The sequence below is a fragment of the Pinus tabuliformis genome, chromosome 9, assembly GCF_031772625.1.
Source record: "Pinus tabuliformis cultivar Carrire ecotype Pingquan chromosome 9, CPIR1, whole genome shotgun sequence".
NCBI lineage: Eukaryota > Viridiplantae > Streptophyta > Pinopsida > Pinales > Pinaceae > Pinus > Pinus tabuliformis.
Genome location: NC_142307.1, coordinates 1,211,790,814 through 1,211,934,992, shown reverse-complemented (window position 1 = coordinate 1,211,934,992; position 144,179 = coordinate 1,211,790,814). Strand labels below are relative to the sequence as shown.

Sequence of the window (144,179 nt, the reverse complement as noted above, 5' to 3'; positions counted from 1 at the left end):
CAAAGAAGGAGGTAGGGGAGGCTTGTCGCAAGAAAAGAGCGTAGAGTGAGTGGTAGCTTATAGGAGGGGGGAATGAAGGGCTAATAGGGTGAAATAAGGGAATGACAAATTAATAACAGACAGAGAAAGTCAAAATTGTAAAGAGACAAATGTAAAGAATCCTGCAACAAAATAAGGGCTAAGAAATGGAACAAAGGGATAAGATCCAAAATTCCAAACTGAAGAAAGCAACAAGAGCATGAAGAGATGTTAATCCTGAAATGAATTGTAGGAGATGTCAAATAGGAGTCCGAACATGAGTGATAGAGCTACTTGCAAGGGAGAGACATGAATGATCATTGAGAGCAGAGAGCCACAAGGACTGATTGCAAGCATGAATGCAAGGGACTGCATAATGCCTATGAGTTGGACTCATTAGCTTTGCGTTACTGGACTAAGGGGGCAATCTCCATAATTTAAAGACATCAAGAACTTGCTAGAACTTCCTTTGAGTTACACAACAAGCTATCCCCCTTTGCTTAAAATTATAGCGGTGTCCTCAACCTCACGGAGTCATGATTGTCTGCTTGATTCAAATGGTGTGAGATCTACGGATCCAGAGGATGCCCATCTCCCTTTGCATGATTACACTTGAAACCATAAATGCCTTGCCTTCCCTGAAATGAGGTTGGTGAAGATGGGATGGCCATGCAGGCTATTAGATGTAGGTATCCTACCACCTTGTATTAAGGTGCTTGAACTTCATTGTCAGTTGGATGTTCGATGGATACACACCCTCCATGGGGAGAAATACTACTTTATGCTTGAAAAAGCTATGTAACGTATCTTTCAAAATTAGGATGTAATATAAATATTATTTTTTAAAATTTTAAAAATAAAATAAAGTTAATATTTTGAAGTTATATATATATATATATATATAATAATTTTAAATAAAATTTAATATTTTCCTTAATATCAAAATAAAATACACATCCCATTAAAGATTGCATTAATACTTTTATAATAAAACTTTTCTAAAGTAGGTAAATAACTCTCGAAACATCTTTCTTTAAATCAATTTTATGGCAGTTACTTAAAATGAGCCTAGATCCATCTTAATTCCAGATCAAATCTCACTCTAAAAGATGCTTGTATCTAAAAAAAATTGATCCCTCTCAGTGCTTAGTAGATTTAGAGATAATATAAATCTAGCTTGGTTTAATATTTAGCTTTTAAATAGGTTACATTAAAGAAGAATATCACGGGAAAAACCATGTGTCAAGAATACCATTAGAAAAACTATGGGTTAGAATCGAAAATGTTAAAGGGACATTACGAAATCTCTACCATCCTAAGTTAGAGAATTTTATATTTTATTTTATTTTATTTTCACTAAATCAAAATGTTAAACATTAAAACATCTTTACCATACTAAACTAGCATTTGCACTAAGAGGCGCAAAGCAGCGTCGATAGGACATGTAGATCTTGAGTTCATCCTTGTTTGAGCCAAAAAGAGAGCTTATTAGGTATCAGAGGTTTTGATATCAGAGGTTTTAACATGACAGGCGTCACAAATATGCGATATTGGAAAGTTGCGACACAATGGAGGCGAAATCACACGAAAACATTATAAAAAAATGAATCACATTTGCATATGATATCGACGATTATTAGAGGTGACACTATATGAAAGTCGATATCAGCAGTTGGGGGTGCTATGATATCGATAATCAACAGTTGGGGGTCCAAGATATGTACTTTATCTTTGGAATTGAGGCAGAGTGACCACATTTCAAAAACGTCGATATGCGAGTTGCGATATGTGATGAAATCACCGGGAATGGGCTACTAGTGTTAATGTGTTGGGATGGGCGATAACAAATTAACAGAGGATTTGTCTAAAAAACCAAATAAGCTGGAGCCTTTTCTCTCTCCTCCCAAAGGGATGTGTGGTAGCAAAACACTGATCTAATAAGAGACATGTGACAAACAACGACTGGATGTGTTAAGGAATGTGTGGCAGTGACTATTTGGTTGCAAGAAGTGACACGCAGAGGCTGATGTCATCACGGTGTGCCAACACAGTTGATACGTAGTAGGCGGATTCGATAGTTTCAAGGCTCACAATAGGCCAAAAAAGGGTAACATGTGGCATTACTCACAAGGTGACAGGTGGCAGATACGTGGCAGCAATGGTGTCATGTATGGGAGATCAATGATTGGAGGTTGAGGCGTATTGTGCATCGAAGTGAAACCTCTGATTGATAACCTTCGATTGAAGGGCTCTAATACAGGGGCTAGATTGCGGTCATGTGAAGAGCTACAGGACCAAGGGCCAAATGCAGAAGGTGATTAACGATATCGACGAATTGACATGTCATGCACCAAGGTTACACCTCTGATTGGAAATGACCGATAGAGAGGGCTCTGATTTGGGGGCTAGCACGACGGTCACAAAGAGTTCAAAGGAATCAAGGGCTATTAGCATATCACAATTGGAGATCAGTGGATGTAAGCGAAGGTTTCATTCCAAAAGCTGTGATGAAGGGCGGATGCGATTTTATATTAAATATGTTCTGATAAAATTAATCTGGTTCAGAGATAGATGAGATCGTAAGTTTTGTTAGGACAACCATATGGTTTCTCCGATAAAACTCTCTGATAAAGTTTACGTGTACAATATTACATTGAAGTCATTATAATAAAGGTAATGGGGGGTGTAATACATATCGAAATCAGATATCGGCGGATCTAAGCAAAGGTTTCATTCCGAAAGTTGCGATGAAGAGCGGATGCGATTTTATATTAAAGATGTTTTGATAAAAGTAATTGGGTCCAAAGATAGATGAGATCGCAGGTAGGACAACCATTTGATTTCTCCTATAAAAATCTATGGTAAAGTTGACATGTGTCGAAGGCCATGTGGATGCACATTCTGTCACTTAATGGCGAAATGCATTGAATTTATGGTTTTTGACATTCTAAATGCTTTCATTAATACTAATGATTCCCAAAGATTTTGCTCATAAAAGTATTGGATTCATGCATAATTTGTCACTTTCTCTAAGTGTATGCGTTGGTCATTCTTGTGTTTTTTCCTCGCAGGCTAGTCCCGATAAATAAAATTCATGAGAAATGTCTTAATCGGCTAAACCCAGAAGGAAAATTCTCATTCAACAACAGCCAATTGCTCCTCCTCCTGAGGTCATAAAAATTCCTGGGCTATTTTCCGACACAACATGCACCCCTGATGCTGGGGTCTCTAGTTGGGAGGCCATGTATAAGCTTTTTGAAGATGAAGGGCCAAAAGTCACATGAAGAATAGTCACGGCTGAGGATAGGGTTCTTGTTTCAGAAATTACATACAGTGATGTGGTCAATTCGTTTCTTCATAGAATTGGCACTCGACCATGCATCTTGCCTTATATGGATATGATCATATGGGTCATTTATCATATGAACATCACAGCTAGGAACTTCATGACCAAGAGACAGACGATCATCGACTCTTTCACTGGGAAAGATTTGTTTGCAATGTACCACCTCCCTCTAGCTAAGTAGAAATATGATAAAGAATTCATTGAGAATTTCATGGAAGAAAATGAACACCAATATGAGGTCATTCGATGATGGAGAAGAGACCCAAGAAAGCATAAGCAGGAGGACAAGGGTATGTATGTTATAGCCTCTATTAATGCACCCTATTGTTTTGTTGCTGCAATGATGTGTAGATTGTTTGGCTATGCCAATACCCAGAAGTTTTCAGACCAATGGATACCCCTGATTGAAGTTGCCTCTAATAGTTATGTAATGGACTGGGGAACAATTATGTCCAACAACTTAAGCAACAAAATCCTAGAATATAGGAAAAAGCGTATTTTTTCTAAAACTATTGTTCTCCCATTCTACATGAGTGCCTACATTATGGATTGTATTTGTTTCACTTCAAATTTTCCATCCATGGGATGGAAATGGACTATTGAAGACCCTTTGCCTATTCACATTTACCATAATATTCTATGGGAGTCAAAATACTAACCCCATTTTTACAAGATTAGCCATGGTGTCATCCTTCCTATTTACCAATTTGTTTTCAATGAGAAGTGCCCTAGAATCTCTGTTGAAGGCAACATTGACCTCTTATCAGTTGGAAGATGGTTTGGGGAGGAATCATTTACCTATGTTTGAGTTTTTGGTAGCCTTTCACAGCCTCATGTGTTGCCCCTATATGTCCCCGATAAGCTCCTAGCCCAGGAAATAGCCTACCAGATTGTGGGAAATGGCCTATCTAAGGTCATGAAAGAAAGCAAGAAGACAATGTGGCATGTTTTTCTGTTTCATTGTGGATTCTTTTCTTTAGATAATTTCAAACATGCTACTAAGGAGATGGAGGAAATCCAACTGATGAACTTTCCAACCATTCCAAATCGGAAGTATGATCTGATTGATACTGCCAAAAATATTACAACACAGGAAAAAATCAGGCAGTTTACAAACGAGCCTAATAAATTTGATGATTTCTTTCAATCGGCCTCAAATTATGCAGAGGTTAAAAAAGAAGCAACAACATGGCTCAGCCCTGAGGAATTAGTGCAGTTTCATCAATATAGGGTTAAAAGGATTTCCCATTTTCCCAGTGAAATTCTAAATCTAAATCACTAGAACAAGGAACAAGACATAGAAACAAACACATATCAAAGTTAAGATGCAGTTCATGTAACTGAAACGCTGACAACTAGCGAATCAAAAGCAGAGAAGGTAAGGACGAAAGAAATTTTTGATGTGATTTGGGATCATTTTCTTAAAGAGACCAACCCTAAAAAAAACAAACTTTGTCATAGATACAAATTTCTCAGACTTCTGTAATCACTAAGAAGAGCTCATTCACTGTTGAGGCTTCTAAAGAAACTATGGACACTGATGATATGGAAATCATCCCAATTTTTCTGACCTTTGAGGTCATCCTCAATATTGAGGAGATCCCTCGTCTAGATGTATTGTACAATCCCAAACACAGAGCACTAGTCAGCATGCAGAGAAAGAGGAGAAGGACTGAACAAAGGTAGGCTTTGGTCCCTGCAAATACCTCCTTTCAAGTGTTGTGGAAAGATGCCCAAGTGACCCCTACTAAAGATCTTGGGAGACTATCATAATATGTAGGAGCCTATGCTAGTGCAACAATTGACAAAGCCACATAAGTTTAACAACTCCTAAGGGAGAAAGATGATAGAATAAGTCACCTTGAACAAAATTTAGAAAATGAAAAGTAAGGAATATTCCAGCAATGGCAATCTGAATTTGCACAATTGTAAACCAGTTTTAATGGGTTGAAGATTCAATATGAATCTAACATGAAGAGCTAGGATGCCCATATATAGGAGCTAGAGCATAGGATTGAGAAACTGAAGGCTAATCCTGAGATGACGGAATTCATGAAAGAAGCAGGGGAGCTGAATAAACTGCTTGCTCATCGGCAGGTTCTATTTTGACAAAAGCTAGCCATTATTGAAGAGATGTGCCAATCAGTTGATGCACTTGTGAATCCACTGTTCGATCTAAGGACATATAACGAGGAAGTTGAAGAGAAAATTTTCAATTTCATTGACTAACAGAACAACTCTAAGGGTCGATTAGCAAATCTGCCCAAAATAAAAGCATCTCAAAAAGAGATTGTCTTCTAAGAATGGGAGATAAGGCTTAAAAAAGCAGAGACGACAATATATAGTGCCAGGGACATATCTAGCAACATGATTGAATCAATCAAATATATCTTGTTGTAGACAAATTTAATCTTGGAGTGCCCAGAAGATATGTTGCCGGATGTTAAAATATTGGCAAAAACTTGGCAAGAATCATCAACGAAGAAGGTTGAGCGGATAAAAGCTCTATCAAAGATTGACTTGGAATGCCATCGGCATTTCCTATTCAAACCACATGGGCAATGGTTGATGTTGAGGTGTCTTCTAAATACAACCAGTCAGGTGCTTCCAGCACTCAGTGATGCATTATTCAATGCACGGATGTGCATTAGGCCTGAACATCCACTTGAATTGAAGCCAATGATAGATATATGCGAACTTCAACAGCGATTGGCAGAGTAGTCTTCGTCCAAGTCTTGGTCAACTTGTTATAACAGGACTGTATTATTAGTTTGTTTTTTTATTTTAAGTGTGGTTTGTTTGGACCAGCGCAACATTTTATGGACTTTTCTATATTTGAGTTTTGATTTTTAACTTTAAATCCCCTTCATTATTATGAAGAAAGGGGGTTCTAGAATTTTGCGAGAACTATTTTGTTTTTACTACTGTAGCTGTAAACAAGTCTTAATAGAAAGAAGAACCACATTGATTTTACATATGGGCAGAGTGAATGTGTATAAGGTACTATTATCTTTACGTTCATGCTATGTTTTTGAGTTGAAGTATTGTTTTAATTCAAGTTTGTCATATATGTTATTGCATGTGATTAGATCAGTATCACCATTGATGTGTTTAAGTCGAAATCTGTTAAGTATACAGATGAACAACAATATCATATATGTGCAATTGATGATTTAGTGTTTTTGTTATATGTTAGCACTTGAAACCCCTCGATCTCTGACTTGCGATAGAGCACTTCCTCCAATATCCATATCCCTTTGATATTCTTGAAGGAAAGTGATGTGATATGAGATAATCTTTGACCTCATATTTTCTCTAATCTTCGATATCCAGACCCAATATGGTGTATTAACGTTGATTAATAAGAATTTCACATCCACCTTGATATCAAAACTTTTGAATGAAACCTCTGATATCAAATCGTCGATCGCCGATTGTCGAGCTCTAATCACCGATTCACTTGTGGACTCGATATAATTATAAGATTGGATTTAATCTAAGATCACATCAGTTTATCATAACTTTTGTTATGTGCCATCATCTAAAATGGCTAACAATATGGATGCAATATTGATATTAAAACGAGTTTAATTGTAATTTGGCATCCACCATATCAGAGCTTTATTATAGAGCAAGTTTGCAAACTGTGGCATGTTGTGATTATCTTCAATATCAAAACCTCTGATATTATGGATCTAATACAGCTATTAAAATGAGTTAATTGTGTTATCACATTCGGTCCACATCGAAGGTACCCATATCACAAATATTTTGTGTTGTCTAATGTTGAATGTTGTGATGAGTAAACATCTGACTCCACTATTGGTTCTGGATTGAAGGAATGCATTATGTTGATTATGTTTGCATATGTGGTACATCCCTGTGGGGATGAGTTATATATATATATATATATATATATATATATATATATATATATATATGTACATATGTATATCTATATGTACATATACATATGTACATATAGATATATATATATATATATATATATATATATATATTTGTATGTATGTATGTATATGTACATATACATATACATATGTATATGTATATGTATATGTATATATGTGTGTGTGTAAAATATGAAGGCAAAGATGTGTGTAATGACTGCTAAAGGTAAACATAGAATGTTTGATGCTTAAGAGGCATAACAAATCGCATGCTATAACAAACTGCATGATAACAAAGATTAATAACTTATTAAGGAAGAGACATAACTCATTACATGTCATGGTCGAGCCATGAGAGGTTGGATCAAACTTGAAAGATAGTGGGTTCTGAGACCCTTTTATTAATATGAAGATTACATGGAAGACTCGCTGGATAGTAGGGTATTTATCCGCTTGCATGCCTTTTGTTTTCCAAGTTACAAGTTGTTGTGTTGCATGGAAAGCATTGGATTAATGTCAAGGGGAGTTTTCCCTTGGGATCAGACGAGTTGCCAACTTTGCCTAAATGACCTTCAACCTGGCCTTCTCAGTAGGTTGGATACCTATTATTGGTGTCTTAGGATGGTTGTTGAGGCACCTAAAGATTTTGTCAAGCGCCATGGAGCTGCTTGCAGGCTTGGCATAGGGTTTGTCACCGTCGATGTGTGGCAGGTGAGGTAGGAACCTCTCAGGAGTCCACACCAAACTCGTGGTAGGTAAGTGACGCAGGAGCACCTATGCCACCTTGGGTAGGATTCCCTCCCAATATGAAGGGAAGACTTGCCAGCCATGAATCCATTGGAGAACGTATCACCCAATCTCAGGAGGGATAACGTCGTAGATCGTCCTAAGTAACCAAAGGTATCATCATCAAACCATGAAGCATGTCTGGGAGTCTACGAGATTCCTGAGATAGAGACATAGTCAACAAGATTGGGTTGAAGAAGCCTTTGCAACAACAAAGCTTATAACCAGGGAGGTTCTAGAGCTCTTCGTCTAAGACACTACGCGATGCAGAGTCAAGGTCCCTTGGCTGAGTCATGACAAGAATCAGAGAGAAGGCCTTGTTGTGGTGCATAGGAGTGAGGCTATGAACTTAAAGGAAATTTTGGGATAACCTTATCCTTTGGATGGTCAAAACCCTAGTCAAGGGAGGCTTCTGATTGGTGGAACCAGATTTCCCCTCATGTGATTGGTCGGAATGATGTGGCAGAAAAGCCATAGAGTGGTTGTAGTCTATTGGTGGGAGGAACCTTTTGATAATAGAGTTATATCAAAGTTATGACATTGGAGGAATTATTTTAGAAATCTTTGATACTAAAACTCTAATACATATAACATTGGTTCTTTATAATAATAAGCAAATATCTAAACTCTGAAACACATAAGTGATAGCCCTTTTAAAAAATTTCAGCGTATTATAATAAGCATTATTGGAGGAGCCCACATGGCATATTATACTCCGCTTTAGCAAATCAAAGATTCCCTATTGGCGTTTTTGTTATGTGACACGATTCAAAATCTCTGCTCTCCAATATGTGATAAAAGGATGCACTGCGATATTGCGATATGATAATCTCGAGGGTTCTCTGATATCAAAGGTTAGAGGTGATCGCATATCGGAACAACCACCTTTGAGGATGAAAAGAGATTTTCAAGTAAGTGAGAGCAATTTTTTTTGCCTCTGTCAAGCATTTTGAAAGTATTTGATTTTAATTAGAGTTGTAAAACCATGCTCACATCAATTACTGAAATGCGAACTTGTAAAATTTGTCAATTTTTTTCCCTTTTTTTTTGGGGTTGTGGTTCACGAACACCTTGGTCAATGGGTGGCCTCTACGTCCATGGAAAAATCTGGGTTGATCGACCTCGAAGGGAATCTAGCCCCGCGGCCCACTAGCAAGGCCTAACCCCAAGGGCTTCGGGCAGAATGGATCCTGTGACCTCCCGAACGGCGAGGCACTGATTTTGACCAACTGAGCTAACCCTTGGGGCTTGTCAAATTTTTTTCCTAAATACAAGTGAACATTATAGTTTTTTTTAGAAAGGGGGGAAATTTTGGAATTTTAATTGAGTTTCACAACAACTATTCATAAAATAAAGTAACTATTTTAAAATTGAATCAAAAGTATGCTTACTAAAATGAAATCAGAAGGGGCTAGTTCAATATAAAAGGGTTAAAGTTGCACGACAATACAAGTGTTGGACTTGGGGGCTATTTGTTTCATTTATTCTAATTAATGAATAATAAAAATAAGCTTTAAAAATAAGATTAAGTCAAATTGAAAAATAAAATAGGACGACAGGATAAGAAAAAGTGAAATAACAAATGATCCAAAAGGCAGTTGCAAATACATAGGGGTCCCCATTACCAATATGATAACAATAAAGTCAAGTTGGGGGTGTTGTATTTTTTACCACAACAGTTTGGAAAGTTTGTTCAGAGTAGGTTTTGAGTCCTTTTGTTGTTTGGAAAAATCGTTGTGAACTTTTGTCGTAAGTCACTCCTTGGAGAGTTGAAAATAGATTTGGCAGCAAGTGAGAATAGACATTTTAGGTTCTATTCCTTGTCAAGCATTTTTTAAAGTACTTGATTTGAAATAGAGTTGTAAAAGTATGCTCATATCAATCAATGAAACGCAAACTTGTAATGTTCGTCCTTTTTTTGTAGAAAGGGGGAAATTTATGGAATTTTAACTGAGTTTCATAGCAACTATTTGTAAAAGAAAGCAACTATTGTGAAATTGAATGCAAAGTATGCTTACTAAAAGGGAATCAAAAGGGGCTAGACACAATGATCAAACTGCAGGTGGTTGTAAAGACTTTGATGCTAGTATGGATTCCTCTTGTTGCCTATGCTTGATGTAAGCATTTCCTTGCATGTGGGAGTAGCAACTGAAGGAAAATGGTGGAGATATGTGAAGATCAGCCAACATTCGAACTCTGGAGATAATAGTGAATGTTAAGCCTTGTTGATCTATGTTGCCTTTGGTAATGTCATTCCTTGTGATTTATGATCCAGATCTTGGGAGGAGGCCCCCAAGATCTAAAAGATTGAAATGGATCTTGGGAGGAGAGACCCCCAAGATCTGAAAACTTGAATTGCCAAGAAGAAAAAAGAGGAGAATGCCCAATAAACAAAACCACAAAGAAATTTTATTTAAAATAGTAATGAAAATAAACCAGCTAGGGCGATGGTAGCTTATCTCTGAGAAGAGATGTGGTCGCTACATGCCTCTGAACTGTAAAGGCTACATTGTGGCGGACAATTTGTCCTTTTACAAAATTTGACTTGTTACTTATAGTTTTTTTCAGTTACAATACCACGGGTCAATTCCATGGGTGAATGAATACCATGGGTGGATTTTACAATACCACGGGCAGATGCCATTTACAATACCATGGGTAAATTCCATGGGTCAATGAATACCATGGGTGGATTTTACAATACCACGGGCATATGCCATTTACAATACCATGGGTAAATTCCATGGGTCAATGAATAATATGGGTGGATGAGTACCATGGGTTGATGCCATTTTCCATTTGGATCATTCCTCCCTCCTTAAGAAGCAATGGTCCCCATTGCGTAAAGTTCCCTCCTGCGAAGCCTTTGTTGAATATGAAGAGCCACTGAAGATAAGGGTTTGATGTGGTTAACCCAAAACCCTGATAAACGAAGATCCGAGGATAGAGATACCCTGTAATGCTTGTGACCAACTGTGATTCTGACAGTGTGCGGCCTAGCAAATGGACTTCGATGACAAGGATTTTATGTGGTTGACCCATAACCATGATGTTGGTTGTTGATGAAGTAGCAGGTGTCTACATAGCCTAGGGTGGGAGGGCACGTCTCCAAATAACCCAAGCCGAATGCTGCTATGTTGAAACTGATGAATGTGAAGCAGGTGCCTACTAAAGTGGGGTGGGAGGGCACGTCTCCAATGGAAACCCACTCCGAATGCTACTCCAGAATTAAAATGGACATAACTCGGCCAATATAACTCAGAATATTTATTATAACCTGTTTTTAGAAGCAGAAGGATCATTTTGCATCTTCCCATGAGTTGGAAATCCTTATCTGGACACTCTGAGATCTCAAATTCACGCTGCAACAGTTCCGTCATCACAAAAATTCTGATAAAATAGCTGATTTTAAATCAGCGATATCTCCCACATCCGAACTCCGATTCGACCCATTTGTTTTTTGAAATTGGGTGATTTTTTGAGAGGAATCCAAATATGGTATTTGTTTTTGTAAATTTTGTACCGAATGTTTCATATCTGATCTGCAAAGTCGCCGCCCAAAAAAAAAATCCTGCAAAAAAATGAAAAAAGAAAAATTCTTCCTGCTTGACCCAAGAAAGTGCTCTGTGGAGGTTGTAGCATATGCCTAAAGTTTGTTGAATATTGCTGCAAAATTTGAAACTGAAATATGCATCAAACCCTCATTCCCATGGAATCGTAACTTGCTATGATACCACTGATCCGGATCGTGGGAGGAGGCCCCCAAGATCTAAAAGATTGAAATGGATCTTGGGAGGAGAGACCCCCAAGATCTGAAAACTTGAATTGCCATGAAGAAAAAAGAGGAGAATGCCCAATAAACAAAACCACAAAGAAACTTTTATTTAAAATAGTAATGAAAATAAACCAGCTAGGGCGATGGTAGCTTATCTCTGAGAAGAGATGTGGTCGCTACATGCCTCTGAACTGTAAAGGCTACATTGTGGCGGACAATCTGTCCTTTTACAAAATTTGACTTGTTACTTATAGTTTTTTTTTTTTTTTTTTTTTTTTTTTTTTTTTTTTCAGTTACAATACCACAGGTCAATTCCATGGGTGAATGAATACCATGGGTGGATTTTACAATACCACGGGCAGATGCCATTTACAATACCATGGGTAAATTCCATGGGTGAATGAATACCATGGGTGGATTTTACAATACCACGGGCAGATGCCATTTACAATACCATGGGTAAATTCCATGGGTCAATGAATACCATGGGTGGATTTTACAATACCACGGGCAGATGCCATTTACAATACCGTGGGTAAATTCCATGGGTCAATGAATAATATGGGTGGATGAGTACCATGGGTTGATGCCATTTTCCATTTGGATCAATTTATGTATTGTCAAACCCCATGCCATTCGAAGGGGAATTTGCCTGCGAGACCCTCACATTATTGGGGGAAGTGGAACATAAGATGGGTTGAAGGCGTCCCATGGTGGGCCTTTGTATTGGAAGAAGTCAACAACAACAAAGGATGGTAATTGAGGGGGTTTTGATCTAGCTGCATAGAAAATGGAAATTACTTTTCCAAGTGCTTTGTTTACAAGACCTACTTCAACCCACAAGTTACATGTGAGGAAAACCTGTTGTTCATTGCAAATAAGAACTTTTGCATCCAACTATTCATCTTCTTCATGTGCACCAGTAGGATGGTGGTTCCTTTTCTATGCATAGCATCGTGCAATTGGCATGTTCAATTTTTTGAGCATTTGTTTGTTATGCAATTCAACAACTAGGTTGGTTGGATATAGGTGGATTTCATTGTCAAATTCATGTTTCTCATCCTTTGATAAAAAGGAATTTGTCCTTGACATGAGAAGGTTCCAATCTTCGACTGTTGGTGTTGCATTTTTGAGATTTGTGAGCAATTGTTGGAATGCAATTTAAGGAGAGTCCACTGCTTGTTGACGAAATATGGTAGATAGTGTGACGATCGTGTCAAAGGTGCGCCAAAGGGAATTGCCACATGATGTGCCAAAATACATGGGGATGTCCTTCACATGAGATAGTTTCCCAAGATCACCAACAAGTATGATAGACCAATTGTCAAAAGGTACATTCTGATACGAAGGAAATGCCTCCCTTAAGCAATCGTCTATGTGTGAAAGAAGTTTAGGGCCAATAAATCTCATTTCATCGATTAAAATGTATTTGACGTGACAAAGTTTTTCTTGGAGATGCAGAAGTGGTTGGCCCTCAAGAGGATGCATTGACACTAAAGGAATGCGAAGGGCAGAATGGATTGTAAGCGCCTTTATGTTAAATGCTGCAACACCTGTTGGAGTGAGTAGGAGCAATGGACTTGAATTGGGAAGAGATTCAATAAGAAATGTATATTTTAGGAAATCAATTAAATGAGACTTCCCCGTGCCAACAGTACCTTGGATGAGCATTCTAAGTGGAGGAATGGAGGAAGTGGTCCTAAAGTGGGTGAGGACAATGGTGAAAGCAACTTGCTGGGTGGGCGATAGTGAGGTGAGCGAGCGAGGAACTGGAGACGAGCTAGAATGGATTTGGGTGGATGAGCGACTAAAGTCTATGAAACATATGGTTGTCTCTTGCAAAGGGAGAGGGATGGTAGTATGGGCCCAATTGTGGTTAGAGTCAAAGTCGCAATGTCCAAGCATGTCAATGTCATCAATTTCCATGTTGTTTCTAAGGTGTAGCTGAGAAAGGAATTGCCATTCATCGATGTCTACGGATTCAGGGGGATTTGACATATCATTAGTGGAGGTGTCATCAGAGCAAGGGGAAGGAGTGTTTTAAGGGCTCAATGAACATGCCATGGAACATACGCATGTCTTTTTTGTTCCCAGCATGCCATGGAACATACGCATATCTTTTTTGCTCCCAGCATGCCATAGAACATATGCATATCTTTTTTGTTCCTAATGCGAAATGATTGCTTCATCAGTGGAGCCCATGTCTGATGGGAGTGTGCGGAAAGGGAAGTATAGAAGTAGTTCACTCCAGCAGAAAGAAGCGTAGGATGCATCAACAGGACAAGGGAATGAGGAATAGGAAGGGAGAACATGAACAATCTTGCAAGGATTTATTTGTTTCCATTGGTTATCTTTTTGGTGAGCAGAGAAGGACCAAGAACATGCAGCTTCAAGAAGAGTTAGTGTTTCAAGCGAAGCATGTCTATTCATGTATGATACGATGAAGGGTGGTGTTGGGAAGGGGGAACCTAGACCATGAGAAACACGTCGAAAAAAAGTTCGAGTAACAATGAGGGAAACAAATGAGCGAATACAAAGTGAAAGGGGAAGTTTTTGTAGCATGTGGCATGTGTTATTGTGTGCTGATGTCCCTATTAGCAATTGTTTATGTTAAATTTTTTCGGACAACATTAACAACATGTGTTTTGGGGTGGACAACTTGGGAGACACGTGACAACATTTGCCGATAACTTTCTGATTTTGTTTCTGGTTTTGATGCATATTTCGCGATGTAGCAGAGAACAACATGCCGAGACAAAACTAGTTGGAAATCAATGTTTTCTCTCCATATGTATAACATGTCAAAGTTGTGTACATTTAACCTATCATCATTACGAGCAGGGACATATTTCTTTCGTCCACTATCATCAATGATCAAAGAGGAGGTGGGATTCAAATCCCATGGAACTCCATAGCAACAAACAAGAGTAGGACCTTTTTTGCAAAGACATGAAGAGGGGTGGCATTTTGTATGTCGTTGAATGCAATTAAGAAGATTCTCGTAGTCCTGAAGGTGAGAGGATGCAAATATCAATGGCAATGGGAGGATGCATGGGTCATTCTCTGTAGAGATGTGTACATAAGGTCCACGTTTTTCAGGAGGGCGAGGATTCCAAGCATAAATGTGTTCAACAAAAAAGGACCTTGTAGAAATTTTGAATAATTTAACACATATTCAATGGAGATTATCCTGATCATGTACTAATGCGGAAAACATACACAATACATAAGCTCCTCTACGTTGATCAAGAATATAGCAGCATCAATAACAATAAAACATCAAGAGCATTCACACATTAACACAGTATGTATCACGGGGAAAGCATCTCGCTAAAAACCCCACACTATCTGTATATTAATGATTGAGTCATGTAACATTACACAGCATAATACTTCTCACAAGTATCTCCACCTCTGTTACACACAATACAGCTCAGATCTGATCTCCAAATCTCTTCCACTGCTTGCCTGCCTCCACTGCTCAATACCTGCTCAAGAACTGATGAGAATTGCTTCCCAAACTCGATTTTCACCTGCAAAATAGTCACTCACTCTTTGTGGACGTGAGCAAAGGCTAAAATGCGGGCCAAATACGTGAGCAAACTCATTGGCATACTCAATCCTTTGATTGTGCAAGATCTGGTGCACAACTATAGTCACAACTGATAGCAATCTGATTCTCTACCACCTGTCCCTGTTGAACTGAACATGCACTGACATGCAACTGAGTTAACTGATGTATTCTTTACTTGTATTATGAGTTAATAATTAGTTTAACAACTCATCATTAGTCTATCTGCAGTTAGACTAACTACAACCAGTTTAACTAAGTTAAACTGAACACAACTCCATCAACTGTACCTCCAGTCCACTAAACTCAACTCACGTGAGTTCTAACTGAAGTCATGCATGCAACAACTCAACTGACTCATAAGAAAAACGAATTTCCTTCTGACAGCTGCATGTGCCACTTCCGTAGCTCAAACTGAAGTGCTCCAAGAGAATAAGATTAAGTTTATAGTCCAAATATTATTGTGAGATAATAATATTTGACTTTTCTATTTTTGACAGCCAGTCTAAAAATAGACTTGATCACTCACACTGTGATCACTCACACTTTCATCAAAAATAGAAGTCCATCTATTTTTCCCAACTTGATCAATCATCCATAAACATAGACATGATCCATATGTCTAAAAATAGACATAGTCTAAAAATAGACTTGCGCCAAAAATAGCCTGCGGGCCCACTTAGTGAAGACGACTCTTTTCACTAAGCTCCATCATCTTGTTGCAATCTCAACAGACCTGGCTCTATCCATCGTGACTTGGTCATCCCAATCGAGGTTGTCCATATCAGGTGTGTTTTCAAGCCAAAGGAAACCATGTATGTGTGCGGAGCCCCTATGTTTCCACTCATACCTGCAAAGATGAAAAAGGAAATTTTGTGAGGCGACTGTACATCCAAGCAAAGAAACAAAAAGGAGAAGGATGGTTAGGGAAAAACCTGCACCATAAGTCCTTTGCATGTAAACCTTTTTGCAAGACCTCTTTGAGGAAGATTGTGAATCGAAAATGAATGTATTGCACTGCAAGATGTGGATTGTTGATTATATTCTTGAATTTCCATCGAGACAACTCAGATGAATCTTGGGGGGGGCTTCTAGGCATGACCATGTGCATGTCATGCCATTTGGTGTCAGTTGCACTTAGGGTGAAGAAGAAAGTAGGGCTACCTATTTGTATGATCATATTAGTGAGTTCACCTCTGTATTTGTTCTAGAACGAGCGTGTCCCTCTAAGGCCTAATTCGAAGCGCATAATCTGGTCAGGAAGCATGGAATTAGGCATGTCATGGAGGCATGCACAAAGGTCTACAATGGTCATTGGAAAGCCCTCTTCAAGTTTTCTCTTCATGAAAACAACAACAGTTGCTTGACTACGATGTCACAACATAATATTGTACAAGTAATACCAGAATCTTGGATGTTGGGCAAAACAATTATCATAGTAGTGTATGAGGTGAACAACATATTCTTGCATTTCAACTTTTCTAAGACGTGGTTGACCAATCATGGCAGCCCCTATGGGGAAGAGTGTGGGGAATGCCATAGAAAAGAGGCCTTCTATGGTATATTCATTGATAGCGGAGGGGGAAACAGAGGGCCAAGAAAGTGAAGTAGTGCAATTAGGATGGGGAGACTATAGGTAGTTGTGTATTTCTTCAAGCTCAGTATGGGAATTAGGGAGTGTTGATACAAAAGAGGATGGTTGGAGGTTTGTTGGAGTGGGGTGTGCAAGAATGTTATCATCGAAAGTAGGGAAGTCAAGTCGTGGTTCAGGAGAGGAGGGGGAGATGCGACGAACGAGAGAAGACATATCAGTAGGGTGAGTTGGCAAGGCAGATATTGCAGCTTGGTCCAGTTGGACATCCTTGTAGTAGGGATCATGGGCTAGTTTTTACTCTAAAGCTGCAAGAACACATGTCCCACTAAAAATGAAATCATATGTTTTGTGGTTAGAGCCATGCCTAGTAAAAATGACAATGTCTAATTCAGAAACCAAGCATGGTAAAATGTTGGTGATGGCAGTGATGTCTTGCAGGAAACAAATAATATGATTGATGTATTTGTACTATCCACCTTGTGCATGGGTGACTTGCAAGATTGGGATGACATGTGATATGAGCATTTCTTCTATTTGTGTTAGAGCAACAAGGACAAATGGTTGGTCGCCAGGGTCCATGTTGTTTGCAAGGGAGAAGCGGTGGGTGGATTTTGTAGTTGCACATCGAGAGCAACATAGGTTACCATGTAAGAATTTTGTTTTCATATTTGGGTACAGTTCTTTTCATACGGATCATATATGTAAGGGACAGAGGTTAGCTATCCCTTCACGAAATCGGTGGTGTGCATGGTTAAGGGTAGGGTTGACCAAAATATGGGGATGGGAGGGTGAAGGAGGATGAGTCGATGGTGGGGTGTGCGATGTATATGGGCAAGAAGTGGTAGTGAATGGAGGAAGTTGAAGGGTAGGTATAGTCAGAGTGGGGAATGTTGAAGGAGATGGGTTTGCAAGTGAAGCTTTGGGATGTTGGGGAAGAGAAACATTAGATAGGGGTATAGCTGGAAAGGTTTGGGTGTTTAAATCAACTTTATATTTGAGTCGTCTTTGTTTGTTGGAGGCGTCTTTATTTTGTGCATAAAGGAGTCTCTTTCGAGCATTTCTTGAGGGGTTTGCAGAAGACGTTGGCATGTCCATCCTGATACAAACATGGGGACACAAGTTCAAGTGAATATAGGAGATGAGAAAGAGTTGTCTTAAGTGCAAAGATAGAGTACATAGCCCCCAAAAGAAAGAACTTCATTAATGGGTATATTTTTGAAATAGTGCCTTCTAGCTTATAAAGTAGATGTGTCTTTTTGACAAATTAGCTGAAGTTTAGTGGGCGGAGAAACCTTTTTATAATAGAGTTTATGTTTCTTTGATATTACGTATTAATGTCGTGCGATTCCAATTTTGTTGTTGGAATTTTGTCAAACATATCTTAGGAGCGTAGAATGAGATTAGAATCAATCTTATTTCTGTGAAGTATTTTTGTGGTGATCGATAACTATCTATCATTCATTTACCAAGTAGATTTAGGGCAACCAAACGACAACCCTTTGTAAGAATCCAATGTTTGTATTTAGGTGCACAAAGAACAATATAAAAGGATGTAAATATTTTATTTTGTTTAGAAGGAAGAAGATAAAAAACGTATATTGTTATATACCTAGGGGGGATAATATGGGGTATCAAGGGAGGTACCCAAGGTAATAATGTAATAATGGGATGGGCCATAGTAATAAATAAGGTGGTTAACCCATGTCATGTAAGGGACCACAAGTAATTAATAATAATGTAATGGGCCCATGGTAATAGTTGATGATATGAGGGAACCATGGTAATTATGCATGGTATTGTATGTATGAGGCCTATATAGAGGCTAGAGACTCCACATGGAGAGATATGAAGAGAAGTATTATTGTATGAACAGGCATATGGCTTGTGGAGTGTTCTCCTTCCTTAAGGAGTGAATCTATGGTGTTGCCCTACCTTAAGGGTTTGATATCAATAAAGAATCATTTCATATTATTTATGGGTTTATTTGTATTATTTTACATTTTCATATCAGATCTATAATATTCCGGGTTAGATCTATAACAATTGGTATCAGAGCACTTTCTTGGGCAAACCGTGGAATTTTTTTTATTTTTATTTTTATTTTTTTTATTTTTTTTATTTTATTATTTTTTTTTTGCAGGGATTTTTTGGGTGGCGAATTTGTAGATCAGATCTGTACGTTTTGGTGCAAGATTTGCAGAATCTAATTGCAGATCTGTATTCCTTGTGAAAAAATACCCAAATTCAAAAAAAAAATCAGTTGAATCGGAGTCCGGATGAAGGAGATATCGCTGATCTAAAAATCAGTGGGGTTGCAGACAATTTTCAGGGCAGCGAGTTTGCGGCGCAGATCTAGAAGCCCTGGTGCAAGATCTGCAAAATCTAATTATAGATCTGTATTCTTTGGGAAAAAACACCCGATTTCAAAAAAAAAAATCGGTCGAATCGGAGTCCGGATGAGGGAGATATCGCTGATTTAAAATCAACTCTTTTTGCAGACATTTTGGGTGACGGCGGGAGAGTAGCAGAGCAGATCTGGAATTCTAGTGCCTGGATCAGGATTTTTATCACATGGGCAGATGCAGAATGATTGTTCCATTTCTAAAAACAGGTTATAATAGGGATTTTGAGCAATATTGATGGATCTGTGACCATTTCAAATTTTCGCCAATATTTTTGTGATGGCGGGCCTAGATCGCTTTGAACAGGAAGACTCTTTTTTGGGTCGTCTCACTAAGCTCCGACAGACTGGTACAGTGGAGGAATATATTACCGCTTTTGAAGCCTTAGCCTTCCGCACTAGGGGTCTCACAGATACATTCTTCAAGGACTGTTTTATCTTCGGTCTTAAAGAAGCCATCAAAGCTCAAGTTCTACTTCACCACCCTTCCACGTGGGCGGAGGCTTGCCAGTTAGCTCGTCAGGTCACATTGCCTAGCAAAGATTTTATTTTTACAGAAAAGAAGGAAACTATGGAACCTAAAGGGTTACTTCCTACTGGTATATCCTTATTGCAGATTCATGGATTGATTCAGAAAGAGAAGATCATTGTTTCTATCAATCCTAGTTGTAAACATAATTTTATTAGTGTTAATTTGGCAAAAAAATTGCAAGTCCCAGCAAAACAAATTGAACATACACAGGTTGATGATAAGGATGTTCAAATCTATAAGGATTTGAAGCTTTCTATGGATAAGTATGTGTTTCATGGTGATTTTTATGCTTCAGATACGAATAACATGGATGTTGTTTTGGGATACCCTTGGATGGAATTAGTGGGTACTACCAATATTAATGTGCAGAAGAAATTCCTGAAGCTCTGGTATAAAAAGAAGAAAATTACATTACAGGATATTTCCATTAATAAGCAGGTAGAGTCCAAGGAGGCTGAAGCAGAAGATGTTCAAGGGACTGACACATCAGATGATGAGCCTTTGATGATCAACAATCAAACACAAACAGAGGCTGCAGAAGAAAAGGTTACAGGTGATGATACATCAGACGAGGGCTCAGTGGTTGAAGTCATATTGAAAAAGAAGACACCACAACAGGCACCACAACAGGGTGAAGTAAAGAAACAGCCATCGTGGGTTAAAACTTCAACATATCATCACCCACATCACCCAGCGAGACAACCATCAAGATGGAAACCAAGTCGTCACATGACGGATCGCGAGGAGAGAAGATCCACCCACTGCACATCAACACAGAAGAGCTGCCACGGTCAACTTCCATCTCAAGCGAGCGAGGCACCAGCGAGATCGAGGGTTCACCTTTCTCTTGGATGGCTAGATGCACGTGCATGGTATCAGTGGACTACTCTTTTGAGTAGATCTTATTATTTGTGTTCTTCCCATGTTTCGGGGACGAAACATGCTTAGGGGGGTGGAATGTTATATACCTAGGGGGGATAATATGGGGTACCAAGGGAGGTACCCAAGGTAATAATGTAATAATGGGATGGGCCATAGTAATAAATAAGGTGGTTAACCCATGTCATGTAAGGGACCACAAGTAATTAATAATAATGTAATGGGCCCATGGTAATAGTTGATGGTATGAGGGAACCATGGTAATGATGCATGGTATTGTATGTATGAGGCCTATATAGAGGCTAGAGACTCCACATGGAGAGATATGAAGAGAAGTATTATTGTATGAACATGCATATGGCTTGTGGAGTGTTCTCCTTCCTTAAGGAGTGAATCTATGGTGTTGCCCTACCTTAAGGGTTTGATATCAATAAAGAATCATTTCATATTATTTCTGGGTTTATTTGTATTGTTTTACATTTTCATATCAGATCTATAATATTCCAGGTTAGATCTATAACATATATACTATATGTAAAAGTAAAAGATGGAGAATTATGCAAAGGTGGAAGCTACAACATGTATCATAGGTGTATATACATAAAGAAGAGAAGTACAATGATGAAGTGAACAAAAAGAAGGGGGGCGGCAAGGGATGAAACAACAATGAACGGAAAAGCATATAGAAGTTATTGTTTACAGTTCAGGGTGGCATGGGGAAAAGAAATCGACTTTCAAAGACGATGAACAATTGAAGAAGTAGATTTTTTTTTTTAATTTCCTAGGGGAGAAAGAAGCATGCAGAGCTATAGGTGATTTCCTTTGAATTGATTAGTACAAATTTCAAACTGTCCACACCATTGAAGATATATGTTTTCACAGACAGTGTGAAGAGGAAAGGACGACATGAAACCCTTGCATGAAGATCGTGAATAGCACCGAGATCACTGGAGAGTATGAACAAGTCTTTTTCTTGGAAACCCATGAGTTCAGTTGCAACATTATCAAATGCGATGACATTTTCCAGTATGCCGTGTGGTCATGCATTTCAAATTTCTGCACATACCGATAGTCACATTCCAGAAGGCCCCACCACATTTTGTTCAATGCCACATTCCATTTGAGTGGTTGAGAGAGGGCATGCAAGGAAGTAGAAATCTTGCATGTCAATAGAGGTGATGGTTCCACGAATAGAGAACCATGTTGGTTTTCCGGCGGGATGTGAGTCTATGAGGTCGACAATTGTATGTTGTGGGTGGCCCCACTTGGAAGGCCCTGAGAATTTTCTACTTAACAATGGTGAAGAGGCCAAGCGGTCTCTTTGATGAAACCATGATTGGAGCTGTTCAGTCTTTGGAATGGTGAGATCTAGCACGAGGCTGGTGGTCGAGATAGTCCCAACAATTCTTCCATTAAATTTAGTTATGCAACCCCCTTTGATTGCAAGCACGGTCGAAGCACCAGAAGAGGCAAGTTCAACGAGTTGCTTGCCCAAGGTGTGGCAATGCTCCCCCCATAGGGTGATGTCGATACTATAGCTAGACATGTCTTCCAAGCTGAGAGTTTTCCTAGGTGTTTTAGAGCCATCTCTTCAATGAATGGTGGAAGTTGGAGAAGTGGACCTAACAATGCCAATGATGTCGACAATTGAGCCGAGGTTTGTAGATTTGATTTCATCTATAGATTTAAAACGGAAACGATGGAAAGGAATTATCAGAACATCATCTAAGGAAGGTTCAACAGTGGAAGTTGCAGAGAGGGATACTTCCCATTTGTTATCCAGATGGTTGTAATTTGTGTTTGTTGGTTTCACAATGCCATTTGAAACCATGTAAAGCTTCCCAATTTGGACAAGGTCATGCAAGGAATCTGCCAGATCACCGAAGGCAAAGAGATGGATTATATCATTGGCAGAATCAATGAGGTCAAATCCAAAGACCTTTTTGGAGCCTCGAGCATTGTTGTAGGAGTGAACAAATGTTTTTCCAAGCACCCTACCCTGGATCGACCATTGTTTATGATAGGGCTTAGCGCCATGAATGGAATGGCAACAGGCAGAGTGGAGGACAACTGAGTTGATGATGACGCAAAATCCTGTGTCGAAGCAACAATAGACGAGGCAGGGGCATGTGACATTGAAGAGAGGGTTGGTATGTCGACATTTGTACAATTTAAAGAAGGTCTGGGTCCCCAATCAAAGTTGCATGACGTTCAAGAACTTCTATTCAATAATTTGCAGAGTCTTGAAAAGAAGGAAAGAAAGAGAAAAGCAATGCGACATTAGTTGGAGTGATAAAGGCGGAGAGGGGGGAGGAACATAAAAACATCAAGAATATGGTGAAGAGTGAACATACACATAGTTGTGCAAAAACGTGCAATTGAATTCTTTGAGAATGATAATTGAGCCCAACTAGAGGGCACTAGAGATGACATGGCCATTGTAAGTAGACAAAAGCAAAGTTATGTGCTGAGAGGTACCATCGGAGAGGGAAATGCAATAGTGTTGGGATGATGTCTTTGTGGAAGCAAGAAGGTCGAGTTCAACGATTTGGAGCGATGGTTGGATCGTTGTAGAGCCAACAAGCAACAAAGTGATGGCATTCGTTGTCAAGGCAACTTCCATGATGATGAGGAAAGGAGGTGTCCTGAAAGGTGAAAGCCCGTAAAATGTTGTCAACATTGGAAGAGAAGCAAAAATAAAGTAGCGAGCACGGTCGTTCACAAGATTGGCATACTTGGAGCCAAATGAAAGAAGAAAGATTTACAATTTAGATTGTTGCCAATAGTCAAAGGTAAGGGGAAAGGAAAATTGAAATGTTTAAGCATAGAAAGTTGGTTGTCTATATATGGCGTTTCAGAAACTCTATAGGTGGGTGTGTTGTACGTCGTGACAACACACATAGTATTCTAAGCTATATACATAGTATGAAAAGATTGATACTTGCCATTTGAGTGTAGAAGACGATATGGTTAGCAAGTTATCAATCCTCACCTGTTTTTTATTGAAATTCCAAGGCATTTATTTGATTGAAGGCAACAATACGATAAGCAATAGCAATAACACGAGACCAACAATAGCACAACAACAACAACATAAAATGAAACTAAAAAAATCAACATAATAATGTGACGTGAAGAGGCTAAATAGAGCACACACCCATCTGCCAGCTAAGTAGAGGGAGCAATAAATTAGAGTCAAGACATGTGGCAGAGGTCATGGGGTTACCAATGATAGAGACAATGACATAGATGCTCGTCTGAGCAAAAGTAAAGTGAGAATAAATGCACATAGGCGAGCCATTAATTAGATTATTGAATAGAACAATCCTCGACGTTAGGATGTGTGGATAAGTTTCAAACCTTAATCAAAGGAAAATGTGACATATTGATTAAATATACATGGGAGTTTCAGGATTTTGAAACTTTGACATGAGAAGAATCCTTTTCGAAACCTTGCAAGTCGAAAGTTTGATCCAACATATCAATGTGGCTTGTTTGAATAAATGCATATAATAAAGTGTCAAGGGCATAAAACATATCAATTTCGTGCGAGCGAGAATAAAGAGAAAATAAACACACATGGTCGATCCATTAATTAGATTAATGAATAGAGTAGCCACTGAGACCAAGATGCGTGTAGAGGTTTTAAGTTGCAATCGTTAAAAAAATGTGGCATATTGATTAAATATATATAAGAGTTTTCGGGCATTGGAACCTTGGCACCAAAATAAATATTTGGAAATCTATGGAAAAAATGGTCATTTGATCATATTAATTTGCCTTTGTACAAGGGGGTTAAACATGAGATCTTTGTACAAGGGAGAATAAAATGACAATAAATGCACATAGTCGGCTAACCAATGGTAATTAATGAATAAAATAGACAGCGAGAGCAAGATATGTGCATAAACAATGGATCTTATTGGAGGTCGTATTCCAAAAGCTACAATAAGGGGTAGATGCGATTTCACATTTAAGTTTGGTATGATAAAACAATCGGGGTTGCATATTAGTGGTTGGAGGTCCATAACATAGTTCGAAGATTCAGAATTTAGATATTTGTTTATTATTATATAGGACCAATGCTACATGTATTAGGAATTTCGAAAAGAATTTCCGCGATGTTATTAGTCTGATATAACTCTATTATAAAGAGGTTCGTCCGACCAATAGACCAATAGGAATGTCTCGCTGGTTCGAGGTGTCATTGCGTTATTTGTGTCAGATATCTAGCGATCCTTGTCGGCCTCCAAATGCCTTGTTTTTTCAAGTTCCGACTTTTGACTTCAGAGATTGTTATTTGTTTCGATATCTGGACCCTCCAGAGGTATGAAAAAGAATTCAATAGAACATTGCATTTGCTCTCAAGGGGAACTTTCCGAGAATGGGCCACATCTTAAAAGTGCTGATATTGTGAGTTGTGATATGTAAGGAAACTGCTGACAATGGGCCGCTAGTGTTAAAGTGTTGGGATGGATGATAACAAATTAACAAAGGGTTTATCAGCAAAACCAAAGAAGCTCGAGCCTTTTCTCTCTCCTCCCAAAGGGATGTGTGGCAGCAAAAAGACTGGATCCGATAAGAGACATGCAACTGGATGCGTTAAGGGATGCATTGCATCCAACAATTGGTTGCAACAAGTGACACGAGGAGGCTGACATCATCACGACGTGCCAACAAGGTTGACATGTGGCAGGCGAATTCGACAGTTTCAAGGCTCACAACAGGCCAAAAAAGGGCAGCACGTGGCATTATTTAAAAGGTGACTCCTAGCAGATACGTGGCAGTAATGGCGTCACGTATGGGAGATCAACGATCAAAGGTTGTGCCGTATTGTGCATCGAAGTGAAACATTCGATTGAAGGGGGCTAGGCCGTGGTCATGTGAAGAGCCACAGGACCAAGTCCCAAACGTAGAAGGTGATCAACAAATTGACATGCTGTGCACCAAGGTTACACATCCGATTGGAAATCGCTAATAAAGAGGGCTCTTATTTGGGGGCTAGCACCACGGTCACAAAGAGTTCAAGGGAATCAAGGGCGACATGTGGCATTATTCAAAAGGTGACACGTGGCAGATACATGGCAGTGATGATGTCATGTATGGGAGATCAACAATCATAGGTTGAGGCGTATTGTGCATTGAAGTGAAACCTTCGATTGAAGGGCTCCGAGATGGGGGCTAGACTGCGGTCACGTGAAGAGCCACAGGACCAAGGCCCAAACGCAGAAGGTGATCGACGAATTGACATGTCGTGCACCAAGGTTACACCTCCGATTGGAAATCACCGATAGAGAGAGCTCCGATTTGGGGGCTAACACCAAGGTCACAGAGAGTTCAAAGGAATCAAGGGCGACATGTGGCATTATTCAAAAGGTGACACATGGTAATGATGGTGTCATGTATGGGAGATCAATGATCGTAGGTTGAAGCGTATTGTGCATCAAAGTGAAACCTCTGATTGGTAACCTTTGATTAAAGGGCTTCGATACAGGGGCTAGACTGCGGTCACGTGAAGAGCCACAAGACCAAGGCCCAAACTTAGAAGGTGATTGACGATTGACAATAGATGAATTGACACGCTGTGCAGCAAGGTTACACCTTCGATTGGAAATCACCAATAAAGAGGGCTCCAATTTGGGGCTTCACTATTTCCTCTCCACGTAGATCAGACCGCGCCACTCATCAGAGATCACAAGTTTTGGGGATTGCAACCAAATGCTACATTGTGAAATTGCCGATTGCGATTCCGCGATATTATAAAGGCCCAGGGGCGTATGATGTGGTCCCATGCGTTACACATTGGAACAATTTGTAGCGCAATATTCTAAAGAATCACCCCCCTGTCCCAAGCTAAAGGGCTTAGCCCTAGAAGACATCGCTCACTAGCTTTATGACATAATGTCCTTTCCATAGTCATGATGTCACACTCCGCTGTGTGGCTAGCGCGCGGTTATTAAAAGTCAAAAAACCTCGGGCGAAACAAATCGCAGATCAAAAACCCACGGTAAATCACACTATAAAAATGATATATTCTTTGAAGACCAACAAATCTACTACAATATCGTAAAGAGAAACCTCACCATAAAAAAAACATAACTTAACTAAAAAAATACCTAACCAAAAAAAATAAAAATAAAATTATTCCACTCAAAACGCCTATTGACCCAATAAAGCGACATAAAAAGTGTGATCTTCACATCTTTTCCCCTAGATGTGTGAAAATGAAATTTCAAACATCCAATCTTTCATTAAAAATCACGGCACAAGACGGAAGGGAAAAAAAAAAAAAAAAACTCACAACCATACCACGGCACAAGACGGAAGGGAAAAAAAAAAAAAAAAAAAAAAAACTCACAACCATACCACTATGAGACATGTCTCTGTACGCGTAGGCAAGATCCTTTGATTCATCTTCATTGTTCTTTGTGGATTATATAATTATGTGCAGACTGGAAGGATATCACTAACGAAGCCGATCACATAGACTCCAGTAGCTGCTGAAGACCATAGCTGACTTCAAAAACATATCACGGTAAGGGCCAAATTTTCCTTATGCAGTTTTATGGTTTTCTTCGTTATCCCATCCTCTGTTATTTCGCACACCAAGGCATTACAATTACAACGTTTTGTCTGGCTATCGAATCGGACGTGTGTGGGCGTTTGCAGGTTGGGCTTAAAGCCCATTCTCCAAGATGCCAGTCAGAATGGTGGATAACCCCTTCTACAACACACAATTATCGGGTAAGTAGTTTGCCTACCAATGGTAACCAGTGTTCGATTCTCACGTACTTTTCAACGTGCACGCATAATTAAAAAAATCCAGTTGAATAACGGACTTTAACCAGATCCTTCATCACCAAGGAGCTGAAATTACCGTGTCTCGTATTTTCTATGGAATTATACAAATTTCATCCCCACTTCACTAGGAAAATCCGCGGAGTTAGGAATCTATATAGAATCAAAACTTCAGTTTTTTTTTTTGAGCAAGTCGTGGTCCATACCTGATAGTTCAAGGGTTTGGAATTAATGGCCGATTTAGCTGTAAAATTCAGTTTTACAGTTCAGATGATGGCATAATTGTTTTCTGCCTGTCAATTATGAAATTTAGTCAAATCAATTTCTATACTGTGAATTTATGTGGTAGAATCTTATATGAAGGGTTTTAGTTAAAAGTTTTTGGTCTTCAGGTGGGTATTTTGAGCCAGATTCTGTTATAAATTTGTAATGATAAAAGGGGTTAATCTATCTTTCTTCTTTGATCAGAAAAATAGCCCTCCTCTCTCACTCACACTATATATATTAGGCTTTCTGAATGAGAGTTTCCAGTACATCCGTCATAGTCAGTCCAGCACAAAATTGGGACTGTAACTGTTGTTCCTATATACATATCTTTACATACATATGGTGAACATCTGAACATGCTTAGTAGTCTTGAACAAAATTCAGAAGACTAAATGCAATGCTATCAAATTACTCATATATTTCATACTGGTGGCTCCTATTAGCTGGGCAACTCGGAAGTTGCAGGTTGCTGGCCATTCCTTGATGCGACTGGAGTCAGGAGTTTTTCTTCAGTAAGGACTGATAACTGTATACAGAGACGCTCATTAATGATAATCTCAGGCAATATACCATCCCTTTCTCTAGGGCGAGCTCCTCTATATCGTCCTTCTTTAACCTCTCTCCTGTATATACTAGAAACTGATTATTTGAGCAAGGAAACGGCTTTCTTCTTGCACTCTGACCTCTGATAAGCTTGGAGTTCCATCTCTGGCATTCATCCTCTTCGCGAATCCAACTATTGCACGATGTACCTTTTTATTTGATCTTGTCAGATTTCAGCTTCTTTGAGCTCCCATCTCGGTGAGGAACGGTTATGCCTTGCCGGGCCTTAAAATTTGTATTCCTTGGAATCCCCATCTACTTTGAATAATATTGGCCTTCCTATATGAACCTCCGGGGCGTTCTCTGGGTCTTTTACTTGGGTTATGGATCACAGAGCACTCAGAGCCTGTTATGCAAACTAAGACTTACATCCTTCGCTCTCCTCTTAAGCTCGGTCTGCCATTAGTTCACAGCCTGACTTAACAATATGCTGTCTTTACATGATATTATCTAAAAAAACTGTGCTTCTCTCTCTCTCTCTTATATTTTTTAAAGGGAAGCTTTGTGAGACCCAGCTGGACTCAAACCTTCTCTGAACTATGACTGCAGACCTTGCGGTTAACTCGGTGAACTTCCCCTTGAAACAGTACATTTGAATTGATTGAGCCCACCCGTTGGCTATCTGCGCTTACTTTTTAGATAGATGTTTCTTTTATGATTATCACCGTTTAATACCGTACTTAGATTTCTGTGCAAAAGATAATCTAATACTGTTTGTTTTCTTTATGTGCAGGTACAATTCCTGGACATGCACTTCCTCCTCCTTGTATGCTGTTGAGTGTGGGTCAAGTAAGTTGTACTGGTAGGAGATTAATTTGCATGAAACTGTAGCTTTATTGCAATTCATAGAAGTTAAAAATTTGGTGCGATTCCTTCCGAAGAAGCTAAAATAAATGTTATCTCACAATTGCCAAATTAATGTTATAAATTCTTAATCTTTCTATGTTTTGTTCCCAAATGTTACATTGCAGTGCTTTGCCTCTTTAATGATGATCTTCTCTAACTCTATAACACATCAAATTATACTGGGAATTAAGCTGGGTGCTTTCTTTTGTTTGCTCATACTTGTGGCTAGCGTGGTTGCATATGTTCTCCAGTTTCTTGTAAGAAACAAATAAAAATCCTTTAAAGTTTAAATTGTAGAGTTCTGTCATACCTCACTATCTGTTTTTTGCAGATTGCATCGTTCAGCTTCTTTACTTTGAATTTGGATACTACTTGATGCCAATATTCTCAGGAAGCCTAATTTAGATCAATACATGTAGAAATTTGATTAATTTATCTCATATATTATCTACAAAGTAGGGCTTATATCTGCACAATCATTTCAAAGGTGCATTCTGGAAAGTGACTTTTAACTTTTGAGTTTTGATGTGTATCTCTGGTGAAGTATCCTTGGTTTTATTCTTTTCTCACTCTTTCTTTGTTACCAGGCGTTTGCTGGTACACAGAATGTATCGAATTCACAAAAGGATGAAGCTTGGAAGGTGAATGTACGTCTTCAAGGTTGTGATCTGGAACATGGGTATCTATGTGGCAGCATGGAAGCTCTTAATGTGCCTTCAGCAGAGACACCTGTAAGACAATCAATTACCATTCACTGTCTTCTAGATAACTAGATAACTAACCTATCAAATATTTTTTGAAAATTCCTTTGATGTGCTATTCTCATGTCTTCATTAATAGTCCAGATTCCAAAGATAGAATGCTCATGGCATCGTTGTGAGTCCAAGATTATGACTGTAAAGTTAACTGATATACAACGAAAATTTTAACTCAATATTTTACTTTTGCATGTAGCTAAATTTTAGACACTATCTTGTATTTGAATTTTGAAAATTAAGATACGCTATACATTTTCAGCTGCAAAGGGCATTAAGAAGCTGTGGGCATTTTTCAGAAACCGAACTTGGAAAAATAGAAGTATGACTAACTGAGTATGAAATCTGAAATTTGATTTTAAAGCTGGATATTAAAAACCAGAATTTTGCAGCAGCCCATTTTCTCTTTTGCCTTCTTTCTTTTCTCATTCAGGCATAGTTACCAGCAAGTTTTCAAATTTTTATGTATGTGTTTCCTATATTTCTGTAATGTCATATGATGCGGGTAACCAATTCAAGGACATCTTTCACATGCCAATAAAACTGCATTACATACAAAAATGTGACAATCTATAGTATATTTGCATTTCGAGAGAAACATGTGGAAACTTGTATAAGGAACATGTTGTGAAATGACTATTTAAAAATTGAACATTTAGCAAAGTTACAGTTTTCATTCTCATTGTAAAAGTGAAAATTTAAGATTCTGTAAACGTGTTACATTTAGCAATCTAAAGATTCTGTATGATGTAAGAAAATTCATTACAGGCTGTAATTACAGATCAAGTAATTATCAAAATTGTTGCATGGCTGTCTTTTCATGATTATGGCTTCCAGTGCCATTGGAAGGTTTCAAGATTTGGTCTTGTAGCTCTTGATTTGTATCTGAAACATTAATGATAGAGCAAGCTAGGAAATTTTTTATGTATGAATAATTATTTGAAACATCTAAACTCATGGTTGGAGAGAGAGTACACAGAAAACATTTGTTTGAAATAGGAATGACCTAGAAAATATCTGAAACATTTCTGAGCTGTTTTAGAGCTTATATGTGAGGAAACTTGGAGTTTCTGGACAATTAGGTAGTAGTTTAAGATGGTTTTTTTTTTTGACATTAACGGCTAGGTTTTATTTAAAAAGCGGCAAAGCAGCTGCCGAGTGCTTTAACACGGTTACTCTGTATTTCCTTGTTACAGAAGGCAAGGGGAGTAGATTTGGCTTTTGATAAGTCCGCTGAAGAAGTTACACTGTGACTGCAGATAGTGGCTTGAATATGTACTTGATTTGGTTTCAGAATGGCGCCTTGGATTTCCGCTGCTTTTGCTTGCCGCGACTTAGCTCTGCTTCCTAGCTTGCAGAGAGGAGACCCATCGCGCCGGATTGCCTGGTCATCCCATGGCTCACTGCTTGTTTTCTTTTGATTTGACTGGCGGATTGTTACATTGTGCTCAAGATTGCCAAGTGCGGTGTCAGCATTGCCGGCATTGTTTGCCGTTTCAACATAGAACGCAGCAGAGGCCTTTCTGCTATCTAAACTGGCCTTGATGAGGCCCTCGTGAACCCCCCAGCACCTACCCAACTGTTTGCAGAGAGACGCAGCAGTGAATTCCAACAACGAGCAGAGATCGAAAATGCCGAGGTTGCATTCTGAATTTTCCCTTGTGGAGGAGTCCGCGTCTCCTAACAGTTGCCATCTAAAATTGGACCGGTCCCAAAGCTCTGGGGGGTGGAGAGAAATCTGAACCAGCGGATTGCTCATACGAACAGAGGTCCAGTCTTCTCCAGAATTATGGAATGCTGCAGGCCAAGTCCGCCTGAGAGTTTAACTTCCTCAGAACATGATAGAAGGAGATTTTGTGAAACTTGGGCAAAACTAGTCTGATTTTTTTGAGTGTGGGGGCTAACTGTACCTAAGAAGGGATCTTTTGAGAGATCATAGCCTGGATAATTAGTCTAGAGTCTCCAAAGACTGAGATGGAGAGGAGATTCCTCTTGATAGCCAGATTTAGACCCTGCCACAGAGCAAGAGCCTCCGCTCTGTTGTTTGTTTCATGCCCCAGACCCCAAGCAAAGCGCAGCTTAGTTGAGCCACCTGGACTCAAGATAACTCCGCCGCCACCCCGCGTTCTTGGGTTACCTTTAGAGGCCCCATCGAAGAATAGGCAGTGATCATCCAAAGCTGATCTCCATTCGATGAATTCCTGTTCTTTCAGACGAATTTTCCAATGAGAAGGGGCTTAAGAAGGTGGAATGGGTCTATTCTGATGATTTGGAACTAGCTCTTTTAGCCATTGATCTTCCTCGCTGTCCAGAATCATACCATTTCTTATGGCTGGTTTGGCTTCTAAGGCCTCACGCAACAGAGCTTTGATCTTAGTGATAATTCTGACCGGATTACAACTCTCCTCCCTGAAAATTCTGTTGTTCCTCTCTAGCCACAGTTTCCAGCATGTGAATTTGGGAATCCACATCCAGCCAGTCTTGAGAAGGCTTTTTTTGGAGAGACAGAACGGGGATAACTTGGCCCAGTTTCTTAGCAGGTCCAGAATAGTTCCTGGGAGCTCTATTTTGTCAGGTCCTAACATCAGGACACCCCTCCAAACTTCTTGAGCAAAGGGGCACAATAACAATAGGTGATTAGCCGTTTCTTCATCCAAAACACAAAGAGGGCACCTGGAGGGACCTTCCATTCCACGCCTCCTCAGGTTATCTCTAGTGAGGATACTTTTATGCGCCAGAGTCCAGCAAAAGAAGTCAATTTTGGGGAGAGCAGGAAAAGACCAAATAAATTTCCATTGAGTTGGCTCTGGGGGAACGCTTGGGACAACCATCATACTTTTGTAACCTTCTACTGCTGAGTATGAGCCTGAAAGAGAACCCCACCCTCTTTTGTCCTTAGAAGAGGCCTTTAAGGGAGATTTTCCTTGGAGCAAATCCAACAATAAAGTGGCTTCACCATCCAGCCAAAGAGGGACCTCCCCCAGATTCCAACCATACCAAAGACTTTCTGCATCATTAGTCCAATTGGAGATGTCCCAAAGGGTTTCCAGATTGCTGGCATGAAGCCAAAATCTGATATTTTCAAGTTCAGCCATCTGATTCAAGGGATGATCTCCAAGAATCGGATCTTCCCAAATTTTTATTTTTTTCCCTTTACCTGGGATCCAGTATAGCTTGGGACTGAAATGTTTCATAGCTGTGAGACAGAGTTTGAATACTGGTGATCCTTTGGTTATTCTAGGAGGCTGGTCCAAACACCTCAAATGCTGCCCATGAAAATATTTTTTCCACAGAACTCTCTTGCTCCAACTAGGATTCCCAGAAACAATGTTCCAAAGGAGCTTGGAGCCTAGAGCAAGATTTTGGGCTGCCATATCCCGCATTTGGAGACCTCCTTCCAAGAATTGCTTCTTAATAGTGTCCCAGTTTACTAAATGGAGCCTTCTTTCATTATTTTTTCCTCCCTCCCACATAAATCTTCTCAGGAGACCATCCATTTTACTAATAAAGGTTTTAGGGGCTAGTAGAATGGAGTTCTGATATACCGGTAGACTTATGAGAACAGATTTCATTAGGATTACCTTCCCAACATTATTCAACCATGAGGCTCCCCAAGCTTGTATTCTGAGTTTTAGCTTGTCTAGCAGTGGCATCCAATGAGCTACCTAAGGATTTGATTTGCAGATTGGGATCCCAAGATACTTAAATGACTCCCAGGTCAGGGTTCCTTCCATTTCTAACAGCCTTGCTATGTCTGTCAAATCCTTGATCGAGCAATTCCAGCCATAGATCGTGCTTTTTAGATAGTTGATCTTGCTGCCTGAAACCTCCCTATAAATGTCCAGCTCCTTCTTGAAGGTTCTAGCAGAATTTATGCTAGCTCCTCCAAGCAGTGATGTATCGTCAGCAAATTGGGCATGATTTATGTCTTTAACATTATGAGCCATCCTCAGGGCTGGCAGAGTTTGGATTTGATGACAGTAGTCTAGTTGGAAGCTGAGCACCGAAGCTTGAATGGCGTAAAGAAGTGGGGACAAAGGGCAACCTTGTCTTAGCCCCCTCGAGGCCTGGAAGAATTCCGTTGAACGACCATTAACAAGAGGCACTATCCAAGTGGAGGCTATGCAGCCTTTCACCCATGTTATGAGAGTTTTTGAGAAGCCAAATTTCTCCATCACAGAAAACAGGAAATCATGTCTCACCCTGTCAAAGGCATTTGTCAGATCTAGCTTAATCACCACGCCTTTCTCTTTTCGATGACAGCTTGAATGAATTGCTTCTTGCACCAGCACAATATTGTCAAGAATCTTTCTCCCTTTTATGAATCCTCCTTGGTTTTCAGGGATGATGACCGACAGAATTTTCTTAAGACTGTTGGCTATTATTTTTGTAATCAGCTTATAAATTGTATTACACAGAGAGATGGGCCGGAATCTGCTGAAATCGGTGGCGCCTTTATCTTTCGGAATCAAGGCAAGGAAGGCCGAGTTGGTACTGCCTCCAACCTTGGTACAGGTCTGAGATTTCCGGACCATTCTCAAAAGATCTTTTTTAATTGTAGGCCAACAAGTCAGGTAGAACCTTTCTGTGAACCCATCAGGGCCCGGGGATTTATCTGGTTCCATGCAATCCAAAGCTTTTTTAATCTCATTCATACTGATTGGAGTAGTCAGCATAATATTGTCAGAATCTTGAACACAATGAGGAATTAGATCAATCGGATAGGCTTGAGAATCGATAGGAGGGTCTTCCGGGGCCGAGTAAAGATCTTTGAAGGAGTGGGCTGCTCGCTTTATGCCTTCAAAATCTTTAACCACAGTGTTTTGATAGTGAATTTCATTTACTGTTTTGAAGTGCTTGCGTGCTTCAACTTGCTTATGGAAGTAGCTTGTATTTTTGTCTCCGACCTGTAACCAAAGATTTCTGGACTTCTGTCTCCAGAACTCTTCTTCTTCCCTACTTGCTTTATGGAGATATTTTTGCAGCTCTACTTCTTTTTGAAGAAGGATTTGAGTTACATTGGAATTCTCCATTGATAATTGATGGCTTGCTAAATTGTCATGCATCTCCTTTCTTTTGGCGGTGGGCGTTTTCAACCTTTTAGCCCACTCCTTGAGCTCTCTTTTAAGTCCCCTCAATTTTTCTTCCCACACAAAGAAAGGGGATCCTTGAACTTGCCGGTTCCAAGCCTCGGAGACCACCTCCTAGAAACCTTCTTGATGAATCCATAGAGAATTGAATCTAAAGGGAATGGGGCCAAGATTTCCATCCAAGGAGAGCTCAAGCAGAATGGGTTTATGCTCAGAGGTGTAGTTCGGCAAAATTTTAGAGGTGGCCATTAGACCACATGTCAAGAAGGAGGATTGGACTAGAAATTTGTCCAAGCGAGTAGCAATGTGGCCGGGGCCTATCCTTTGTTGGACCAGGTGAATTTCCCAGATGTGGGCTTGATATCCTCCAATTCCCAATCTAAAATGAGGTCTTCAACCCATTCTCTAGTTGGGTCCCTGACCAGCGAGACCCCTTTTTCTCTTCTGTAGCTAGCGTAACATTCAGACCACCTGTAATAATAATATTTTCTGGATTGTGAAAGAAAAGATAGGACTGGAGCGAGTCCCAACAAATTTTTTTCTCAGATGGTAATACCGGAGCATATAGATTGAACATACTTACTTGGTGGCCAGATTCTTTATGGAGGAGCTTAGTGAGTAGCCAATGGGGGTAGCATTCTTCGTAAATCAGTTCATATTTGGAGCTGTCCCAAAAGGACGCAATCCCTCCAGAGGCGCCTCTAGCGCTGACTGCTCTCCCTTGGCCTTTATGCCAGAATTCTTTGCTTGCTTGGAGGAGTAGAAGGTCCTCCAGCGTTGTCTCCTGGATGAGAAGGATTTCAGGTCAGTACATCCTCACAATGTCTTTCAGAGCTTCTTCTTTCAACCTGTTGCCTAACCCTCTGCAATTCCAGGAGACGTATTTCATTATTTACTGGCTTGGGAAGTTGTGGCTCCTTTTGGAGCCTGACCATGCTTGCGCCTAGATCTGGTATTCATCATTCCTTTGAGAGTTTTCTGAGAGCCTTGGAGTACATCCAGATAAGTTTTTTCCTCTCTCTGTTTCTTCTTGGACTTTCGACCCCTGGCCGACTTGATAGGAGTGACTTGCGAGCTGTCTGATTTGGAGACTCCATCTTCTGAATCTCCTTCAGAATCGGAGCCCAGACTGATGTGCTCCTTGTTTTCTTCTTTTTCCCCTTGATCATCCTCTGATGGAGGAAGAGTTGACTTTGCCTCGGCTTCTTTCACTGTCTTCGACGGGTCTTCTGGTTCCTCTTGGGTCCCAATGGCATCCGTCTTTTCCCCAGAGGAAGAGCCTTCTTTTGGAACTTCTTTGGCTTTTGGTTTAGACTGGGGCTTCACCAATGGCCCTGAATTTTTCTTCTTAGTTGGTTTTGGGATTGCCTTGCCCTTTTTGATCTCTTTCCATCCTTCTTCGTCCACTTTGTCCCCGGTTGGAGCTTTTGGGCAATTTCGTTGGAAGTGTCCATGTTCGTGACAGGTTCTGCATTTGAAAGGCAATTGCTTGTAATCCAATTTTTGATAGTGATGCCATTCTCCGACTGTAAGTTTTACCGCTTCGGGCAGTCCAGCTTCCAGATCGACTTCCACACAGATTCTTGCACAGGTATATTGGCCCTTGTTATCTGCTTTGTCAATGAAATGACCTAGACCATTTCCAATCTTCTGCAAGGTGTGATAGCTCCAGCAATGGATCGGAAGATTGGGAAGCCGGACCCAGACTGGGACCTCTTTAGGGGCATCGATTGAGGGATCGAAGTTGGGGGTCCACTTATTAAGATACAGACCCTGATTTCCCATAAAATACAGACCATTTCTGAAAACCAAATCTTGATCTTCTTTGGAGGTGAACTCGAAAATGAAATACCCTCTTCCGACAGCATAGCAGATCACATTGTTTTTCAGCTGGGGCCTCTAGTTGCATTGGATCCAGTCATCTGTTGTTTTTGTAGAGGGCCAGCGTCCCATAAATTGTCCTACCAACCCTCTGTCAGCCAGGGCTAGGGCGATTTTTATTGGTTGGTCTTCTGGCAGGGCGATCTCGGAATTTCCTCCAGTTTTTTGATGAATTTCGGAACTTTTGGAATCAAACGTTTCTTCCCTTTCTGCATTAGCAATCTTCAGAATGCTTCCTCTGAAGAGATTGGCGGGGTGGGAGAAGGCTCCCCACCCCTTGGCGCACTCATGGTGGCGACTGTGTTTCCTCTGCGATCTCAAAACCTAGCAGACGTGGTCGTTGTGCCAGCAGCAGCACTGGCCGGAGGAGGGGGGCAGAGCCCGATTGCGGGGATGCCGGGAAGGAAGACTGAGAGCCCAACAGTAGGAGCTGCCAGGCAGGAGGCCTGTGGAGGGCCGCAGGAGCCGAGGATGCAGGGGCGCGGGAGCTCCAGTTCAAAACGCGCGCGCTTTTTTTCTAGTTTAAGATGTTACAAGCAACGTAAAAGTAGATATTTTATTGCCATAACTATTTCCAATATAAAAACGTATCTCTACCTTTCCCAGCATATACAAATTCAAGCATCTTTCTCTTGACTGAAAACTCCTGGAATCTGATTATTAGATTATTTTAATCCAGTAGTGTTAAGTAGATTTTTCTACCTAAATCTAATGTGAGCCCTTATATTTCACTGATTTGCCCTCTAATCATAATCTTAAAAGGCTTGTGGGATTCACATGAGGGGTACGAATGGCAAATCTGGAAATGAACTGCAGGCTGATGTGAACTAAATCAATGTCACATAGTTTGTGTTTGTATTCAAATTCAGCGTCAATGAAATTTGGATAAAATTTACATTAAAATTTGTGATCAAGTTTGTCCATATACATATGTATTATAAGTTTAAAATTGTACTGAATGTATTTAAAGATGAGTATCATCATTACGTACATCAAAGTACAATTTTGGACTTATCATACAATTAAATACTAAATACAGAGTAAAGTACAATAGTAAATACAATTTTATCATATTCACATATGTTAAAATTTAAATAGATTAAGTGAAGTTTATCATCAAATGCAATATACTTCATTAAGTACAATTTATGGAGTAGATATTTGCCACGACCAGGTTAAGGGCGTGTGGGTTCAATGATTCCTAGTGTCTATGATTGAATGGCATTCCTACATAAGCGCCAACACAGAATGCTTTAGCTACACAGTTAATGGGCACAAGAAGCTTTGAGCGTTTGGTGTCAGCCACTGCTAGAATTGTTAAGCTGAGTTAGCTTGAGCACTAGAAGTGCTCAGATGTGAATGGAGGGTAGAACTGAGTAAATGGTAAGTTGACTTGAGCGAATCACGAGTCAGTAAAGAATGAGAAACATTATGCGTCCTACGAACTTAGAGTTAATGGATTCAAGGAAAAGAGACGAAATTTCTTTCAATAAATTCACATTTTGCATTCTATTTGCTTGAATCAATTAGGTTCGGCCATTAAATTCACCGAACTGGATGAATTTGTCGTGTTAGCTAAAATATGACAAATTTTAAATTTCATGGGAAAATATGTGGAACCCTGCTACATTGAACTAAGTGACCACAAGTTAGTCCCGGGCTCTCCAGAGGTGAGGTCTAAGTGACCTAGATGTACATTCTGTAGACGTCCTCTCAGATTGCCTAATTTAGATCTTGTATAGTTGTCAAGAGATGACATAGAATGTCTAGAGAGTACTTGAAGGGGGAAAGCGCTACGGGGAGATGGCTGTCTACTAGTATATGGCGAGAAAAATATGAAACAAATATGTCCAATGACGACATCTGTAGGTCGATTGGACATGTCTATGTTTTAACTCCATGAAGTGCTCAATGTAAAAGGCCATTCACAAATATAACCCGATCGCCATGTTTATCTAAGTAACTTTTATTACTAGCTTGTAGATGTCATCTCAAATGTAGTATTTGAAATTTTGAATGGAGGAAACCGGTCTAGTGAAACACCCATAGATTCCAGAAGATTTGATACCCCTGCAAGCCAACATTGAGAATGGCTCGGGAAGTTCATTAAAACAATAGACTCTAGTGAATTGTAGGCTAGGTATGGATATTGGTCCTGCCCCTTCATTTAGTGAAACTTTGAACTCCTTGTAAAAATGAAACAAGTCTGAACATAGTCTCTATTTGGAGGGGTCAAACCCCACACTTTTCAAGGATGATGGGTGGAGGGGTTGTATGTTTACATCTAATAATGCATCAAAGGTGAAGGGTGTGCATTCTCTTAGTCGAGGCCCAATCAATCTCTAGTAAACAAGGTCTCCAAACCTTTGAGCCATAAAGGACTTTGGATTGAATGAGGGTGCCCATTGGAGACATATTAGAAGGAAAGTCTTCAAAATGGTGATGGAAACATTGTCTCTAGAGAAAGGCTATGGATCCATATCCCTTGTTGGCTTGGGGTTGAAGAGCATGCCTCACACTGAATCGAGTTCTTGAGAATTGCTCCCCCAAGTAAGTGTAGGTGTTGGTAATCTTGACCTCCTCTCCTTTGAGATGAAATGATGATCCAAGAGATCCTTCTTTGACCCATTGAATATAATGACATTGGTATTACCCTAGTTGATTGTCAATTGCTGATTGTTAGAGAATAGAGCCAAAGCATCTAGCTGCCTCTGCAGGCCCTCTGGGATGAGGCTAAGAGGATCACATCATTGGTGAAAAGTATAATAGACATCAAAACTCGATGGTGACACCCATCATTGTCCTATACTTCATTATTTTGCTTTCTTTTGTCTTGAGCACTAGGGTTCTTGAGGATATTCAAAGAATTCAAGTAAATACTAGGGTTAGGGTTTTGTCTTAAGAAGGCAAGGGAAGCTAGGGTTTGGGAGAAACACTTAAGGAGTAAAAGGAGCACTTGTTCTTGTGAGAGTGGAAGATTATGATTTTGTGGCATTTGGAAACCATGGTTCTACTTGGAGTGCTTGATGTGGAGAAGATAGAGGAAGACTAACTTGTATGCTTTTGTTATGCAAGTATAGGTGCCAAGCTATGTTGCAGGAAATGACCCTCAAGCTGGTGTACCCCTACTGGAAACAGTCCAAAATGTCGAAATGCTGTTGAAACATGGTCGACACGTCTATATGGAGTTTCTTGATTTGTGAATGCTGCAGAAACGTTTCAGCCTAAATCTGTCTTGTGTCTGTGATTGATTTTGCTTGTGTGGGATCACTCAAGCATTCAAGAAGGGTGTGGGACCCTTCTATGGCCAAAAATTCTTTAATCTACCACTAATATTGATCTCTAATCACTATAGAATCTAATTTATCTGTAATCAAGCCACACTTTAGTTTTGCTGAACGAGCAATTTGTCCTATTTTTGTTATTGAGGGTGAGGATTAATAGGATATGTAATTGTACTTGTCTTTAGCTCATGTTTATTTCATTTTTAACACATATAACCATGAATAAAGGCTGATTTTGGATGTATAGCATCATGTATAAAGGCTGATTTTGGAATCTTGGATGTATAGCTTCATCTATGAAGGATAATTTTGGGTTTTGCATCATGTAATCATTTGTAAGAGTTAATATAGGCTGGGTTTTCCTTCTAAAATGTTGTCATTTTGGGTTTTCCTTATATATATATATATAGATATATATATGTATGGAAACTTCTAGATGTTTCCACGTTTTGTGCAACTTAAGTGCCAAGGAGGACTTACCAGTGTGTATGCTAGCTTGTTGAGGATCATTGATGAATTGACCAGGTTTGGTTAGGAGTGATTCTTGGCTAGGAGTTGGTGGCTAGGGTTTTGTTATGGTTTCCCTAGTCAAGGTTTGGAGAGTATACAACTTACATATCTTGTATTAAGTTGAACAGAGATGCTGAACTCCAGAAAAATAATTTTCTGAAAAATGCATCAATCACACAATAGTTGAAAAAATGAACAATGGAGGAATAAAACACAAGGCAAGCTCTACAATCTATGTTGAAATAACAACTATTCTGTTAATAAAATCACCTGCGAAAAAAGTGTATGACTACAGTAGTACAGCCTGCTCTATTTCAACCTTTCATGGACAACAAATCACTCTTTCTCCCTGTAAATCATTGAAGCACACTCCAACAGTACTCTGTATGGCTAGATCTCTGCGTGGCTAGATCTGAATGGGTGTAGCTAGATATAAAGATGTATGGTCAGACCATACATGAAGAAAAATTAGCTACAATAGTTGTATGAACTGTATGACCTGCTGTACTTGATGGTCTCTTTGGAAAATCTATGTTTCTTCTCTTCCAGATACATTCTTCCTTCCTCCATCCCTCTTGCTTTCTTCTCGTGTGTGAGAGATCCCTCCTATCTTGTCCTATTTAGGCTTTGACAAAGGATAACTAATCTCCTCCATCCTTGCTGCCAACTATCTCAACGATCAATCATGAGATGTATGTCTAAGGTTAAATCCTAATCCAGGTTACTAATTTTCTAAAACTGTTAGAACATTTCATTCAGATTACTAAGATCAGTTGGCTTCAAAACATTAAGCTTTCACTTTTTCTAAATGAAATTACAAGATAGAATTAATGATAACCTTTCCAAGAAGGTCATCAAGGAAATGTCCTGAACCACTTGCTACATGTTCACACTAAAATTGTGCAAGAAATTCTTGCTCAAGTTACATTTCCCAACACACCCTCTTAGCGAGGAAGGAATTTTGGACCAAAGTTTTTCTTTGAATGCTTCAAACTTCCCTTCTGCTAAGGGCTTGGTCAGAATATCATCTACCTGCTTAGACCTTTCATGAAACATAGGATTCTAAAAGAGATTCATACAACTATGACTATCAAATTGAGTGACTGTGGGGTAGAACTCTTGACCAAACAATCTTGTAGATAACTTGCAAAGCCAGATGGCCTCACAACTAGCAGTACTAGCTACATGTTTTTTTGCGTTTGTTGAGCTTGTGCCTGTGAGTCTGCATCCTGATGAACCAGGATATCATCGCTGATCCCATGCTAAAGCAACGCTATGACATGCTCTTCTTGACATTCTTGTTTACTACTTTGCCTGCCCAATTTCTGTCTGAATGCCCATGCAACTTCACTTTACAGTCTCTAAGATATCTTAAATCATACTCCATCATGCCCCTCAAATATTTGAGCACATGTTTTGTTTCTACACAACTCATGCCTTGGCTCTACCATGAACTGAATCAAGTTGTTTAATGCAAAACATATATCTGGTCTAGTGTTGACCAAATACATCAAGGGACCTATCAACTACATGTGGGGTCCACTAACTTTGCATCTGACACTGTCACCTTCTTCAAATCAGTAATTGTGTGTGTGGCCATAGGTTTGCAATCCTCCATTGAAAATTGCTTTAGGATTTTAATTGCATACTTACCCGGTCCCAAGGAAAATTTCCCCTGGTTTTTGCTAGACCTTCAAACTGAAGAAGCACTACATCATGCCGATGTCCTTTATCTCAAACTTAGATGCCATGTTTGCTTAGCACCATGCAATAAGCTTCTCTGCACCTCTAAGAAAAAAGTCATCTACATTCAACACCAAAAAGAGTAGATCGTTTCCAACAAATATATAGTATAAGTTAGCACTTGCTTTGCTTTTGGTACAATCCATACTTTGCACTAGGCTCCCTAGTCTTTGCATGTTAGAATTTCCTGAACTTAGCACCCAGTGTTTGGTTCACAACAATTAATTACTGAATGAATACACAACTAAGTTCCTAACCAAAATATTTAGTGGAAACAAATTTACTTGATTTGAATCACATACACATAAACAAATTTATGCCCAATAAACAGTTCATTAATAAATTAATCATGGAACTTATTTGGGCTTCCATCCTGGGATAATTGACTGTTAAAATTGGCAACTAGGGCCAAACTCCATGTGGGTCTACTTATTCATGGCAGCTGATATTTTTTTTGGATTCCCCTCGTCGAGAGGTGTAGGATTGATCTAAAGATCATCTGATTCCGACATGTACTCATGGAGATATGGATTTATTTATGTTATGGGACAATTCGTCAAGGTCGGCCAGCAACCAAATTTCCCCCAATTGTGCTCAACGTTTTAGTATAAAAAGAGGTGGCTTGCTAGTCATTTGGACCAGTGTTGTTAAAATCGCGATAAAAAAAAATCGCGATTTTATCACTATCCCGCTTAAATCGCGATTTTTATCCCAAAAAATCGCGGGCTTTTTTTTATAACGATTTTTTCCGAAAAAATCGCGATTTTTATTGAAAAAAGCGCCGAGGCGCGGGGCAGCGGGCTTTAAGTTATGAAAATCGATTTTTTATTAAAAAAATTGAAAAAAATGAATATTTTTGTGCCAAACGCTTTTTTCCCGCTTTTGCCGATTTTTTCCGCTTTTTTCCCGGTGCCGATTTAATCCCGATCGCGCTTTTAACAACATTGATTTGGGCACACTCTTCTTATGATCTCTTCCTCTCCACTTGTCTTTGGGTTTTGGTGGAAGGAGGAGAAACTAAGAGGATACGCTGCCCTAGAGAGTTTGCCCTAACTCTAGACTCTATCCAAAAGAAGTCTAAATGCTGTCCTAAACACAGTCTCCAAGCCGCAGTCAATAAAGGTTTATACGCTGTCATGAGATGGTGTTATAGCAAGCCTTAAACGCTGTCAAGAGAAGGTTTTCCATACGCTGCATAAAGGAACTTCAACGCAGAGCAAGGGGATAGCAAGCCCTAGTGCTAACAAGTGTTTTATGCTGCTGTTCTAATTGAAACGCAGTCATGAAGGATAGATGCTAAACGCTGTCAGCCTAATGCTAAAACGCTGTCATCAAAGATCTATCCTACCCGCAGTAAGGAAGTAATATCAGTCTCCTAGCCGCAGCACTTAAGGCAGCAAGAAGGGACACTTATATATACAACCATTATACGCTGTCCTTAAGTATCATGAAGAGTGTAACTATAGCCTAGCTGCTCTGCTAGGCTGCAAGCCATAGCAAGCAGCTAAGGCTGGTAATTGGTGCTGTAAGGTGCATGGAGCAGCATGGTGTAGTATGGTGCAGTAAGGTGCATGGAGCAGCATGGTGCAGTATGGTGCATGGGCAACATGGTGCAGTAAGGTGCATGGAGCAACATAGTGCAGTATGGTGCAACACAATAGATGCAACATGGATGTATGGCAGCAACATGATGTATTGCAGTATGCATTGAGTGTATGATGGGTGCAACATAGTGCAATGAAGGGTACAACAAAGTGCAACTCAGTGATGGGAGCAACACCGTAATGAGAACAACTCAGTGTTGGGTGCAGCTTGGATGGATGCAACATGGACCTTGAATAAACTGATTGTTGGATGCAGCATGGTTAATGCAGTACACTATTGGGTGTAGCATGGTGCAGCATGGTGTAATGAAGTGTAACTCAGTGATGGGTGCAGTATGGTGATGGAATCACCTGTGTTCAGATCAGCTACCTCATGTGTTATCTTCTTAGTGAAGATCTCTGCTCTTATTTTGTCAAGTCAAAATGTTGACTTCTGATGTATATGTACTATCTCTCTCTCTGCTAAACTATTGAAGAACATAAGAAGAATTGATCAAGCATTTCCCCACATTGGGGTTTGTCCCTGGCTGGCGCCACATCTTGTGTCCCCTTGTCTTGGTTTGTTTTCTACGATTTATGTTTATGTTCTATCTGCATTTTACTATCATGCTAAATGTGATTGCTAATTTGGAATTGATATTGAGCTAATATGAAAATTGAAGTAAATTTGCTCTCAGCATAGAACATACCTAAAACTAACATGGTATCAAAGCTGAGGTGAAGACAAAGCCCAAGCAAGAGTGAAAGAGCAATCACCGAAGACAGTTGGAAAGGACAAAAGGGTCAATGGGTTCCACATCCCACTTCAAATTCACCAAGGGTGAAGTCGAAGCAGAGAATATTATCCGAGTGGCGCAGCGGAAGCATCTGATGGCCTACCTAAAGATCACTTCAATGGGAAGTCTGGATCTAAGGGTGGAAGGAAAGGCAGATGCCTTGCTTGCAATAAGTTTGGCCATTATGCGAGGGAGTGTCCGAATAGAAGGGACACATCACTTGATGATGATAACAATCATTCCAGGGGCATCTTCAATGATCGAAGGAATGACAGGTACCACGGAAAAGGAAAAAGGAATGCAGGTCATCAAGGAAATGGCCGACTCTTCAAAGAAAGCAAGGAACTCCAGGTATGAAGAATCAAATGTTGTTTCTGATAAGCTAAAGGAGTATTATCTTATATTGGCCCTCTCCACTACTTCTCCTCCAGACTCTTTGGGAATCTGGCTTATTGATTGTAGTGCTTCAAGGCACTTCATCGGATAGAAGGAAGCTCTCTCTAATTTGGTAGAGATGGAAACAATCATGGGGATTATACTTGGAGTCAATGCCACCTATCCCGGAAAGGGTGTAGGGAATGTTACCCCTCAATTGAATGAGGGTAACACGATTCATTTACAAAAGGTTCTTTATGTGCATGATCTCAAGAAGAACCTGGTGTCCATGTCGGCAATGGAAGTCAAAGGTTTCAAGGTGGCATTCATCGATGGAAAAGTACCTGTTTGAAAATGGAATTTTCAAAGATGCTTTTACTCATGGGTTTAGGGTTGGCAATTTGTATGAGTTGCAGGAAGTCCATTGGGGACCATGTCGTGTGACACATCTCTTCAATCGCACCGAAAGTTTGCCCATCTTCATTATAAGGCCCTATCCGATGTGAGTCAGATGGTGAAAAGGATGCTTGAATTCAAGAAGAGCATGAATTTACATGTCCAAGATGTACTGAAGGAAAATCTTACAAGGGGACCATTCCCCTCATATAGCAAGTCCACAGGTTTGGAACAACCTGAGGGATTTGAGATTCATAATCAAGAATCTCATGTATGCAGGTTGAAGAAAGCTCTCTATGATTTAGAGCTAACACCCCGAGCTTGGTATGAGAGATGTAGCTGAGATTCACTAGGAGTGAAGCCGATCCAAACCATTGCTTTAAGGTTGTGGATGATATACCTCTCATACTAGTCCTTACGAGGACGACCTCTTTCTGACAGGTGCAGACCCTCTCATTTGCAAAAGTAAGAGGGAGTTGGATTTCGGATTTGGAATGGTGAACTGTAAGACCGTGACTATCTCGATGAAGCCTAACTTTAAGAAGTTACGTGGTAGTGATGCTGGATTTGATTTGGGGAAATGCCTCTGAGTTTCATAAACTCATACTAGCATTGATATTCTTCGTGAACTCCTGTTCGGATATATGTTTTGCAGTTAGCATGCTGAGCTCATATATGGTTTTGATTTAGAGCTAACACCCCGAGCTTGGTATGATAGGATTGACAAATATTTGATGTAGCTGAGATTCCCTAGGAGTGAAGCCGATCCAAACCATTGCTTTAAGGTTGTGGATGATATACTTCTCATACTGGTCCTTACGATGACGACTTCTTTCTAACAGGTGCAGACCCTCTCATTTGCAAAAGTAAGAGGGAGTTGGATTCTGGATTTGGAATGGTGAACTGTAAGACCGTGACTATCTCGATGAAGCCTAACTTTAAGAAGTTACGCGGTAGTGATGCTGGATTTGATTTGGGGAAATGCCTCTGAGTTTCATAAACTCATACTAGCATTGATATGTTTTGCAGTTAGCATGCTGAGCTCATATATGGATGAGCCTCACTGGATTGGTGCCAAGAATCATTTGAGATATCTTCAGGGCAAAATCTCTCATGGATTGAGATACACTGCCGAAAATGTGAAGCTACATGATTATTCTAATGCTGATTAGGCAGGCAGTGTGGAGGATCGCAAAAGCACTTATGGGTGCTGGTTCTCTCTGGGTTCTGCTTCGATATCCTAGATGAGCAAGAAGCCGAAGTTGGTTGCTTTGAGCACCGATGAGGCCATAGCTGTGAGTATGGCCTCCCGTGAAGTTGTCTGGTTGTGGAAGCTCTTTAGTGAGTTGTTTGGATACCTGTTAGATACCATCGTGATCTTCTATGACAACTAGAGGGGGATTCGATTGTTGAGGAATCTCGTGTTCTATGATCACTCCAAGCATATAGACACTAGGTACCACTTTATTTGGGATATGGTACATCGAGGAGCATGAAGGCTCCATCACATTGGGACTGATGTGCAGGTCGCTGATATTCTATCGAAGCCCCTGGGAAAGGTCAAATTCTCGACTTTCCGAGAACGACTAGGAGTCGTGGAGAGACTCTCTCCTAAGGGTCCTGTATGATATGGACATTGAGCTCTGGGAGCTCCGGGGGGCTTGGGGATCCATATCAGAGCGATGAACAACCATAGGGTGAGTGGTTCAGCCTTCCCCTAGTGGTCTACTATGTAGGCAGGATGAGTGTTTCATCCTTCTCTAGCCGAGACACAATCATAGGGTGAGTGGTTCAGCCTTCCCCTGGGATACCCTTGGCAACATGTAAGCAGGATGAGTGGTTCAACCTTCTCTTGCTGAGACATCCTACCCATGCAGTCTGGGACTCATGGGAAGTACCTCTCATCTAGCCAATGAGTAGGGAAATGAGATAGGGACCATAGTAGTACCGATGGACGCATCGTGTTACTACAATACTCCCTATGCTAGGATGATATTGATCTAGGATCAATTGGAATTGACTTCGGGTCAGTAAGAGTGGTATGATACACTCTCTTTATTTGGAACTGATTTCGGATCAGTAAGAGTGGTATGACACAGGTCATAGGTCATAAGAATTGCAGATAAAGCTACTTTTTTGGACCTGAAACTGGTGCTTGCTGCTGACAAGGTATGTGAGAGGAATGACAGCATTTGGGGACTCATTAATTATCTCTTTGGAATTTCATATCTGTCAAGGTTCGTGTTCTTCTTCTACCCTCCTGAAAGCAATCTTTCTCGCAAATTCACAGTGCTGATGATTGCTCTGATATGTCAAAGCAGACATGAACAATATTATGCATACAATTAAAGAAAGTATAAGCCACTTCCTTGATTTTTATTCATGTTAAAATTGGCAACTAGGACCAAACTCCATGTGGGTCACCTTATTTATGGCAGCTGATATTTTTCTTGGATTCCTCTCTCCGAGAGGTGTAGGATTGATTTAACTATCATCCAATTCCGACATGTATTCATGGAGATATGAATTTATTTGTATTCTTGACAATTTGTTGAGGTCAGCCAACAAACAAAACAGTGATTTTCACCCCCAGCTTATCCTCAACGTTTCATATAAAAGGAGGAGACCTTGTGGCATTATTCCACTCATCTCATCTCACATTCTTCTCTCTCTCCTACGCATTAGAAGAGCATCTCTCTCTCACACGTGTGGCTAGAAAAGGAGGACGCAGATTCTGATTAGGGCAGCGTTGACTTGGGTTGACCGAGCTACAGGTGGACAGATTTGATAGTGTTGACCAGTGTGGACTCCTCCTTGACTGCGGATTGGGTTAGGCTGCCTCTCCTAGGCAGGCCACATTTCTGGACAGCTTCGTTGACCTGTTTTGACCACACTTTGACCAGCATTGACTGTCAAAGGTTGCCCGCAGATCTGTCCCAGGGTTGACTGAAGTTTGACTGGATATTTAGGACTGTTTTGGGCTGCCAATTCTTGCTGTAGGAGACCGAGTTGACTAAGGTTGACTTGAGGTCACATCTGACCTGTTTGACTAGCTTTGACTTTGCTGGTTAGGGTTTCGCTGTTGTTGTCATAAAATTACAAATTTTTATAATTGTACTATCTATCTCTCTGCTGAATTATTGAAGAATATAAGAAGAATTGATCAAGGGTTTCCTCACATTGGGGTTTGTCCCTGGCTGGTGCCACATCTTGTGTCCTCTTGTCTTGGCATGTCTTCTACTGTTTATATTTATGTTCTATCTGCATTTTATTATCATGTTGATGTGATTGCCATTCTGGAAATTGATATTGGGCTAATAAAAAAATTTGAAGTAAATTTCTCTTAAGCATAGAACATACCATAATTTAACATGGTATCAGAGGTGAGGTGAAGACAAAGCCCAAGCAAGAGTGAAAGAGCAATCATCGAAGACAGCTGGTAAGGACAAAAGGCTTCATGGGTTCCTCATCCCACTTCCCAGCCGAAGACAAGTTCTGTGAGAAGTCTGACTATCACGAATGGAAGATGTGTCTTGATCTGACATTGGAAGAACAAGAAGTGTTGGACTATGTGAAGGGTAAAATCCCGAAGCCTCCATCAAATGCACTGGCTGCTACAATGAACAAGTACACTAAGGGTGAAGTCAAAGCGAAGAAGATTATCTGAGATACAATTGACAAGCGTCTGGTGGCCTACATTTATGATTTGAACACCTCCAAGGAGATCTATGACAGATTGGTAAGCATGTTTAAGGTTAGTGATACAAATCAAGTTTTGTTCCTAGAAAATAAGTTGAAGGATATTAAGAAGGGCAAAGACGATGATATTCAATCCTACTTCTTAAGGATCACTGAGATCAAGAATGATCATCTATCGATTGTAGAAGTCATTCCTAACCGGGAACTAACTATCACTACCCTTGGAAGGCTCCCACCCGAATGGTATATATTTAGAACCACTCTTCTTAATAATGATAGAATTCCGGGGTTTGAAGAATTGATGTCAAGATGCATTCAAGAAGAGACAAGGATGGTGGAGCAAGAAATGCCTTCAAATAGAGGCAACCCCACTGCTTTCTCCTCTCATGCCAAAAGGAGAAATAATTCTAGGTTTAAAGGTCATTTCAAAGGAAAGCTTAAAAGGGGACCATTCCCCTCAAGTAATAACAAGACCTCCAATATTTTGCAGTTGGTTCACTCCGACATATCTGGTATGATGCCCGTAAACTCTTTGGGAGGATATTTATATTATCTCACTTTTACTTCTTGAAAAAGAAGGATGAAGTGTTCACTTGGTTCTGTCACTTCAAAGCCTTGATCGAGAATCAAACTGAGAAGAGAATCAAGATATTAAGGACTGATAATGGGACTGAGTATGAATCCAATGAGTTTCATGACTTTTGCAAAGAAGCTGGCATTAAGAGGGAGACCACAACACCATACACTCCTGAGTAGAATGGTGTGGCTGAAAGGAAGAATCGTACGATTGTGGAAGCTGTTCGTGCCATGCTTCAGGATCAAAGGCTTCCAAAGTTTCTATGGGGCGAAGCTGCGAATACCGACGTATATGTTCAAATCGATGCCCTTATCAAACATTGGACTTGAAGACTCCCGAAGAAATGTTCACTGGTAAGAAACCTGATGTCTCTCATTTTAGAATTTTTGGAAGTCCCGTATACTTTCATGTGCCGAAAGAGAAAAGAAGCAAATTGGGTGCATCTGGAAAGAAAGGAATCTTTGTGGGCTATAGTGAAAATTCTAAGGGCTATAGAATTTATGTGGCTGGTCAAAGGGAAGTCGAAATAAGTCATGATGTCACCTTTGACGAAGATATGGCTCTTAGCAAGGTTGACAATCTTCCTATTCCAAGGAAGGATAAAGAAGCTGACACCAGGAAGCCGAATGAAAAGGAAGATGAAACGATGCCAGATGTTGAAGAACCTATGGATCCTATTGATCCTCCTCCTCAAGATACCTCCTCCTATAGGAAGAGGCCCTCCTAGCTTAGGGGGACTCTTGAAGATGTCGAGAGACATATTGCACCAAGAGGGACTTTTTGTGAAAGCAAGAAGCTGACCAGGTATCAGGGATACTTGACCATTATGAGCACTATCATTCAACACGAGGCTACATCGTTTGTAGCAGCTGTTATGTTCTTGACCTACGAGAAATTCCAGAATACCAAATATGCAAAGAAATGCAACACAAAACACAAAATAAAATGAGAAAAAAAACAAGTATTTTATTATTCAAAGGTAAATGCAATGTTCACTTGTCTCTTTGAGGGGGCAACCTCCAGTAGAGCAGAGCTCGATTACAAAATAAGACTCGATGATCTTTCCCTTCTAACTACAACTATTTATAACTAAATGACCTCCAACAACCTAACAACTAGTGGTCCTTTGCATAACATGGGTTAACGACTTTATTTATTAATTATGGCTTGTTTGCAACTATCTGTGGTCCCTTTCTTAAATGCGGGTCAACCACTTACAATTATTAATATGGGTTTTATTGACTCTTTAACTAACTATGACTATGACTCGACCCTATTGGGTTTATTACATAAATAAAGGGGTTAGGCTTGGACCTTAACATGCCCTCCCCCATCAAAAGCAACCTTGTCCTCAAGGCTGAAGCTGCGGAAAATGCTGAAGAATAGTGGCTGGTTCCCAAGTCGCATCTTCTGGAGAGGTGTCTTTCCACTTGACGAGGACTTCCTTGATCGTGCGACTGCACAAATGTCTTTCACGAGTATCAAGGACCTGTTCTGGTTGGAGCTAGAGTGAACCTTCCTCATCCAATTTGAGTAGAATGGTTTGAATTATGCAATTGTTCCCCACCACTTTCTTGAGGCATGATACATGGAAGACTGGATGGATTTTTGAAGTTGGTGGCAAGGCCATCTTGTAGGCTATTGCTCCAATGCGCTGAAGTATTTGATAAGGTTTGCAGAATTTTGGAGCTAATTTCTGGCAACCCTTTTTTTTGAGCGATGTTTGCTTATATGGTTGCAGCCGCAGGAATACCTAATCCCCTTCTTGAAATGTGCACTCTGAACGATGCTAGTTTGCCTGTTGCTTCATTCGATTTTGAGCTTGATGGAGATTATCTTTGAGACGAGCTAGCATGGTGGCACGGTTCTGTAGGAGTTGATCAACTGATTGCACCTTAGAGCATCCATGGATATAAGAAATAGGTGAAGGTGGGAGTTGGCCATACACTACTTCATATGGAGTCATCTTGGTGGCTTCATGATAGTTAGTATTATACCACCATTCAGCTAAAGGTAGCCACTGTACCCATTGATGCTGCTTTTCTGAAGTGAAGCACCTTAGATATGTCTCCAAACATTTGTTGACTGCTTCAGTTTGACCATCAGTTTGGGGATGATAGGTAGTACTTAGTTGGAGTTGGGTGCCTTGTAGCTTGAAAAGTTCTTGCCAAAATTTGCTGGTGAAAGTTGGGTCACGATCAGACACAATGGAAGTTGGCATGCCATGCAGTTTGAAGATCTGGTCCATGAAAGCTTGAGCCACCAAAGTGGGGGTAAATGGGTGGGGTAGAGTGCAAAAATGAGCATATTTAGAAAGTCTGTCCACAACCACCATGATGATGGATTTGTTGCCTGACTTTGGGAGACTAGTAATGAAATCCATGGAAACATTCGTCCAGACGGAGGCAGGGAGTGGCAATGGCTGTAAGGTTCCTGGTAACCTGACTGTTTCTCCTTTGTGGCGTTGACACACATCACATTCAGCTACAAAAGTAAGAATGCCATTTTTCATGCCTGTCCAAAAGAAAGAACGATGAGTGCGAGCATAAGTCTTCTGAAAGTATGCGTGCCCTACAGTGGGAGATGAGTGCAACTCTGCCAAAATGCGAGTTTTGAGGGTGGATGTCAGCGATATAACTACTCGATCCTTGTAGCGAAGAATCTCATCCTTCCAAGAGTAACTGAATGAGGAATTAGGATTTGCTCTCAAGTTATTAATAAGTTGGGAGAGAGAGGGGTGTGAAAACCATTCCTTGCGGGCTTCTTCAATCCAATCTGGTATGGGAAGAGAGATTGATACTAGGGTGCTTTCATCCTCAAATTGGCGCGATAAAGCATCCGCCACTACATTGTCACACCCTTTCTTGTAAATTATCTCATAATCATATCCCAACATTTTGGCCAACCACTTATTTTGCTGTGGTGAGGATAGACGTTGCTCCAAAAAATATTTGACGCTTTGATGGTCTATGCAGATTTGGAAATGCCACCCCAATAAGTATGGTCTCTAGGTATCTACTACATTAAGATGGCCATCATTTTTTCTCATAGGTAGATTGACCCAAATGTTCCCCACTCAATTGCTGGTTGGTGAAAGCCAAGGGTTGACCTTCCTGCATTAAGACAACACCAATACCAGTACCTGAAGCATCACATTCAATCACAAAATATTTGGTGAGGTCCGGTAGTGCCAATACTGGAGTGGAACACATGGTCTGTTTGAGAGCCACAAACGCCTGTTGTGCTGTATCAATGCAGAGGAATGAATTTTTCTTGAGAAGGTTAGTGAGGGGTCTAGCAATGCGACCATAATTGCGGACAAATTTGCGATAGTAGCCAGTGAGACCCAATAATCCCCTTAAACTCTTCAAGGTTTTTGGTTGGGGCCAATCTTGCATTCCCTGTATCTTTTTGGGATCAACCCTGAGACCTTCACGACCCACAATGTGTCCCAAATACTCGACTTCTTCCACACCAAAAGAGCACTTGGACAATTAGACCAATAATTTGTGATTCCGAAGCAGTTGCAAGATTAGGTCTACATGCTGAAAATGTTTTTCCCAGGTTAGGCTGTAGATGAGAATGTCATCAAAGAAAATGAGGACAAATTTTCGGAGATATGGTTTCAACAGGTGATTCATGAGGCTTTGAAAAGTAGATGGAGCATTACAGAGACCAAATGGCATGACCAAGAATTCATAATAGCCTTCATGAGTTCGGAAAGCAGTGTTGGGAATGTCTACTTCTTTCATGCGTATTTGGTGATAGCCAGAGAGAAGATCTAGCTTGGTAAAGAATTGAGCGCCATGTAGTTCATCAAGCAGATCATCAACAACCGGAATAGGGAATTTGTCTTTGATAGCAAGCTTGTTGAGGGCCCGAAAGTTCGAACACATGCGCCATTCTCCATTTTTCTTTAGCACCATGACCACTGGTGATGAATAAGGACTGATGCTAGGACGAATAACACCTGCTTCAAAAAGTTCCTTGATGATTTTTTCAATTTCATTCTTTTGGGCAAAAGGATATCGATATGGACACACATTAGGTGGTTGGGCCCCTGGGACCAAAGGGATGCTATGATCATGTTCACCTCTAGAGGGTGGAAGCTCTTTAGGTTTGTCAAATACCTGCTGGTGGTGGTCTAAGACCTGTTGCATCTCAGGATGAATATGAAGAGTAGTGGATTCTATGGCCTGGATGGCATTAAACTAGGCGATGACTCCATGATGGCCTTTTTTCAACAACTTTTCCATTCGATGTGAGCTTATGATAGAAGGAGCACCTGCTTGGAATCCACGTAGTGTATGAATGTGGTCCTTCTGCTTAAAGCTCATATATAACTCTTGGAAATCCATTGCGATTGGGCCTAATGTGCGAAGCCATTCAACACCCAAGACAATGTCACAACCACCCATGTTAATCGCAAACATGTGGGTCTTTAGGTGGTAGTCTCCCATCTGAAGTTTAATATTTTCACAGCGGCCTTCACATTTCATTGTCCCCCCATCAACAATAAGGACTTGGAAATTAGAGACTGCCCTTACAAAACAATGAACAGCTTCGACGACTTGCTTATGGATAAAGTTATGAGTGCTGCCACTATCAATCAATACCACTACAGGGCGATGTCTAAGAAAGCCTCTGATTTTGAGAGTGTGGGGCGCAGAATGCCCGCCAATACATGTAGCGAGATCACTGGTTCATCTAGCGTCGTTGTGAGATCATTGTCCTATTGGGTTTCCTCATCTTCATTCTCTGGCCCCCCAAGGGGTGGGGCTTCCTCAAATGAGCTATGGTCAGTGACATCAATTTGAAAGAATTTGGGTTCCTTGCATTTATGCCCTGGGGAGTATTTGTCATCACAGTAGTGGCACAATCCTTGTTGTCTTCGTTCAACCATTTCTACTGGAGACACCTTTTGAACCTTAAGTGTTTGGGTAGGGCTCTAAACCTGGGTGGAACGCCCCTTGGCTATGAAATTTGGACGCGTAGATTGGCAGCTAAGACAAGTTCTACCTCGATAGCCTTTTTGCAAGCGTTTATCCATGTAGGTGGGTGGTGCATCCGGACATGTGCTTGAATGGCTTCTTTGAGATCACTAATGAAACACTTCAAGTAGAATTCATCTCCTAGACCTTCTGTTCTGAAGGCCAATGTCTCAAAGGCTGCAATGTAGTCTTTTACTGTGCCTGTCTGTTGGAGCTTAGTGAGACAGCCCAAAAAATTAGATTCTCTATCAAAGCAGTCACAAAGGGCTTTTGAGAACACATGCCAAGTTATGTTCTCGGGATAACATTTCAGATGCCACTGCCACCATTGCCATCTCTCTTGGTCCAAGTAAAGGGTTCCCACACGTAGTTTAGTTTGATCATTGCGGATATCATTCAGGGTGAAATATTGTTCCATTTGTGCTACCCATACTGTCGGATTAGAGCCATCAAATTTATACATGTCTAGCTTGGGTGGCCAAGGGTGGGAATGTTGGTGATTTCCATGGAAGTGAATATGATGGCTAGATTCTCCTTCGAGGTGTTGCTACCCATACTGTCGGATTAGTGCCATCAAATTTATACATGTCCAGCTTGGGTGGCCGAGGGTGGGAATGTTGGTGATTTCCATGGAAGTGAATATGATGGCTAGATTCTCCTTCGAGGTGTTCATCAATACTATGCGCCTCCTGATGATACCCCGTCATGCTCTTGGTGAATTGTTCAAGTGATTTTGAAATGGCGTCCAGTTGTTCCTTGAACACATCCAACCTTGTTTCAAGGCGCTCAATCTTCTCATTGGCCATGACTTGAGCTCTGGTTTCTACCATACATAGATCTCGGTCACTTGAAGTCACTCCGAAAAAAAAATTGGGACCGCCAAAAAATTGAGGCTGACTAGTGAATGGTACCACTACGATCAGCTTGTCATCTTGAATCTTATGGGCTAAGTCTCTTGTAAGCATTTCGGGGAGGACTCAATTTTTTTTTTGTACTCCGAATGGAGTTTTACTCCCCGTGGATCAATACTGCAGTGGTTGAATTCCAAAAAACTTGATCCTGCCCAATGTCCTGCGAAAATCAGGCCCAAACTATAGCAGCAGCAAGCCTCACTGCGCAGAGAGTCGGATCTACCTGCGAAACCCCAACTGCTGAATGTGAGTTGTACTGCGGTAGCAGAACCCCAACTGGTGGATCTGATTGGTGCGGCAGCGACAAAACCCCAACTTCTAGATCTGAATTGTACTGCGGTGGTAGAACCCCAACTGGTGGATTTGATTGGTGCGACGGTGATAGAACCCCAACTGCTAGATCTGAATTGTATTGCGACGGTAGAACCCCAACTGGTGGATTTGATTTGGAAGATAAGATAATGGGCGATCTTCAGAGAGCAGAGGGAACTATGGTCACAAAGGAGTGTTAGGTGCTATAGATCGCAATATACATAAGGGTCCAACAATAGTACTCAGCCTAATCTTTCAGGGTGCTAACTAAGGAGGATCAACCGTACCTTTAGCCGTAGTACCCGACAACCCTATCGTATGCGCGAGTAATCTCCCTGAGTGTTGTTCTTAGTGTACTGTAGTAGCAAGACGACCGATGGTTTATCTAAGGCGAGGTTTCAGGGGATCCCTTAGCCGTAGTACTCGACAACCCTATCGTATGCGCGAGTAATCTCCCTGAGTGCTGTTCTCAGTGTACTGTAGCAGCAAGACGGCCAACAGTTTAAATAAGGCGAGGTTTCAGGGGATCCTAGGGGTTTCCAATATACCCAAAGAGTACGTGGAAGTGCAGTCTGTGCACGGTTCTGTCTAATACACTACTACTCGAAGGGGTACCCATAGAGGTTACAAGGGAGTCCAACAAGCGTGACCACCTCTTATATTTCCTGCGTGCATGCCTCCCCAAATCCATAGGTTTATGCACTCAACGACAGATCCCGTGGTTTATAGGCACCGGAACACGTCTCTAGCCAAAAAAAAATTCTGCAAAAGTTGGAGGTACAATCGGCCCTAGAAATTGCTCTGATGCCACTTGTTATGCTCTTGACTTGCGAAAAATTCCTAAATACCAAATATGCGAAGAAATACAACCCAAAACACAGAGTAAAATGAGAAAAACAGCAAGTATTTTATTATTCAGAGATAAATGCAATGTTCACTTGCCTCTTCGAGGAGGCAACCTCCAGTAGAGCAGAGCCCGATTACAAAATAAGACTCGATGATCTTTCCCGTCTAACTACAACTATTTATAGCTAAATGACCTCCAACAACCTAACGACTAGTGGTTTTTTGCATAACATGGGTTAACCACTTTATTTATTAATTATGGCCCGTTTGCAACTAATTGTGGTCCCTTTCTTAAATGCGGGTCAACCACTTACAATTATTAATACGGGCTTTATTGACTCTTTAACTAACTATGACTATGACTCTATCCTGTTGGGTTTATTACATAAATAAAGGGGTTAGGGTTGGACCCTAACAGAAGTCGTGAAGCATCAAGTATGGAAGGATGCTATGAATGAAGAATATGAGTCCATCATGAAGAATGATGTCTGGGATGTGGTCCCCAGACCCCAAGACAAATCATTTGTCACCTTGAAGTGGCCTTATAAAATCAAGCATGGAGCTGATGGGGGTGTTGAAAAGTACAAGGCTTGCATTGTTTCTCGAGGCTTCTCTCAAAAGGAAGGTGTGGATTACGATGAGATATTTGCACCAGTTGCCCGATACACCACCATCCGCTCGATCATAGCCCTTGCTGCTTCACAAGGATGGAACCTACATCAGATGGATGTCAAGACTGCTTTCTTGCATGGTTTGATTAAAGAGGAAGTCTATGTGGAACAACCCGATGGGTTTGAGATTCATAATCGGGAATCTCATGTATGCAGGTTGAAGAAAGCTCTCTATGGGCTGAAGCAAGCACCCCGAGCTTGGTATGAGAGGATCGATAGCTATTTGATGAAGCTGGGATTCACTAGGAGTGAAGTCGATCCAAACCTTTACTTTAAGGTTGAAGATGATAAGCCTCTCATACTGGTGCTGTATGTTGATGACCTCTTTCTGACTGGTGCAGACCCTCTCATTCACAAATGTAAGAGGGAGTTGGCTTCCGAATTTGGGATGAAGGACCTAGGACTGATGCACTACTTCCTAGGGTTGGAGGTTTGGCAAAAGCCAAGAGAAATTTTCCTATCTCAAGGAAAATACGTGTTTAAGATATTGGAAAGATTTGGGATGGTGGATTGCAAGTCCGTGACTACCCCGATGGAGCTTAACTTCAAGAAGTTATGTGGTAGTGCTGTCGGACCTGTATTGGGAAATGCTTCTGAGTATCGTCAACTCATAGGAGCACTAATGTTCTTGGTGAACTCCCGTCTGGATATATGTTTTGCAGTCAACACATTGAGCCAATATATGGTTGAGCCTCATCACTCACATTGGATTGGTGCCAAGAATCTTCTGAGATATCTTTGAGGCACAATCACTCATGGACTGAGATACACTGTCGGAGATGTGAGGCTGCATGGTTATTTCGATGCTGATTGGGCAGGTAGTGTGGTGGACTGCAAGAGCACTTCCGGTGCTGTTTCTCTTTGGGTTTTGCTTCGATATCCTGGATGAGCAGGAAGCAGAAGTTGGTGGCTTTGAGCACCGCTGAGGCCGAATACATTGCTGCGAGTATGGCCTCCTGTGAAGCTGTCTGGTTGAGGAAGCTCTTTAGTGAGTGAGCTGTTTGGACATACACTGGATACTACCGTGATCCTCTGCGACAACCAGAGTGGGATTCGTTTATTAGAGAATCTCGTATTTCATGATTGCTCTAAGCACATCGATATCAGGTACCACTTTATTCGGGATATGGTACAACGAGGAACAATAGGGCTCTATCATATTGGGACCGATGAGCAGGTCACCGACATTTTGACGAAGCCCCTGGGAAAGGTCAAATTCTTGGCTTTCCGAAAATGACTAGGAGTCGTGGAGAGACCCTCTTATGAGGGTCCTGTATGATATGTACATTGAGCTCTGGGAGCTCCGGGGGGCTTGGGGTACTTCTTTGAGCGATGAGTAACCATAGGGTGAGTGGCTCAGCGTTCCCCAAGTGGTTTGCTGTGTACAGGGTGAGTGGTTCAGCCTTCCTCTGTGATACCCCGTGGCGACATGTAGGCAGGATGAGTGGTTCATCCTTCTCCTGCTGAGACATCCTACCCATGCAGTCTGGGACTCATGGGAAGTACCTCTCATCTGGTCAATGAGTAGGGAAATGAGGATAGGGACCATAGTAGTACTGATGGATGCATCATGTAACTACTGTACTCCCTATGCTAGGATGATATTGATCTGGGATCAATTGGAACTGACTTCGGGTCAGTAAGAGTGGTATGAGACACTCTCTTTGTTTGGAACTGATTTCAGATCAGTAAGAGTGGTATGACACACTCTCTTTATTGGAATTGACTTCGGGTCAGTAAGAGTGGTATAAGACACTCTCTTTTATCTAGGATTGACTTCGGGTCAGTAGAGAATGGTACGATAAATTCTCTATCACTTCTTCTTCTTCATAGTTCAGTAGAGCAGTGCATTGATGGCAAAGATAGTACCAACAGACAGATGGATTAGCAGATGGAGTTCTCCCTAGTTGAGGGGAGTGTTAAAATTGGAAACTAGGACCAAACTCCATGTTGGTCACCTTATTTATGGCCGCTGATATTTTTCTTGGATTCCTCTCTCCGAGAGGTGTAAGATTGATCTAACGATCATCAGATTCCGACATCTATTCATGGAGATATGAATTTATTTGTATTCTTGACAATTTGTCAAGGTCGGCCAGCAAGCAAAACAATTATTTTCACCCCCAGCTTATCCTCAACGTTTCATATAAAAGGAGGAGACCTTGTGGCATTATTCCACTCATCTCATCTTACATTCTTTTCTCTCTCCTACGCATTTGAAGAGCATTTCTCTCTCACACATGTGGCTAGAAAAGGAGGATGCAAATTTTGATTAGGGCAACGTTGACTTGGGTTGACCAAGCTGCAAGTGGACAGATTTGATAGCGTTGACCAACCTGGACTCCTCCTTGACTACGGATTGGGTTAGGCTGCCTCTCCTAGGCAGGCCACATTTCTAGACAGCTCTGTTGACCTGTTTTGACCAGGGTTGATTGTCAAAGGTTGACTGCAGATCTGTCCCAATGTTGACTGAAGTTTGACTGGATATTTCAGACTGTTTTGGGCTGCCTATTCTTGCTGTTGGAGGCCCAGTTGACTAAGGTTGACTTGAGGTTAAATTTGACCTGTTTGACCAACTTTGACTTCGCTGGTTAGGGTTTTGCTGCTGCTGTCATAAAATTACAGATTTGTATGATTGTACTATCTCTCTCTTTGCTGAATTATTGAAGAATATAAGAAGAATTGATCAAGGGTTTCCCCGCATTGGGGTTTGTCCCTCGCTGGGGCCACATCTTGTGTCCTCTTGTCTTCTACTGTTTATATTTATGTTCTATCTGCATTTTACTATCATGCTGATGTGATTGCCATTTTGGAAATTGATATTGGGCTAATAAGAAAATTTGAAGTAAATTGCTCTTAACAATTTAGCATGATACATTTACGATACAAAATTGTTTTAAAGCTGGTTAATAAAGATAAAAATAGATTGTCAGTTTTTCCTTGATTCATAGACGGATGCGGATATTCAACTGGATAGCTTATCACAGCAGATCTGATAAAATTACACTGAAATCTATATTATGAGGGTTAATTTCCTTAGATTCCAGATTTACTGATTAATTTTTCCTGCTTATGCATGTAATAGATAGAAATGCAGAAAATAGAGGACAATAAAACACATTTACACACATATGCTCTATGAAACCCTTATGGGGGAAAATCCAGTTGGAAGGTGAGGTTGTTCTACTCTCTTTTGTCTGGAGGGGAAATAATGCAAGTATAACGGAGAAGGCACCTGTGGCCTAATAAGCTACCAAAAAACGGTAAACTTTCTCTATTATACTCTCTCACTCTCACTCCCAGTTGTTCTACTCTAATGTGGAACAAGATATAATCAAAATGAATGGAACCCTTTTTCCTCCTAGTGGCTTGGTTCTAACATAGCCCAATAGCCAACTAGGGGTCAAGTTTGACTCCTTCAACTCTCAACTAGACTTACAAATTTGATCATTCTAGAGTCTTCTTCCAAGTGCCCACGTGGCTAGCCCCTTTTGCGTGAGTAACGAGTGCTAATGAGGCATCTTCTTGAACCATGGTTGTCAAACATAGTAGTTCAACTTCTAGGAGGCATAACTTTTGCACATGAACTTGGATTGATCCGATTTTTGTACTACTGGAAAGGTCCTTGAGTGTAGAATAATGTCACGGGGTCCGTCACTAACATGGGCAAGTTTTATCCCCAAAATAATCATTTAGGGCCCCAAAGGTTTCAAACCCTAATTCTCAAATTGGGTCCTGTCGATAACACTGCTCTTTCAAGTTGATTCCTCCAATTTTTCCACTCTAAAAGCATTGAGATAGATGAAAAACAATCTAATGATCCAATACATATCATATCTCTGCATTTTAGGAAGCTTTTGGTCCCCAAAAGATGTTATAGAATGAGGTGAGGAAATTTTTCCTATAACTTCTCCCTAGAGTACCATTTAGCATTGCTTGGAAGTTGTCATTTTAACCCAATTTGCCAGAGGTCATGCCATCTTTCTTGTAGTTTTGGAACTCTTCTGCAAAATTGTATCCTTTGTCAACTCTGCCTGAGAATCTGGATCTAAGTCCTCCATGGAAGGTAGGACTTGTTCCTCTCCTTGATCCAACATTGGAGGCTCATAGAGTTTAAGATTTTCTATATTCACTAATGAGTAGATGTGCATATATGTGGGTAGAATGAGTCAATAGACATTATTTCCCACCGTTTCTAGTATCTCAAAAGGAACATATTGTAGAGCCTTGATATATTTACTAGGACCCTACTCAACTGTAACCATACTCTATTTCCCACTCTGAATGTCCTCTTTTTCTCGTGTTGATCATGCTTGGCCCTATACTTTTCTTGTGACTTCAACGTTTTCTATACTTGCAAATTGATCTACCCAATTTTATCAACAAAGTTTTTTGTTCTTATAACATCCCTTGTGAGATCCTCCCTCACTCCTCCTTGTTGTCCATATACAACATCCAAAGGTGAAGGTGGTAAATATCCAAAATAAGTTTCAAATGGGGACTTACTAGTAGAAGTGTGGACCGCTATGTTATAAGAGTGTTGTACATAGACCATATTTTCATCCCAGGTCTATGGATGGTTCTTATTGTAACCCCTCCAAAGCTGCACCAAAGTCCCATTGACTACTTCTGTTTTTTCATCTGTTTGAGGGTGGAATGCTATAGACCTCTTTAACTTCGTGTCCATCTTCTTCCACAATGTACCGAGAAATCTAGTGTTCTTGTTTGAAATGATGCTCCTTGGTATCCCAAAGTGTACCCAAACATGTTCAAAGAACAAGTTTGTTGCTTCTTTCCCTTTGATGTACTTTTTACAAGGCATGAAAATGCACATTTTGCTGAACCTATCAACTACCATAAATAGGTGGTCATGTCCCTTCTTGGTTATTGGTAAATCTTCTACAAAATCCATGGAAATGCTTTCCCAAGGACAAGTTAGTATAGGAAAGGGATGGTATAGACCCTATTTCCTATTACTAGGCTTGTTGGTACAACAAAACATACATCCTTTAATGAACTTTGCTACATTTTATTGCATTTTGGGTCAATTTACATACCCTTGTAAATTGTCTATTGTTTTCCCTACACCAAAATGCCTTCCAACCTTGGAGGTGTGAGCCTCTCTGATTAGTTGCTGTTGCTCACCTTTAGGAACATAAAGCTTGTCCAACTTGTAGAGTAACCCATTCTAGAGATGGTAGTCAATTGTGCCATCTCCATTATCTACATGAATCTAACTTTGCAATTGCTGAAACACGTCCTTGAAGTCCTCATTTTTTGTATATGACTCTTTGTATGCATCATGGGTGAAAGGCTCCATGTGCATTAGAGTTCCCAAAGCTGTAATTTTTGATGTGGGTAGCCTTAAAAGCATGTTGGCGAACTTGTTTGTGTTTCCCTTCTTTCACATGATTACTAAATGAAACTACTGTAAGAACACCATCCATTTGTAGTGTCTAGTCTGCTGTACCTTACTCTAGGCCTACAATTATTGTATTAGCTAGTGTTCTGTGTAGATGACTGTCTCCTTTCCCATTAAATAATGTTTCCACTTTTTGATAGTGTGTACCAGGGCATAGAGCTCCTTGTTGTAAGTAGGGTAGTTGAAAACTGCCACATGAAATACTCCAGAATGGTAGCATATAGGCCTTCCTCTCTACATCAAGGCTGGTCCCATGGCATGCCCACTCGCATCTGTCTCCACTTCGAAGGGATTTTACAAGTTTGTAACGTGAGAATTGGTGTGTTATGTAATTAATTAATTATGTAATTGGGGAACGATCAAAGATAATACCCCTTCTCGAAAAGGTGCCCAAGGGCTTATTTAAGCTAGGGCTCTTCTTGTTAAAAGCCATCTCCATTCATTCAGGTAATATTTTTTTTTCTTTGGTCTATTACTAAGCATGTTCGCTCCAGGTGGTATCAGAGCCCAAACCTCGTCCTCTGCTGTTCTTCAGAGTCTGTTGTCGTTCTTCCCCACCGCATTCCCACCACCGTGCCTTTGACTTTCGCTCCATTGTTCCTCTGTGTCCCTATTGTAAACATCATAGCCGCCGTTTCTTTTTGTTCTCTCATTCATCACTGTTCCAATTCCTAGCCCATTCCGTCTTGTGCTTTGACCCGTCCTTGTCCTTGGTCGTTGACCTGTCTATCGCGTATATCTCCGCCTTGGCCACAATCCCCAACGCCATCAGTCTTTACGCTAGTCGAAACAAGGTCAACCATCAACGTGTCGGTTCATGTTGGTTGTTTGTACATTTGGTTCTGTTTGATATAATTTAGTTGTAAGGGTTATATAATAGTTATATATATATATTATATTGTTAATTAATAATAATAATAATATTAAAAAAAAAATTAGGATCAAGTTGAGAAAAAAGGTTAAGCTGGATAAATATACGCCACCACATACCCAATCAATGTCTTCGTCAATGTCGATGGCTAATTTTAGTAAAAAATTGATTGATCTTGAGAATAAGGTTACTGGGCATTCCAATGAAATCAAGGAGCTCCAGGATACAACAAAGAGAATAGAAAGTCAGCTCAAGCAGAACCATAATGAATTTAAAAAGGATCATGCAATCCTTTCAAATACGGTGAATCTAAATCATAGTCAAACAATGGTGATGTTGACCTGTATTTGTGACAAGTTGAAGATTACACCCGATCAAATACTCTAGAATAATGAAGCTACTCAACATCTCAATTCTCCGGATTCGTCAAACTCGTCAGAATCACATGAGAAACCCGAGTCTCCAAAAGCATCGACCATACCCCATCAACAAAATAGTAACATGAATTTTCAAAATATGCAGCTCTGGAATCAGTTCTCAAATATGCAGCTTGCGAATCAATACCCTCTCTTTACTCCTACAGTTGCGACATATCAACGAAGAGCAAAACTTGAACTCTCCAAAATTGACGGTAACGAGAAGCGCAATGTTGCATGGTTCAATAAAGTGAAGAATATTTCGAGATTTACGATATTGACAATGATGACGAAAAGATCAGGCATTCTTCCATGCAAATGGAAGGCGAAGCATATAATTGGTATATGTGGTGGAAAAAGACGACACTTGCTATTAGTTGGAGGAAATTCAAAAATGCATTTTTTAAAAGGTTCCAAGGTGTCAAGGAAGAAGAGTTCTTCTCAGCACTCACCAGACTGCAACAAAAAGGAGATGTGGATGAATACACTCGAGAATGGGAAACTTTAGCTACACGAGTACTTGGATTATCAGAAACTCATCTCATTCAATCATACACCACGAGACTTAAACCCCATCTCCAGGTTGAGCTTGAGCTTCATGACATCACTTCTATAGAAGTAGCCAGACAGAAGGCAAAAGCTGTTGAAAAGAAGCACGAAAAGATGCAATGGCCGAAAGTTAAAAGAGTATATTTGGGACGAAGATTTCCCCAAGTTGCGAACATGGACAACATAAAATATGTTCCACGACATCTTCGTGAAGGAGAAAAAGAAAAAACCTAACTTGGAAATGCAAATAATGAAAGAGGGCAAGTGCAAACATTGTGGCAAAAAATGGGACCCTAAACATAGGTGTGCTAAAGGAAAAGAGACCAAGAACTTGTATAAATGTGAAACACTAATGATTTAGACAGTAAAGAATCAGAAAATGAAGAATTAGACAGAGAAGAAATCGAAGTTTCTCCAGAATTTTCTCCAGAACTAGATAACGAGAATATTCCACAAGTGTCATTATTGGCCATGACAGGTATATCACAACCCCAAACATTAAAGTAAAATGGACATATCAAGAAGAGCAATGTAATGGTTCCGATCGATACCGATAACACCCACAAGTTTCTGGACTCAACTATGGTGAAAAGGCTCAACATTTTCACATTTCCCATGCCCAACATGAAAGTTATGGTCACTGATAGTAGGAAAATTGAAAAGGTGGAGAAATGCCATAAAGTCAAATTACAGATTCAAGACTATAATCTAGAGTCTCCGTTCTACACTGTACCATTAGGTGGAGTGGATGTGGTCCTAGGTATCTAATGGCTTCAAACCCTAGGCACTTACTCTGCCAACCATTAGAAGCAATTTATAAAATTTAGATGGGAAGGGCAAAAATATCAGTTATATGGGTTCCAGCCCCTTGAATATCAAATTGTATCATCATTCTAGATGATGAAAATGATCTGGAAGAGAGCACCAGCTTATTTAGTACAATGTCATCAATTAGAAATGTTAGCTTCAAACCTGGTCAATGAAGAAGCATCGGAAGTCCAAGAGCTAATTCAAAAGCACAAAAAAGTATTCCAAGATCTTCCAATGAAGTTACCTTTTAAAAGAGAAATCGAGCATACAATCGAAGCCAAATTAGGATCAAATCCCATCAACGTCAAGCCGTATTGATATCCACATCATAAAAAAATTGAAATTGAAAGAATAGTCCAGGATCTTTTAAAATGTGGCATTATCACAAAAAGTAGAAGTCCTTATGCTGCTCCAGTTGTATTAGTTTGAAAGAAAGATGGATTGTTCAGATTATGCGTCGATTATTGAGGACTAAACAAAATAACAATTAAAAACAAATTTTCGATGCTTTTTATCGATGAAATGTTGGATGAACTACATGGAGCTAAATACTTCTCAAAATTGGACTTAAGGTCAGGGTATTACCAAATTAGAATTAGGTTGGAAGACATAGCAAAAATCGCGTTCCGAACACATGAAGGTCATTACGAGTTTAAAGTAATGCCTTTTGGTTTAACCAATGCACTGGCAACATTCCAAGCTACTATGAACGAGCTATTCCGTCCATATCTAAGGAAGTTTGTGTTAGTGTTCTTTGATGACATTCTAATTTATAGTAAAACATGGAAGGAGCACCTACAACATTTGGAGCAAGTTCTTACTGTATTAGAAGAGCATCAGTGCTATGCCAAAAAGTCCAAATGCACTTTTGGGAAAGAAGTAGAGTATCTCAGACATATAATATCCAAGGAAGGAGTAAAAGTAGATCCTAATAAGATCAAGGCTATAAGGGAATGGCCCAAACTAGTTGATATGTCCAAGCTAAGAGGATTCTTAGGATTGACTGGCTATTATCGAAGATTTATAAAAAACTATGCCCATATAACCGCACCCCTAACGAACCTTCTAAAGAAGAACTCATTTCGATGGAATGATGAAGCAGAAAAAAGTGTTTTAAAGACTTGAAGGAAGTTATGTCTAATGCCCTTGTATTGGCAACTCTAAACTTCTCAAAACCATTTGTAATTGAGTGTGATGCTTCAGGGTTTGGCATAGGAGCAGTACTAATGCAGGATGGTCACTTTAATTGCGTTTGAAAGCAGGAAACTCAGTGAGCAAGAACGTCTCAAGTCTACTTGCAACAAGGAAATGCTTACTATTATGCACGCATTAGCCAAATGGAGACAATATCTCTTGGGAAGTAAGTTCTTAATACGAACAGATCATAATAGTCTTCAACAGAAAACGCTATCTACAGAACAACAAAAATGGATCGAAAAAATCGCTGCCTTTGACATGGATATATTACATAAAAATGGGAAAGATAACGCAGTAGCTGATGCTCTGTCTAGGAAAGACGAAGAACCATCATTACTTGCAGTTTCAGTTGTTGTTCCCGAATGGCTTAATGAGATTCGAAGTGAATATGCAAAAGATCCAGAAACAAGTGCTATAATCAATAACCTTCCGTAGGATTCAAAATTTGAATGAAAAACGATATTCTATGGTACAAGGGAAGAATTTATCTGAGTTCAAATTCCAAATTTAAAGCCAAGATTCTCAAAGAGTCGCATGATTCACTGTCAACCGAACACGTAGGATTCTTTAAAACCTACTATAATGCACGTCAATCATTCTTCTGGAAGGGTATGAATAATGATATTAAAAAATATGTAGCAGAATGTGATCAATGTCAGCGAAATAAAAGTGAGAACATTATGACCCCAGGGCTGCTCTACAAATAAAATTCTTGTAGTAGTAGACAGACTCACAAAGTATGCACACTTCATAGGAATGAAGAAATTAGATTCAACAAAAGAGATTGCCGAGATATTTTGCAAGAATGTCTACAAATTACATGGATTTCCTAAAGTCATTGTTAGTGATAGAGATCCCAAGTTTAAGGGGAATTTTTGGAAGGAGCTTTTCAAACATATTGGAACATACCTCAACATGAGTTTTGCATATCATCCTCAAACATACAGTCAAACAGAAAGTGTCAATAGGTGATTAGAAACTCACCTTCGTTGTTATGCATCAGACAAACAAAATAAGTGGGCTCAGTGGTTACATGTCACTGAATGGTGGTACAATTCAACTTATTACACTTCTACAAAGATGACCCCATTTCAAGCTCTGTATGGATATGAACCTCCCAAATGGAAGGATTTGGCCATTTCTGAGATAAAAGTTCCAACAGTTAAGGAACAATTAGAAGAAACCCAAAAAGCTTTTCAAACATTAAAAGAAAATCTATGTATTGCAACCAATCGCATGAAGCAACGGGGTGATCGACACAGAACAGAGAGAGAATTTGAAGTTGGAGAATGGGTATTTGTTAAACTTCAACCTTACAAGCAATTATCCCTAAAACAAAAAGGAAAAAACAAATTGGCGCCAAAGTTTTATGGACCATATCAGATTAACAAAAAGATCAACCAAGTAACATACAACTTAAGCCTTCTGGACAACAGTCAAGTTCACAACGTTTTCCATGTATCTTGTCTTAAAAAGGCATTGGGAAAACACCAATCAACACAAACAATGCTTCCAATATTAGATGATGAAGGCAAGTTCATCTTAGAACCAGAAGGAATTGTTACCACTAGGGAAAGGAAGTTGCGATCTTGAGTAATTAAAGAATACCTTATCAAGTGGAAGAATCTACCAGAAGAAGAAGCCTCATGGGAACATAAGCTCTTTCCCAAAAACACCTATCGTTACGTATGCTGTGAGGACAAAGCATCTTTTCAAGAGGGAGGCAATGTTATGTAATTGGGGCACGATCAAAGATCATGCCCCTTCTCAAAAAGGTGCTCAAGGGCTTATTTAAGCCAGGGCCCTTCTTGTAAAAAACCATCTTCATTCATTCAAGTATTAATAAAAGTATTTTCTTTTGTCTATTATTGAGTGTGTTCGCTCCATGGTGCTTGGTTGATTTTCTTTTTCAACTCTTCAAAGGCCTTCTGCTGACCCTCTTGCCACTCGCTGTTGTAGCGTGGATTGGTGTAGTTGCTGCTGAGAATGAAGCCATGAATTTCCTTAAGTAGTATGTAGCTCCAATGAAACTCCTAACTTCAAAGACATAAGCACTGACCACTTCATGATGGCCTCCATCTTTGTAGGATCTATCTTGAGTTCCCCTACAACAATGACATAGCCTAGATATGCCAATGACCATTGTGCAAACTCACATTTCTTGAGATTTACCAGTGGTTGGTGTTTCTTCAAAGCCTTTAGCACTTGCATGAAGTGTGAGATGTGCTCCTCCTAGGGAACATTGTAAAGTAGTATATCATCCAAATAAATAATTAGAAATTAATCTAGATAAGGGCACGATACATCATTGATTAATCTCACGACTGTACTTGGTGAATTGAATATATTAAGTGGCATGACCAACCACTCATACAAACCTTCTTGTGTTTTGAAGGTGATCTTCCAATTGTCTTCTTCTTCGACTTGATTTTAAATCTAGTTTGAGGAAATATTTTGCTTGTTGCAATTGATCCAATAGATCATCAATCTTGGGTAGGGGTACTTGTAATTGTGTTTAATACTTTGTAACTAATGCACATTCACCAAGTCCCATCCTTCTTTATCACAATTATGATGGGTGACCTGTAAGGGTGAGGTACTGGTTGAATCATGTCGTGCTCCAGTTGTTGCTGCAACCGCTTCTTCACTTCACTTGCTTCTAGAACGCACTGTTTGCACATTCCAATATTTGGCAGTGGAGAGTTTGACAATAGTTGGCTTTCATGCTCCTCACTAGACTGATTTTCTCTTAAAAATAGTAATACATATTTCTTGCTAGAACTGGTTAATTTCCTGGTTGTTGGAATTGTAACTAGTATCGGTTTTCATAGTTGTAACTCTTATGTATTTGTCAAAAAAAGAAAATAAATTATTGTAAAGATCAAAAGAAAAATTATTTATAAGCGTGGGTTTCATGCTCTATTTATTTTGTTTATAGATCAAAAGCACCCTTTGAGTGCTTCTAGGTTTGTGTCATGAATCATAGTCCTAGTCATCATGCATTAGACCCTTTCTAGGTTCTCTATGTATAGAAAGAAAAATATTTTTGTGTCAAAAGTGAGTTTTATCCCTCTACCAAGTTGGCTTCTTCATCTATCAAGTCGGCCTCATGAAGGAATTTCGTCCCTCTTGAAGACTACAAATATATGGTGACTTCGACCTATTGAGAGACCATCCAATCAAGGAATTCAATATGCAACTCATGTGGAAAAAAGAAGTGTGAAAGAGGCTAATAAAGAGAAGGAAAAACTCAAGAAAAGAAGGAAGCTACCCTATCAAGCCTTGAAGAATCAAAATCCTACTATTCTGGCTCACACATGCAAGAAAATCTAAGGCATAGGAGCAGATGGCAAGGTCAAAGGTATAGGCCATAGTTGCAAAGATAAGAAGGAAGGCCGAGACCTTGTTTGAGGCAGATTTGCATTAATTTAGGTTGACTTTGGATGGTCAAAGGCTTGTTGACTTGTGCATATTTTTCTTGATGAAGGAAGAATGGTTGAAAGGCTGACTTGGTGGATGGAGGTGGTCTTGCTATTGGTCTAGTGGTCTTGGCTGTCTCACTTTGAATTAATTCTTGAAGAAGAAGATAATTTTTGTTGGGTTTTCCCATAGGAGAGGGGTTTTGCGCTGGCTAAGAGCCTACACACTGTGTCCTTGTTGTTTTTGATCTTCATGCTTTTATGTTTTGGTAGTTGCTTGATGAAAAGAAGTTAAGGAAGACATAAAGAAGATAATAAAAATACAAATACATCGCAAGTAATTATCAAAGATAAGAAAATCTTTCTGCCTTTCCGACTTTCTAACATTGGATTGGTTGGCACTTATCAATGAAATCTTGGACTTGCCTTTGTGCATGTTAATGATGAATGATTTCCCATCCTTGATGAGGTGGTATTGGTTGGCTCTCTGCGTGAAGATTGCATCACACATAGAGATATAGGGACTCCCAAACACAACTCCACATACATCAAGTGGAACTAAATCCAATTCTACTTCATCAATAAAATCAACAAAGATGGTAAATTTTATCTTACATTGTTTTGTTACCTTAATTTCCACACCCATATTCACCCATCCCAATAGATATGTGTCAGACTAGGCAGTAACTCCTCAACCAAAATTGATTCGTATATCTCATTCCTTCAGGTAGGTCTTCATTATATACATGAGGGAGAGACTGTTCACTTCATCTCTCGATGACTATTCATATTACTTATTTATTTATTTACATTATATTCATCCAATCCTGATGATTAGGTGTCAATATTCCCCCCCTTAATCTGAAGGGATGTTGATGAGTCCAAGCATCATTTTGAATCGTTCAAGCTTTTCTCTTCCAAGCGCTTTGGTGAAGATGTCTGCAATTTGCTCATTAGTGGAACAATGACGGAGATGGATTGTTTTGGCCTCAACATGATGTCGAATGAGATGATATTTAGTATTGATGTGCTTCGTTCGATCATGGAACTTTGGGTTCTTGGCCAACTTTATGTTGGCATTATGAGACAAGGGTTGTCCTTGATGGCAAATCACACAGATGACAGATCATAGTGCAGCAGGTCAATAGCAAAGAGTTGATGATCAGACTACAAAGAATGAAGAAAATAAGGTATACGCAGGTTCCTCTTATCAAAGTCGCGTATACACGCGGGATCATAGATCAAAAGGTGCGTATGCCACACACACTTTCATGCAAGGGAAGGCGCGTACATTGGGTTTTGGTCCATGGTATTTAGTCCTTGGTATTTGAACCTATGGTTTTGGACCATGGTATCTCGTCAGAAGTGTTGATTCCAAGTATTGGGTCCATGGTATTGTTTTGTTATGGTTTTGGATCATGGTATTGAAAAAGGCCTAAGATTATAAAAGGAGAAGAAGATCATTAGGCAAGTGCAATGAAAAAGTCTTGAATATTTGATGAAGGATGAGATTCAGTATGCAGGATATGGGTTTATGATGCATTGCTTGATCTGAGCGAAGGAGGGATCTCATTGGTTGATGGAGAACAAGATCTAAGCATAGATCGGGATCAAATGGTTTGAAATGAACTATCTCTATATGGTTGATTATGCTTATTCTAGATCTGTATTCTGACGCATGTAATGTTCTGAACTGGGTATAATTTAAGTTTGAAATAGCTGCAAGTCATGATTGAATATTTATAGATCTGTACGCGGGTTGGCTTTGGTGAAAGCGCGTATGTACGCGGGTTTGGTTCATTGTAGTTGCGTATACCATTTGAGCTATGATGTTTGAAGCTACAGGTGGTTCTGGTTGTTGATGAGTTCTAATGACTGTTTAATGGTGTCAGTATTTTGCATATTCAGTTTGGTTGATTGTGTTTAACCTCAGTGTTGATGGATGGGATCTAATAATGGATCAGATGGACTAGATCTGGTTGCTAACACACATATTATCCTTGTATATGTAATAATCTGGATATGTCTGAAGTCAGGAAGTGCATCAAGTTATAAGTAAGTAATTGATGATATATACGCTGGTTCACTTTGGTGAAGTTGCGTATACACGCTGGTTCAACACTTCCAAGTAGCGTATGCACTTTGATGCATGATTTTGATGATACAGTTGGTTGCAGAGTTCAGTGTTCTGCTCTGTGTGTTCTGGTAACTGCATTTTGTTGACAGGGTCTCAGTGATTCAGTATTGGGTGATTCAGAGATTGATGATGCTAGTATTGATTGTTTTTGTGCTTCAATGATATTGATGGGTCCAGTATGAAAATTGGATGAAACGTGGCCTTCAGATTATAGTGTTGTGCTTCAGGAGTATCCAGTCTGAAAATGTATGAAATGTGGTCCCTGGAGGATGAAAGGAGATTGTAGGCCGACGCCTACGTACTAGTACATCAGCTAGTACAAGAGCAAAGGGGGTGGTAGCTTCCTTCCAGTAGCAGCTAGAGAACGAGTGAAGATTGGAGCATTCAGTAGGCAGGCACCTACGTACTAGTAAATGGATCAGCTAGTACAAGAGCTAAGGGGGTTGTAGCTCCCATCCAGGAGAGTCTGAAAACGAGAGAGGGTTGTAGCCCTCTACAGGTTGTAGCCTGCGTACTGGTATAAGACTCCACTAGTACAAAACTATTGTAAAATGAAGTTTCTTATTAAAAGAAGATATAGACGACTTGCAGCAGGTGGTTTTCACCCACATTGGGTTTCCACCTTATATCATGGTGTTCATGTGTGCTTCTTGTGTGATGATCTGTTCTGTTTTACTGCACCTGCTTACGGTACATATGGTTAATGAAGTTCTGATGCACTAACTAAAGATCAACATTTAATGGATTAACTGAACCATAAGTATTTTGGATATACGCTAGTTGCATTAGACACAGTTGTGTATACACGCGGGTTCCATTAATTTAAGTAGCATATATGTATCTAAGTATGGAAATGAAAATGTTTTATTGATTTGATAATACTGATTCACCCCCCCTCTCAGTATTATTTACAACAATTGGTATCAGAGCAGGTCCTTTGATAGAAGCTTGATCGCTTGAAGGAGATCCGTAGAGCAATGGGAAAGAAGCTTAAGAAGAAAGCACCTAAGAAGAAGAAGACATCTCAGAAGAACTATGACAGTGGGAGTATCGATTGGGGAATATGTGGAAGAAGCACTTCAGATTCAGAATCACTTCATGATGTAGATGAACAAGAAAATGATATATCAGGTATGAATTTGTTATCCTCTGTTGATACAGGTATCTATCCATTTGGAAAAGATGAAAGTGATAGTGAAACAATTGAATTTGCTCTTATGGGTGAGCAAGAAAGATATCAAATAGAGGTAGAATTTAAAAGGCTTACAGACAAAATTAGAGATCAACAAGATCTATTGAACAAAAGGGATTGTGCCTTCAAAGAAGAAGCTACCAAACTAAAAGCTCAACTGGAGGAAGGAAACAAGGTAAGGAAGTTATTCAAGGACAAATATCAAAAGTTGTAGGATGAAGTAACATCTTTAAGAGACGAAGTCAGTGAGAAGAGCACAACAATGAAGAAACTCAGAAATAGATCTAGTTACTATGAAAGTCTTGAAGCTACGATCCTCTTGCTAAAGGAAGATCTTGAAGAATCAAAGAAGCAGAATAACGAACTTCTCCAAGCTCATGAAAAACAAGAAAATGAAGTTCTCAATCTAAGACATCAGTTGGAAGAAGAAAGAAAAATTGAAGAAAACATGAAGAAGCAGCATCTTGAAAGGGAAGAGCAACTTCAGGATGAGGTAAATATTCTAAATGATAAATTAGAAGAAAAGGATAAGCTCTTACGATTTCAAGATAGTACTAAGATCTTGGATGATATTCTTAGTAGTCAAAGGTCTCCTGCTATCAAAACTGGTCTTGGTTTTCATGAATCTATTGAAGGTGAATCTAGTTCAGGAAATAAGACAAGGAACTCTAATACAAAATCTGAAATGCTCAACAAGGAGATGAAAGGTCGACCCCATCAACAACCAAGGAAATAAATTCTTCAAAGAAAATCTTTTATTCCTCCAATGAATAATGTGGAATGTTATGTATGTCATAATCTTGGACATGTTGCAGCCAGATGCAGAAGAAGAATGGTTCAAGACCATCACACAGAAAGATCACCACAGTCCAGGTACTTTAAGGGATATTGTTTCTCTTGCAATATGTTTGGTCACAAAGTTGTTGATTGCTACAGAAGGAATATGAAACAGGTAAGATGCTATGCCTGTGACAAGCTTGGACATATAGCAAAGGAATGCAGGAACAAAGTACGGGCACCATACCAAAATGAGAAAACATCATCACGCTTGAAGATATGGAAAAAGAATGAAGTTCTGTCAGAGAGATGTGGCACCGCACAGACACAACACAACACAGATATCACAGACTCAGGGGGAGATGAAAGTATAAAACTTTAGTGTCCTGAATCTCATACGCAAGTTTCATAAAGGGAAGTCGCGTATATACGCGAGTTAGACACTACACAGTCGCGTATATGTCAGTCTGAGGAAAAGCAGTAGGGATAGGCTCAGAAAAAGGGTCTAATATGATTCAGTTCATTATTTGCTCTGTTTGATAATAGTTACAATCTGCTAATGATGTGTGGAAATGTCGTGGTACTCCTAAAATGTTTAGAAGTGTTTTTGATCCTAACTTGATGATGATGAAGTCTTATTGCTGATACATGCATGATCAGATCTGACAGTAAACAGATGGCACAGGTTTAGGGGGAGTTATGTTTTGAATAATGCATTGTTGGCATTATGGTTAGTAGTCCTTGGTAATGATGCTTATCTTGCTATGATATGATTATGAGTTGTCCATCTCATATGATTCTTGGGGTCACATAGTTGATTTTCAGATCAGATTGGTGGTTGATTCTCTGATAATACATATATGGTGCTTACATTGTGATACACAACTTCATTACTTGATGATGAGTCACTCATATGCTGCTGTCGTCATATGCATCAAGATCATATAATACAGTTGTGATACAGGATTCCTATAGTTCTTGGCGCCCATGTGGATGAGGATTGTTGATGTTGATGATATAAAGAAGTCTTGACAAATGATCTTGAGCTCAAGATACATAGCACTGGATACATGAATGATTACTCAAAGTTGCATTGTTGGAGACATGATGATGATGAATTCTTACCTATATGTTGATAGGTTGATACTTACATATGTTGATTGATGCAGATATTCCCAAGTGATGATACATGGATGATCTTGTTGATAAGATGGCTATGGTGCTCTACACATATAATGTAATGTGAATGATTTTATGATGATGAGTTGATATCTATATGCAGACATACCCTGTCATAGGACATTTATAGGTTGCTGATCTGGACGTGGTTGTACGCGAGTTTTATGAGGGACATCCGCGTACATACGCATGTTTCTATGGATACAGTCGCGTATATCTTGGAAATCAGTGGGCCAGACTCAGGATGAGAAAAGTCTGTTATGGGTCTGACAGAGATCATCTAGAACAGGTGCAGAGAGAGAACATGATTGCTGGTCTAGATGTTGTTGACAGATGCTTATGGAGCAGATCATACATTGTATGATAGTTGCTAATGACTATCATGATCTTATTTAGATGTTTGGTCTCATCAAGACTCATGATGTAACAGTGTGTCTCTATCTATTGTAGTCACTTGATGAAATCTCTTCTGATGTAATTTGTACCCCCTCTATGCATAGGAAGGATGATTCAGTCATGTATTTCCTTTATTATCAAGGTCATGTAATGGCCTATGTTGGTTTCCCCACTATGCCTGGGATGGATGAAGTTATACTCTTGTGTTATCATGTGTAAACCTTGATGTATCCCCACTTGGTTGGGTAGATGAGTCAATTCCCACTTGGTTGGGAGATATGTATGAGTCCTTAGTAATAGGAAGGTCATTTATGATAGAGTCATGTTCTTCTTGTAGAACATCTTTTTGCAGACCTTGCTTACAGACAGGGGGAGCATGAACAACACACTTCAGCAAAGCAAAGATTTCAGCATGTACTCAGAGGGAGCATGGACAGATTGGTACACTTTGGCATATACAAAGGGGGAGCTCATTCAGAGATTTCAGAAGGTACTCAGGGGGAGTATGGACAGTGGAATGTTTATCAAGGAAAGAGAATATCTTGGTCCGCCCTTTGCCCTTGATGTCAAAGGGGGAGAGTGATTTGGTGTTGTTGCCATCAAGTCCAAAGGGGGAGATTGTTGGTATTATGATGCATGTGTTGTACTTGATGGCAACCCACTCATAGAAGAACATCTCACTTATTTATAACTAGATGAATCTACAGAAGAGATATCAAATGTGACTGAATGCACGGGATGCAGGACAACTCAAAGGAATCAGATGACAGTTCTCAGTAATGACAAGTTAGCTTTGCCATCAAGTCCAAAGGGGGAGATTGTTGGCATTATGAGACAAGGGTTGTCCTTGATGGCAAATCACACAGATGACAGATCATAGTGCAGCAGGTCAATAGCAAAGAGTTGATGATCAGACTACAAAGAATGAAGAAAATAAGGTATATGCAGGTTCCTCTTATCAAAGTCGCGTATACACGCGGGATCATAGATCAAAAGGCGCGTATGCGTATACACGCACTTTCATGCAAGGGAAGGCGTGTACATTGGGTTTTGGTCCATGGTATTTAGTCCTTGGTATTTGAACCTATGGTTTTGGACCATGGTATCTCGTCAGAAGTGTTGATCCCAAGTATTGGGTCCATGGTATTGTTTTGTTATGGTTTTGGATCATGGTATTGAAAAAGGCCTAAGACTATAAAAGGAGAAGAAGATCATTAGGCAAGGGCAATGAAAAAGTCTTGAATATCTGATGAAGGATGAGATTCAGTATGCAGGATATGGGTTTATGATGCATTGCTTGATCTGAGCGAAGGAGGGATCTCATCGGTTGATGGAGAACAAGATCTAAGCATAGATCGGGATCAAATGGTTTGAAATGAACTATCTCTATATGGTTGATTATGCTTATTCTAGATCTGTATTCTGACGCATGTAATGTTCTGAATTGGGTATAATTTAAGTTTGAAATAGCTGCAAGTCATGATTGAATATTTATAGATCTGTACGCGGGTTGGCTTTGGTGAAAGCGCGTATGTACGCGGGTTTGGTTCATTGTAGTTGCGTATACCATTTGAGCTATGATGTTTGAAGCTACAGGTGGTTCTGGCTGTTGATGAGTTCTGATGACTGTTTAATGGTGTTAGTATTCTGCATATTCAGTCTGGTTGATTGTGTTTAGCCTCAGTGTTGTTGGATGATATCTAATAATGGATCAGATGGACTAGATCTGGTTGCTAACACACATATTATCCTTGTATATATAATAATCTGGATATGTCTGAAGTCAGGAAGTGCATCAAGTTATAAGTAAGTAATTGATGATATATACACTGGTTCACTTTGGTACAGTTGCGTATACACGTTGGTTCAACACTTCCAAGTAGCGTATGCACTTTGATGCATGATTTTGATGATACAGTTTGTTGCAGAGTTCAGTGTTCTTCTCTGTGCGTTCTGGTAACTGCATTTTGTTGACAGGGTCTCAGTGATTCAATATTGGGTGATTCAGAGATTGATGATGCTAGTATTGATTGTTTTTGTGCTTCAATGATATTGATGGGTCGAGTATGAAAATGGGATGAAACGTGGCCTTCAGATTATAGTGTTGTGCTTCAGGAGTATCCAGTCTGAAAATGTATGAAATGTGGTCCCTAGAGGATGAAAGGAGATTGTAGGCCGGCGCCTACGTACTAGTACATCAGCTAGTACAAGAGCAAAGGGGGTGTTAGCTTCCTTCCAGTAGCAGCTAGAGAACGAGTGAAGATTGGAGCATTTAGTAGGCGAGCACCTACGTACTAGTAAATGGATCAGCTAGTACAAGAGCTAAGGGGGTTGTAGCTCCCATCCAGGAGAGTATGAAAACGAGAGAGGGTTGTAGGCCTCTGCAGGTTGTAGCCTGCATACTGGTATAAGACTGCACCAGTACAGAACTATTGTAAAATGAAGCTTTTTATTAAAAGAAGATAGAGACGACTTGCAGCAGGTGGTTTTCACCCACATTTGGTTTCCACCTTATATCATGGTGTTCATGTGTGCTTCTTGTGTGATGATCTATTCTGTTTTACTGCACCTGCTTACGGTACATATGGTTAATGAAGTTCTGATGCACTAACTAAAGATCAACATTTAATGGATTAACTGAATCATAAGTATTTTGGATATACGCTAGTTGCATTAGACACAATTGCGTATACACGCGGGTTCCATTAATTGAAGTAGCATATATGTATCTAAGTATGGAAATGAAAATGTTTTATTGATTTGATAATACTGATTCACCCCCCCCTCTCAGTATTATTTCCAACACTTTATTGCAGAGGTATTGTCAATCATGAGTGGAGTTGATTGTTCTTGTTTTACCTGCAAATCTTCAAGAATTTTCTTGAGCTACACAATTTCTTTTGTTGCTTCAACTGTTGCCACATATTCAGCTTCTGTTGTGGAATCTGCTGGAACTGATTGTTTGCGTGATCTCCAAGGGACAGCTCCTGATCCAAGACTCATAGCATATCCTGAAGTAGATACCCCAGTTTCTTTGTCTCCATCGAAGTCTGAATTAGAGTATCCAGTCAAGCTGAAGTCGTCCACCTGTGTATACTTGATTCCAAAGTCTTGAGTTCCCTTCAAGTACCTTAGAACTCTTTTTGCAGCAGACCAATGTCTCTCACAAGGCTTTTGCATAAACTTGGAGAGGATTCCAACAACAAACGAAATGTCTGGTCTGGTAGTAGTTAGGTAGTTGAGACTTCCTGCAAGCTATTTGTACTTTGTTGCATCCTCAAATTCTTTTCCTTCAATAGATGTGAGCTTTAAGTTTTGTTCCATTGGAGTAGTAAGAGGATTGCATTTTGTCATGCCAAACTTGTTCAACAGATCTCCAATGTATTTCTGTTGAGAAAGAAATATGGACTTCAGATGTTGGGTTACTTCAATACCAAGATAGTAATGAACATAGCCCAAATCAGTCATTTCAAAGCTTTTTCACAATTCCTTCTTTATGGATGCAATTTAGCTTTCATTATTCCTTGTCATTAAAAGATCATCTACATATACCACAAGATATACAACTGTTTTGCCAACTTTCTTGACAAATAAAGTTGCATCATCAAGATCATAATGTTTGAAATTGAGTTTCAGAAGATGCTCAGTTAGTTTTTCATACCAGGGTCGCGGTGCTTGTTTGAGGCCATACAAGGACTTCACCAGTTTGCATACTTTATGTTCATGTCTTTTCACAACAAATCCTTTAGGTTGGGACATAAAAACATTCTCTTTTAGATCTCCATTTAAGAAATCGATTTTTACATCCATTTGATGGACTTTCCAACTGTTCTGAGCTGCTAGGGCAAAGAGTGTCCGGATGGTAGCCCATTTTGCTGTGGGGGCAAAAGTCTCCTCATAATCGACCCCTTCCTTCTGTGCAAAACCTTTTGCCACAAGCTTAGCTTTGTGCTTGTCAAATGAGCCCTCAACGTTATACTTGTTCTTGTAGACCCACTTGTAGCCAATTGGTTTGATTCCTAATGGAGGATCAACCAGCTTCCAAGTGCCATTCTTTATGAGGGCATCATACTCCTTTTGCATCGTTTTTTTCCATACATCATGAGAAGCAACTTCTTTGAAAGAAGTTGGTTCAAAATCTGTAGACAAGTTCAATTCACAATCACAAGAAACATCCATATCAACAGGTGAATTAGAGTCATCTACATCACCTCCATTTTGCCGGTTTGAGTTTCTAGTTCCTGTCTTTCCAACCTCATCAAGATGAACACTTTCAAGTGTCTTTGTCAGCCACTTTGGGGGACCTTTCTCAGATGGTCCAGGCTGCTCCGTTGATTGAGTTGGGACTGAATCAAGATTGAGTCTCCCAATTCTATCAATCACATCACTTAAAGCATTATCTGTTGTTGGAGTTTCATGCGGGGGAGAATGTTCTTCAGAAGAAGATTCCACATGTTGATCTAGTATAGGAATCCCCCCTTCAAGATGTGGAATCTAATTATCAAATTCTTGAACCGATTTTGCTTTTGTGAATCTATCCAAGCGATCAAGTTGCCGCTCAACAACATTGTCATTTTTGGATGATTCAAGAAAAATTACATCTCTAGATACAACAAACTTTTTATTTACTTCATCATAGAGACGGTATGCTTTGGAGGTGTTTGAATACCCCAGGAAGATACACTTACGACTTCTGGCACCAAGTTTGTTTCTATGTACCTTTGGTATCAAAGCATAACAGGTGGAACCAAAGACTTTGAGATACTTTACCGAAGGAACATGTCCATACCACATTTCATAAGGAGTCTTGTTTCTAATAGCATTAGATGGACATCTATTCTTTATATATGCAACACATAGAACAACATCAGCCCAAAACATTATCTTTACATTTTTGAGGAAGAGCATGGATCGTACCATATTTAAGATTGTCCTATTCATTCTTTCAGCTACACCATTCTGTTGGGGATTATAAGGTACAGTTGTTTGATGTTTGATCCCATGTTGGCGAAGATAGTTTTCAAATTCATTTGAAGTGTATTCTTTTCCATTATCAGTGCGAATAGACCCAATATGAGATTGTGCATCATTTTCAATCCATTTATGAAAGTTCTTGAATGTTTGAAAAGCATCAGATTTGTTCTTCAAAACACATTCTAGTGTAGTCATCAATAAATGTCATCATATATTTATTCCCATTGCAAAAGGAACAGGCATTGGACCACATAAATCTGAATGAATGATTTCAAGTTTTCTATGTGCTCTTGAATGTGAATCATGAAAAGACTGTTTGCTATGCTTTCCTAGAATACAAGCATCACATTGCTTAAATTTCCTAGGAATTGTAGGCAAACCAGCGACACCATTTTTCTTCAACAAGCGGAGACTGTCATAGTTCAACTGTCCAAATCTAGCATGCCATAATAAACTTGATGGAAGTGTACCTTCTTCATAATGAGAATTGTATGAGAAATGTTGTGCACGAGCGAGGTTCCTTGTAGCTTGAGAAGTCTTTCTTCTTCTATTCCCCTCATGACAAGTGAGTGGTCAGATGCTTTTCTTACCTCAAGCTTGCCATCAGACCAAGGACAACAAGTTTCTCTTGAGCTGTGGGAGATATAGAACATGATGCAGAAGAAAGTCTGGAAGACCAGGCAGTTTAAGCTTGATTGTGCCAAACCCTGATGGCTTGATTTTTGATTGGTCTGCAAACTATACTGCTCCATCAACATTGTCAGTAAATTCTTCAAAAAATCTTTTCTATGAGTCATGTGGTAGGTTGCTCCTGAATCAAGCAACCAATCATTTTTCCAAGAAGCAAGTGAAGCATTAAATAAATCTTCATTTACTCCAATATTACATTGTGCCACAACATAGTGAGCGGATTCAGGTGCTTTACCTTTGTCTGTATCATCAGTTTTACCTTTCTGTTGGTTTCTTTGCTGCTCAATTTTGTCCCATGGTAGCTTGCATGTAGAGGCATCATGTGATCCATTTCTTTTGTAACGTATGTAGCGTAAATCTGCCTTTTCTCCTTGAGAGTGTCTGCCCCCCTGCCTCTGAAATATCTTCCTCTTCCTCTTCGACCACCTTTTCCTCTTGAAGAATCTTGAGTAGGGTGCTTCTCTTTATGAGCAAGGCATACAACCTCTTCAGAAGATTCAGGGGCTGTATTCTTTCCAAAAGCTTTCTCTCTTTCAGCAAACTTTTTCACAAGAGAGTCAAAGGTGATATCTTTGAGATTTCCATTTGCTTGCAGTGACTCAAGATAATTGGAGTAAGTAGGATAAAGTGCCTTGAGAAAAGCGATAAGAGGAATATCCAATTCAACCTTAGTGGATTTTATATCATGCATTATAGACTTTACTTCAGATGCAAGAGCAAGAGGATCATTATTTTGCAGTTCAAGAGTGAAGAGTTTAATCATGAGTTGAACAACTTCAAGTGCAGAATGTGAGTCATAGAGTTCTTTTAGCTTTTGTAAGGCTTCAAAAGTAGTTGAAAATGGCGAAATATGGTGACTTACCTCTTCATTTACAGATGCTGCGATTAATGCATAAGCTTTGTTGTTCTTGTTTTCCCAAATGACGAGCTCTTTGTTTGATGTAGGTTGTTTTGGCTCTTTGTCTCCGTCTCCAACACACACTCCTTTCCACAACTCATTGAAAATGAGGGTGTGTTTTATCATCCGGGACCACTCAGGATAGTTCTCTTTGCCAGTGAGAACTATTCCCACAATAGATATGATTGAATGCATACTGTAAAAAATACTTCTGCCAATATACAATAAAATTGTACTTTTGGTGGTAATTTAAAAAAAAATTACAATTCAAAGGGGCGTTCTCTCCATATAGGCTTTGTACTATCTTTGTCTTTAATGAAAATATAAAACATTTCCCAAAGAAATATTCAGATCAGGTATGCACTCTCAAAAAAATTTCAAATCTCTTCCTCATCAATTTTTTTCCTTACGGTTCCTGTGTAGCGCGTTTCACTTACTACCAAAACAGAAAGAATTGAAATTTTGTGTACAGTTGTGCGTACTCCGCTCCATAAAGAAGATTCCACATTAAATCATATTACAAGCAGCGTAAATCATATTCAGGCAGCGTAAATCACACAACATTCAAACTTCAGGCCTCAACGCATATGCCATGAACAGCTCAATACAATGCCAAAAACAACGTATAGCCAAAAAAACTCAACATATATATACCAGCGTTCTTCAAAATAGGAGTAGCGTTCTCCGCCCGAGCAGCGTTCTGTAAATACTTATGGAAGGGAGCAACGTTCAAATCAGCGGAGCAACGTTCTTCACAATTGCTGCTAATCTCACATGCACTTCTAAATCGCTAAAACATTTCCAAGTAGGAAGATTTTACTGCGATTTACTGCAACATCAATGCAAAGCCGTCCCTCTCTCAATGCTTTTTGAATTTAGGCAGTAAGAACAGTTAACAGATTGCGCAGTAGACAGAGAGGATAGAGGGCATAATAGACAGTGGACAGAGAGCAGTAGATAGTGGAGTTACAACTATTTTTGGAGTTGGCTCTGATACCATGTCAGACCAGGGAGTAACTCCTCAACCAAAATTGATTCGTATATCTCATTCCTTCAGGTAAGTCTTCATTATATACATGAGGGAGAGTCTGTTCACTTCATCTCTCGATGACTGTTCATATTACTTATTTAATTCTTTACATTATATTCACACAATCCTGATGATTAGGTGTCAAAAATATGTGCTAGGATGATCTTGAATCTCCAATCCAAGTTTGTTGATCAGATCCACTGCTACGAGATTAGCTTGTGAACCTGAGTTGAACAAGGCATTCTTGACCTGTATCTTAATGTGGAAGTGCTTGGTCATCTCCTTCTCTTCCTGATGATGAAGGCTATTCAGGTTCACCTCCTTCTGCATTGAAGTACATACAATTTTCTTGTCCATGTTGGAGTTGATTTCTACCTGATTGCTTGAATTTGTGGCAATAAGATTCTTTTTCTTCTCATCCTTCTTCTAGTTCTTTGGATTTAGCTCTTGATGCAATTTCTGCCACCTCTCCTTTGTGTGGTCATCAATGTTTGAATGATTGCAATGATTGATAGGATCCTTGCACTGATGTGCAATGTCTGTTGTCTTCTTTTCCTTCCCCCTTTCCACTTCTTCTTCCCTTCCTTGGAAGCTTCTTTGTGCTCTTTCACTTTTGAACCACTTGACTACCCTCTCTTTTGGCCTGTGTTTTTTTAGGAATTGTGCCTATACACAAACCTCATCCACTGTTCTTGGCTTGAACAACATCACGTGCTTTCATTGATGCCTGGGTAGACCCTCCAAATACATAAGGAGTACATTTTGGTTCTTGGGAGAGATACCTAGCATGATGCCATCTTCTTGAATTTGGTGCTCTCTACACTCTGCCCCTAGCTTTGCTTGAAGTAATGCCATCGTATCCCTTGGTCCTCTATACTCGTGATAAGGTAGAATTGGGGCTTTATGAGGGTTTTAAAGTCCTCCCACTTAGTTATTGGGGGATCACCCTCCAGCCTAATTGACCTCATATGACCTCCCCACCCTGTGAGGGCATGGTCCTCTAACTTTAGCCTAACAAATGATATTTTTTCCCCTAATCTATGTTGTGAATGCTCAAATATACTCCTAATTATTGCAACTAGTGGTTCAATTTTAAGGCAGCAATGTCACCTTGATACAACTTGATGTTGACCTTTGCTTCTAGGGACTGTGAATAGTTGATGACACTCGAACTTAACTGCTCTTTTTCAGGTTCTTTTGTTAGCTCCTTATTTGGGTCATCATGTTCCCCCAAATTTCCCTCTGATATGACCTCTGAGCTGTGTTGAAATTGTAACTATGGTCGGTCTAAAATTATTTATTATTGTTGTACTTGGGAAAAACAAAATTATTATTGTTTCTAGCATGTTCTTCATGCTTTTGATTTGGTAAAAAAACATATTTTTGTAAAGAAGAAAAACATTATTTTTATTTATAATTTCAAGCGACTCCACAAGTGTTAAGTCAAATCTTCTAGATGGTCAAGTCAACTTATCTAGAAACACACCCAATTGGATCATATTGACCCTTCTAGATGGTCAAGTTGGCTTGCCTTGAAAGGCACCCATTCAAATCCAATGAATGCAATATAAAGGACTCAATTCGTCCTCCTTGGCAGTGAATTCAATCACACATATTCATCTGATCTGTTCTCCTATGCGAAGGGCTACAAAGAAGAAGTCAAGGGCTAAACAAGTGAAGAAGATATTCGTTCTCTATCTCTCCTAAAGTCTGCTTGAGTCCAAATTGAAGTCTAAGTTTTTTGCTACTATAATAGGTCCAAAGTTTGAAGGTTTGAGGCTTTGGGGTCTGCACTTTGTCCGAGTCCCTTGGGTTCTATATAAGGTCCGATAACCTTACCTTGTTCAAGATTTTTGTCTACTACTAGGCCATAAACTAAGAGGCTACATCGAGCCTCTTGTGGTTCGAGAAGGTCTGTCCTTTTTCAAGATTGTTGGTCTAGGCTGAGTCTTAGAGGAAGTCCGAGCCTTCCATTTTGTGATCCAAGGTATATATATTGGTCTGAGTTTGAGCTACTTTAGGCTTGTGATTAGGCCGAGGACTAAGGTCACCTCAGATCCATCTCTTGTCCGACATCCGAGACTGCTATCTGAAGTCCAAGCCTAAAGGAAGGTGTGTTATCCGAGCTTGTTTACTGTGGTTGTTGAATTTCCACGATCTTGAGTCTAGGTTAGAATCTTAAAATCACTGACGCTACCAAACCAAGAATCTCAACCAGAACTACTTTGCACAACGGAAAATATAAAGCAGTAAATCACACATGCACAAACATACACAATTTTTAACAAATTGTACAATAATGTACAACCCCCAATCTTCGTTATATTGGACCAAATATGAATAATACAATAGTCTATGGTATACAAGATACAATGACAAACTTCGCTGTGAAGACTCATTGTCGTATCTTGTCCTACCGGTCCTTTGCTTCCATACTGCTCACTAGTTTCCCCTTAGTCCTTCAAAGGGCAACACATCGAGACTCCAGGAGGGCTGCCACCTAACACTGCCGCAAGTCACTTCTGTAGCAGGTACATGGGTTGATCCAATTTGTTCTCTGGGTAGGCCTAATTCCCGAGCTCCAAACTGCCAGGCTAGCAGTCACCTTTGTCCATCAAGGCATTGCACTTCGGCACCAATCTTCACCCAACCTTCAACTCCTCTTCATCACTTCAAGATAGCTCATCTAGGGCTACTTGCTCTATCAACACGCTGCCCTCCACTAGACCAATGATGCCCAATCCTTCACTGCGAAATCTGCTCCTAATTGAAGTCTTCTTGCCACCCAAGACAACTCCAATACATGGCTTCCACAAGTTGCAATACTCTGATCCAAAATTGGTCAAATTTCTTGACCCAACGCAAGGCTCAATTGTTGTTCCAAACTGTTTTGTTGCTGTCACCACAGTGACTGTTTAGGGCACAAAACAATGTTGTAACAACCCTCAACCAGTCATCAAACAACCTTAAAAGATTGCGGCCTACCCTTGTATAAGTCCTTTGCCTCCACACTGTTGATTAGGGCTCAATCTAGCCCCAAAAGAGTCCCATGCAATGCCCTTTCTGTGGGGTTAGGGCTTGCGGCCTACCACAGGTGGCTTATTGTACCCACGAATTGCTGAAATAGAGTTTTCCAGCCCACATAACAATCAAAACAACCCATAATTAGTCTACCTTACTACGGCCTTTCTACTGGTTAATATTCACTCCAAAACAGTGATGGGAGTGACCTAAACATCCCTCCTTCCTTCGCTGGAAATGCCCTAACCTGCGACCCAATAAAAACAAATATACTCTTCCTTCAATGAGATCTTCTCTCTCCTTGTAAGATGCCTTGTGCTGCACAAATGGATGAGAAATAAGTCCTCCACTTCACCTCTATATATACATATAAAGAGGGCTCCACGAATTTATTTGAAGAGACATGCTCTTTGACCAAGCCTACATGACTTGACTGTCCATAATTAATTGTTAACTTCAAAAATTCATAACTTTGTTTCTTGTACTCTAATTTGAGTGATCTTTGGAGTGTTGGAATCGGCACGCCAAGCTCTATCACCTCAAATTTTCTCATGCTCAACTTCATCACGGTTTTGACCCAAGTCTCGATGGGTGCAAAACCCCTACCTTGGGTTCCAAGCCCACAAGTGACCCTTGTGGCGCTTTTCCCTCCAAACCTCGAACCCTAGGGCTTGGAGTACCTCCCAAGCTACACAAATCAACACTTCCTCTTAGTGAGGGAGGTACTTCCAAGACTATTTAGTAACTCGTCATCATCATCATTGCTTGCAATGCTCGCCTAACTCGTGGCGCTCACAATTGCAACAATCCCTGTTATATGAACTACACCTTTCTCGAAAGTGTCGCTGTCCCTGGAAGCATCCTGCTTCTTCCTCTTCTCCTGTATCGCTTTCCAATCTCTCCATGATTCCTTCTTGGTAGTTGGGAGCACCCTTGCTCCCCACTGACCATGCGCTTTTCTTGGGTTGCAAAGTCTCCCTTTGAGCCTGCAAGCTTCCTCTCGAACTTGACTCCCTCTGAGTCTTTGGAACTTGAACTTTTTTCTTTGGAAAGTGTACCTTCTTCTCGAGAACCTGTACGTGCTCCTCTGAAGCCTGCACCTGCACTTGCACCTGCTCTTGCTTCTCTGCAACTTGCGCTTGTTCCACTTGCTTCTTTCCATGATCCACAGGCTTGGTTGTCAACTTGTAGAGACCATGCTCTCTAACTCAGAGTACAATCCCATTAGACTTAGAGCCTTTGGGCTTGAGTCTTTCCTTCCCATCCTGGAACAAGACCTCAAACCCCTTCCTCTCGATCATCGAGACATAAATCATTCTATATATGAGTCCTAGTACAAACAATACATCTTGGACCCGCGTCACATGTCATGTCTCCATCTTGAATGACACAACACCCAATCCTTGGATCTCCAATTGACTACTGTCGCCCAACACCATGTGCAACTTTGAGTCCCATTCAACTAGAGTCTCAAAAACCTCCTGTGACCTTTTCATATGCTTTGTCGCACCACTGTCCACGTACCATCCATCCTCATTGATAGTACCTTGCGAGAAACGAGAAATCATAGCAAAGTCCTCCTCTTCCAATCCCCTGGTGAGATCATCTATCTCAGCTGAAGTGGCAACACCGACGACTTGCTTTCCTTTCTTCTTCTCGTCATCTCCCTTCTTCTTCATCGAACATATCGACGAAAAATGACCCATCTCGCCATAGTTGAAACACTTGACCTTACTCAAGTCCTTCTTTTGCTTACCCTTCATTCGCGCTGTAAGTGTCACGTCATCATTGAAAGTCTTCTTCTTTGGATGAAGATCCTCGTCTCGCAACTCTTCCCGAATGAAGTCGTCCCACAACCTATTCCAGTTCGACAACTTCTCTTTGGAAACAATTCCTTTGATGAAGGGCTTCCATTCCTCGGTGAACCCTTTCAAGGCAATCCTCACCATATCTCCATTTGAAATAGTCACACCGATGATAACAAGCTCATCTTTGACCTGAGACAATCTCATCAGATACAAAGTCACACCTTCGCCCTTTATCATCTTGTTGGACTTCTACTTATCCTCCAATACCAATACCCGATTCTCGTTCTTATTTTGAAACAAATTCTGCAGAACCATCCACATCTCATGTGCGGTGTTCTTCCCGGACAAATGAGGTATTAGGGCATCCTTCACACCATCTAGGATGATCAATCTCCCCCTTGTATCCAAATCCTCGTACACTTCTAGCTCCTTTGGGTCAGTTGGCTTCTTGATGGCTTTCTCAGTGAACTCCCAGATCCTGTTGACCTGCAAGACCAATTTGATCCTTTCCTTCCATGGACTATAGTTGGAAAACCTCGCCAACCTAACCTCATATCGGATACTAGCCTACAACTTCGACATTGTCACCTACAATGTGACCAACTCCCTCTTAAGCTGTACTTCGATGTGCACAACTCTGATTCATTGACTTCTAAAGTAGCTCAAACACGCTTTGATACCATGTTGAATTTCCACGATCTTGGGTCTACGTTAGAATCTTAAAATCACTGACGCTACCAAACCAAGAATCTCAACCCGAACTACTTTGCACAGTGGAAAATACAAAACAGTAAATCACACATGCACAAATATACACAGTTTTGAACAAATTGTACAATAATGTACAACCCCAATCTTTGTTATATTAAACCAAATCTTAATAATACAACAGTCTATGGTATACAAGATACAACGAAAAACTTCGCTACACAGACTCAGTGTCGTATCTTGTCCTGTGGTCCTTTGCTTCCGTACTATTCACTAGTTGTCCCTTAGTCCTTCAAAGGACAACACATCGAGACACCAGGAGAGTTGCCACCTAACACTGCTGCAAGTCACTTCTGCAGCATGTACACAAGCTGATTCAATCTTCTCTCTGGGTAGGCCATCCTCAACCTATGATTCCATCCACAACCTATGATTCCATCCTCGAGAAGCTTTTCTTTGTTAGACCAATGTTATGGTAAATAGATTTGTCGACCATACCGAGGGTCTTGCAACTATCTTCTTAAACTGCTTCTTGGATTCCCTACAACTTCCCACGAGATTCCCCAAAGAAAATTGCTTTGATATCAATATGATCCATAAATTGCCATGCATATTCCATTAGACAGTTTGTCACAAGTTACAACAAATTTGATAAAAATAAACTAAAATATATATAATGAGGGTAAATTTCCTTGGATTCCAAATTTATTAATTACTATTTTCTGCTTATGCATGCAATAGATAAAAATGTGGAAAATAGAGAACATTAAAATACAATCATACAACATAACCACAATGAACACGTATATGGTACGGGAAAACCCCATTGGAAGGTGAGGTTGCTTTTCTTTCTTTTGTTTGGAATGGAAATAATGGAAGTACAAATGAGAAAACACTCTCTATGGAGTCACCTTAGACCCGTGGCTTGATAGGCTATTATAGAACACTAACTCCCTCTGTTATACTATCTCATTCCCACTCCCAATTGTTCTCTTCTAGAGTGGAACAAATGCAATAGAAATGAATGGAACCTCTTTCCCTCCTGGTGGCCTAGTTATAACATACCCTGCTAGCGAACTAGGAGTCAAGTTTGACTCCAACTCTCAAATAAAGTTACAAATTTGAACCTTCTAGAGTCTTCTTCCAAGTCCCCATGTGGCTAGCTCCTTTTGCATGAGTAACGTGGGCTAACGTGGCATCCTCTTGAACCATGGTGGTCAAACACGATATGTCAACTTCTAGGAGGCATAACTTTTGCATATGAACTTCAATTAATGTGATTCTTGCACCATTGGAAAGGTCTTTGAGTTTAAAATAGGGGCAGAGGGTCCAACGCTTAAGCAGCAAAGTTTTACTGCCAAAAAACGTCAGTTAAAGCCTCAAAATGGCCCTGGAAGGTTTTAGATCCCAATTCTCCAAATCAGGTCCCGCCGCTAAAACTGCTCCTGCAAGCTGATTCCTCCAATTTTTCCGCTTTGAAAGCATCGAGATAGATGACAAACAATATAATTATCCAATTCAGGTCATTCCTAAAATAAACTGCCCTATCTTAATATAGTGTTTATAGCTTTTTATCTTTTCTTGCATGGGCATAGCTTTTTGGCTGTTTCTCCTATGTTTCATATTTATCTCTGAGAAAATATATGTTTTTTTTTAATCTATTAGACTAACCTAAGTACCCACGGGGGATTTGAACCGGTGACCTATCGCAAGGAGTACCTTAACATCCCACCTATTCACCGTCAATCCAAAGCCCCGTGGGCTGAGAAAATAGATGTTAGGTATTCTAATAAATCTCATAAAAACTGTTGGTGTCATGACTCATGAGTGCTTTTGACGGCAAAGAAACATTCACCCCCCAAAGAAGAAAGAAACAAATCATTAATTGTAGACCAATCTTATTTTATTAAATCTTCTATAACCCAACTAATATATTATTAAATTTATTAAAAATTGTTGTTTTTGGTTCAAACTTCATAATTCGATGCCCATTGGTTGTTATGCATCTTGCTTTGAATATGCAATTGCTTTTCAAAAGTCTAACTAAACCTATGGTCTGGGCAGATCCTTTCCTATACTAACCTTTGAATGCAAGCACAGAATGTTGTTATAAATCCCTTATTTCTTATTACCTTTAATGTTGTTATAAATTCCTTGTTTCTTATTACCTCTAAGTGTTTAGATATGCAAATATAAAATGGTAAGGTTGCCTCTACTCTGTATATTAAATGGTTTTGGCTGTAGGCCTTTGGTTTTCCAGTGGTTTGCAGTATTATAATTTTGAATGTACTAACATAGAGTTCATCTTCTCTCAGGTCGTGACATTTTGGGAGGGTGAAATTGTTGATAACAGGAACTATACATTTTTAACTGGAAAGTGGGAGGCAACGTATGTCACTGTATTACTATCTAAGTTCTAATATACTATTAGCATCTCAGGGTATTACTATAACAAGCATTGAAAGAGTTGCACATTTACCTTTATTGCTTTTATATGCTCAATTATTCTTGTCTTTTTTTGCTGCAGTAAATAATCATAAAATTTGTTACTGATGTACCTAATTTGACAGTAAACTAATCATCAAGGAAAATTCTCAAATGGCACAACTTCTTTAGAGGCACCCTTTATAAAGATATTTCATTTTTCAATTTCAACTAACCATGTGTAGTTTAACTTTAAGCTAATGCCTTTTTTGTTAACAGGAAAGAGATAGACGTGAGACATTGGTCAAAGTTTCAATGCTTTGCTCCACTTCTTGTGAGGCTATTCTAATCATCAACTTTTTCATTGTGTTTCAAAATACGAAAGTCATTGAAAAATTGGGCAATGTCTAGCAAAATATCTTGGGACAACTGCTCATTATTATCTTATCTTCTAATGTAGTCCCTTTTCTATCTTGTATTTTCTATACTGTCACAGAATCAAGTGGAACTAGATGGAGGCAGATCAGTGGACCTGAGTAATTATCCCTATATTTTCATGGTATGATAAATTGTTTTGCTAGATTATTGAGCAGATATCTTTAATGTATATCCGTACAGAGAAGCCAATATAATATTAGTGGAAAATTGAAATACATACCATTTTTTTGTTTGGGAGAAAAAGAAAGTTTATTAATTTCTTTAAAGATTACATCCAAACAATATTTTAGCTCATTTGGCTGATAGTCAAAATTGATTGAATCGTCATAATCTCCATTTGATCTTGATCTCTGTCCTATTCTTCTTCCTCAACACTGCAATTTATTTACCTTTCCTGCATTTAATGAACTTGTTGTCTAGTTAAGTATAACTTCGGAGGTAGTGTTGTCATCAACCTGGAACAAGCTTGAAACCTTTTTCTTTCCCTGTAACTTTGGCATTCTCCTTGGAACAGAGGCTTCTCTAATCGGTCACTTTAGCTAATCTGGCCTTTGAATTTTCACTTCTTCCTCACCTTTGGTGTCTCTCTTTTTCTGAACACTGTATTTCTGAATCCTCCGAAAGTTTCAGAGGATGATCCCATGAGGAGCCAATATTTTCTCAATAATGTTGCAAAAATTCCAAATCAGTGAATGCCATGAATACACAGAAAGGAGCTTCTTAGCTAAACTTCATTATTCAGGGAAACCAAAGTTGATGGAAATGCTTGATGGAAATGCACATTGAATCTACCATCTTTCACAGCAGAAACATATTGATTCTCCTAGAGGCTTGAAGGCTGCTGAAGCCTCACCATCCCAATTCCATCTTTTCAACTATCTTTTAAAATGAGAGACAAACGTTTAAACAATGACCACAAATTTAGAACCAAAGTGCAATATAAAAAAGGGAGCCTTGACCATTGCTCCACAACAAAAACCTTGTACTGCTGTTCCATTCAAACAGCAAGATGTGCAATCAAATGATAACAGCATTACCAAAAAAAAGTTTGGAACATGTCATATTCACTCACAACATTCATGAGTATGGTAAGCATTGGATGAACAAACTCCAATGTTGCTGAGCCTGTTATCAAAGTGAGAACAGAAGCTACAAAACAGGATTCTCTGACATGACAGGCAGCCTATCATCAGACTCTACCATAACAGGAATCTGGAGTCCTATAAATGGCAATGCCTTGTCTGTTCATTCCAGACTGGTGTATCTGCATATAGAATCTCAGCCAAAATAGCAACAAACAAACATTGTACTTTATGTCGTATGCATTTCTCTTTTCATAATGAGATCACCTTATATTGATACCAAATATCAAACCTGAGTAGGGTCTGCAAGACAAGCTCCTCCATCTCCTTATAGTTTTTTACCCAACAAAATGTTAAGATTTTTCAATTCATCAATTAGTGACATACCTCGTTGTGCCACATGATACAAAAATCAGGCAAATAACTGGCCTCAAGTTCAAAAAACAGGACTCATGTTGTTGATGATATAGATGATGTGGACTCATTGATGGTGATAAAGATGATGTGGACTCGTTGATGATGATAAAGATGATGTGGACTCATATTGATGATGATATTGATGATGTGGACTCGTTGATGAGGATAAAGATGATGTAGACTCATTGATGATGATAAAGATGTTGCGGACTCGTTGATGACGTGGCTTTGTTGATGATGATAACAATGTGGAAAAAGTCGAAGTCGGGATTAATTCGGTAAGGGTCCAAAAGTTGAAAAACTCGTTAAAGTCGGGAGTTTTTTGAAAAAGTCGGCAAAAAGTCGACAAAATTAAAAAAACACAAAATTATTCATTTTTTTTTTAACATCTAGAGTCGAAGTCATAGTTTAGAGGTGTTTTCAGTGTTTTACTACAATGTCATTCTTTACATGTGAATTCGATCACTAAAAGCATGTTACACTCTTGCAGTCTGCATTCTAAGTGCATTTTATCACCAATGTTTTTCAACATTATCCACAAAAAATATGATCATAACAGTGTTGATTCTTGGGAATGTTCTTCAGCTATTTACACTTTCTTGCTTGCTAGTCTGGATACTCCTTGTCCTCTTGCTCTTATGTCTCACAATCATGCTCGTCGAGGTAGTTATGCACTTCTTTTTCATAGTCTTCTCAGTTTCTTATAGCAGCCTTCTGACAGCTTAGCCTCTGGCTAATGTCTCTTCTCTGTATTTTTTTGCACATCTCATATAGATCCCTATTGTTTTGCATACATAACATCCAACAAGAACAAACCAATAATAGCCATATATGTTTCAACATTCAGCAGAACATAGCAACTAAGCAATTAATTTTCTCAGTAACACTAACCAACTATAATGCTCGAAATTAAGATTCAACAACAAAACAAATTGCACAACACAACGTTATCATCAAATTTCTAGGGCTATGTTTGAAAGATTCCACTCTCTGCCTTAAGATTAAACAACAGAAAATTATATCATTTTTTCCTTTGTGGCCTCTTTATCTTCGGCCTGGGAGGGAGGCCGACTTTTTGGGTCGACTCCCGATTAAATCGCAATTTTTTCCTTTCTGAAAAAGTCACCAAAGATGAGTCTGCGATTATTCTGCTATGTAGAGGACTTCTGTGTAAGAGGAAGTTGTTTTTGTAAAGGCACGATCTTGGTGATATTTTTGGCACTATGATTGTGAGTCCATCGACATCTCCTTGATGAATGATTTGAAGAAGCTGCAAGACTCTGATGGGTTTGTTGATCTATCTGCTGATGTTTATTTCTGCTGAAGCCATTTATTATCTGTTAGATTCGGTTATGGTCTGTTGGACTCTACTGTGGTTGCCGATGATTGCTTTTGTGAGAAGCCACTTATTATCTGTTGCATTCGACTATGGATCTGATATTCAAGCCACTTATCTGCTGGATTCGACTGGATACTGATATTCGCTTCTGTGAGAAGCCACTACTGAAGTCTATAGTTGCTCATGCTTGCTTCTAAGAGAAGCCCCGACTGAAGCTGAATGAACAACTGAATGTTGTTGTTTACTGAAATGTTTGATAAAGTATTGAGATCCACCATGGCTACATTTTTGATGTTGCGCTGGTTGTTGATGTTTATGTGAAGAAACTGGAATGCCTGAGAATCCCTTTGGAGAGGGAGCATTGATTACATAGCATCCTAAATCTTCCTTAAGCTGCGATTGTGAGACCAATGGATTGGTCGGGAAGATTGTCACTCTTGTAGGTTGTGTGCTGTGAGACCTTGTGGTGAGGGAGATGCATTGAGATGAGTTGGATGCTATGTATCTTTCTTTATGATGAGACCGATGATTTCTTCCTTATGCTATGGGCTATGAGACCTATGATTGGTTGGGAAGATTGATCTTGAGAGGGAGAATGAAAAGTACCTCCCTGGCTAAGAGGGAGTGTTGGAAATTATGGTAGCCATGGTCGATATTTTCACCTTGAAAAGAAATTGAAATAAGAAAAGTCTTTTGGTAAAAATCACATAACATAAATTTTTGGCCGACGCGTTTCGAACCAACCAGTGTGGTTCATCATCAGGACCAGATGAAGAGGTAGACCATGGCAAAGGCTTAAATAGAGAGCAATGTAGAGACCATAATTTCAAGTAACGACTATTTTTGAAAAATAATATTTAAATTATGATATTAATTTATTAATATATTAAAAACAAATATTATTAAGTAACTGCTATATTAAACGACTAGTTTTTGAAAAATAATATTTAAATTAATTTATTAAAATATTTTATTAATGGGAAATAATCGAAAAATATAACTAACAAGAATAAAAAAAATTCAAAGTCAATAATATTTAAATTATGATATTAATTTATTAAAAACAAATATTATTAAGTAATGACTATATTAAACAACTAGTTTTTGAAAAATAATATTTAAATTAATTTATTAAAATCATTTTTTTTGGTAGGTAAGAACCCATTGGGGATTTGAACCAGTGACCTATCGCAAGAAGTGCCTTAACAGTGCACCCATTCACCGTCAATCCAAAGCCTTGTGGGCAAAAAAAGTATTATTAAAAAATTCTATTAATGGGAAATAATCGAAAAATATAACTAACAAGAATAAAAAAATCAAAGTCCAACCCCAAACAAGGAGGAAGTAAAAAATTATAAAAAGGAGTCAAACCCTAATCAAGACAAGATCATATAATAAATAAAAACAATTAATGGAAATAAAATAAAATGAAAATAATTAATGGAAATAAATAAAATAAAACAAAAATATACACAAGTAAAAAATAAAACCAAATAAATAAATAAATAACTATATATATAAATTCAAAGAAAAGTAATCAATAAATTATTATTACTATCCAATTTTAAGGTCATGACCAAGCCAAACACCAAATTGGTGTATGAGACCCCCTTTTTTGTGGGACAAGGGACCCACTTCCACGCAACGGTTTGACTGCTAAGTCTATGAAGGCATACATACTCTACCCCCCTCTGGTTTTGAACCCATGACCTCTTATGGGGAAACACATGCTCTTAACGGGGTCAACAATGAAATATAGGGTTGAGGCCCATTAAACAAATAGCAAAAATACTAAAAGGAGTTAAGAACGAATAGGATGATAAAATACTTAAGAAAACACGAAGGATCAAGAATATAAACTCTAATGAAGAATAACTGAATAAACCAACAACAAATACTATAAAAAGTACACCAATACCTACACAGATAAATAAACAAACAAAATAAACCCAAAAAGAAACCTAAAAACTAGGAGGACGGGATAGGGACCCAATTTCTACTAATAATCCAGCGATCGTCTCTATTCAAATTGTTGGGTCTTTTTTTGATTTCTAGGGCCTCCCTCAATTTACGATGATTGAAATGACTAACCCTAGCTACGACTTGGGCCTCCTCAATGCAGATGTGATGCTTAGATTTATCTACATGCTCTGCCAAAGCAGAGGAGCGGGTCCTGCCATGCTTGATGTCAGCGGCATGCTCACGAATCCTTTGATTAATCGAGCGACCAGTCTCACCAATGTAGGGAGTCCCACAAGAGCATGGGATAACGTAAACACCCTTCATATTCTTGGGGTCCACTGGATCTTTTACAAATCTAAGGGAGCTCCAGATGGTATTTAAAGGCCTAAAGGTTGAAGCCACCTTATGCTTCCTTAGGATCTTCGCAATCTTGTCAGTGGTCCCTTGGATAAAAGGAAGATGAACACCAGAAAATCGATCCTTGGTATCTTTCTTAGCCCTAGGACCTTTTTCAGCTCCAAGGAAAGCCTTATTACATTGGTGTCTACTATACCCATTATTAAAGGAAACACGTAGGAGATGTGCTTTCTCTCCATTGAGATGGTTGTCATCAGAAACTCTCAAAGCTCTAGTCACTAAGGTGTTGAGAAAACACATCTCCTAAGTGTTTTCTTTACAAGATTGCAAAGATCCTAAGGAAGCATAAGGTGGCTTCAACATTTAGGCCTTTAAATACCATCTGTAGCTCCCTTAGACTTGTAAAAGATCCAGTGGACCCCAAGAATATGAAGGGTGTTTACGTTATCCCATGCTCTTGTGGGACTCCCTACATTGGTGAGACTGGTCACTCGATTAATCAAAGGATTCGTGAGCGTGCCGCTGACATCAAGCATGGTAAGACCGGCTCCTCTGCTTTGGCAGAGCATGTTGATAAATCTAAGCATCACATCTGCATTGAGGAGGCCCAAGTCATAGCTAGGGTTAGTCATTTCCATCATCGTAAATTGAGGGAGGCCCTAGAAATCGAAAAAAAGACCCAATAATTTGAATAGAGACGATCGCTAGATTATTAGTAGAAATTGGGTCCCTGTCCCCTCCTCCTAGTTTTTAGGTTTATTTTTGGGTTTATTTTGTTTGTTTATTTATCTGTGTAGGTAGTGGTGTCCTTTGTATAGTATTTGTTGTTGGTTTATTCTTCATTAGAGTTTATATCCTTGTTTCTTTGTGTTTTCTTAAGTATTTTATCATCCTATTCGTTCTTAACTCCTTTTAGTATTTTTGTTATTTGTTTAATGGGCCTCAACCCTGTATTTTATTGTTGACCTTGTTTTATTTATTGATTACTTTTCTTTGAATATATATATATATATATATATATATATAGATATGTTGCACGGGTTCCCGAACCCAGGGGTGGGGTTCTCGAACCCGTCCTGGGTTCCTGTCCCCACATTCTGGGTGTTGGAATGGGTACCTCTGAGAAGAACCCTGAAGAACCCGGTTCTTCTTGAAAGAACCCGAGACTTCGAAATCATAAACCGGGTTCTTTTGATACATCGGAAAGGATTGCAAAGTGTCGATGTAGATGTAATATTCCCAACTCAAATATACTCAATTTTCTCTTAAAATTTCTGAGTTTTTAATTGAGTTTCAATGAGTCTTAATTGAGGTATTTTATCAAATAGTTGAAGGACAACTGCTGTAGATGTTGGTTTTATATTTTCTCTCAAGTGACATGGACAGTGGTCATTGCAGCAATGGGAAAATGCTTCAAATAACTAGATAACTTATTTATAAACTCAGAATTAGACTTTCACTGCCGTTTCAACTTAAAATGATGAAAATTTCTGAGCATAAACAGCCATGCAATTAACTAGACACCAATAGATGTAGTGAAGGTCAAAACGGTGGAACCTGGTAGCATTACAACAGTGTATAAATGGAATATCAGCCTTTAAATAATAGATCTTCAGCCATTAAAATCAGTCTTCTACAACAGAGATGGATCAGCAATAAACATAGCTTGTTCTCTAAAAAATCGTTGTTTAACAAGGCAAAGTCTGATATTGTTTAAGAGCAAATTTCCTAAATTTTACAATGCCATCGCGAAGGACACACTTGGAACATGCTCCATCTGATAAGAACTTAAACTTGCTGAATGTCAGAGCTTTTGCAATTAACTTGATTTCTTGAGTAGGCAAGTTGCTACAAGATTTGGCAAAAATCTTGAAATCTGGGGAGTAAATAAGGATACATAAATTACGCTCTATTATCTCTTGAAAGAGGATATTTGATCAGCCTTTAACCTCTGAAATCAATACGGTTAAATCATAAATATTTTAGTTTTCTTGTTTAAAGTTGAAAAACATACAAATTCATATATATTATAAGTTAGAAAATATAATATTTATATATCATATATATAAATTATAATATACCCCCGATGAACCCTCACACCCTGTTTCAAAAAATGACGTACCCGTCCCCGTCCCCGTCCCTGAACCCACGTTTCCTGGCAACATATATATATATATATATATATATATATATATATATCTATATATATATATTTTTTACTTGTGTATATTTTTGTTTTATTTTATTTATTTACCATTAATTATTTTTATTTTATTTTATTTCCATTAATTATTTTTATTTATTATATGATCTTGTCTCGATTAGGGTCTTGACTCCTTTTTATAATTTTTGACTTCCCTCATTGTTTGGAGTTTGACTTTGATTTTTTGATTCTTGTTGGTTATATTTTTCAATTATTTCCCATTAATAGATTTTTTAATAATACTTGATTTTAATAAATTAATTTAAATACTATTTTTCAAAAACTAGTAATTTAATATAACCGTTACTTAATAATATTTGTTTTTAATAAATTAATATCACATTTTAAATATTATTGACTTTGTTTTTTTGTTTTTTTATATTCTTGTTAGTTATATTTTTTGATTCTTTCCCATTAATAATTTTTTTTAATAATATTTGATTTTAATAAATTAATTTAAATATTATTTTTTCAAAAACTAGTTGTTTAATATAGTTGTTACTTAAAAATATTTGTTTTTAATAAATTATTATCTTAATTTAAATATTATTGACTTTGATTTTTTGATTATTGTTAGTTATATTTTTCGATTATTTCCCATTAATAAAATATTTTAATAATATTTGATTATAATAAATTAATTTAAATATTATATTTCAAAACTAGTCGTTTAATATAGCTGTTACTTACTAATATTTGTTTTTAATAAATTAATATCATAATTTAAATATTATTTTTAAAAAATAGCTGTTACTTGAAAATTTGAAATCATGCTCTCTACATTGCTCTCTATTTAAACCTTTGCCATGGTCTGCCTCTTCATCTGGTCCTGATGATGAACCACACTGGTTGGTTCAAAACGCGTTGGCCAAAATTTTTTGTTATGTGATTTCTACCGAAAGACTTTTCTTAATTCGTTATGGATCACAGAAGCCCGAATTCAGAAAAAAAGAAATTGAAAATTAAAATTTTATTGTTGCCTCAAAAAATCTCAAAGTTGGCCTCAGTTTAGTTAGGTTGGTTGGGCCCCTGTGAGCCACCCATTTGACCCCCTCTTGAAGGCTATATAAAGGAGACTATCTCTCTTCATTAGCGCATGAACTTGTCTCATGCATCTCTGATCCAGCGAAATTACAGGAGGGTTGAAATTTCAGGATGCCGAAATTATAGGGAGGGCTGAAATTTCAGGAACTTGTTTTTTTTGACATGGCACTTGATCATGATCTTGGTTACTGGTTTGGCTATTATCCTGTTGCATTGATGAATCTGGAACCCTCTCTGCCTCTTTCATAAGGAAAGCATTTATGGGTTTCCCCTTGTGGGTTTTTCCCTGGCCTCAGGCCTAATTTCTGTGTCTTTTGTCTCATTGTTTCATGGTTACTTTATTGCTTTTTCATGTTTATTAGTTGATGTTTTTCTTCTGTATAACTGCCAAAATAATATTGAAGTTAATATCATGTGAAACTATGTTTAATTGATCATTGAAGTAGCTATCTGTTGAAGAAAAACATAATTCTAGCACGTGCCCTAGAAGATCAACACAAGGCAGAAAGTTACCGCTCATTAGGGGGCTGTCAGTGGTGCCATGAAACCAAGCACCATGAATATGAAGCTAAGAGGATTGGCCATGACCATCTACCATCGGGGATCTAAGACACACTGGTCCATAATCATCATCCTACAGGGATTTACAGGGCTTTAGACTTGCATTCCTTGGGTTTACATGGTACTGCCAAAAATGAATCTGTGCATATGTAACCCTGCTGAAAGAGGGGTAACAGGACCTACTGTTTACTGGGCCCCAAACATGCTGACTTTTTCGCTTATGCCAGCTTCTGATTTTTGGTCTATCCTTTAATGAATCCACTGTTCTGAACCTTCTGCACAGGTTACGAATCCTGAATCTCACTTTCCAATCCGGCAAACAAGTCCTTCACCTTTGGCACATCTCTGTTGCCAAAAGTTGAAGTAACACATTTTCTTTTCCTTGTTTATTCCTTGTCTTCGCTCTGCCTCTCTAGTCTCTTTTGTTTGGTTTTAAAGCCTAAAACAAAAGCATGTGTTATAATGGATGTATGTCTTTTAATGGAGAATATATACCCACACTTTTTAAAAGTTAACTTCAATTTGTTTGGATAAACCTAATATATCCTATAATCATTTTCTACTCTGTCCCAGCATATACAGAGTGAGAGGAAACCGAAGGAGATGGGGATGTTCAAATATGGCATGAACCTATATATTTTCTTGAAGGAAATTTATCTGATGTTTTTGGTTTCCCCTTCTTCAGATATACATAATTTCACTTTTTCGGTCCTATTGTTTTCCATCTTTTGTCAGATGTGGCTACATGCTATCAGGTAGTAGGCTATATTCAATGAGTTTGGATTTTGGTTATGATCAAAATTATCATTTGTGGTATTCATTCAATGCATGCAGCAATTGCATTTGTTTTGTGCTTAAGGCAAGTATATTTTTGTTTATCATATAGACATTCCTGTAAACTTAAGATTCGAATGAAGGATTTTTGGCTTGGTTGACTAACTATGTGTGGATATGCACACTGTATAAGCTGCATGTGTTCAATATTAATGTTGATACTGGATAGTTTATATGAGATGCTAGCCTTTTCTTGAAATAATTATTTGCTTCCCCTTAATAGGTGTTGCTATTATTGTTTCATCTTTCTTAATTTTGGATAAATCATTGTCAAGTATTAGGGTTATAAACACATATATATATATATAATATATATAACTAATAAAATAATAATAATTAATTAATAGTTAATAAAGAGACATATGAAAGGACATGTTTCAACTAAAAGACATGACTCTTAATGAAAGGCATTCCTGCCTAGCCCTGCATGCAGGGCCCTCATTTGTAATTATATCAAATCATGTTTACTCGTACATATTATATATTTATTGTCCTTATGGATGTCTTTATATTCCAAGTTTTTTGGATATTTTATTTGAGAGTCAGGTTTGGTTGTCACGTATAGCTATTGCTGTTTGTCTGGAAGTAAATTTATGCATTGTTCATAGTGTGGTCTGCTGCCAACTCCTATATGTTTCTAAATGAAATCAGTATAGGCGTTCGGTCGTGTATTCTAGGCATTGCTTCAAGATTCAGGCAACTGCCATGGAAATATTGATTAGCATGTGCAACAGCAGACCACACGGCTTTTTTCTGCAGAGCAACATACCATGTATCATATGCCAATTACTTTCTGGAAACAAAATTTGTGGATTGAAAATCAATTACATCAAAGATATCCCTGGAAGCTTATAGTGAAAGTTGACTTCAAACTCCATAATATTTCAAAAATTAACATCGAAGGAAACATAGGTAATAGTGATTGGTTATGAGATCCCAATAAAGTGATTTTCATATCCTCCATATATCTTGCTTTGACAAACCAACGAATCTGTGATTTGCAGAGATGGAAAGAGAAGTTCTTTGTCAATGTTGGGACAGACTGTGGTTTGACCATTGCGGGATTTTACTATGTGTGTTTTTCTCGTAGTGATGGTTCAGTAAATGGTTTTTACTATGACCCAAACAGCAGGTAATTTCAATTGTACTCATCTTTGTTGTGAGACTATATTGTAATTTGTTGCTTACCTTTAATATAATTGTCTGTTTGATTATCCTTTCTTTGAGTACATACTGATCTATGTTAACTTCATCGTTAAAAACTCAGTCCATTTCAAAAGTTGGAGCTGAAGGCAACAAATGAAGGCCGTGCTGGTTACAGTTTTGCTTCATATGAGTTTCAGTGAAAAGATGTCTAATGTCATCGACTCTTAGAGACGATTATGGGTACACAACATCGTGTTGTCAAATAGAAAACATGGCTGTCAATTATATTTGGTTAATTAATAAAGTACCAACTTCAACCTGTTTGCGTGTTCGCAAACAAGAAGACCTTGTACATACTGGACCAAAAAGATATTATACCATGGCTTCTGGGCTATTTTCTTCCAGTCAATGCATTTATCCATTGAAGGGTCTTTCTGTAGGAGTTATTGTGCATGCTTGAAACTTGAAGGATGCTAACACGAGTTTCCTTCTCACAGCCCATGTAAAATTTGATAGTGCTAGTCACCAGGAAGTGAAAGTTATTGTCAATTTTGGCAGGCTGTTTTCCAAAGTTATGTGATGCATTTAATGCGAATTTAAATTGTGATTCCATGCATCACCTAGTTTGGGTTAGTTTTGTTAAATGTTTTCCAACACCAATGTACTAGCTAAGATTAGTTCTTAGATAAGCTTTTATTCACATGGTAGATATGCTTATTTTTTTAACACTTATGGTGAACATTCATCTACTCTATACAAATGTTCTTATGTTTTGAAATTACTTGTGTGTTTCCTAACTGAAAATGATTACAAGGATAGTTTTGTAACATGATTGGTCTTGCCATAGTGAATAATGTTCACATTGGGTAAGTATATAATTATGAATAAATTTGAGACATATTTAATCTTCACAAGTATATATTTGTGTTGTCACATGTGGATTGTATCATCTACTTGTTAAACCTGTTAGTTTAATCTTGTGTGAGGCCACAATTCGCCCTTATTGTATATACGATGGTCAAGGGCCCATCTATTGTAATACTTATTATATTGAAATTATGCTATCTTAGGCTAAGAACGATCTAGGCAAACCCTCTTGCGGCCACTTCCCTACCCCTTGATGGAGTATAAATACACCATTACTTTCTAAAAACATTTTCTCTCTGTTTGACTTTCTTCTGCAATATATTGTGCTTTTCTCTCTTATGTGCTCTTATGGTTATGGCTCGCTGACTATAGAGGATAGTTCGATAGGTCTATGGCATGTCTGTTTTATCAACATGGATCCTTTGCAAAAAGAACGATATACTTTGTGGTTTTGACGCATGCACAATCATCACACTACCAAACTATTCTGAAGCTGAAATCACATACATAGCAAAAAAATACATGGTTCAAGGTGATGTTGCTTGTCACGCATTACGCCGAAGGTGATACTGCTTACCAAACATTACACACTTATTACCATACTAGAATGGTCGTTAGATTGGGGTTTATGAGAAAGTATGCCAACATTCTGTAATATTCCTAATAGAAATATACAGTTAATAACAGAGGCTGTGAACTAACTACAAATTGCAATCTCAAAAACATGCAAGCACATGAATTAAACACTAGAAATATGAACCAAGCTTTGAGCCATTTTATTAATATGAGAAAAATGGGTACAATAGATGGTAATAGTAGAACCTGGGCTTGCTACAAGCAAGCAAGGCAAAACTCAGGTGATAATAATGAAGCCCAAGTGTTGTAGAAGCTCCTCCCCAATTTCTGCGCTGACCCAATAAATTTTTGTTGCTGCTGCCAGATAGGAAATGGAAAATATGCCCTCAGAAGTGCTCAGAAAATTCTAATAAATTAGCTGGTGCACTTTCTCAACAAGGCCAACAAAACCTAGAAAGGGATTGGCCCCCCACAAAGTGGTGCAAATTGTTAGTTGACTAGTAAAACACACTGCTAAAAGCAAGTGGATTTATGGCCTGAATATTGTCTGAACCACGCTGATAATGCAGACATAGGCTCCTCTCCAAATACCCACAAAAACCCAAAAAAGTTTTGGGCTGATTCCGAGTGATGAGAGAGCCCACCAAATAGTGTGAGTGGCCCTTTGGTTGACTACACGCATTGTTGAAAAATAATGCTCCAGAAACTCCAAATCCTTTGTGTAATGCCACAAAAATTCCACACAAAATCCCCTCCAGAATCTACCTTCTCCTCCAGCCATTCTCCTTCGAAAATTAGTTTCCCTCTTCCCCTGCGCAAGCTTTCTCTAGTGAGCTCTGCACACTGCTAGAATGGAGAAATTCGGCCCACCAAATGGCCAAGACTTTTGCCCTGCAAAACACTACCAAAATTTTGGTCTCAAGGTAGGAAATCTCTCTGCAAATCATCAAATCTCCCGATTCATTCTAGCTAAATAAATTTGAGCTCCACAAATTGCCTCTACGCCCAGGAAGTGCGCAACACTGGGTGAACACCTACAATAAAGCTCTGTGGAAATCTTGAATTGGACTCTCCAAATTTCCTCACTAGGGAGACACTTGAAGTTCTTTGAAATGAGGGTGGAATTCCACTTGGAACTCCTGTGCTAAACAACACTTCTCTTCTTGTGCTAAACAACTCCAAGAGAAGATGTATTGTGAAGTGTAATAGTCAAAAGATGATCCACAAAATGAGTCCCTCTTATATTTTCTCCCCATCCTTCTAGACTCTTTAATATTTTTTTTTAGTGGGGGCCATTTTCCACTTAGTTACTTTTTCCACCATTTTAATAAAATAATAATTTGCCGCTAATTTGAAATAAAATAATTCTTGCCAGCTTTCTCTAAAATACGAGTTGCTCATTTTAATTAATATTTACCAAAATTGGGCAAATTTCCCATGCTCACAAAATTATGAATATTACAGTCCGCCCCGCCAAAAATGTTTGTCTTCAAACAATGCCTGAACAAGCACTCTCTCGATCAACTAACCCAAATGGCTATTGCAAAGGATACCGAGGTCCCAAATGTGCCAATGAGTCATCCCTATCCCCAACACTATTCTATAATGAAGGAGTCTCTCGATACCAGGGTCCCAAGCCATCTTGATTAATGTGAAGCACCCCTTGCTCCACTTACCATCCAACCTGGTATAGGCACCCAAATCCCTCTGCATACTGTCACTAAGTAGAGCATCATGATAATATAAAGTCCCGATCACCTCATTGTGAAACTACTCTATTGAGTCATTCATCTCGTGCACTCCAAGGGTGGACTCCTGAAGATACAATCCAACCCTGGTGCAGATGAATCCTCACTCGCATGAGCTTGTCCTGATATCCTCCTGCTGACCAACCTGGCATGCTGAAGAAGTCCCCCATGCCATCAGCGAGTCACTAAAGCCCAATGGAAGATTTGAGTGACCTTCCCCTGCAGCAGCGAACTCATCCCTAAAGGTCATTGAGTTGTCAAGCACTGTGATGCTTGGGTTCCATGCTAGTCTCAAAAGGAAACTGTCCTGCCGACCCTACAACACTTTGGTCACGACCAACCACCTAATATGCTTGTACCAAAAGCTCCTCTCCTGTAACTCTCGGCCATAATATATGTGATGATCCCAACCTACCCAAGCAACTCAGCAATGCCAAAGCCTATCACTCCATGGATGGCCCCTAATCCAGAGCAACAACTTGCCTTGCCATTTGATGAAGACCTTGGTGATCCCCTATGTGTCAGCCTGGGAATGAACCAGATTATCTACTATCCTGACCGTACTCACTAAGAAATGGAGTGTCCCACTAATCAACTAGATCCATAGATCCCATAACCATTTGCAGTGACATGTAACTAGCTATTGGGGCTCCTCTGTGCCTCGTCTTTGACCCCTGTATGTATCCAATAGATGGGCACCAAGCATCAATAATTTGTCCCGCGTATGAAAAACTGCTCTACTCTTGCCAGACCACACAACAAAATCTGCTATCCCAGCGCCTGATGATGTACCTGGATACTGCCTGGAGCTTAGGCATCCTCTTGCCAATGAGGACTACCATCCCCCGTACCTCATGCTCACATAACACCTCAGGCTGTCCTATCGATATTGCACATGCAACCAACTCACGGTCATGTCACGAAGCTTTCACCCGTCAACTTGTGCCATGACCAAATGCCACCATCGAGAAGTCTCTCCTTGGATACTTTGTGTCCCAACTAACTGGCTCAAACGAGCCTCTTTGTCCTGCTACTCATGATGAAGGTATCAAGGGACAATATCCAACTCCTATGTGCTTGCAAATAATGTAGAAGTGAGAGAGGTGCGTGAGTTCCCATGGATATCATCAAATGATGCTCATCCGCGTCCTCATCGATCCTAGGTGAACTATACCCAATGACATGCTGGTCGTCTCTATCAAAAGGTTTCTCTGGTGGTAATGCTCCAAAATCCCAATGAGAAGCATCACACATCATTACATATGACCAAGCATCCTTGCGCCCTACATAAGAACATGTATCTTTGTGCCCTTCGGCACATGACTGCACCCAATTTCACAACTTTGTGCATTGCTGGACACCACTACCAACCACCATATTACCCTGAATCATCCGGTGTACCTCTTGTGACAAAGTAGCTATCACTCCATGCGAAACCTCGAGTTGTTGTGAATCACTCCTACTCCACAGTGCAAGCCCACACAACACGACACTCCTCCATGCACCTTTGTGCTCTTATGCAGAGCACTGAACTCTGTGGCACGAATCTGTGCACCACTGAACACCTAAGCCAACTGCTACACCCTGCATCCTCGACCATCCCACATGTGTCCATGCATCCGCTACTCTACTAGTGAATCCACTACATGCTAACGAAAATGATACTACTGTGCCTAGCCTCAGTAGCTCATGTGTCCAATATGCTAATAAGAGAGCACTGTTTCCATACAATGCCTTGATTGATGGCACCTTCCCTGACCAACACCTGCCAGAGTATGCTGATCATCCTACAATCTCATGTATGCCCAACACCCTCGGACAACCTATGGAGTTTGCCTGCCCCCTGTCAATCAAACCCGACACTAATGCTGATGGAGAGCTGAAAGTGTGAGCGTTTAGTCACCGAATCCATTGCACTGCTAATACCATCACTAACCAAGCCCATGTCATGATGAAGAATCCCACATGGATCCCAACAATAATTTGGCCCTCGTACTCCTCTAGTAGCCCACGACCCCGACTGAACTATGTTCTTGGCCATGAATATATCCAGGCACTTAGCCAGCTCCATCGGATACCAACTCAATATCTCTCGCCATCCAACCCCAAGAGAGGGATCAAATGCACGTACAATTGTGCACAGAACAAACCCTCCATCTAGCGAATGTTGTACCTTGTGCATCTCATGTTGCCTCATCTCACTGGTCTGGTCAACACCTATAACCTGACTAGGTGACGTGGCCTCTCTCTCATCAATGTGCAGAGGCAACCTACTAATGGCACATGCCCCATCTATGTATGTCTGCAGAGTGCTGCTTTGACGCTCCAATGTGCACTCTAGTTGTACCATTAGGGAATCCAACTGTTCCCCAACGCAAGTTAGTTTGGCCGCGAACTCGACACAAACCGCTTTCATGCCCTCCAATTCCTCATTCTATTGTAGAATGGCCTCTCGTGCTGTTGTGGCCTTCTTCTTCAACACTAGAAGGCCGACCTGGAACTGATGAAACTGTTGTGGGTGACCATCATCTAATACCATTGTATCCCCTGGCACCTCATTAATGGTGGACATGTCTCCCAGTACCTCGCCAATTTGTTGTGTGTTGCTATCACCAAAAAACTCGGACATGACCCTGGACACCTCACCAATGGATACCTCAACAACGAATGGCACCTCCTCAATAGTGGACACCTTTGTGTCTCCAGGCACCTCGTCAATGGATGGCCATATGAGTGTATGCTCTACTTTCTCCTCTAAGATGTCAACCAGAGTGGTCAAGGGAGTCTCCAACAAGGGTGACTCCTGCGTCACACTGGGTGTATCTACGTGCTCCCCACAATCCTATGTGCCCTCGACCTTATGCTCAACCTTCTCCTCAGGCTCCTGATATCTAAATCCAGGTCTCCACCAACAATAACACCCCCTGGTCTCACCCTTTAATGATCACTTTCTTGCCTACTCCTTTGGAGGAGATCTAGTGCCTAGATTGTGTCGACTCTCCCTACATGGTGTAGATGGCGGCGCTCCCATGACCTGTGTACCTCTAGTGTCTCTGCTATAAGGATGAGGATGGATCTGGTCTATCACCTTCCTCAATTGGCCCAACCTCTCATCGTTCCACTGGATTCCACCCAGAATTCCCACATACTGAATTTTACTTGAGCCATGGGTTGTCTATGGTTTAATCCTTCATTGTGCACACATGCCTAAATCTCCCATGATCTAGTTGGCTACCCCACATTTGGCTAAAATCATGGCACTGATATCATTGTAATATTCCTAATAGGAAAATACAGGAAATAACAAAGGCTATGAACTAAATACAAATTGCAATCTCAAAAACATGCAAGCACATGAATTAAACACCAGAAATATGAACCACGCTCTGAGCCACTTTATTAATATGAGCATAATGGGTACAATAGATGGTAATAGTAGAACTTGGGCTTGCTATAAGCAAGCAAGGCAAAACTTAGGTGATAATAATAAAGCCTAAGTGTTGTAGAAGCTCCTCCCCAATTTCTAAGCCGACCCAATGAATTTCTATCGCTGTTTTCAGATAGGAAATGGAAAATCTACCCTCAGAAGTGCTAAAAAAATTGTGATAAATTAGCTGCTGCACTTTCTCAACAAGGCCAACAAAACCTAGAAAGGGATTGACCCCAAACCAACTCTCCAAGAAACCCACAAAGTGGTGCAAATTGCCACTGACTAGTAAAACACACCGTTGAAAGAATGTGAATTTCCGACGTGAATATTGTCTGAACCACGCTGAAAATGCAACAATAGACTCCTCTCCAAATGCCCACAAAAACCTAGAAAAAGTTTGGGTTGATTCCAAGTGACAAGAGAGCCCACCAAATAGTGAGTGGCCCTCTCGCTGGCTATATGTACTGTTGATAAATAATTCTCTAGAAACTCCCAAATCCTGTGTAATGCCACTAAAATTCCACACAAAATCCCCTCTAGAATCTACCTTCTCCTCCAGCCAATCTCCTTCGGAAATTAGTTTCCCTCTTCCCCTACACAAGCTTTCTCTAGTGAGCTCTGCGCATTGCTAGAATGGAGAAATTCGGCCCACCAAATGGCCAAGAATTTTGCCTTGCAAACACTATCAAATTCAGTGTCAAGGTAGAAAATCTCTCTCCAAATCATCGGATCTCCCGATTCATTCTAGCTAAAGAAATTTGAGCTCCACAAATTGCCTCTATGCCCAGGAAGTGCACAAAACTGGGTGAACACCTGCAATAAAGCTCTGTGGAAATCTTGAATTGGACTCCCCAAATTTCCTCACTAGGGAGACAATTGAAGTTCTCCGAAATGAGGGTGGAATTCCACATGAAACTCTTGCGCTAAACAACACTTCTCTTCTTGTGCTAAACAACTCCAAGAGAAGACATTATGTGAACTGTAATAGTCAAAATATGATCCACAAAATGAGTCCCTCCTTTTATATTTTCTCTCCATCTTTCTAGACTCTTTTTAATATTATTTTATTGGTGGGGGCCATTTTCCACTTAGTTATTTTTTCCACCATTTTAATAAAATAATAATTTGTCACAATCTGAAATAAAATAATACTTGCCACCTTTCTCCAAAATACTAGTTGCCACTTTTAACTAATATTAACAAAATTGGGCAAAATACCCATGCTCACAAAATTGGGGATATTACACATCCGGTGTGAGAAACGAGTTGTAGTAGATGGTTGCAGAGCGTTCAGGGAATTAAGTCAGTCCAACAAATTAAAATTAGTGCTATAGTTACACACCAACACAATGCACCTACAAACAAAAAATTGAAGCCAACGAATTGTTAAAAATCACAGTGGGTTATTGTGCACATGCCAAAACAACATACCAACAATGTCACAAATAATAGTGCACCGACGTAATGGGTGTAAAAGGATCAATGGAATTCTAGAACTAATAAGCATACAACAATTAATCAATCACAGAGAAATTACCTACACTACAAACAATAATTTTCTACCTTGGAAACTCAAGTGGTAAGAGTCAATGCCCCTGTTCTATGGAATTTTCATTAAGAGTTGATTAGAAAATGGGGTAAGCTAGGCATAGAAAACCTTATGCACTGTTATAAGCATAAACAATATATAGGTAGATTGAACTCAACAACAATATTTGCATATGCATGGCTAGGCACAATTTCTCTCTTATCCTAGGCTGCCTCTTAGAACTCCTTTCTTCATTTCCTTTTAGTCTCTCCTCCCTTCTCTTCCATTGAATGCTCTTCTTCATCACAACTTTTATTTTAATGCACTAATTTGGAAGGCCAAACATCACAATGTTTTCTTTCAAATTTCAAGTAAATTTCTGGGTATTTCCTCTATTTGGCTGGAAAACTAAAATAAAATAAAATGCGTATTACAAAGTTTATAAAGAGATTTTTGAGAGGACCCTATTTGGATCACTCTCCAAGTGCATTTAATTTCACTCTATAGTTCACAATGCTCTTTCTTTAAGTGCATTAACATTGCTCTACCACTGTTTTTGTTATAGTAGATTTATCTTTGGATTGGATTATGGTTTGTTGGTTGGTTCATAATAGATTCTCTATCTTTTGTGAATCTCAAAATGGTATATAGACGGTGGACACCATCTCACCCTATTCAGTGATATGTTCTTGGGGCTACCCTTATTTAAAGGACAACACTCTCCTAGGGTTTTTCTTCGGTGTTTCTAGGGTTTATACCATATCTAAAGCTTGGCACACACTACTATTTCAACGGTTATATAGTGCAGATTTACTAAAATTAATTGCATATTTTTTGAAGAAGCTATTACTGTAGGGCTCTTCTGGTTTTCATACCCTATCTTAATGTTGAAGTTGTAACTAGAGTTGGTCTTCATAATGTAATTTTATCATTAATATGGATTCATTATATTTATATTTATATATATTATATTTTGTCAAAGCATGTTCTTCATGCTTATAGAGTAAAAAAGAATTTATTGTGAGTCAAAAGAAAACGTATTTGAGTCATGTTCTCTTTGGACATTTGTAAGAAAATGAAATTTGAATTTTTATGTTAAATCGTAAGTCCACAAGTTGACCAAGTATTCGCTCCTTGGACAAGTCGACTTGGGCCTCCAAGAAACACTTATTCGACATACCTCATATTATTCCAGATTCTTGAAAGATGGAGTCTCTTGAAGAAAACCTCGTACTTTGGATGATTCAAGGAATCTTGAGTTAGATCTTCAAAGGAAGTTGAAATGGATACACTACTACTCAAAGTTTGGCAGAAAAACTAAGAATTTGTGACCAAGACTTTCTAGATGGTTAGTTGAAAGATTATACATCTATCACAAATACTATTTAGCAAGAAAGTTCTAATATTATATTGGGTCTCCAAAAATCAAGGACACATTGATTGGGTTTAACAATGTTGATGATAAGTAGGGATGGTATTGATAGTTGATTCCACTTGGGAAAGCATTCTATGGCATTATAAAGAAAGTAGATATGGAAGATCAACTATGAAGTAGTTTGGCTCCTCAAAAATGTTTGATGGTCTTTCTAGTGACATGTTGGATTTGATTATAATATTTTGTATTGGTTAAGGCTATTTGAAGATTTTCAGAGATCAATGAAGGTCGAAGCACATTATGATTCGTGACTTGATGGAGCCGTAAAGCTACAAGTATATCTCCACTGACTAACAAGTAGCTAATCCATTGATGAAGTTACTTTTCATGGGAAAAGATGGGTATTTTTGAGACAAGCTTAGGCTTGTGGATATCTCTTCCCTAGTTGAGAGGGAGTGAGGATCTCCACCCCATTTGAGAGGGAGTGAGGATGGACACCTTGTTCTCCATGTGTCATATATTATGGCCAGGACTAATCGCTGTAAGTCTACTGCATGAACACTGGTAATGAGAATGGTGGATTGGATAAGCACCAGGGACAAACGTTCTTGAGTCATGTTTTGTGGTTGATTATGACTAGTATCCTAAGTTGGATACATGGACTTGGTAAAGAATGATCTGAAGGTCAAATTTTTCCTTGGAATTAGGAAATGGTCCTGTGAGGTCATAACTTCAAAACACCTAGGCATGGTATGTGCCTTGAGAGGCGGTGGTGTCCAAATTAATGCCTCCCATCTGTTGAAAAATGTAACTAGGTTTGGTCTCCATAATTTTGTACTTGTATCAATATGTACTTCTTGTAAAAAGCAAAAAAAAGAAAAATATTATTATTATTATTTTTCTGGTCGAAGCATGCTCTTCATGCTTGTAGGGTTTATCGAGTCAAGAAGATAATTTATCATGTGTCAAAGTCCCATTTGGACTATTTTATAACAAAAGAAAAATATTATTTTTGAGTCAAAAAGAGTAATTTTGTCCCAAAAGACCAAGTCGGCCTTGAAGAGGGCCAATTTGATCTCCTGGATGACTATAAAAGGAAGAGACCTCCATCTCATTTGCTCACTCACTCATAATTCAATTTCTGAACAAGAGAGAAGAAGAAGTGCAAAGGCCAAGGAAGAGAGAGAAGAATCTAAGGAAGGAAGAAAATTCGAGTTTTTGCTTGTCTTTGTCCACACGTGCGAAGTTGTTGGGGTTACTCTGTGAATTACAGGCCGAAAATTTGTTTCTGCAATGGTGTTAGGGCAGCTCTGTGAAGTTGTAGGTCTAAAATTTTGACTTGAAGAGGTTTAACCAACTTTGATTCTTGTTGACTTGGTTTGGTTGGAGGAGATCTAAAGGAGGGATGACTTGGTTCCTTGTGGAGGTCTTGGTCTTGGGTCTTGGATGTCTCACTTTGATATGATTCTATAAGAAGAGAAGTTGTTTGGATTTTCTTCCTTGTGGGGTTTTGCCCTAACTTGGAACCTATATCTTGTGTTTTTTGTCTCTTGTGATCTTCATGCACTTTATGTTTTGGTAATTGCTTGATGAAGAAGACATAATAAAGTAATAAAAGCCAACAAACACTCGCAAGTAATTATCAAGTAAAAGGAATCAACCCTAATCTACAAGCTTAATGATTTCTCAAAATGGTACCAGAGCTAAGGCCCGAAGGAAGGACAACTTGAGGATCACTTTTGTTAGCACTCTTATTGGAAGACATTCTTGAAGCAATCATCTATCTTCCCTCGCCCTCTCCAATGGCAAGCTATATGAAGAAAGGCCTCAAGACTCTTAGGAGTCTCCTTGAAACTATCAAAAGGTACATCATCAAGTTCACCTCCAAGCTATCTAAAGAAGTCATGGATGGAAGTTTTTATTTTGCTCTTACCGGTTCATTTGAAGATGATAGTACATGGGTCATCGACAATGGAGCTTCAAGGCACATGACACAGGAACGTGGTCAAATCAATAATTTATCAAAAGGGAACTTCTCTCACTCAATGGAACTTGGGGACAAGAATAACTACTTGGTCAAAGGAATTGGATCTACCTCTTTGGAGTCTGAAAGCATTTATGGGTTTTCCCTTGACAAGTATAAGGCAAGGTTTGTGGCAAGAGGTTTCTCTCAAAAGGAAGGAATCAATTACAAATAATTTTTTCTCCAACTAGATATACAATCATTAGATCACTTATCTCTCTTGTTGCCACTATGGGATGGAACATTAATCAAATGCACATAAAAACAATCTTTTTGGATGGAACGAGTGATGAAGAATTTTACATTGAGCAGCCCCAGGGATTCAAAGTTCATGATAAGGAGACACATGTATGTATGTTGAGGAAGGCTCTATATGGCTTGAAGCAAGCACATATAGCTTGGTACACCATGATGGATGCATATCTACAAAGACTTGGTTTTGTCAAAATCTCTGTAGATTCTGATCTCTACATCAAGGTGGTCAAGAATGAACATGTGATCATACTACTATATGTGGATGATCTACTAATAATAGGTGTGGAGTGTCGTATTCAAGAATGCAAGAAGCAGTTGGCAACCAAATTTGATATGAAGGACCTTGGGCTAATGCATTACTACTTGGGATTAGAAGTATGGCAGAAACCTGGTGAGATCTATCTTGGTCAAGGGAAATATGTAATCAAGATATTGCAGAAGTTTGGTATGATGGGCAATAAACCGATGACAACTCTAATGATCACTAATTTAAAGAAGTTAAGGAGTTCAGATTCAAGCCTTGTTGATCCAACATCCTATCGACAGTTGATTGGCTCCTTGATGTACCTTGTGAACACCCAACCTGACATATGTTTTGCAGTAAATGTTCTTAGTCAATTCCAGATGGAGCCAAGGCATGATCATTGGATAACAACTAAACATATTTTGAGATATCTTCGTGGGACTATACATCACTGTCTAAGATATGTTGGTAATGAGATACAATTATTGGGCTATACATATTCAAATTGGGGAGGCAGTGATGCAAATGGAAAGAGCACTACCAATGGATGTTTTAGCTTGGGATCTTCTATGATCTCATGGATGAGCAGGAAACAAGATTCAGTTGCATTGAGTAGTGTTGAAGCTGAATATATTGCGACTAGTGAAGTTGGTATAGAAGTTGTTTGGCTCATAAATCTGCTTTCAGATTTGTTTGAAGGACCTTTGGACCTTACCATTATGCATTGTAACAACCAGAGTTGCATACCGCTGACAAAGGACCCAATGTTTCATGCTAGGACAAAGCATATAAATAATAAGTACCACTATATTAGAAGCTTGGTACAAGATGGGGTTGTGAAGCTACAATGTATCTCGACAAACGAACAAGCAACTGACATATTGACAAAGTATATTCTAAATAAAAAGCTTGAGTATTTGAGAGACAAGCTTGGACTTGTGAATATCTCCTCCCTAGTTGAGAGGGAGTGATGAAGGACACCATATTCTCCATGTGTCATGCATTAGGCCAAGACTAATAGCCGTAAGTCTAGTGAAGGCACTGGTAGGGAGATTGGAGGATTGGATAAGCAATTGTCACCAATACTTCTTGAGGATTGAGAATCCAAGATAGGAGTAGTCCCGTGGACCAATACTCTTTAAGGATGAGGCAGGGCATCTGAGATAAGAGTAGTTGAAGAGTATCGATATTCTTTGAGGATTGGGAATCCAAGATAAGAATATTCCTGTAAGGACATACTCAGTGAACATCCAGATGGGCTATGTGCCTTGAGAGGCGGTTATGGTGGTGTCCAAATATATGCCTCCCAACATTATGCTCTAATCTAGTGGAGAGTTAGAGCTTGTTAGTCAACGCCTTGTTGTTTTTGAAATTGGCAATGCTGGTTACGATGTTGATGCCTGAAGATAACTTATCAATCTGAACTCTTCTTATGAGAATATTTCAATTTGAGTATCCTTATATCCCATTGTGTAATTATGAATACCTCCCTAGTTAAGAGGTAGTGTTAAAAAATGTAACTAGGTTGGGTCTTCATAATTATCTTTCTACTTGTATCAATATGTATTTCTTGTAAAAAACAAAAAGAAGAAAATGAAATGTATTATTATTATTATTTTTCTAGTCAAAGCACGTTCTTCATGCTTGCAGGGTTTATTGAGTCAAGAAGAAGATTTATCATGTGTCAAAGCCCATTTGGACTATTTTGTAACTAAAGAAAAATATTATTTTTGAGCCATAAAGAGTCGTTTTGTCAACCTTGCCTTGTCAAGTCTGTCTTGAAGAGGCCTAATTCGATCTCCTGGATGGCTATAAAAGGAAGAGACTTCGACCTCATTTTCTTACTCACTCGCAATTCGATTTCTGAACAAGAGAGAAGAAGAAGTGTGAAGGCCAAAGAAGAGAGAGAATAATCCAAGGAAGGAATAAAATTCGAGGTTTTGCTTGTCTTTGTCCACACATGTGAAGTTGCTAGGGCTACTCTGCGAATTACAGGTTGGAATTCTATTTCTGTGAAGTTGTTGGGGCAACCCTACGAAGTTGCAAGTCCAAAATTTTGACTTGAAGAGGTTCGACCAACATTGATTCTTGTTGACTTGGTTTGGAAGGAGGAGATTTGGAGGAGGGTTGAATTGGTTCCTTGTGGAGGTCTTGTTCTTGGGTCTTGGATGTCTCACTTTGATATGATTCTATTACAAGATAAGTTGTTTGGGTTTTACCCCTTGTGGGGTTTTGCCCTAGCTTGTGTTTTTTGTCTCTTGTGATCTTCATGCACTTTATGTTTTGGTAATTTCTTGATGAAGAAGACATAATAAAGTAATAAAAGCCAATAGAGATTCAAAATTAATTATCAAGTAAGAGGAATCAACCTTAATCTACAAGCTTATTGATTTCTCCACACCAACATTATGCTTTGATCTAGTAGAGAGATAGAGTGTACTTGTCAAGGCCTTAGTAGTTTGACCATGCTGGTTATGATGATGTAATAATGATTGATGCTTATCAATTTAGATCCTTTCTTATATGACTAATTCAAGTTGAGAATATCCTATTAAGTCATTATGCATACCTCCCTAGTTAAGAGGGAGTGTTGAAGTTGTAATTAGAGCCGGTCTTCATAATGTAAATTTTATGATTAATATATATTCATTATATTTATATTTATATTTATTATATTTTGTCAAAGGATGTTCTTCATGCTTATAGAGAAAAAGAATTTATCTTGAGTCAAAATAAAATGTATTTGAGCCATGTCCCATTTGGACATTTGTAAGAAAATGAAATTTGAATTTTTATGCTGAATTGTGAGTCCATAATTTGATCAAGTCGGCCCTCGGAAAAGTTGGCCTGGGCCTCCAAGAAACACCTATTCAACCTCTTGGACAACTCTATGTAAGAGGGAAGTTTGACCTACTTGAGAGATCATTAAAGCACACAACAAGAACAGATCTAAACCTAGCGAAGAAGAGGAGAAATCTGAGTCAAAGGAGAGAGAAAAGACAAAGTCAAAAAGAAAAGAAGAATATTCTAAGTTGACTAAACTTTGGCCTAGGGACAACTTGCACGTGTGATTGTAATTTTTGTGGAGAAGGCCAAATTTTTCTGAGACAGTTGCAGGCTGAAATTCGGCCCTAGTTGCAGGTCCAAAATTTCTGAGATTTGACCAATTTGGGACAGGTTTGAATAGAATTGACTTTGACTTTGGAGGTGACTTGGAGGATGGTTTTTTCACTTGGTATCTTGGTGGAAGATTGGTCTTTGTCTTGGTCTTGGTCTTGGATATCACATTTTGATTTGATTCTATAAGAGAATGATTGTTGGGTTTTCTCTCTTGTGGGGTTTTTCCCTAACTTGGAGCCTAGATTTGGTATCTCTTGTTTCTTTGTGATCATTTTGTTTTGTACATTTGTATAATTGCTTGATGAAGAAGAGATAATAAGTAATAAGAAGGCAACTAACATTCACAAGTAATTATCAAGAAGAGGAATCGAGCATCAATCTCTATTACACTTGGTTTCTGAAAACTTAAGACCAACACACTCCATTTTTCACTAATATAGGTTGCAAATTTGTTAAGTATATTACAAATTTCCAGAATATGTTGATACTTTTTATGTTTTTGGGTCTATAAATGTGACCTAATACCTATGGACTCAAAATGTTTGTTGCCCTACATAAATAGTGAAAATTATTGTGTTTAGGCAGACCAACTCATTGCTCTTATTTGATCTCATATGCTTGGTGCATTATTTCCAAAAGTAGCACTTCCTCCTTTGTCTTCCTTTAGAGGGAGAAATTAGCTTTTATCTCTTTTCATATGCTTTGAACACCCATTATCTATATACCACCAACTTTCTTTATGTTGAGCATATAAAACAAATCTGCATTCTTTTTGATTTTCTTGCTTTCTTTTCCATACCCTTGTTGATTATTTTTTCTTGTTTTGTTGAGAAGCTCTTATTGTGCTTCTTTTATAGTCACTTGATTGCACTTATAACATTTGACATGTTCCCATAATGGGACAGATGATTTTTTTTTTCTAGCAGTATTCTCATTGAAACTTATGTTGATTTTTTAGTGCAATCAAGACTAGTACAATTTTTCAAATCGATAGCTACTGCTAATGATACAATTAGTATTATTATGACATTCCAATCATTAAGAAGTTATACATGAAAAATTTCAACCATTCACTTTCTTTAATAGAGCAATAGAGATCATAGTAAATAGTAAAACAAGAGACAAGAGACAACAATATTTAGGCTAGCAGCTAGGGCAAAACCCACAAGGGGAAAACACAAAAGTTTTTCCTTATGAGGGAGAATTTAGTTCATCAAAATGTACCTCAGAATATTCCAACAAGATTCCAATTTTTATGACCTCAATATTCCAAGTCAAACTAGTCAAAGGAGAGAGAATACAATCAACGCTAGTCAAAGTCAAGTTTGCAACATAAGGGATGAATTTCGGCCTGAATCAGCTGAACTGAAGGGATGAAATTCGGTTAAAGCCTCAGTCAACAAATCACTATAATTATTGGTCAAATCTCAGGGTTAACCTACGGTCAACGAGCCTAGAACAAAGATACAAATTTGGTCAAATAGATTCAATGAACCATAGATGAACTTGGCCTCCCAGACCAGTCAAAGTGTCAGTGAAACACAAAAGTTTCTCCCAAGTCAACACTGGTCAAACATAAGACAAAAGAGCTGGTCAAACATATTACAAAAGAGTTGTTCAACGTAGATTAAATTCTCCTCTTTCTCCTTTGCACATGTGGACTTCTTGTGATTTAAAATTGAATGACGTGGGTTTTTGTAATGCCAAATGAGGGTAAAAAAAATTCTTATTTATATGTGTTCTTGGAGGAAGGTTTTGACCTTGGGGTCAAACCCATTCATTAAGTGGGGCTAACTTCACTAAGTGAGGGCGACTTGATCAACATGCAAAATATAAATTTTCTCCTTTTTTTGTCAATGAAAATATCGACTAAAGCTACAAAAAATTTCAACACTCCCTCTTAGCTAGGGAGGTACTTTTCATTATCTCTCTCAAGATCAATCCCCCTGACCAATCCATAGGTCTCTTACCAAAAACCCAAGGGAGAGATCAAATTTACAAGTCTCTCTTTCTTTCAATATCAATCTCCCTGACCAATCCGTAGGTCTCTCGAAAACTACCCAGGGGAGAGATCATATCTATGAGTCTCATCATAAGAAAAGATACATGTCACATCCCATAACCCAAAACCCAATGGAATCAGTGTCAGTTCCCAACTAACCATGGGATCAATCTATGAGGCCAAACTCTCCAACCATATGCAATGGTTACACAAGGTCCATCTCCCCAACCATAAACAAGGTCTCTCGGTCCATGACCTAAGGGAGAAATCCCTATCTCAATCCCTGACTATATAGTCTCTCAGTAAAATGACCCAAGGGAGAGAATCTCAAAATCAATGTCCTCGACCAAACTGGTCTCTCAGTCATCATGACCCAAGGGATCACTCTATGCCTAAGAATCAAGCTCCTTGACCAGACCCATTGGCCTCTCGGTTAACTGACTAAGGGAGTGAAAATATTCCTGACCATAATCTATGGTTTGTCAGCTACAACCCAAGGAATATTGTTAATCACATGATGCTATACAATCAGTTCTCCCTCTCTCCAAGAGAGGGATTCTCAACAAACCAAGTTGTTCTTTGAAATAAGCAAACTTCATCTGACACAATGGCCTCATCAAAACAAAAATAATATTCTCATCAATAGGGACATATTCGAGCCTCACAACTCCCCTTTGGACAATATGTTAGATGTAATGATACTTGATCTCAATGTGCTTTGACATGTCATGAAAAACTAGTGCCTTAAAAAGCTTTACACACCTTTGATTATCACAAAATACAATGATTGATTCCAATGGTTGATCAAACAAGCTAGCAAACAACTTTTGAAGGAACACAACTTCACAACAAGATGAACATGAAGCAATGTACTCAACCTCAACCGTACTAAGAGAAACAAAGTTTTTCTTCTTACTAAACCATGAAATCATAACAAAGCTTAAGGTAAAATAGAATCCAGAGGTTCTCTTTCTATCATCAAAGCATCCAACCCAACCAACATAAGTAAAACCATGCAACTACCATTTTCCATTAAAAACATATCTCAAACCATAATCAATGGTGCCACACAAATATCTCAATATATGTTTTTGCTTCAACCGAATGCACATGTTGGGGCTCAACCAAGAATTGGGTTAACGTGTTCACAACATAAAAATATCATGTCTAGTGTTTACAAGATAGTTCAACGAGCCAATCAATTTGTGATACATAGAGGGATCAATCAGATCAAAATTACAATCACGTACCTTCTTCAAATTTGTCACCATTAGAGTGTCCATGGACTTGTAGTCCATCATCCCAAATTTATGAAGGATCTTAATAGTGTACTTGCCTTGTCCAAAAAAGATTCCATCAAGATTTTGCCAAATTTCCAATCCCACATAGTAATGCATAAGACTCAGCGTCTTCATCTCAAATTCAGAAGTCAACTCCCTCTTACATTGAACAATGAGAAATTTAGCCCCTATAAGAAACAAATCACCTACACACAACAACAAAATCAAGGGTTCACCTTCAAAATATTGGAAGTACAATTTCGGATCATCATCACTCTTCTTGAAACCAAGTCTCAACAAATAGCTATCAATGCGAGAGCACCATGCACAAGAAGCCTGCTTAAGCCCATACAAGGCTTTCTTCAATTTGCAAACATGTGTTTCTCTATCATGAATTTCAAAGACTTGAGGCTGCTCAATATAAACTTATTCTTCAATGAATCCATTTAGAAAAGTAGCCTTGACATCCATTTGATGCAATTTCCAACTTGCAATAGAAACAAAAGCAATGACAAATCTAATAGATGCATTCCTGGCAATGTGAGCAAACATGTCTTCATAATCCTTTTGCCTCTTTCTCGGAGAATCCTCAAGTCACAAATATTGCTTTGTACTTCTCAATACTTCCATTAGTTGCATGCTTGATTTTGTAGATCCATTTTGAATGCACAACGAATTTTCTTTTAGGCCTCGGTACGATTTCCCAAACATAATTCTTCAATATAGACTGTTACTCTTCAATCATAACATCTTTCCAAACTTGATGCTCAAATTCTTCTTCATAGGTGGATGGCTCATACTCAATGATCTTACACATCATTGCTGCATAACCTAAATATTTATTTGACCTCTTTCTTTCCTTGAAGGTCCCATGAGGTGTAGCATGTCATTCATATTCCTTCAATGTTCTTTCAAGCTAGACAAGTCTCTTTCTAGTCTCAGGTACAAAGGCTCTTGGAGAGTCAACGAATTCATGATCATCATACTCTTCATGAGGATCTTGTTCCATAGGTTCAGGTTCTTTAGATTTTGATTCCACATTCTTTGGAGCCACTTGCATCTCATCATCAGAGTCCAAGTGTGAACCTTGGACTTCTAGAAAGCAACATCCTCATAAAAAATGACATCTCTACAAGTTTCAATAGAACTTTGTCCTGGTACATAAGCATTGAATGCCTTTCAATTTTCATTGTAGCCAACAAAGGTTCCTTTCTTCCCAGAAGGTTCCAAATTCGTCCTTTTCTCCTTGGGCACATGGAAATAGAAATGAAAACCAAAGGTTCTTAAATGCTAAACATTGGGTCTCTCAATTGTGAAGACTTCTTCAAGAATCTTGTAATCCAATATTTGATGTGGGCATTTATTTTGAACATAAACAACTGCCCTTGAAGCTTCTCCCCATAGAAATGTCAACAACTCTTGATCATGCAGCATGGCATCGAAATCTTCCACAATGGTCCTATTCTTCCTTTTGGCAATTCCATTTTGGTGAGGATAGTATGGAACTATCAACTCCCTCTTAATTCTAACATCCCTGTAGAAGGAAATCAATTCCTTGGATACATATTCTCCTCCATTGTTAGATCTTAAAGCCTCATTCCTTCTTCCTATAGCAGTTTCAATATGAGCCTTGAGTCTCCAAAACTTCTCAAATACTTCATCTTTGTATTTGAAGAAATAAATCCATGTTTTACGAGAGTAATCATCAATGAAGGTGACATAGTACATATGACCACCTAAGGACTTGCCAAACACATACCCACAAACATTAAAATGCACAAGATCCAAGATTCCTTTGTATTTACTATCACTATTAATACATTGTCCTTTAGCATTTTTCCCAAGAGCACATCCCTTGCAAACTCCATCATGTTCAATTTTGATCTCGGGTACATCTTTAACAAAATATTTCATTCTAGACAAGGATTTATAAGGAACATGAGCGTACCTTCAATGCCATAGCTCACAAAGATCAATGATGTTGTGTAACAAGGCTTGAATAGATCAACCAAGGAGACGATATAGTCCTCCAATTCACACACCAATGACCTTGGAAAATTCAAAGGAGGACTCCCTCTTCCATACTAGAACTTGTCCATCAATGAATGCAATTCTATACCCTTTGTATTCAAGAGATGAAATGGACAAAAAATTCTTGTTCAAAATAGGAACATATAAAATATTGTTAATAGATACATTACCTCCTGATTCAAATTGGAAGGATGAAAAACTAGTGCCCCTTGACTTCATATTTTCCATTATCTCCAAGCTCAACCCTTTGAGCTATTTTATTTTCAACCAACTCAGAAAGGTTCTCACGACTTCCAATCATGTGCCTAGAGGCACCACTTTCCACCAACCATATTTCATCATGACCTACAATAGAACCTGTAAAAGAAAAATAGAGCGAGTATTCATCATCAAAACCATTCTTCCTAGGCCTCCTATTATGTGAGGGTTCATTAAGATCAATTGCATAAGCATGGTGCTTCCCTTTCCTCTTTCAATCATCATCCCTTTGAGGCTCATTCCTTTGTGGGTATTTATTTTGATAGTGACCATATGTTTGGAAACGATAACATTGAACGTTTCATATCTCTTCTATCATGAGAGGGAGGAGGAGGACTTCTTTGTGGATCAAATCCCTTTCTTGGACTAGGTCTTGGACCAAGTTTTGAATTGGGTCTTCTACCTAAATTTCTTTGAAATCTTCCAAAATTAGGTCTTTTTCTATTACCCTTTGAGTGGGCTGCAAAAGCTTGAGATTCTTCACCTGGATTTGAAATATTGCCTCTGGATAGGAGCCTTGATTCTTCTCGAGTGCATACAATCCATAACTTATCAAATGAAGGTGCATTTTCTCCACCATTAATACTTGCTGCAAAAGGATCCCAAGATTCATGCAGACCACCCATTGCCACAATTACCAATTCTTTGTTGGATACTTCTTCATCAAGATATTTGAGTTGATCTCTTATTTGTGAAATTCTTACAAAGTATAATGACACAATGTCATTCTTTGTCATCTTGATTACTCCTTAAACTTAAAGATTGATTGATGTTGTTGATGGTGTACAAACCAATGAGGGCATCATACATTTCCTTGGAATTTTTGTGATCAACAATGTAGGGAATAAGATGATCCCTAACAAATTCCATAATGACGCTTTTAGCCAAGATATAATCTTCTTGAAACTTGTCTTTTCCTGCGTGGTCAACTAGTTCAGTGACTTTTCCTAATACAATACCAAAGACCTTATACCTTGCAAGCACTAGGTCAATTCTAGCCTTCCATGCAATGTAATTTGTAGCTCCTTCAAGGTTGTTCTCAGTCTTCATGAAGGAATTAATGATGAAGATGTCCAATCAAAACAAAATATGTAGAATCCCAAAGCTCTTCAAGGTGCTCTAAATTCTCTTCAATGTGATCTCAATGGTCTCTTTCCTTCATCGAAGCTCCGATACCATGTTCATTTTCTAGTGCAATCAAGACTAGTAAAATTTTTCAAATCGATAACTACTTCCAATGATACAATTAGTCTTCTTATAACATTCCAACCATTAACAAATTATACATGAAAATTTTCAACTATTCACTTTATTTAGTAGAGAAATAGAGATCACAATAAACATTAAAAAAAGAGACAAGAGACACCAATATTTAGGCTAGCAGCCTGGGAAAAACCCACAAGGGGAAAGCCCAATAATCTTTCCTTATGAGAGAGAATTTAGTTCATCAAAATGTACATCAAAATATTCCAACAAGATTCTAATTTTCCCGACCTCAATATTGCAAGTCAAACCAGTCAAAGGAGAGAGAATACAATAAACATTGGTCAAAGTCAAGTCTACAACAGAAGGACCTAACTTTGGCCGATGTAGTTGAATAGAGGGGCCAAAATTTAGCCAGAACCTCAGTCAATGAACCACTGTAATTCTTGGTTAAATATTAGGGTTGACCTATGGACAATCCACGATCAACAAGCCCGAAATAGAGATACAAATTCCATCAAACAAAGTCAATGAACCATAGATGAATTTGGCCTCTCATATTAGTCAAAGTTCCGTTCAAATAGAAGTAGATTCTCCCAAGTCAACACTGGTCAAACAAAAGACAAAAGAGTCGGTCAAAACAAATAAAATTCTCCTCTTTTTCCTTTGCACATGTGGAATTCTTCTTGTGATTTCAGATTGAATGATGTGAGTTTTTGTAATGCCAAATTAGGGACAACAAACTCTTATTTATATGTGTTCCTAGGGGAGGGTGTTGACCTTGGGGTCAAACCCATTCATTGAGTGGGGTCGACTTGAACAAGTGAGGTCGACTTGAATATGTGAGGCTGACTTGGTTAACATGCAAAATATAAATTTTCTCCTTTGCTTTGTCAATGAAAATACTGATCAAAGCTACCAAAATTTTCAACAACTTCTAGGGCTTTTGATTACATAATCATTCCTTAAATCCTTGAAGGATTCTTTATATCTATTTTTCATATGATCATTCCTTACATAGAATTTACAATTCATTGCTTTATGACCAAAATTATTACAAGTAAAGAAAAATCCCAAAAAAGGATTTTGGTATCTGGATGAGAAGGTCCTTCTTGAGGTAATAGTTGTTTTGAAACCATTCATGTTATCTTTGTGATAAAACTTAGCTCTCTGCGAGTCCTTTATGGTGTTGTTGGTCTTATTGATTGGGTCTTTGGAAAACTCATGCCTCTGTTGGTTCTCATCCTTTTGTTTTGGTGCTACTTGTAGAGTCTTTGGGAAAGTCATGTCTCTGCTGGTTCTCAAATTCTTTCCTAGTACTAGTTATATTGTTGATAGGACCTTTGGAAAGGTCATGTTTCTACTTGTCCTCATCTTGTTTATTATTGATAGAACTTTTAAGCACATTAGCATAACTTTTAGATTCTTCTTTGCATTCCTTTTCTAATGACTTTGAGCTTGATTCTCCTTTGGAAGTATCATGATTTTATTTATAGACAAGGTCTATTTTAGTGAAATTATAACTAGTCGTTGAGAATGTTATCTAATATTTCAATATTTTTTCCAAACTTTAAACTTTGATTCAACTGAGAATTTTATTTCTCTAGTTTCTTTCTCAAGGAAGCAACCTCTGCATTTAGCTTCTCATTGTTTATTCCCTTCTCGTTCAGTTGGATTATCATAATTTATTCTACTCTCTTTGCATGTTATAGTTGTGTCTTTAAGAGGATGATAGATGCTTCATCAAAATCATTATCTTTCTTCTCATATTTTTGCAGTAATTCTTTTTGCTTTTTAATCTTCCTTCTAAGTCTATTTATTTCTTCTAAGACACCCTTTAGTTCTCCCTTAAGATCTACCACCTCTTCAGTTTTTTCCTCATATGAATATGCGTTCTTTCTTTGGTTCTCTTTTAGATCAACATTTTGAGCATCATAAACTAAACATGAAACACCTGATATACGTGGAAACCCTATCAGGAAAAAAATACAAAACTTCTTTAAATAATAATTTTGATAAGCACTAACCTACTATTACAATAATTGGTAAGCTCTAGCCTTCAAGGGACACCAATCCCCTATGTTGCAAGATTTGTAGGCACCAATTCACTCTGCTTTACAAGATTTGTAAGCACCAACCCACAGGAGATACCAATCCCCTTTTCTTTGTAGACTGCTTCTACACCTAATTGTTGGGAAAAGTACTGGGGAGGGGGGGGTGAATCAGTGTTTTAAAACTCACATAAAACTTTCAATTTATCATTCATGTTTATGTACGCAAATTTAGTGAAGCGAACCAGCGTATGTACACGACTGTGATGAATACAAGTAGTGTATATCCAGTTAACTAACTTTTCAATCAATTCATCATCTGTTTAACTTGAACTAGTGCATCAATACTTCTTTAGTTATTAATTAAACAAAAACTATGTGCAATAAGAAGAGAATAAACCATCACACGTAAGAAATACTTCAATACACATGAACACCAAGATTTTTAGGTGGAAATTGAATGGGGGAGAAAATGACCGCTGTTGTTGTCTTTGTCTTTATCTTTTATTATAAAGAAAACATCTTACAATCTTAGACTGGTGTAGACTCATACCAGCACACATACACCCACTTGTAGAAGGCTACCACCTTCTCTCGTTTTCTAGCATCTACTGGAAGGGAGCTCTAACCCCCTGATCTTGTTTACCGACCCTCACTGGAAGGGAGCTCCAACCCCCTGATTAGATTTACCAACTACCACTGGAAGGAAGCTTCGACTTCCTCACTGAAGGCTCCAACTCTCAACACCTCTATGGACTGCGTTTCATAATATTTCGTATTGGATCCACTTGAACCAAACATCAAACCTATAGGGCACTTTTCATCAAATTTTCAGACTAGACCCACTACCATCATTTAAGCCCAATATCAAATAAAAAACTGAAATCAATCACTGTACCAAATTAATGAACCAACTTAATCACCAAACCATTGAATAAACCAATTACCAAATCACAAACAACCAAAGCAGCTAGATCATCTCAATTAAATGTATACTCTTCATCAAAATGTCAGACCACTTACTGTTCATCACAAAAAGCAAAGCCTAGTCAATCTTATGTCAGAGTATACGCTATTATTATGAGACATACTTGCGTATATACACGTTTTCTCTTAAGATAACCCTCGTATAGATCTCAAAACACTGAACCTTGAAACTAAATCACTGCACTACTTGAATCAATAACTGAAACACATACTAACCTTGTCACATATCTCTAAACCCAATATAGATCATCTCATAGCAACATCATTACTATTCAACATAATCATTTCAGCCTCAACCAACACTGTCAAACACAGATCATCATGAAAGACTTCATCGACATATAACATCAAACAAAACAAAACTAAACATACATCATATACAAAAAACCCTAGCATATGTACGTGACCCTGATAAGACACTTCTGCATATGTACGCGCCTTTCAAGAAGCATACCAAAGTACATATCTGTCCATATTTCAGAATCGATACGTGACTACTCAGAAGTAGATCCTTGTATGTACGTGATATTTTTGAAGAAAACATGCGTATAGATCTGTAACTACTGAATTATACCTTCGCTGCACAACAAAACATCAATCAAACCCAAATCTCAGCATACTCTGTAAAAGACACACACCATCAAAAATCTATCAACCAATAAGCAAATTATTCAATGTGTAGTCATTCCAGATCTATAAGATCTAATCCATCATCACACTCCCGGGTGCACACTTATTTAAGATCAAAACAATTCATCAATAACCCATATCATACACACTTAGCACTTTGATCTCCATCTCCTTATATAGCTTAGGCCATAGCCAATACCTTAGGCAAATTTTGTATTTATGCCGATGGTATTATTTTACAAGATCAAATGTCCATTATCATGCTCATTACTATGGGCCAAGACCATGGTAAAGACCCCTGGTATTTAGAATACCATGGTGTAGAAACTGTACGTGAATTTTTTTCACCATACCTACGTATGTACGTGACTTTGCTTCACAGAACCCGCGTATACTTCCTCAAAATTCATATTTATCATTCCTCTGTCTCTGAATTGATATTCCTTTGTCCAATATTTCTGTCACATATGTACTGACCTGAATACTTATCCTGCTACCATCATGTTGATGTCCTTATCAAGTAGGTTTCCATCAAGGACAACACATTAGTCACAATGCCAACAATCTCCCCCTTTGGACTTGATGACAACTACATTGGTGTTTGGTTACCATCATTTGAAGATACTTGTAAACACATTTGTATACATTCCAAGTCACCAAGAAATCTCCAAACACCAAGCTTCTCTCCCCCTTTGACATCAAGGGAAAATGGCTGCCAATGCTGAATGAAGAAAACTCTCCCCTTTGTTGTAGATCTGATTTGATGAATATGAACACTGTATACTGACCATGCTCCTCTTGAGCACAAGCTAAATTGTCTAGAAGATATATAAAGAAGTACATGACTTTATGAATCAACTAGATATGACCTTTCCTATCACCAATGACTCATGATTACATCAATTACCCTACACAATGGGGTTACATATATGACTCAATATTACATCAAATGCCCAAAATAATGGGATTATAGATAACGAACTTGACTTGAATAGTTCAATCATGACTGAATATAACACTTTTACATCATGGGTCTTTATATGACCTTTACATCAAGAGACAAATATGAAATTTATAACCAATACCAAAGACCTCAATAGTGAGGTAACACGGCCATGATAGTTATCAACAACCATAAATAGCCACAACATGAACATCATTGACCTGTGACTAAGGATACAACATTACCAAATTGTAGCAACAACATAAGATTGTTTTGTAGAGATCTGTTATCAACTCATCCCCTTGACCTTATCAAGGTCAACTTTCTCTTTCCCTTTGTAGAAGTAGCCTCAATCTACTTACATCAAATACATATAGATAACGACATATCTCTTCATTCATCAACAACATAAGTGAGAACCAAGAATATCATCATAAAATAAGATAGGACAATGTAGCATCAATCATCATCACCATGTGACAAAATCTTTCAAGCATCAACATGTGAATAAATATGCAATGTCTCCAAGCATCACCCAACAATTGTAGCAGTAGTATATCAATAACCATCCTCTTATCTTCATGTAACCTTCCTTTTCCTCATAGGAAAAATACAATTCTCTTGGCCCATTATCTTCATGCAAGAAGAATTATCACACCACAAACTTCACCAATATGCGACTCAAGTAACCATCCATCATTGATAGCCTACGACATAGAGATAGCAATATGGTATCATCATAATCAACCAGACATAAGCTTGTGTAATCAAGCTTGTTAACAACCCATGTTTTTCACCTCATATCATCAAGATCAACATGCTCTATATACGAAGAGCTACAATCCTCAAGCAACATATCATGTACATGTATCATCATCATGTAACATATGTGAGAACCAAGAACAACACTGTAGGCATCATCCATAATTGCACCATATACAACTTATGCATCATTCGAGACATAATGACAACAACATATAAGTAGTGAGTGAAACTCATCATCACCAACTAATGTCAATAAGGACCATGGCATGCATATCCTCTTCATGTATAATTAACTCTACTAAGTTGAACTTTATCCAAGACTTTATCATCATTAATGAAAGAATAAAAACATATGTGTCTTTAGCAGCAACAAGTACACATCATCATTGATATATATATACTAAACATCATCATGTAACAAGGAATTCCCAAGAAATCATAATGCCAACAATGCAATATTAGAAGCATAGAAAATGCTTCCCTAAACCTGTGCCGACTATTCATTGTAAGGTCCGATCATATCCATCTTCATCAATCAGTAAAGCCATCAAAAGATCTAAAACAACAATGTCATATTGAAACAACTCATAAACCATCATAAGACAATACTACTTCTAAGTAGTATTTGGGCATTAATAGACTGTAACCAGCCAATGTTAGCATCAGAAAGCCAAATAATAACTAACTGAAGCATATTAGAACTTCTCCATGATTATGTTCCACAGTTTCTTCATCTTAGATAAACATACATTACTGTCTAGACCAAAAATTCCGTATATACGCGGATTTCCTTTATGAGATCCGCGTACAGAAAGTAAAGCACTGAAATTTCATAGCCACAACTCCCCTTGAGCCTATACTGTATGTTCCCATTTAACTATTACTACATCAGATGCACTATCAATAATATAAAAAACATGAAAATCAAATCAATATGGGAATCATCATAATATATACATATGTATAGCTGCCCCTGAGATCATACATCACTGATCCTGATGACCTGATAATCATCTTCTACTTCTCATGAGGTTATGTACCTCACATCACTTCTGCAGTCACTATGAGAAGTATTCTTTTAAGAATAATGTATTGCAGTAGAGATCATCGTTTTTTACTCTAAGTCTGAATCCTCCCCATTTCTGCGAGAATTTAGTTCTTTAAACACATATAATCCATCTGGATTTCTATATCCTCTTGCTATGACCTTTCCTGTTTCTTCATCTATGACCTTGCATTTAGTTGATGTATGCAAAATTACATTTATTTTATCTTCCATTTGACCTACACTTAGAATATTCTTCTTTAGCCCTTGAACTAATAAAGTATCAACTGCTCCTCTATGTTTATTAATTATGGCTCTACCTTTTCCCAAAACTTTTGCTGGAGCATTATTTCCAAGAATAACATTACCATATTGGTTTTTCTTGAGAGACTCCATCTTACTCTTATCTCTAGTCATGTGATGAGAGCATCCACTGTCTATGTACCATTCATCTTCTTCTTCAAACAAGAAGAGAGAAAGACCACACCTTATCTGTTCTTCTTCTTTCTGCTTATTATGAGAAATGTTTGTGGATCCGTCTTTTTTAGGTCTTCTGACATCAATATTCTTATCTGATTTCTTGCCATGTTGTCTGAGGTGATCCATAGATTTGTTCCTGCATTCTTTTGCTACATGCTCAAACTTGTTACAAGCATAACATCTTATATTTATTTTTCATATTGCAATCAATATTTTTGTGACCAAATATATTGCAAGAAAAACAATACCCCTTAAAGAATCCTGGGTACGTGGAAGCTAATGACCTTTCCGTGAAGCAATTATTTGCTTGAGATTGAAACAATCTACTTTTGCAATTGGCTGCAACATGTCCATAATTATGACATATAAAACATTCCACATTATTGATCAGAGAAGATAATCGATTAAAATTTCTATAGTTAGGAGTAAATGATTTTCTTTGAAGATTCAATTTCCTTAGTTGTTTATCATGTTGAATTCTTATCTCTTTGTTGAGTATTTCATGTTTTGTATTGTTACCCTTTAAATTCCTTGCATCAACTTGTGAACTAGATTCTCCTTCAATAGTCTCATGAAAAACAAGACCAGATTTGATGGTGGGAGACCTTTGACTACTAAGAATATTATCTAAAATCTTAGTACTATCTTGAAATATCAAATGTTTATCTTTTTCTTCTAATTTACCTTTTAGAATGTTTACCTCAACCTCCATTCTTTGATATTTCTTTTCCTTTTCTAGATACTACTTCTTCATACCTTCTTCAACCCTTATTCCTTCTTCCACTTGCTCCTTTAATTTGAGAATCTCTTCTTTCAGCCCATTTTCTTGTTCTTCAAATGCTTGAAGTAGTTCTTCATTCCCTTATTTGATTTTTCAAGGTCTGCTCTTAGACAGACAATTTCAGTTTCAAGACCTTCACAATATTGTTTAGATTCCACAACAACATTTATTGATTTAATATGATCCTTGCTATCATATGCCTGCAACTTATCTTTAAGATTAATAGTCTTTTTCAAAGCAAGATCAGGTTTTTTTCTAAGATAAAAAATTCATGTTCATTTTTTGACACCATTGTTAGGGATATGATTACTTGGTAGTTCCCTCGATGAGAAACCTTCCTTTGGGTTTTATTCATGGATTGATTGTAGCTTATCCTGCACTTGCTTTGTAGTTGCATAATGCATAACCTTATTTAATGCTGAATCAGGTATGCTATTAATGATGTCACTTAATGCCTTACTATCCTTTTGCACTTTCTTGACTGATGGAGGAATTTTGGTGTAGCGATTGCTTACTAAATACCAAAAATCATGGTTCATTAGATTAGAATTCATCTTTTCTTTCCATTGGTGAAAATTATCATTACTCAGCATGGGTTGCCTTCATTGTCCATTGTTTCTAACTTGCCTTGATCTTCTGCATCTAGGGCCAACATGCTTGAATATGTTTTCTCTTTAGAGTGCATACTTTCAATTTTATCGATGAGTGCAAGTTCAGATATTTCACTGTCATCATCCCTATCATTATTGCATAGACAAGGAAATGGAGCACAATTAGAACAAAAGTCCATACCTGATAATACTTTGTTATTGTCTTCTTCATTCTTGATCAATAGAAAGCAGAGTGTTTCCAAACCTAAATATTTGCTAACATTTGTAATTATTATTGCATCTGATATATCACTGCCACAATTTTCTAAAACCCTCCTTCGATTTATCTTCTTCTTTCCCATTATCTTGACGAATCTCCTTCAAGAAATCAAGCTTCTTAAGGACCTTCTCTAATTACAATTGGTGGGAAAATACTGAGAAAGGGGGGGGGGGGTGAATCCATATTTTAAAACTCACTTCCTTTCAATTTATCATTCATATTTCTATATGTGACTTTAGTGAATTGAACCACTGTATGTATGCGACTGTGATGAAGACAAGTAGCATATATTCGATTAACTTAACTTTTCAATCAATTCATCATATGTTTAACTTGAACCAGTGCATCAATACTTCTTTAGTTATTAATTAAATAGTAACCATGTGCAATAAGAACAAAATAAACCATCACACATAGGAAATACTTCAACACACATGAACACCATGATTTTTAGGTGGAAACCCAATGTGGGAGAAAACCATCGTTGTTGTCATCTCTGTCTTTATCTTTTATTATAAAGAAAACATCTTACAATCTTGTACTGGCATAGACTCATACTATCACGCAAGCAAATACCTATAGAAGTCTACCACCTTCTCTCGTTTTCCAGCACCTACTACAAAGGAGCTCGAACCCCCCCCATCTCGTTTACCAACACTCACAGGAAGGGAGCTCCAACCCCCTGATTAGATTTACCAGCTACCACTGGAAGGAAGCTTCGACTTCCTCACTGAAAGCTCTAACCCTCAACACCTTTGTGGACCACGTTTCATAATATTTCATACTAGATCCACTTGAACCAAACATCAAACCTGTAGGCCACTTTTCATCAAATTTTCAGACTGGAGCCAATACCGTCATTTAAGCCCAAGATCAAATAACAAACTGAAATCAATCATTGTATCAAATCAATGAACCAACTTAATCACCAAACCATTGAATAAACCAATTACTAAATCTCAAACAACCAAAGCAGCTAGATCATCTCAATTAACTGTATACTCTTCATCAGAATGTCAGACCACTTACTATTCATCACAGAAAGCAAACCCTAGTCAATTTTATTTTAGAATATATACGCTATTATTATGAAACATACCCGCGTATATACACACTTTCTCTTAAGATAACCCATGTGTAGATCTCAAAACATTGAACCTTGAAATTGAATCACCGCACTCAGTTGAAATCAATAACGGAAACACAGACTGGCCTTGTCACACATCTTTGAACCAAATATAGATCATCTCATAACAACATCATTACTATTCAATATAACTAGTTCAACCTCAACCAACACTGTCAAACATATATCATCATGAAAGACTTCATCGACATATAACATCAAACACAAAAATACTAAACATATATCATATACAACAAAACCCTAGCATATGTACACAACCCTTATAATACACTTTCACGTATGTACACACATTTAAAGAATCATACCCGTGTACATATTTTTCCATACTCCAGAATCAATACACGACTACCGAGAAGTAGATCCTCATATGTATACGATCTTTTTGAAGAAAATTTGTGTATAGATCTATAACTATTGAATCATGCTTTCGCTACACAAAAAAACATCAGTGAAACCCAAATATCGACATACTTTGTAAAAGACACACATCATCCTAAATTATCAACCAATAAGAAGATTATTCAATGTGTAGTCATTTCAGATCTATAAGATCTAATCCATCATCACACTCTCGGGTGCACACTTATTTCAGATCAAAACAATTCTTCAATAACCCATATCGTGCACACTTAACACTTTGATCTCCATCTCCTTATATATCTTAGGCCTTAGCCAATAGCTTAGACAAATTCAGTAGCTATGCCGATGGTATTCTTTGACGGGATCAAATGTCTGTTGGCGCTCTCATTACTATGGGCCAATACCATGGTAAAGACCCTTGGTATTTAGAATACCATGGTACGAAAACTGTACGCGAATTTTCTTCAACATACATGCATATGTACACGACTTTTCTTCACATAACCCACATATACTTCTTCGAACTTCATCTTTATCATTCATCTATCTCTGAACTGCTATTCCTTTGTCCAATCTTTCTGTCACATTTGTACTGACTTGAATACTCTTCGAACAACTGAGGACCAGTGTGGATCTTGGAATTAGAGTTGTGATACCAAAATATCGACTAAAATAGAAATAAAACATTTTTGTTGCAAAAATTCTGAGGCTTGATATAAAATTCTGTGGTGGAACCTCACTACCGAAGATCTGGACGTTAGCATAACAAATGTTTTTTGACAACAATGTTTATGTTTGTTATGAAGGGTCATCAAAATGAAGTGATTTGCGTGCTAAATCATGTTGTAAGCAAATTTGAGATTTTTTAAGAATTTTACCTTACTGATGGTTTCATGCCTTGAACCACCTACATGGCCCTCTACTACTAACCTATGCTCCTTTCATTCGGTATGGCCCTATCTCAATGAGGCTTACACCAGCTTCAATTCTCTTCAATTTACACTTCTCAAGTCCTTAGGCTTCATACTATTCTAAAATTTGCTTAACTCACATCAAATTGCCTCTTTGTGCTTGCTTCTAACCACTCCATTCACCTGAGATGCTTAAATATCTCACCCATCCTATATATTTATCGTGAAGCTACACTTCTTTGACAATCAGAGCTCCTAGAATTCGTGCTTGCTTTAGGGGCTTGACTTAAACAATGGTCCTCTAGACTTGGGCCAAATAAAACAAATATAACTTGAGTCATATATATATATATAGATATATATATATATATATATATATTTTTTTTTAATTTAGGTCTATAAAACCTTCAATCCCCATTAATTTTTAGTATGTATTCATAAAGGTCTCATATGCCCATCTTGGGTCTTTTCATAGCTTCGACATCAATGACAACAAAAGGGTTTCATTGGTCATTCTTTAGCTTTAACATCAATTAAAACATATTATACCTATCTTGGGTCTTTCCATAGCTTTGACATCAATGACAACAAAAGGGTTTCATGGGTCTCCCCTTAGCTTTAATATAAATGACAACATATTATACCCATCATGGGTCTTTCCATAGCTTTTGTTTCATCTAATTTTTATTATTTAGTCATTAGGTTTATCTTATTCAATAATTACCTATTAAAGTTATAAATTTTATTTGGGTCACTCTGGACACATATTTTGTGTTCAGCTTCAAATTTATTTAGCTAATCGAGTCCTAAAATTTCTATAAGGTATTTGATATTTATTAATTGTATTATTAACATCAACTCTTTCGTTGATGAACTATTTTTGATGGTAACTAATGTTTTTCTTTCTTTTAAGTTGGTTACAACAATAAGTTATATTGAAATTGAGGTTTTAAAAATGCTTTCTAGTGGGGTTGATTATATCAACCACTTATGTGATTGTCCTACTAGTATGAGGTATGATGATCATGTATATTTCAGATTTTTTAGATTTCAAGTAAAGAAACATGGCCCAATTTGCACGGAATTGGAATCAAAGTTACATGATTCTTTAATTGTTTCATGCGTCCATGAGTATTTATATGAGATTCATTATGACATATAAAAGAAACATACTCTAATATTTTATGGAAATTGTAATAATTCTCTTCCTTTTATTATATATATTTTTAGATTTTATAAAAAAAATTGTTGTAATTATGGAAATGTTTGCAATTTAGATGCAAAGAAATAATATGATTATTTCAAATAAACCCATAGAATTTCATTTGCATGTTTTTTGATAGTTTCTCAAGATATTTAAATGGATGTAAAAGATTAAATGAAATAATTAAATAATATATTTCTTTTTGTTAAAATTCGTAAAAACAAGAAAAAAAGTTCATATGATTCTTGCATACGAGAGGGACAATTCAAGGCCTCTTTTGATAAAATAAAGTACAAAATTGAAGCCTTGATGTTTTTGCTTGAATATGATAGAGAATAGTATGAAATGCTAGATCCAAAACTGAATCTGTAAGTGGTGTGCATGATGTTAATGAAGATGCTATTGCAATTCTATATGAAGATAATATCATCTAAGAGAATGATACTATCATTTCAGATTTTGGGAATGATGAGAAATTACACAATTTTTTTGCAACATTTTCTAGCCATGTGTGATAATGAATATTGTGGATTTTTGGGAGCATGTAGGAGATATTTTTGGATACAATTTTGTAGAAATTTTCAGCCATATATGTCTTCATTTTTTATCCTTTTATGCACAATTTTTCAGCTAAGACATATTTTTGATGATTGATTTTTGTTTAGGATAACATGCTTTTCATTGTCATATCTTGCAAAAAAATTTCAACCTTCTTTTATGAGGAAAAATACTTCACTTTTTGGTTTTTAGAGCATGTTAACAATGATAGTAGTTCTGAAAATTTCAAGCTACCTTTTTCTTCATATTTTAATGAATGTGCATGTCACTTTTTAATTGTAAATTATGGTTTAGCTTTGTAAATTATATGGGGTAGTAAGATGTTTAGTGCATATATTATAATGGTTGTTTTAAAGAATGTATTTGAAACCACATTACTTTTAGATTTGAAATTTCATATCACACTACATCTTGGTGCTTAGAAAAAAATTAGAAAAAACATATTTTCTTGTTGTAGTTTGCACTTACAATTTTTGGAAGTGTGAATGAGATTCTGATTGTAGATCTATATTTGAAGAGACATTTATAAAACATTTTTTTATGTTAATGATTAGCTACCATACACCTTTTCCATACCATTTTTTGGTCCTCTTCAACATTGGGTTCAATTATCATGTATTGGAACATGCTATTCTTGTTTAGAGTTATGCATGCCATCTTTGTCATGTAAAGAAGATTTCGACATATATTCATGCAACCTTGTTTCAGATCATTACCAAACACAAGGGTAGGATCCATGGAATTGAAGAGATGTTTGGATGGTTGCATTGACTATTTGATTTCACTTAGCCTATTGTTATATCCTAAGTTAGAGTAAGGTGGGATGAATAAATTCAATGCATATGAGGACTAGTTTACTTTCATGTATCATTTTGGCATTGTTGTAGCCAAATTGGGAACTCTTGGTGATGTATTCATAATGGTATTAATGATATGTTGTGTTTGTAGATATTGATTTGTATCCATCCCACCTCATGGTCTTGCCTCCTTATTCTTTATAGGTTCAACTAGAGATTTATGAGGTTCTGATGCATTTCCAAGAAGAATGAATCTCCCTAAGTTGGAGCTTATTGTTACAACTTATATTTTATGTAGATCCATATTATGCTTTTCCTCACATTGATGAAGATTTTCTACTAGTTCTCTTGCAACATTGGATTGACTTGGGGCAATACATTTTTATGGAGCCCATTCTCTTCATTGCATTTGATCACTTGATGAAGATATTTAGATGAAAAAGTCTCACTTCTCCTTGGTTGGATGTTAACCGTGCTAACCACTTGGTGGTATTCTCACACATGCTTTCCTTGTTGATCACCCTTTAGTTGCACTTTTGGTGGATGTGGGGCAATTCATCTCATTATGTTGGTTTGGTATATATGCTTATCTTGGATATGTATGAAGGGGTTAGATGATGGTACTGGAAGGTATATGTATCATGATGTTGTTAATTTTACCTAGTGATTTGGTGTGTTGATGTATAATGTTGATGTCAATAAGAGGGGCGATACATGGATTTTGTATGTTGGATGTGTAATGGGGAACACACTTGATGGTAGGACGAGTCATCCTTTTTTTTATGTCCCTTTATATTATGATATTTTTATGGTGGGATTATTCATGTTGTCTTTGTAGGTTTTTCTAGGTGATTTAAAATTGTAATGACACATTTGTTAGATATCACCTAGGGTGAATACATTTCATGATGTTGGTATCATCATTGCTATGTTATTTTCTAAGTTTTAGTTAGATAGGGGGAATTACATTATGGTTAGGCGGTGATATAATATTTGTCTAAGGTTGGATGGTGATTTTATTGTAATAATCCCTTGGTGGGGGTGCACTTTAAGTTGGACCTGATGTTTTGTTGTTATCATGAAGGGTTTTGCTAGGAAGAACATATTTTATTTACATGGGAGAAAGTAATGCATGTATAACAATAACAATAATTATATATATATATATATATATATATATATATATATATATATATATATATATAATTACTAACAATGAAAGGTCATGTCTATTCTAAATTATATGACTCTTCATGAATGTTCACTCTTACCTATGTATATACATGGGACCTTCATTCACGAGTCATATCAATTCTTCATACACTATTCAATATATTATTATTTTATCCTCAATGGATTACTTTATCTTCCAAATATTTTGGATAATTAACTTGTGAGGCTATATTTCCTACAAATCATAAACTCTAAAGCAAAACATGCCAAGCTAATTCAAACCATTTAGGCAATACAATGATATCTTGTCACATTTAGGCAATACACTAATACTACATGTATAATCAAGCTACAAAGACATAAAATGGATTAATAGATTTCCCTGTGTTATAAAATCATCAATCATCAAATGGATTAATATATTTTCCTATGTTATAAACCATCAATCATCATCAATTTTATATGGCTAAAATGGTGATCCTTTCTAGGGAAATCTAGTTGAATTGCTAAATATTTGTTTTCTCTTTCTAGCATTCAATTGAAAAAAAAAGAATTTCAATAAACACGTGAAAAAAAATATGAATTTCAATAAACACGTGAAAAGCAATACTTATCTTCCTGACCCTTGTGACGACCTGGGTCAAGAAGCAAAGTTACTGCATTTATTATTTGATAGGCGCTAGCTTGTGAAAGGTTCTCCATGAGAAATTTCGATTCAGATGCTTTTCCCTAGACCCTAACAGGGCTACATATGTTTTTCCCTAGATACTAGCGGGTCTACAGGTATGTAAGAATCCATTGCATTTATTATTTGATAGGCGTTATCCCGTGAAAGGTTCTCCATGAGAGATTTCGATTCAGATGCTTTTCCCTGGATACTAGCGGGCCTACAGGTATGTAAGAATCCACTCCAATAGGAAGGACTATTAATATTTAGCCAGACAAACAACATATTCCACCATTGTAGTTTCAAAGCACTGTTCTTCTATGAAGTTCACATCTTAGTTAATGCTACTTTTACCCACAAAGAACGAGAAGCCATTAATGCTACCTTCTCCATTCAAACATAGTTTCCTTTGGCCATAAAAAATGTTCCAAACCTTGAGAAATGGATAATAGAACCAGTGAACTAGTGGATTGGACCATATAACTAGCTAATCCAGTTGATAAAGAAACACAAATATAAATAGCATCTGGACGTGTTCCTATATCCCTTTCAGTGCCAGGACCTAGCTCCAACATCCCAGTTCCGGTTCGAAGGCTAGTAGCCTAGTTGAATCATATCTCGTTTAAGAATTAGACCGTGTGTAAAGCATCCAAACTAAATGGATATAAATACCTAGTGGCAGCATGAGCAAAGGTGGTTTATTTTGCAACGAAGAGAACAAGGGCAGGGGCGAGTAGAGCATAAGAGGCGACAAAGAAAGCAGTGGTTTACTCGCATGAGCACCAGAGCATTTGACCAGGTTTCAGTAGCAAAAGAACCAAAGTAAGCATAGACTGGTTGGTACTAGTAGTTATGCAACATTCTAGCAAGTGAATTGCTCTGACATGCAAAACCAAGTGAAGAAAGTGGGTAGGGTTTCGAAACCTGAAAGCATGACCAAAGGCATTGCTGTCTGGTGTGGAAAAACACCCATCCAGCTGAAGAGTCACTGATTCCAAGGGGTCAGTGACAGTTTGAGTTTGGTTAACCTCATGTCCTTCGAGGAGGGGCTTTGCAAAATTATAAAAAATTAAAAATTAAAAAAAACATAAGATTCTTATACATAAAGCCCCTCAAATTTTCAGCAAGCGCAAAGGGCTACTGACGGGGAGAAAATTCAATGCAAAGGCGCTCACCTTGTACAATAATCATCATCTTGAATTACGTTTGTAGAATGCTCTGTCTAAACTATAATTGATCTAGGAGTCCTAGAAGATCGATATATGCTGTTATGCATATCATTCCAAGAAAATTCATCATATGTGTAAATGTGTTAGAAAACCTGCACAGATGAATCTAACTAGTAAAGGTTGAACACATAGCTTTGCAGAGCAAAAACACTAAAAGAAAATCGAAAAACAAAAGAATGATTCATTAGAAAATAGGTTACAATGCTCATGATATGGCATCACTGGGTGAAGATCCCAAGGTAATGCACCATAATGGTGATCAATGAGAAGACTCAACACCTACAACAAGTTCCGGGGAGAACTAGCTAGTTGCGGAGTGAAAGAAGGAGAAAATCAGGGAGTAAATCATGCAGAGGAACTAACCAGTTGCGGAGTTAAAGAAGGAGCAAATCAAGGAGTAAATCATGCAGAAAGAATCTTGCATGCAGTCCCATGTTCTAACTAAGAGTCTGCATGTAGGTGTGTAGTAGTTACAACACCCCCCCTGAACACCACTATGGGGAAAAATAGAAAATGGGCCCTAGCAACTAAGGCCAAAGGTCACCCAAAATACAATGCATCTTGTACTAAGATTGAGGAAAGAGGGAAAAACTCATGGGAACCCCCCCCCCCTCAAAATACAATGTAATCAAAAGAAAAGAGGAAGAAAAGACAGCTGCTAAGCAACTGTGTCCTTCACTCCAAGACGATCGCGTAGAGAGCGAAACTTCTGTTCAGTGAATGTCTTGGTGAAGATGTCTGCAGTCTGTTCCACTGAAGGACAAAACTGCAAATAAATGACCTGATCATGTACTAAGTCTCTGATGTAGTGCATATGGATCTCTATGTGCTTTGTCCACTGCCGCTGTATTGGATCCCTGCAAAATTTGAGAGTGCTCTGGTTGTCACACCAGATGACAATGGGCCGGTGGAACTGGACACCCAACTCAGTGAGGAAGTGCTGTACCCACAGAGCCTGAATGGTGATGTTGACTACTCGGCCTCAGCTGAAGAGAGAGCAATAACAACCTGCTTCTTGCTTGACCAACAGATAGGGCCAGATCCTAGACTGAGTGAATATCCGGAGGTGGACTTGTGATCAGTGATGTCTCCCGCCCAATCAGAATCTGTGAAGCCAAGGAGATTAAATGCAGTGCTCGCTGCATAGTGAATCCCGAAGGTGATGGTGCCCTGCACATATCGGAGGATGCGCTTGGCATCATTCCAGTGTAGCTCATGCGGCTCCTGCATGTATTTGGAAACTGACCCTACTGCATATGAGAGATCTGGTTTGGAGTGGGTGAGGTACAATAAGCTCCCCACTAGTTGTCAGTAGAGAGTGCTGTCAACTAATGGAGTGTCACCTTCATCCTCAAGGCAGACCCCAGATAGAAAAGGAGTCGGTGCTGGCTTGCAGTCAGTCATGCGAAATCTCTCGAGGAAATCCCATGCATACTTAGCCTGAAAGAGTTTGATGCCTGTGGCATCTTGGCTAATCTCAAGACCAAGAAAGAAGTGTAATGGACCCATGTCCGTCATCAAGAACCTATCATGCAAGGCCCTCTTGACTGTAGCAATGGCTGAAGTGGAGTTGCTGGTGATTAGGAGATAATCCACATACAAAACTAAGATAAGAAGAGAATCATGTGTCCTGAGCATGTAAACATTCAGATCAGACTTACATCTTTCGAAGTTTTGTGATAAGAGAAAAGAATCCGTCTTCGCATACCAAGCTCTCAGGCCCAGCTTAAGGCCGTAAAGAGATTTCTTTAGGCTGTAGACCAAAGATGAATCTTGAATGAAACCATGTGGCTATTCCATGTAAATCTCCTTTGATAGGTCTCCGTGAAGAAAAGCATTATTCACATCCATCTGATGTACATCCCATCCCTGGGCAGCCGCAATGGCAAGTGCAATGCGTATGGAATCCATCTTTTCTACTGGAGCAAAGGTCTCATCATAATTAATGCCATGCACTTGTTGGAAGCCTTTAGCTACCAGCCTTGCTTTCCGTCTGGTGATTTTCCCATCTGCAGCACCCTTGGTCCTGTAGACCCATTTGCATCGGACAAGTTTCCTTCCTGAAGGAAGAGGGACCAGATCCCAGGTCTGGTTCTTGAGGAAGGAGTTATACTTCTCCATGGTAGACTCCCAGGATGGATGCCCAGCGGCCTCAGCATAAGACTGTGGATCAGAAGACTGAACCAAATGACAATTCCAAGATGGCGATGGTTCAGTGGCAGTGAGGACAAGAGGAGGCTCAATAAACTTTGAGCTAGTCCTCTGCAGATCATAATTATCCCCCCACAAGACCATTTCTAGCAGCTGGGTGGTCTTGTGCATATATCTCACGTAAGCTCTTTGTTCTCTGATTTATGACAGGGGAATTTGATTCATTGCTGGAAGCCTGGTCTGGGCTTGGATGTGGATCATCATATGCATGCACTAGATTTGTATCTGAAGACTCTGTCTGTGCCTCTGCATGCTCTACCGCGGCATCTGCATGCTCTGTATCTGCATCTGAGTGTATTGAGTCATCATCTCGGACATGAGGTAGATAAAAGGTGTTTGCATGCGGCAATTGAGGTGCATGTGAGAGACTTTCCTCAAAATTGA

General features: G+C 38.7%; 1 protein-coding gene across 2 annotated transcripts; it reads left to right on the top strand.

The window, feature by feature from the left end:
- Positions 1–27,186: 27,186 nt before the first annotated feature.
- Positions 27,187–103,656, top strand: LOC149152898 (glucose-induced degradation-like protein). 2 transcript variants are annotated; one of them, XM_089438731.1, is made up of 9 exons: positions 27,187–27,345; positions 27,480–27,554; positions 29,212–29,267; positions 29,912–30,055; positions 91,555–91,628; positions 91,943–91,997; positions 92,160–92,222; positions 102,905–103,032; positions 103,168–103,656. In XM_089438731.1, the coding sequence occupies exons 2-9, from the start codon at positions 27,506–27,508 to the stop codon at positions 103,244–103,246; spliced, it is 648 nt and encodes a 215-aa protein (XP_089294857.1). In that variant the 5' UTR covers positions 27,187–27,345; positions 27,480–27,505; the 3' UTR covers positions 103,247–103,656. The 2 variants fall into 2 exon arrangements, with proteins under 2 accessions (XP_089294857.1, XP_089294856.1); XM_089438730.1 differs by lacking the exons at positions 27,187–27,345; positions 27,480–27,554; positions 29,212–29,267 and adding an exon at positions 29,452–29,581.
- Positions 103,657–144,179: the final 40,523 nt, after the last annotated feature.

Excerpts from the sequence above, each read along its gene's own strand:
- LOC149152898 (XM_089438730.1), top strand. The coding sequence starts at position 29,465 with ATGATGATCTTCTCTAACTCTATAACACATCAAATTATACTGGGAATT. Across the intron at positions 29,582-29,911 it reads CATATGTTCTCCAGTTTCTT|GCGTTTGCTGGTACACAGAA; the intron begins GTAAGAAACAAA and ends CTTTGTTACCAG. Across the intron at positions 92,223-102,904 it reads ATTATCCCTATATTTTCATG|AGATGGAAAGAGAAGTTCTT; the intron begins GTATGATAAATT and ends TGTGATTTGCAG.